Source organism: Microtus oregoni, unplaced genomic scaffold (assembly GCF_018167655.1).
Source record: "Microtus oregoni isolate MIOR12 unplaced genomic scaffold, Mior012 000012F_ref0000307, whole genome shotgun sequence".
In the NCBI taxonomy this organism is placed as follows: domain Eukaryota; kingdom Metazoa; phylum Chordata; class Mammalia; order Rodentia; family Cricetidae; genus Microtus; species Microtus oregoni.
In genome coordinates, this window is record NW_024543071.1 from 24,383,006 (window position 1) to 24,527,184 (window position 144,179).

Consider the following 144,179-nt stretch of genomic DNA (forward strand, 5'->3'; position numbering starts at 1 on the left):
TATAAGAACTGCCTTGGTCAAGCTGTCTCTTCACAGCAATAGAACAGTGACTAAGGCATTGTATGAGTGTTTGCCTACATATATGTACCTGTACCATAAATACGCAGTTTGTGTTTATGGAGGTCAGATCCTATGGAACTGGAGTTACAGATCGTTGTATGCCACCATGTGGGTCTTTTGGAAGAACAAGTGTTTTTAATCACTGGGCAATCTCTCTAGCCCCCAGATCTAAAATTAAAAACAAACAACAAAACCCACCAGTGAATTAGAAAGCTATCAAAACCAGCTGGCTACTGAGTAAACAGGTATTATTAGGATCCTAGCATAGAGTAATGAGAAAGGGTGGGTGCTGCTCACAACAGCAGAACTGAGCAGACAAGTTCTCATTCAGCGGGGCAGAAAGTCCTCTATGTTTGCCGGAATATTGCTTTTCTTTTTTAATTAAAAAGAAAAAGCACTTGGGGCGTTGTAATTACTGAGCATGTTGGTTCCAAAGCAGTTGACAGCACTCTGTCTTTAAAGGAGGAAGCCAGATCTAGACAGGAGAAACTCTCGTCTGGGTCTGCCCTCTGGGGCAGCCTCCCCTTCTATCTCACCTATTTTGGCCCAGCCTCAGCCCTCAGGGAGCAGAGTCTCAGAGGAGGATGTGGTCCAAAGGAGAAGATATTGATGGAACCCTGTGCTCGTGCTGAAATCGCTCTAGAAACATCCGCATTCACACCTTCCCTTTCCGGAAGAGGGAATGAGGCCCAGGAAGGTTAAGTTTGCCTGGGACTATAAAAACAGCTCATGTCTGAGTAGGGCTGAAGGCCAGGTCTCTGCCCTGAGGTTCTGGGGTATGCCGTTGCTCCAGGATGTCCGTTCTTCTCCTTTGCCACCAGAGCAGCTAACAGATCATTTGCTAGGCAGGACCTGGACTTGGTCCACATTGCTAGACTATAGTTTACACCCCTAGAAATCCTAATGGGGCCTGAGGCGTTTCCAGCAGTAGCCCACACAGCAGCCCACACAGCAGCCCAGAACATGTTTGGTTGCTATGGGAAGCAAGCCAGGGAGGTCTGGAGCTGGTTGTGAGGGGAAACTACACAGACCTAAACTCATGTTTGGCAGGTCCATGGATGGACCAGTGCCAGAATGAACAGCCTTGGGAATAAAATGATGTGTGGGATGGGGTGAAGTATGTGTGTGTGTGTATGTGTGTGTGTGTTTACATACATGTGTCTATGTTAGTGTACATAGAGGAAGGTTACATGTATTGTGTGACTTTTCCTAGGGCGATGTTGAGAATCTTCTCTTTACTTCTGACAGGGCACCTACAGTCAAAGGAATGAGTCCATTAAAATTCAGCTTGGCAGACCAATGAGTCTATTGGGTTTATTTACAGGGGCTTGGATAAGGGGTTTCTAATAGGGAGTATCTGTGATTCATGTGGATGGAAGTTCCCAGAACAGTAAACTTCATGTCTCTTGAAGAAACTACAAGCCTGAATGACTGAGTAGGACCTAGTAGTTGCGGGGTGTTAGAATGTTTACAACCCAGCCAAATTTTCTCTATTTTTAGTACTTTTGAATGCCATTCATTGTCCACCTTTGTGTCTGATGTAGCCTTATGACTGACTATCAGAACCTTTGAAGTGTATTCTGAGCAGACTTCTAGTTTGCACAGATCCCAAAGCTGAGAACACTATCAAGAGGCCCCTGAAGTCATGGTAGGGCTTCTTCCTCTGCTGTAACATATCTACTTGTGGTCCCTGCTGTATATTTGACAGATGTGTCAATTTATGACTCTCTTTGTCCCATAACTGATAGACTCTCATGTATCCACTTCCACAGAACATGTCTGTCAGAGCAACCTGAGCCTGTGTCCCCAGACCACGGTCACTCATATTTGACCCTATTTTCTTCTTCTTTTTTTCTGCATAACAACCCTAGCTGTCCTGGAACTAACGTGTAGACCAGGCTGGCCTTGAACTCACAGAGAGAGTTCACAGAGTGTCTCTGCCTCCTGAGTACTGGGATTAAAGGCCTGTGCCACCACCTCCCCAGTTGACCCTGTTTTCTTATTTCCTTAAGACAACTGCATTTTGGTGCTGACAGTTTTGGCACCTAAACGTGGAGCCCCAAGGGCCCGCTTGGAGCACTCTCTAGAATCAGTGTCAGATACACTCACGGTCCCTTGTGGCCTGCTGTCTCTTCCCACCTTGAGTGCATGATGGAGAGTTCTCTGTGGGGCTCATGCCGTGCTTGACTTGGCTGATGGTCCACGGACTGATTTACTTTTTTTGTCTTCAGTCTTTGGTTGTTTTTGCTCATTTTATTTATTTATTTATTTGGTTTTTTGAGACAGGGTTTCTCTGTGGTTTTGGAGCCTGTCCTGGAACTCGCTCTTGTAGACCAGGCTGGTCTCGAACTCACAGAGATCCGCCTGCCTCTGCTTACCAAGTGCTGGGATTAAAGGCTTGCGCCACCACCGCCCGGCCATTTTTGCTCATTTTAGAATGTTCACATATTAGCTACCTTTCCTTTCTCTCCCATCCCTTTTTAAAGGTTTAAATTCTCTGTTTTCCTGTGACTTCTGATAATTGTAAACTTGTTTCTTTTTGTTTACTGAAAACCTGTTCCTCTGCCCTGTAGGGTGGTGGCCTCTGGGAGAACACCACACACAACATTATGAGAAAGTCTCAGAAGATGCCTTACTCCTGGGCTGGAGGGATTTTGTTAGGATGAAAGCTGGTTCTCAACTCTACTTTTTCCTTATTCAGTCCACAACCCCAGCCAAGGATGGTGCCACCCACATCCAGGGTGTGCTATCTCCTTAGTTAAACATTTCTCAAAGACACACCAAGCTCTGTGCTTCCGCGTCAAGTCCACAGTGAAGATAAATCATCATGGGTTGCTGTCTGCTGCCTAAGCTCTCCCTGCTCTCTTCCCCTTCCCTGCCTTTGCCTCTTTTGAAAAGCCAGGTGTTCTGCATCCTTAGCCAAGCCTAGCTAAAATAACACATTTAAGACTTAATTGTAAGATTTGAGACTTTAGAAACTCATTATGCAAGGAATTGATCTCAGACCTGACAAAAATACAGATATTAAAATTAAAATATTAGTTTGTTTATTTTGTAAAAATTTTATTGTTCGTGTGTGTGTGTTGCACAAGTTTTACTTGGTCTTAGTAATAAAAACCCAGACTCAGATATAGGGGTAAACGCTGAAAGATCAGAGAAACAGGGCAGCCAGCCTCTTTGAAATCCTCAGACCAAATGGGCAATCCTGACTCTCTTAATCCTCACACTGAATGCCATCTCCATGAAACTTCAGACTGAATCTTGAGCTCCTGTCTCCTCCCACTTTAAATTCCTCTCTCCACCCAGCCATATCACTCCTGTCTCCACCTCCCCAGTGCTGGGATTAAAGGTGTGAGCCACTATCGCTTGGCTCTGTTTCTCTTTTAGACTGATTCAAGCTTGTGTGGTCCAGGTTGGCCTTGAACTCAAAGAGCTCCGTCTGCCTCTGTCTCCTGAGTGCTGCTACTAAAGGCGTGTGCCACCACTGCCTGGTCTCTATGGCTAACTAGTGTGACTAGCTTTGCATTCTGATCTTCAGGTAAGCTTTATTTGTTAAAGCACAAACAAAACACTGTGTGTGTGTGTGTGTGTGTGTGTGTGTGTGTGTGTGTGTGGTCACTCAATAACCTGGAATTGAAGTTACAGGCAGTTGTGAACTGCCCAATGTGGATGCTGGGAACCTCATGTGGGTCCTCTGGCAGAACAGCAAGAAGGGAAGATTCAGTAGGAGTGCTTGCTGCAAGCTGGGTGTGGTGGCGCACGCCTTTAGTCCCAGCACAGAGGCAGAGGTAGGCGGATCTCTGTGAGTTCGATGCCAGCCTGGTGTACAAGAACTAGTTCCAGTACAGGCTCCAAAGCTATAGAGAAACCCTGTCTTAAAAAAAAAAGGGGGGGGGCTTGCTGCTCTCACACAGGACCTGGCTTTGTTTCTCAGCTGCCACGAGTTGGCTCACACCTGTCTGTAACTCCAGTTCCAGGGAATCTGATGCTCTCTGGTCTCCATGGGCACCAGGCATATGTACAGCACACTTATATACATGCACCAAACACCTTTGCATGTAAGATAATTTAAAAAGAAGAAAAAGACCTCTCTTAACTGCCGAGTTGTGTCTTTAGCTGTTAATTAGTTGTATTGGCGAATCGTCCAGTGCCGTGTGTCCTTAATGAGAGCTGACTCTGTGGAGAACAGACAAGCTTTTTTGTCCCAGACTCAAGCACGATTGTCTCACAGTCTTGTGCTTCCTGAGGCAGGCTTCCCCTTGCCTCTATGACAGGGAGAAAGGAGAACAAAGAGCGAAGGGTTGTACCCAGGTCACATCCCTGAGCGAGGCCTTTCCAGAGGATGTTGTTGAGCATCCCATGGAGTAAACGTGCCTGCAGGGCCAGTGGGAGGGGAGAAGCTCACCCATGAGGAGGACATCCTCAGCCAGGAGCCCAGCGTGACTGTCTTCAGCAGGGCTTCCCCAGCTGGGTGTTGTAATAAGGACACTCCACTTGCTCTCCCAGTTGAGTCACTGCTTGAGTCACGCCAGGTGCTTTTGCTGGACGTCGTACGTGCTTGATTTGACTGTTCTTGCTGTCGGTCTGCCCCTCTATCAGCTGTTTGTATTGCTCATCTGCTTCTTGCTTACATTTGATAATCTTATCGAATGAGTGAGCATGCCTGCTGTGGATCATTTCTCACATATAGCAATGGTTTATATTTGGCATTTCCAGATGTTAATTCTGGAAACTAAGACAAAAAAACAAAACCAAGTCAAATTCTCTACTCTGGGTTTAGAGGACATATAACTAACTTCTTACATTTAAAAGGTGATTAAGTTGTTAAGATATGGTTTTATTAAATTCTCATAAATTGTCTGAACTGATTTTTGTTGGGAAGAATTAAAATGTGATTTTAAAAGATTAAAAGCATTTTAGGAACATAAAGGGAGGACTGGTGAGATGGCTTATCAGATGGTGGTAAAGGTGTTACCACCAAGCCCGATGACCTGAGTTTGATCTGAAGAACTCAGATGGTCGAAGGGCAGGACCCACTCCCACAAGTTGCTCTATGACCTTAGTATGTGTACCATGGCACATGTGCACACCACACACACACAAATTTTTAAATTTTAATTTAAAAAACATAAAGAGTTGGCCTACATGCACAGACACTTCTACGTGGTTTCTGGGCTTTGCCTGCACAAAATACACATGTATTTTATGTCAATTTTAAGCTTGCTATTTATGCAAAATAAAGTTTCAAGATTTCAGCATTAGTTTATTGTTAATAGATAATTCATTGTTATAAATAATGTTATGAGATCATAAATTTCAAGATCTAATTTAGCATAGAAGTACAAACATCCTGAAGTTATTTAGGCAAACCCAGAGTTGTCCACAAAAGTCAAGCTTGGGTGTAGGGTCTCTGTGTTCAGTATCTATGCTTATAACAGAAGGTGATCTAATGGTGTATGTAATGCTATTGGCTATATTAACAAGTGTCTGGCAGACACGGCATGATAAAATGCCATTCAGAGTTTCCTCGTCTTTTTCAGACAGGCTATGTTTTTATGAATGGTGAATATACAAAAGCTATGGGTCAAGCCTGCTGTCATTGTTCTTAGCTAATCAGAGCCACTGGGTTTGCATCCTATTTCTTCAGGTTAATTTCATTTTATTTTTATTACATTTATTCATTTATTCATGTGCATATGTGCATATGTGTGTGATAGCACACATGTGGAGGTCAGAAGACAAGATGGGGGAGACGGTGCTCTCCTTCCACTAAGTGCGTGGCCTTGAACTCACAGAGATCCGCCTTCTTCTGCCTTCTGAGTGCTGGGATTAAAGGATTGAGCCACCACTCTTAGCCATAACCAAATCTTATCATGTTTTATTTTGTAATCAGAAAGAGAACTCATTTTGCAATATTGTCAGTTTACTTTTTTTTTTTTTTTTTAACAGAACTTGCCTCAAGTTTATTTGTAAAAACAGCATAAGGTCCTGAACATCTGCAAATACTGTGTAGGTGTTCACACCAGTCCATCTGTCTTCACACTGGCAGACTGCGACCTTTTTTATGGGGCCTTCACAGGGGCCTGGGCACCTTTGGGAGCCTGAGCTGCAGCTGAGGCCTCTGCCTTGGCTTGAACCTTGGGCTTTGTTTTTTGGAGCCTACGATCCCTGGCCATGTAGCTTCTAATCTTCTTCCCAAGCTTGGGGTGAGCAATTAAAGCCAGACGGGTGAGTTTGCGGGTGGGGCCCTTTGGCACCTTGGGCTTCACCACCTGGGGCTTCACCAGGGCCTTGATGGCCTCCGCAGTGCGCTCATGGCCTTTGCATTATTTGCCTGCATCTTCTTCAGGCCTTTCTTGTTGTGCTTCTTGGCAAAGCGCATGTTCCTCAGGAACTTGGGGTCAACCCCCTTGAGAGATTCGTATCTTTGTGACCGGGGTTTCTTGATGCCGTTTCTGTGCCATTTCCGGGACTGGTTGTGTGTGGTGTGGTTCTTGGACTTGGCCATGGCTGGACGGTAATCGGCGGCTCCCGAAGCGCCTGCGACCGGAAGAGAAAGAGAAAGGTGTCAGTTTACTTTTTTATTGGTAAAATATAAATATTAAAAAATTAAATCCTGGCTAATTGTACCATAGGATATCTTAAGTACTTATTTAATCAGGAAACATGAGATCTTAAGTTATGAAACACCACTCATGTTGTTTTAGCCGGAGAGTAACATCTTTTGTATAATTTGGATAAGGAGAGCTCATCCCAGGAACATTGTTTTGGTTTCTTTCCAGGATCTTGCTGTGGAAAAACTGCAAAGAATTCTGAATTTTTGGTTGTAAATTAAAATTAAGGCTCTTATAATAGTATATGTCTCCTCTTTGTCAAGGTGGCTCATCTAGGTTTGTACGTATTTTTATAGGCTGCCGGCTCCATGTTTTATTTACTTACGCAGGTCCCCAGTATTTATTCGCTAAGAAGTCGAGAGCTTTAGTCAGTTTGGAGAAGAATTAGTGTCACTCGTTCAGCCACCAGTCCAGAGGCTGAAGATCATAGACTGATGTGAAATTCCTCTCTGTATGCTGTGAGGACCATTGGTTAATAACGAAACTGTCTTAGGCCTGCGCAGGGAGTAGAGGTAGGCCGGGAAAACTAAACTGAATGCTGGGAGGAAGAAGGAGGAGTTAGAGAGAAGCCATGGAGCCGCCACCAGAGGCAGACATGTGGGAACCTTGCCGGGAGGCCACGAACCTTGTGGTGAAATATAAAATACTGGAAATGGGTTAATACTAGATGTAAGAGCTAGCTAGCAATACACTTAAGTGACTGGCCAAGCAGTGATTTAAATAATATAGTTTCTGTGTGATTATTTTGGGTCTGAGCTGCTGGGGGGCCGGAAAACAAGTGGTCTCCGTACAACAACAGAACAACTAACGGTTAGTATCATAGGCCAAACTTTACAGGTAGCTTTAAGTATTAGTCCACTGAAACTGTTTGTCCAATTGTTTGTAAATTAGCAGGAAGGTGGCAAGTAGGAATAATTCCTTGCAATAGGTTTTTAGCAGTTTAGTTTTTTTTCTTTCTGCTGCCGATGAAGCAGCCAGCAAGCGAATGTTTCATCCAAATGGGAAAAAACACAGATGCAGAATTTGGATGCAACCTAATCACAGATTTTAAACTGCTCATTAGTAAAAGAATAAAACAAAATCTTTGTTCTCTAAGCCAGTCTTTTGTAAACATTACCAAGGACAGGTCAATATTTAAGAAAACCTTATTTGTTTTAAGCAAAGAGTCTAGCATGTGTTGTATCAAAGGGCATTGGATTTTGGCCTTAGGAATTTTAACAACCCTTAATTTCAATCATTTTAAGTAAACACACCCATGTTATCTTTACCGTTTCACAACCTTTTTACAACATACTTAACTTCAAGTTTTGACCTCCTTGGTCTATTTCCATTTTCTGAATAAGCTGTTACTTTAGTATAAAATCTTTGTACAAAATATTTTTTCATCAAAAAACTATTTCCTTTTCTCTTTAGCCTTCTTTATCAAAAAATACATTTTTATACCTAAACCTTTTTAACTTCTTTTCTTGCCTGATTTTTTTTTTTCTGCTTTAAGGATCCTTATAAAGTTTTTTTTTTTGCTTGTTTGTTTATTTTGTTTTTGTTTTCCCGAGACATAGTTTCTCTGTGTAGCCCTGGCTGTCCTGGAACTCACTCTGTAGACCAGCCTGGCCTCGAACTCGAGTTCCATCTGCCTCTGTCTCCTGAGCTCTGGGATTAAAGGCGTGCACGACCACCACCTGGACAAAAATGATTTTCAGTTGGGTTTTCAAGGGTACTAAAAACAGGATTAAAGTCTATTATTTCCATTTTCTTTTGAGTCATCCGTTTATCTTTGTAGTAAGGACTTCAATCACTTAATAAGTATTCTACTACAATGGTCTTAACTTTCTGTAGACCAGAGGACTGAGATAAGTTACTGTCCTCTGTTGTGGGTTATTTGATGGCACTGAGACTGTTAACAAAGTTAACTCTGCATCAGGAAGCAGAGTCAGCAACTGACTGGAATTAGCCATAGAGATTTTGGAGGACCCAGGATAGGACAGAAAGGCACAGGAAGGAGTAGGGAGAGGCTTAGAAAGATCCGAGGGTCTTTTTCAAGCTGGGAAGTGCAGAGAGAGGGTCAGCTAGTCCTTCCTCCACTGCTTCCTTGACCTATCATGTTTCTAAGCCAGTATCTGACTCTGAAGTGTTTGCTGATCATAGAATAGTGCAGTGATAAATTAGATCCCCGGTTGCTGGGTTCCTCTGCCACTGATGCAATAAGCCAAATCAAACCGAATTAATACATACAGATTTAATAAACAGGGCAATGCAAAGCAGAGCAGCCCAGGTGGCTTTCAGGAAGGCAGGAGGCTGAACGCAAGACCACGCCTGAAGGGTGGGTCTTAAATAACTGGTGGGTGTGGTCCCGGTCATCTCTGGGGGTGGAGCTGCCGGTGGTGGGCTTTGTCAGGGGCTGAGTCTGGAATGAGAAGAGCTGCTGCTTGGTGTGCCGAGGGTGGGGTCTGGAACACACCCCTCCAGCTGGAGATTCCAAACATTTAGATAAATGCTTCAGTCCCCAATATACTGCAAAACAGAAATTATATGTATATTATAGGGTAGCACATTAGAATCATCTGAAATGACTTTGCTGCTTTTAAGCTGGTTAAAAAGTTTTAAAATGACCATCTGCATTAATTTAAAATTTTTAGAATTTTATTTTGGACATAACTAAGATAGTAACTTTGAAAAAAAATCTGTTTTTCTTTTTTTCTTATTGTTTTTATTGCGCTAAGCGTTTTTCTCCTCTCCTCTCCTTTCCTCCCTTCTTCTGTGACCCCCACACTCACAATTTACGCAGGAGAGCTTGTCTTTTTCTAATTTCTATTTAGATCCATGTATGTCTTAGGGTCCTCTTTGTTGTCTAGGTTCTCTGGGGTTATGAATTGTAGGCTGGTTTTTCTTTGCTTTATGTCTAAAAGTCACTTATGAGTGAGTACATATGATATTTGTCTTTCTGGATCTGGGTTATCTCACTCAATAAGTTTTTTTTTCCTAGATCCGTTTATTTGCCTGCAAATTTCAAAATGTCATTATTTTTTACAGCTGAGTAGTACTCTATTGTATACATGTATCATGTTTTCTTTATCTATTCTTTGGTTTAGGGGCATCTATGTTGTTTCCAGGTTCTGGATATGACAAATAATGCTGCTATGAACATAGTTGAACAAGTGTCCTTGCAGTATGATGAGCATCCTTTGGGTTCTTTTGATGTCAAGTTTCTTGAGTTCTTTGTATATTTTGGAGAAGAAACTTCTGGAGGCATTACTATCACTGACTTCAAACTCTACTACAGAGCTACAGTACTGAAAACAGCTTGATATTGGCATAAGAACAGACGGGAGGACCAATGGAAGCGAATAGAAGACCCGGATATCAATCCACACTTCTACAAACACCTGATTTTTGACAAAGAAGCAAAAAATATAAAATGGAAAAAAAGAAGCATATTCAACAAACAGTGCTAGCATAACTCGATATCAACATGTAGAAGAATGAAAATAGATCCATGCACAAAACTCAAGTCCAAATGGACCAAAGATCTTAATATAAAACCAACCACGCTGAACCTCATAGAAGAGAAAGTGGGAAGTACACTTGAGCACATTGGTACAGAAGACCACTTCCTAAATATAACTCCAGTAGCACAGACACTGAGAGAAACAATTAATAAATGGGGCCTCCTGAATCTGAGAAGCTTCTGTGAAGCAAAGGCCATGGTCAACAAGACAATACAACAGCCTACCAAATGGAAGAAGATCCTCACCAACCCCACATCAGAAAAACCTGTTTTTCAAAAGAGGAAATAGCAATTAAAATGATCCTAATTTTTTTTTATTCACACTTCCACACTCATGCCTGCACCCATGACTTAAGAGGTTAAGGATGTGCCGAGGATGGTGCACACTAAGGCTTTATATTTTAAAAAAATATAAATGAAATGGCCACAAATTTTTCACTTAGTTATTTTTAGGAATTTTAGGGGAAGATTGAGCTTTGTCCATGAAAACAATTGCAGTGATCATGAAAATACAAAGAGGAAACACCAAGTGTTCTTCTTAGAAAAACAAAGTAGAAACCTTATATGTTTGTATTTTTAAGCCCCAGGAAAGCTGGGTGGAAGAATTGAAGGTTAAGCTTGCTGCACCGTCCTTGCTGCTGAAGACTTACCCAGCAGAGACTCTGTGTACAGCAGGAATTTTTATCTAGCTCTGGGTCTCTCTTCCCTCTGAGTTTTATCCTTGATACCGTGTTGTTCTGCCTACAGGGTGAGGCGGGACCAGGAAAGAGAAGATGAGAGTAGGGGGCTGAGGACAGTTAGATTTCTCAGAACGTACCTTTATTTCATACATAACTGCAAACATTTTTATTAGTTTTCTATCCAGTATTTCCTTTTAACTTAGATTTACTTTCTAGAACTTTTATTAGTACATTATAATGCATTTATTTTCTTTATGATGGAGGAAGGTCATTGGTTAATTAAATAAAGAAACTGCTTGCCCTGATAGGTTAGAACATAGGTGGGTAGAGTAAACAGAACAGAATGCTGGGAGGAAGAGGAAGTGAGCTCAGACTCGACAGCTCTGCTCTCTGGAGAGAGGCCATGCTCCCAGCTCCAGGGCAGACGCACGCGATGAAGCAAGCCGCCAGGTCAGACATGCTGAATCTTTCCTGGTAAGACCGGTGCTACACAGTTTATTAGAGATGGGTTGATGGGATATCAGAATTAGCCAGTAAGGGCTAGAGCTAATGGGTCAAGCAGTGTTTAAAAGAATACAGTTTCCGTGTAATTTCTGGTATAAAGCTAGCTGGGTGGCGGGAAGCAGGCCGCTGCTCCTATTACTACACTTTACTCATTTCTTCTCATTTTTTTTGTTTAGTTTTTGCTTTTTTGTTTTGTTTTGTTTTGTTTTTTGAAACAGGATTTCTCTATGTATCCCTGGGCGTCCTGGAACTCACTCTGTAGACCAGATGTGCCTTGAGCTCAGAGATCCACCTGCCTCCGTCTTCCAAGTGCTAGGATTAAAGGTATGCACCACCACACCTGGTACATTTTCTAAATTCTTTATCATAGTTAGATGTGGTGGTGCATAATCTTCAAAGTCTTGGGAGGCAGGGTCAGGAAGGTCAGGTGTTCGGCCTCATCTTTACTACATAGTACTCATCCTGTCCCTGGTATTAATTTCCCAGACTCCTTTCTGGTGTAGTCTCTCTTCATTGCATTGGGGAAGAGGAAAAGCACTCTCAGTAAGGTCCCTTCGGACTTAGAGTTCTGTTTTAATTGTGGTAAAATGTATCACCCTTGAAATGAGTCAGAAGCCTATGGGTGCAAAAAACCAAAGTCGGACACATGCCCACAGGCACCTTGTTCTTCTGATGAATGTAGGTGCCAGGCAGATGCTACCATCCTGACCCACAGCCTTTCTAACCCTCTACTCCATTGACTTCTGCCTGTGACTTTGGGGAGGCAATCCTCAGACCTAGGCATCCTGCGTTGTGGGTGGCTTGTCCCCTTGACCTCAGGCTAGGCTTCCCACTGACTGCTGTTCCTCTAGACTGGATAAAGCCAGAGTGGTCAGAAGGATCCAGGCTGGTGTCACTTCATTGCCTCTCAGGCAGATTTGATAACTGAGCTGTTCCCATGCAGTAAGGCAGGGTCAGCAGAGATTGTTGGGACGCCAGCGAGGTCTTGGCAAGCACAGCTCCGCGTCCAGTCTGCTGGAAACGAGATGGGGTTTAGGACGCGGCTCTGCGGAGGGTGAAGCTAGTAAAAACTCGCCATTCATTGATGACTGATTAGTTAAGAAAGGCTTGCACGATGGTTTAGGTAGACCCCTGTGAACATTCCAGCGGCCGCACCGCGTGTACAGCACCCAAGAAGCTAATTGAAAGAACATGGTGCCCTCGGAGCGGCATCTCTTAAATTCCACTTTCAATTGTGTGACCTTAGGAAAGAGTCTTCGCGTCTCTGTGACTCAGGAATCAAATGCAAAGTGCTCACCTTGGGAGCTTGCTGTGAGCACTCTGGGTTGCTTAATTGTAATATTTGTTCTATTCAATGTAAGGATCGGTGGAACCCTTCTGGGAAGCTGTTGGGTGTGTGCTGTGTGTGTTTATGTTTGTGTGTGTGTTTGAGCATTTTAAAGTAAAAATTTCAGACAGCATATTTTTGCACCCATAAATTCTTCAGTTTATACCTGTAGTAGAAAGGAACTTAAATATTAAAATGAGAACTAAAAACCCACCTCTAGGCAATGCTATTATTACGTGTACATAATTAATAATTCCTAAATGTCCCTAATAATTCCTAAGTATCACGGAGCTGTGATTTGCGAAAGGCTGGAAGCCGTTAGTGACTCCACAGCATCCTGACATTCCCCCAGTGAGGTGGGAACCGGGGCTTGGCTGTGGCCCTGTCTTCTGCAGAGAAGGGAAGGTTCCTTTGACCCATATACTCCTGCTGGGCAACCTTCACCCCCAGGAAACTCGATTGCCCCTCACAGCTGGTTTTCAAATCAGAATCCAAAGTTCACAAAGTGTTTGTCTTGTATTTTACGTACTTGGCTCTTAATCTTTGTTTACTTCCTTAATCTTGGATCTGCTCCATGACTCATTTATCCCAGACATCTTCCTGCCTCCTTGATTTTCATGATTGCTACCCACGGGGTTGACTTTTCTTATCCAGAATCTTGGTGCTTTCTACAATATTTCAGAGAAGCTCCGAGTCACATCAGGAGCCGCAGGGCGTCTGCTGGTTTGTTCTTGGTGACGGATCAGTGGGTTCAGACATTACCAACTTGATCGCACCATCTCTAAAGCTTCTCAGAAACATTCAGCCCCGGAAGATTGTTCCTAAATCAGTCACTATTAGTCACGTGGTAATTTTGTGTGTTTCCCTGTGTTTATAATTGTGTACATTTTACATACTATTTACCTTTATTGCTGTAACTTAGTTTAGTGTGCTCAATCTGATGCCAAGTGGGTAAGACATGGGTCACTGAAGAAGACCGCAGCTGCATCTCCAGTTTGTCAGGCTGCCCTTCCGAGGCTCAGTATCCATTGGCCTGTTCCTGCTATAGCAGAAACTCTTTGCACCAGGGCATCCTCCCACCTGTGTGCACTGAGGAAGCGTCTGTGTCTCACAGAGGGCCTGACATCATTATAATAACGCTTGTGGCTTGACGTCACCTCCCCTTTTGTGGGGATCATCGGAACAAATATTTTTAAAGGGAGATCTAACCCATCACGATTTGGGAATTTGAGAGAGAAAAAGGTTACCTTATCCCATGTATGCCATCCACACCACAAATACTCCTAAAAACTTCAAAATCCACAATTCAGAATCTAGTAGGGCACCTTTCTTGGGGCAGCCCACTCTGATTTCTCTTTGGAGTGTTTGCCTTGCTTAGCTTGGTTCAATAAACTTCTGCTTAAACTGTTCACGCCGCTTGACTAAATTCTTTGAGAAGAGAAACAGACTTCCATCTGTTTCTAGAGTATCTTTTAATTTCCTTACATGGGTGGCAGTAAAGCCAATGCCTCTTTTATTTTATAAGCTACCCACTTTCTTCCCCTGGATAATTTAAGCCATTATTATTTGCCCTACTTTTTTTAATTGACATAATTTCTTTATTGAATCTTTGGGAATTCCACACCATGCCCTCCAATTCTGCTCCCCTCCTGGTCTCTCCATATCCTTGCCTCCCCTTACAGTGCCCCCAATGAAAATAAAAACACCAAAGCCAGACTGAAGCAAGCAAGTATGCAAGAAAACAAACAAAAACAAAAAGGAAAAACTCCAAACAAAACAACAAAAACAAATAAACAAGCAAGCAAACAAGCAAACCTCTTCACCCCTCCATCTTTCCCGCCTCTCTAACACCTCTTAACTCCAGGACATTGGGGGCCATGGTGGGTCCTTTTGTCCAATAAGCTTTACCTGCAATGAGCCATTGCTCTGGTTCAAGGCCTCTGGCTTCTGCTACACCATCATCATTGGATCCTCACCAAACTCCTCTCAGATATCCCACAACCTCCCCAAGTCATGGAGATCATGTGGTTACCATTTCACAGGTCCAGGCCCTTCATGAGCTTTAGCAGGTTCTACATGGGGTAGATGCTAGGATGGGCCAACCCCAGGCCCGCATGTGGGCCGGGTGGGAGTCGAGTTGGTACCCGCTGCCCTTCAGAGAACACCTCAGATCTTCACCGTGTTAACTGCTCCCGAGGTGCCCCGCTGCCCTTCAGAGAACACCTCAGATCTTCACTGTGTTAACTGCTCCCGAGGTGCCCCGCTGCCCTTCAGAGAACACCCCAGATCCTCCTGTGTTTTGATGACTGCACAGGTCCAGCCTGGCGGCTCCTCCTCAGCTCATGCTGTCCTCTCTCGCTCTTGGCAGTCACTTTGGTTTTCCTTCAGGTCCTCAGACACCCAGTTCTCCCTCGTGACCAGGTGTGATTACTTCCTCCTCCCATGGCTGCTTAGGGGGAACATTAGGGCCTCTATCCTCCCTCTTGGTTATATCCACCACTCTTGAACACTTTTTGTGTGACTTCTAGCTGGAGTGTATGCTAAGTGAAGGAGGAACGTGATTGTATAGTTCATTGTTCTTTCTCCAGCAGTGTCTGGCACAAATCCTCAATAAATAATTATAAGCTGAACTAAGCAGCCACAAGAACACTACAACTGCTTGCTGGTGGCATGGGGATGGGTACTGAGTAAAACCCCAGCAACTAAAAAACGGAATACTGACTCTTTTAAGGAAATCAATCATGCTGTATCAAATTCATATGCAAGTGTTGGATTCACCCTCTAAAGTGGGGGCGGGGGTTCTATTCAGAGGTGCCTAGCTTTGTTTCCAGAATTATTCGGTTGCATATGAAATCCCTCAGCTCCTGCTGATGAAGTGATTTCTTCGGAAAACTGGCTGCTTTCCGAGAGAGAGGAAGGAAGGCCCCCTGAGATGCTTCCCAAAGAGTTGAAAGGATTTCCGAAATAGCAGTTTAATGTTGTACCACATATGGGATTTTCAAATTCACAGCTGGTTGGAAAACCATTTCTGGCTTCAGCCCATGTGAGTTACTGTCTTTGTGGCTTCAAGCACCCCGAATGTTAACTCCTAGTTGTTGGGGACACTTTTCCCTCCCCATCTGCTCCTTCCTGTTCAATACAGCATTCTAGGCTAAGCATCCATATAGGATGTAGGCTCCATGGGTTGAGGGATGTTGCTCAGGAAGAGAAATGTTCATCTAGCATGCATGAAGTCTCTAGGTTTGGTCTCCAGGTGTGGTAACTCATACTCATAACCCAAGCAGTGATCTAAAGGGCTCAAGGTCAATTTCTGCACACAAAGATTGTTCAAGGACAGCCTAGCTTATATGATATAGGCTCCACGGAGGTGGGTGCCACTCCTGTCCTTCAATTTTTTCTTACATAGTGTTGAATCCATGAGTCACTCGTCAACCATCAATCAATACAAAGGAGCACACTGACAGCAACTTGAACCCTCCGCGTAAATGTGCTCACCCTGCTCACGTATCCCACCCCTGTTGTGGGATAGCTGGTCGGACTTGGACACTCCCGAAACAGCCAGGAAAGTCTGCTTGGAATAAGAGGGCAGAGCTAGCCACCAGCTGACTAAAATTAGCCATAGAGGTTTGGGAGTACCAAGGATATATAGAGAGACACAGGAAGTAGTAGGGTGGGGCTTAGAAAGATTCTTGGTCCTTTTAGATTGAGGATCAGAGGTGGTCTCTGTTTGCTTCTCCACCACTTCTCTGATCATTCAGGTTCTTACCCCGATATCTGACTTTGAGTTTTATTGATAAAGAATAATCAGATCAATGCTTTACACCCCCTCCCTCCCTATTTGGTTACTATCGCTGTGTAACAACCATCGCAGGATATATTGCCTATAAACAACCTATCCTATTATGCTCAATGACAGAATTTTAAACAGGGCACATAGGATATGGCTCATCTATTCATGTGACACCTGGGGCTTCAGTTGTGTGGGTTCCAAGGTCAGGGAGGCTTTGGCAGGTGGGTGTAATCACACTGTAGCCCTTCAACCAAATGTTTCCGGTGGGACTGCTTTGACTTGACCTGGGTGTGGCTGCTCCACGGTTTGAGCTTCTGCACAGCATGGCAGCATCCGGGAAATCAGATGTCCTACATGATCCGAAATTATTGTGCCACATAATGTGGCAGGACACTAAAGTCCATTCTAGGGGCAAGGTGGCAGCTTCGGGACTCAGGAGTCACGTTCTGTTGTCCTTCATTAGTCAAAGAAATGACAAGAATCCTGAGGTTTGGGGGAGAAGTCACCTTCCTGTTCTGATGGGACCATGATAAGATTGCAGTTAGAGGAGAGTATGGGCTGGGAGAGACTTCTGCAGCCATCTTTGGAGACACAATCTGGTGCCCTCTCTCCATCTTCACCTGCTGAAAGGAGCAGTAGACTTCATTACTGGGTGCTGAAGGATGTCTTTTCACGGTGATCCTGCCATCATCATGGGCCCTTTCCGGGTTTTACTGTTTCACTTATCTGTCTGTCTGTCTTGTCTATCCACCTACCTACCTATCCATTCATCCATTTTTTAAAAATTACATCTATTTACCGCGCGTGTGTGTGTGTGTGTGTGTGTGTGTGTGTGCATGAGGAAGCCAGAGGACAACTTTACAGGAACTGGTTAATCTCCCACCTTACGGGAACTTGGAATGAAACAAATTCAGGTCATCAGGCTTGGCAGCCGATGCCATCTGATAAGTCCTCGGCTTTGTTATCTTTTAATCATGATAGATTTTTACTTAGAAAATTATGGTTTTGGTATAAACGTGTAGGCAAGATGAAAGTAACATTTTTTGTCTAATTTTAAAATTAAGACATTAATAAATATGCCTTGGGGGAAATAAGGACTTGGAATAATTTTTGTGGAAATTAGTGTGCACTATTAGCATAAGGCCTGAGAAGTCTTGCAGTGTGGAGCTAGCAGAGCCCATGTGACCTGAAAGTGGAAGAGAAAATACGGGGTGCGGAGTGTCTAGAAGGGTCTAAGCAGGGGCACGGGGCAGGGTAGTAAAGAAGAGGAAGGGTGAGGGCAGCCCCAAACTAAGTTTGTATAAAAAATCCACAAGGAAACCTACTACTTTGTAAGACGATTAAAACTAAAATTTAGATAGTGGGGATTTAGTGAAGTGTCGGCTGCACAAACAGGAGAACCTGGGTTTGAATCCCCAGCACTCACGCAAAAGCGGGGTGTGTCAGTGCACACCTGGAACTCTGTTGTGGGGAGGACAGGGGAACAGAGACAGCAGCCTTCCTAGAACTCATTGGCTGGCCAGTGGGGTCCAGGTAGAGAAGGCCCGTTAGTGCCCGCAGTCTCAGGACGGGCCGAGCTGCCTTCCTGGCAGACTTCTGCTCTCTGGTGAGCACTGAGGAAATGCCTGAATCTTGCTGTCTGAGCTGGGTGGGCCTCAGGTTTCTCGGCTTGTGTGTCTCTCTGTGTGGTGGGGGAGGGGGCACTCCTGGTGATTTGGGGAGATGCTCACACTTGTCTGCACTGATGTTCTCTCTGGGGGTCACCTTTTGTTGAAAGACCAGTCCGGTTGTATAAGGCCGCACTGAAGGCTAGCTAACACATTTCCCAGGAGACTGGTAGCACAGATTGTATGGCTTCGTAGTGGGAGAGTCCGAAGGTCACCAATGTCCCAGGCCAAGAAGAAGAGGGGCATGGGTGTGGCTATTGCTGTCCATCTGACACCTGGTGCTCTCTCAGAAGCCCAAGTCAGGATCTCAGGGATGACAACCATACTTTATCCTTGGCCACGGGTAGTTGAGTCGAAGGCACAATTTTGGGAGTCCCTCTCTGGCTTCAATGGCAACCTCGTTTGCAGTTTGGTGACCCAGTTCTGGGCCGGAGGAAATGAGAGTGGGGGAGGGGCCCATTTGCCTTTCTCTTTTGAAAGGTCTAGGTTCAGCCTTGAGAATAGGAACTGTCCTATTTTTTTTTTTTTTTTTTATGTCCTGAAACTTTCCCAAAGTAAACAAGCGCTGGTTACTGATTACCTGAACTACATCTCGTGACCGCAGTGGCGGTGTCACCTCTGCAGAGGAGGGCCTGGGAAGCAGCGACTGGGGAGAATCCTGACCCCTCAGCAAAAGCCAGAGTTCAGACGTGGCTCCCAGTCTTTAGCACAAACCACAGACAGCCTAAGTGTACAGAGATTGTCTTCTCGCCTCAGTATTATTTCTGCTCTATCTGGGAACAGCAGAACATCTGAAATTAGTTTTCAAGCACTTCAGATCCCATTTCATCCAAAGCTCCCCAGGAATAATGACTGCAGGAAAGCTGAGGGTAAACGGAAAGATTCACTATGGCACCAAGAAAACTCCTTATTACCACGCCCATTGTATCTTCAGCGGGATGACTGTGTGACATAAAAAATACTTTTGGTGGTGGGCATAACAGTGACTCCCACATATACCCAGGTATCATTCTGAGGGTTCTGTGGCTGTCACATGGCAGCTGCGACTTTTTGCATGTGATTGAGCTTACGATTTTGAATGAGAAACTCTCTGGGATTATCCGGGTGCTACCGATGTTAGCCTGTCTTATAAACACGACAGGGAGCAGAAGAGTCCAAGCGACACTGCTGGGCTTGAAGGCAAAGGAAGGGGTCATGAGCCAAGAAACGTGGGCAAGGAAAGGAATCAGATTCTCTGTAGAACTTCCAGAAGGAAGACAGCCCTTTCGAGACCTTGATCTTCACTCGTAGGAAAAATTTTGCTGTTATGATCTCCAGAGCTCAAGGCCAAGAAATGGGTGTTGTTTTAAGGCCCCATGGTAATTTGTTAGAGTGGCAATAGGAAAATGATAAACCTTCATCCATTGGTCTTGCATGCAGAGATGTCCTAATTTGCCCTTCTCCAAACCCACATCTGAATTCAAATGTTCTACTTAGAGCCATGACACACTGTGGTTCTTGATGGCCTGGAACCACATACTGCCTTCTCCATGAACCAATCACCCTGTGGAAATCTTGCTAGGTTCTCAGAATCAAAAAGAAATGTGACACGCACCATCTCCTGACTTCTGGAGTGTGTGCAAGGACCTGGTGCACACCGACTCCAGGCTTTCCGAAGATCCCAGGGAGGTAGAAGAGACCAGGTGATGCTCTGGTCTCCATGGTTGACTCCTGAAGGCTCTGGAAGTTACTTGCCTAAGGCCATGAGTAGGCTAGGACCTGAGCAAGGATGAGACAACCTTTCTTCCTTGTCGCAGCTTGGTGACCGCACCTGGATCTACCTCCTTCTGGTTACTCTATGAGACACAGCCATTTTGACCCAACAGAGGACTCGTCTGAAAGGCGACATTTGCTTTATCAGGACTATGTGAGTTTGATGACTGCCTGATTCTATTATCACCTTCTTTTCACAGGCCTTGATTCGTGACAGCTCTGTTTCCTGAGCATTCGGTCCATGATCCTAAGGGACAGTTGGCTCTAGTGCAGTGCAAATGGAAGCGGTACACTCTGTTTTGGGCTTGGACTCTGAAATCTCCTGGGTAGGTGCATTATACCTTCTCCTCTAGCTCCCTGGATGTGGTCTCTAGTGATCCCCTACCGCAGTGGTTCTCAACCTTTCCAAGGCTGCGACTCTTTAGTACAGTTCCTCATGTTGTGATAACCCCCAACCATAAAATTATTTTCGTTGCCACTTCATAACTATAATTTTGCCAGTTTTATGAATTTAATGCAAATATCCAATATGTAGAATGGTCTTAGGCTATTCCTGTGAAAGGGTTATTTGACCACAAAGGGTCACAACCACAGATTGAGAAATGCTACCCTACAGCATGGTAGCCCACAGGATGGAAGTAGCTGGGGATCAGGAAGAAGCGATGCCTTGCTAACCTGAGCACCCTTGCAGATCTCTTCTGTGAGTTACACATAAGCTTGCATTGATTGTACACAGCATGTCTTTGGTAGGTCAGCTAATCTACCCTGACTTGTCCCCTCATCTCATCTACCTCTTTAGATACAAGTGGAGGAACTAGAGAAAGACATGTCTCTGTACATGAGTGGTCATTGCCAGGCTGAGTGGACATTCCTTAGGCTAGACTTAGGCTTAAGTCAGAGAGCCTCTTGTCAGATGATTACACAGAAGGACAAGTCCTGGGCATCTTATGGTGTTGAGATTGAAACTCAATTATAATGTAGTCCAAAGTGACTAGGTTGTTATCAACTAAAAAAAAAAAGCAGGATCCCCTCTGAGGGCGGGCAACAATCATAGAACAGGAAAAGTAAGTTCTCGTTCTAACAAAGAGGAGACTAAAAATGTCCTTCCCCTTCTTAGTAGGTCAGCTTTGGGATGGAACAGTCAATTCTCTTGACTATTGAATCATCCACTCCTTTCAATAATCCACAGTGATAGATGGGAGACACATGGTATATAGTTGTATACACTGCAGGTAGCTAAAAGGCAGGTGGAGATTAAAGGTAGGTGAGGGATGGTAGATGTGTAGATAGAGAATACATTGCTGTCTAGATGGATATCTAGGTTGTAGATACAGAAGACATGGAGACTACAAGGCATTGGGGTCTGTTCTCATGGTTATGTAACTAGTACCTGGGGTTGCAGGTGGGTATTCAGATGTAGTTATATATGGGACTCAAAATCCATCTCTAGATCTGGCCCAATAGAGGACAGCTATCGGGCAAAGAATATTCCACGTTTCCCAGACAGTTTCCTTTGACTTGCAACAGTTTTGTTTTTCTTTAACTTTATTATGCTTAGAATTAATCAGCCCAAATTTTGTCATCTAGTGGGGGTAGAGGAAGAGGACATTTAGTGGCTTCATTCCCTGAGTTCTGACATGCTCAAACATCGTTCTTTTATACTTTTGTTGAAAGTTGGGTCAGGGTACAGTGTATGATCTCACCCTTTCAATCTGAAGATTTAATAGAGTTTACATGTCATAGTTATATTTCCAGGCAGTGGAAGGTCATAGTTACATTCCCAACACTTTATAAAGGTGGCATCCACTGCCTGGAAATATAAAGGGGAAGATACATCTGGTTTCTTGGAGCTGAAGTTTACAGTGGTAGGTTCTAGACTGTCACAGAGATCAGCCAAATATGTCAGTCAATGATGGAAGGCATTCCGTTGTTCAGTCCAACTTGTCCAACCTTGGCTCCTATAAATCTCCTTAAGATATGCCACAATCCTCCCAAACAATACCAAAACTTATAAAGTCATACTAACAGAGATGAACTGGAGAGAAGACTCAGGGATAAAGAAAGTCTGCTGGCCCTGCAGAGGACCCAAGCTCCATTCCCAGCACCCACATCAGTCAGGAGTTAAGTGGTCAAGGCCTGGACTGGGGCACTGGCAGTGCAAACAGATATACCGTGGATGCAGAATTGCTGGGCTTTGGTAAGTTTACCAAAGGACAGGCCAAAGGAGAAGGAGCTATTAAGTAGAATTCCTGATTAAGATAACCTAGTGGGAGACTTTTGCTGACATACCCAAATGGAGATGGAAGTTTAGGGGCTTAGGCGAGGAGGAGGGGGAGGCAAAGGTGGTGAGAGGATGGACGACTAGCTGTGCTGACTGACCCATGTCCTCCCAGAAAACTCACTTTTGTCTTTCTTCAAAGGTCATATGGTCATTGTCAGATCTAGGCTCAAACTGTAGCAACATAGTAAATTAAGAGAATCCACACTAGGACGGGGGAGAAGGCTCAGTGGGTGAAGTGCTTGCTGTGTAACAAAGGCTGGAGTTTGACTGCAGCCAGTACATCAGAGTGGAGGGAGGTCCACCTGTAAGCCAAGTACCGGGAGACAAAGGGATCAGAGACTCCCAGCCAGTCAGTCAACTGGAGATGGAGAGTTCCAGGTTCAGAGAACAACTCTATCTCAAAAATAAGGTGGAACATGACAAAGACACCTGACATGGATGTCTGCCTCTACACGTGTGCTCATTCTGTGTCTCACTCTCCCCACACCCCAGCAAATAACTCCTAAAGGTTATTTCCAAGGATGCAAACTCCCAGTGTTAGAAGTATCCACAGCATTCTCTCCTCAGTTTCACTAGCTCTTCTCTTTCTGAAGCTGAGGCAATATGGCAGGAGAGAAAAGGAGAAAGGAATGGTTCTAAGGAAGAACACTGAAGACACGAAGTTGCCCATCTGCAACCAGTAAGATGTCCTTGGATGTTCCCTTCTGGGTGTACTTCACTGCTACTACATATTCATTTGGTAAGACATCTATCTATCTATCTATCTATCTATCTATCTATCTATGTGACCATTCAGATAGTGAGTATGCAGTTTCATACTAAGAATATGCTAAGGCAGTTGATTATACTGCTTGTTAACTAAATAGCCTTTGAAAATGTATGTTTTAGCAATTTTCTTAATCACAATATCTTGTAAAGAACAGTATAATTTATATTTTAAATCTATTGTTTTAATTAATTATCCAGTATTTAAAAAATGAACTGAAGTCTGACTGACTGTATATTTTTAATATTTGAAAATGTACACAAATTAACTCAATACAATACAGATTGTACAAAAAAGGACTGCTAAAAACTTAACATACAGAGAAAAATAAATAGGTTTTTTAAAAAAGGACAAGACATTTTATAAATACTAATAAATACTTTGCAATGCTTTAATTTACTATGGCAGATACAAAACTCAAGAAACCATTAACAGGTTGTATATTTAAAAAGCTACATGAATTTTCTAGCTGATTAAATTAAAATGTAACAGTAGTGGTTTTTACTTTTAAAATGAGGTATTATTACATTGTAAACCAAAACAGAGCATAAATATATGACTAAGTAATTCATAGTTATAAATATCAACTTAATAAAAGACAACAGAAATCCCCAATATTTATGGACTTTGTCCCTTAAATTTGGCTTGCTTGTGCACTTACTAAAAGTGACAGAGCTATCGATACACACACATCGTTAGACATGCAGACCAAGCCAACACTATTCCATGAGTCATCTCTAACAAATAAAAACTTTGTTTACATTTTACCTAAAACACTTAAATCTGGTTTTGTATACATGACTCTTTGTGCTTGTTAGTAGTGACCTATGTTAAACATCATACTTTCTAGTTCAAGCAGTGCAAGAGAGAAGCAGTTTTATTTGCATATGAATTGAAAACATGTATGAACCAAACCAAATGTGCCTTTAGCTGTCTCAGGCTTTCTGAGACTTTGAAGAAGAAATATCTGTTTAGTATACTCCAATGGAAGGGAGTCATTTGCAGGCTCAAGCAGTCTAGGGAAGAAGGCTAGGTTATAGCGGGAATGGGCGGGTTTCAGAACTGTGGGCAGACTGATGAGTTCCTGCACCCTTGAATTCTGCTGGTTGGGTGCAGAAAGCGTAGCAACAAAGAAGTGCCTAGCTCAGAGAAGGTTAGGGCCACGTGCTGTTGCATGTGGAGCATACGCTGGTACTAAATGCTGGTTTCATTCTTATTGCAAATGTTACCTTCAGAGTTTTCTGAAGAAGAGCTATCAGAGAACGAGAGAAGTCTTGAGATGGACATGTTTGTAACATGCTAATAAAACTGCTTCATTTGCTATAAATTGAAAAAAAGATCTGGGACTTAAAAATGCAATTTTTACATGCTACTTGTATTAGAAATAGAAAACAAGGGTAGTTTGGAATTTACTATACTTAGAATCCAGTGAAAAACAAACATTTTAGCCAAAATGTCAAACTTCTCTTTTATACCACGCTAGATCATTTTGACACAAATGTTTTATTATATTTCACTTTTGTCAAGTACCTTATCCTACATTTTCTAAAAATTAGAATTTCCATATAACTGGTGATCAAAAATGTAGGTAAGTTGTACATCAAAATGTATAAAATGGCAGTTTTTGTGCTTGTAATTAATTTAGTAGTCAATGATTAGTTCGGTCTAATTTGTTCTATTTTGATTTTTAAGAAGAAATGACCATTATACAAACATTACGGAATACTCAAGTAACTGATTTACTGCCAGTGAGCATGCGGACTAACAATACTTAAAAGAATATAACCTTGAATCCAATTGGTCTGAAAATACTCTTGTACAATCATCTTTATTGATTTGTAAAAGCTGTATACACATCTAAAACCCTAAATTTACTTTGTAAAAATAAATCTTTAGCAATAAATGGCACTATCAAAATCCCATGATTCTTAGGCTGTTATGTAATTATTTACATGCTTTTCAGGAACAGTTGAAAAGATGTTATAGGACCCCAAACCAATATATCAAAAGACCCTGTAAACTGCATTTGCAATTATACTGTTGTTTACCTTTGTATGAAAATATGGCTACATGCTTTATGGTAAAGACAATGTAGCTATCTGCTCTGCTACAGTGTGCTCCAGCACACACCTGCCACTGGGCTCCATCATGTCATAATGCCCTCTTTACTGCACGTGGCTTTCCCAGTGGACACCTGTGACTGACTATGTATGGAAAACAACAAAATGCTATAAAAATGAGCACTGGACCCAGGCCTGTTTCTGCCATATGCTCTTTTCCTTACTCTATTAATAAATTTCTGTTTTTTTTTTAAATCATGCCTTCACTACACATATTTTGTATTCGAGTAAAAAAAAACCCTCATATTTTAAAAGTGGTGAGCTTTGTGAAAGTGTTTGGAAACAGAAACATGAAAATGTTAAAGGCACGATAAGAGGGAAGTGGATGCTACATATAAAATACTGTATTTCAAGTCTTCTAGGTTACTCAAGTCCAAAACCTTCTGAATTTGAGATTCCAATGATCAGTTTCTGTTTCAGATCTTTTTTGCTCTTGTATGGGGGGAGGCAGAGTTGATTGAAGCAAGTGTGTGCCACAGGTAACCTAGGGAAAAATAAGTTTATAAAGGATACTATCTTAAAAACACACACAAAATGACTAAGAAACATTAAAAACCTGCATCTATTCAGATCTTTTCTACTGTTCTGCGATGCCTCATCTCCTCTTTACTGGACAATACTATCGAATACCTAAGTACCAAGTGCCCTCTGGACAGCAGGAACATGTCTACAGACAGGACAATCAGTTGCCTTTATTAAACTCTAATCTGAAAAGCATTTTGTTTGGAGTCAGACAGATCTGAATTTAAATACTGTTTTCCTCACTCACCAGCTGTGGGACTTGGATCAAATTGCTTAAGGTCTTCAAATCTGTTTCCTCATCAATATGATAAACTATACAATACGGTAAACTATACAATATGGTAAACTATACAATACGGTAAACTATACAATACGGTAAACTATACAATACGGTAAACTATATACAATACGGTAAACGTACATTAAAAGACTAAGACTGTGATCTATGTAAAACACCTGGCGAAGTAGTAGACAGTCGATGGTTATGGCTCAGTCTTGACTGTCAGGAAGTCATGAGAAGCCACTTTGGGCCCTCCTCACAGCTGTTATCCTCTGCACATGGAGCAGTCGGCCCCTGAACTCTCCTGATCAGCTCCTGCAGCAGTCTACCTGCCAACACTGCTATCTTGTCTAAGCTTCTAAAGAACTCTCAGATCTTTCTCTTTGGTTTCTATGGATCCTGCAGCATCACAAGAGCTTTCGGCAAAGTCAGTATGTGAAAATGGGAATAAATCAAAGAACACTGAAAACGAATTTCTGTGATCAGAATTGATACTGCAAGACCATACAAACAGACAAACACCAGGTCAGTTGCGGTTTATAGAGCTTCTCAATTACGATAAGCACTGGAGAACATGTCTGATATGCATCGCTTCATGTAAGATCCTACTAAAGCAACCTAAAATGGTTGCTACCCCAGTGTATGAGGAAACTTAGACCTGGGAATAAACAGATCAAAGGTTCAAAGCTGCAGAGCTGGAGAGGTGTAAGCTTGAGTTTCAAACCCAGTCTAGTCTGACTCCAAAACCAGTGTTGTTTGCTAGGATGTAAAGCTTTGCCATTCACATCAACATCAATCCATTAGTCTTCAACAGTGCCTTACGGAGGGGATGAAAGTTCTTAGTTCTGATGGAAAACTGCCCTTGCCTTTGAGGAACAATGTCACTCTACTGGATGGAAATGTCACGTATCTTTGACAGTCAATTATATTTTATCAATGTGAGGTTCCTTCTGAGAATCCAGAGTCAGAACTAAGCCATGTTAGCTCCTAAAATCATCTCTGAAGTAAAAATAATTGAAGATGGCTGGGTGGTGGTGGCACATGCCTTTAATCCCAGCACTCGGGAGGCAGAGGCAGGCAGATCTCTGTGAGTTCGAGGCCAGCCTGGTCTACAAGAGCTAGTTCAGGACAGGCTCCAAAGCTACAGAGAAACCTTGTCTCAAAAAACCAAAACATGGCGAGGCATTTATATTTTGCCTTTGTATTAAAATAAGCTATTCATATTATCTTTTAAATTGATCATATTTTGTTGCTATAAATATCCCCAAGATTTTCTGTTGAACAAATAAATTTTCAAATGCAAAATTTGAAGGTTTCTCATTTTAGATTTTTTAATTATGACTCATATAAAAATTTCTTAATTGTAAATATTCTTCATTTATGTTTTAAAATATAATCCTTTTTCTATTTATTTTTGTGTGGTGGTGCACACACTCATATGCACACAATGAGGCCAGAGGATACTGGGTGTCTCTTCTCTCACTCTTTGCCTTTATTGCATTGAAACAGGGGGTCTGACTGAACCTATAACTTGTCTTTTCTTAATTAGGCTGGCTTTATGCAAACCCCAGTGATCCTCATGTGTCTCCAAGTCTTCCTCCAGCTCAGGGGTATAAGCTAATGTACCCCACACGGCTTGTTATTTGGTTGCTAGGAATCTGAACTCAGATGTTTGTGTTTAACCACAGAGCAGTATTCTGAGCCCTCAGGTATAATTTTTCATTAGACATAGTTTTAAATATTCATTCAATAACCATTTTTACTACACGTGTACCTTTAAGAGCTAAACGGCTGCAGTCTAAGGTGAACCATGGAAAAGGAATGTATCGAATGACGACTTTTTAGTGTCCCAGGAGAAGACAACCTTCGAAAGGATCTCCATGAGTGCTAGCAAGCACGTATCACATGCAAAGGGACCAAACCAAAGGAATGGAGGAAGGCAGGCAAAGTGTGTTTTAAGGATGATGCGAAACACTGTGGGTGTAAACAGAAATGATGGAACTGATGAGAGAAAGCTACACTAAAGTTACTAATGCCCAGGGTGTCAGGGCCAGAGCAGAGAAGGAGTTGTGTGGGAACCTGGGCAGGAAGGAGGCCTTAACTCAGCTAGGAACAAGGTGAAAAGTGACAGATCCAGGGTGGTGGCTACTGGCAAACATAGGACCAACTCAAGTTCTAAACTGAAAGGACTGAGTCAGGATTTGAGAAACATTCAGTGTGTGAGCTGCAGGGCAAGGGTGGTTATAACCTAAGTCAAGTCTAGTCGAAGTAGCTTCTGAAACCACGGAACACTGCACTAGGAATAAGGAAGATCAGCATTAGTCAGCCATGAACACTGTTAGGAAACTGTTTATAGTCATGGTCTTTATCACTTCATATGACTTAGAAGACGGTGAGCACCAGAAGTTAAAGCACTACCCCTTCTAAGAGCCTCAACTTCATATATTTCCTAATTATAAAGATCACTTATACAACAATGAGGACTAGACTATAAAACTACTATAAGACAGGCTAAGTTATAAAGACCACAAAGCAGTACTTGGCCCAGGCATGCAAGAAGCAGACGGAAGGGAATTGCCATCAGTACTGGGCTGTGTCAACACTGCAAGGAACTTTCAGCCACAGCCTCTTCCACTTCAAGGTCACATTGACACTGCAGTATTTTACATGAAAATGACTAAAAGACTCTTTTGATTCCAAAATTAGTAATAAGTTATATATTAAAAATAAAGTTATAATCCAGAGTTTACCAGTTGGTAGAAGTTTCATTCTTTGAAATTTTAAAGTTCAAATCAGCCATCCCTCCCACAGGCACTCTGTCACTTCCTGTAGTAAAATGAAGCAACTTCTTCTGAAGATCAAGAGGAAATCCAAGTACAACATCCCAAAAGTATCTACAGGAGAAAATTTACACAATGATATAATCCTAATTAATTAGAGATTCTAATAAAGTAAGCTCTGGGAAACTTTAACACACACACACACTTTGATAATCGTATAAAGTAACATTTTATAACATTATTTAACTAGTCCAAAAATGGTTAGCACAGAGCTCATTTTTTTCTCTATATAATCAGAAAGCCTTATTTTTCAACACAGTGCCAGGAAAATGCTATTTAGAATTTAGCATATTTGAAAAAACATGTATACTTTGATAGGAAGTTATATAATTTCCTCCTAAGGGGATTGCTAAATGTACTCACATTTTAGTACTCTCTTATTTTTGGAAATGAACTAAGACAGGGTGGACTGCAGAATATTTAACAAGTGATTGAGGAATTCTAAATTTAACAAACAAGCAAGCACACCCTATCCTGTCCTCCATCCAAGCGTCTGGGGACGGCGAGCTCACCGTATGGTCAGGTCTGTCTTTGCATAGCCGTCATACTGAGTGCTCCTCTGCAGAGCATGCATATCCAGCTCAGGACTTCCGCACACCAGAATCTCAACCTCTTCTGGACGAAGCAGCTGTCAATAACCATAAAAGTCATAATTTAAAAATGATGGTCTTAAATGAAAATTGAACTGTTTTAATCAAAGAATCAAATCAGAAATCATGACTTTTTTAGTAAATCAAATGATTTTTGTTGAAGAAGATGCTTTTCATTTATATTTTCCAACTACAGCAAGGTATTATGTTTCAAAAGGTTTGTATCTTATAAAATAGTAATTAGTAATTTCAGAAAACCAAGACAGCTCGGCATGAAGCAAATTCAGCCTTCGCCGCCCTCGGAGGAGCACCGCTGTGTACTGCCCTGCCTGCCCCGCCAGCTCTGTGCACTGACTGCAGAGCTGCACTCACTCTCTCTGCATCACTCACGGCTTTCCACCATCCAGGTGAGTTTGTTCTAACCTGGAGATTAGATCTGAGAAATAGAGAATCCTATGCCATTTAATTTTTATTTTCCCTTCTTCTGTCCTCCCACTACCAGAGAGTCATAAAACTTAGTGTTAACCCAATGGTGCTTCTGTTTCAAAGGTACTTTCAGCAAACGTGTTGCAAAGATTTGTTGTGTGATATTTTTGATTGCGTTCTGAATAATAAAGCTTGCTTGGAGTCAGAGAGTGGAGCTAGCCACTAGCTGACCATAGAGGTTTGGAGGACTGTAGACAGACAGGAGACAGGAAGGTCATCAGGCAGGATTGAGAGAGGATCTTGGCCCTTTTGGATGGAGGAACGGTAGAGGCAGGAAGCAACTGGTAGCTGCTTCCTGCTTTTCTGATCTTTTAGGTTCTTACCCTGATATTTGACTCCCAATTTTTGGTTGTTAAAGATGAATTAGATTAACATTTCAGAGGTTACTCTAAAACAGCGGTCTCAACCTTTCTAATGCTGTGACCCTTTAATACAAGTCTTCATATTGCGGTGACCCTCAGCCATAATACTATTTTGTTACTACTTCGTAACTGCAATTTTGCTACTGTTATGAATTGTAATGTAGATATCTGACATTTGACCCCCTGCGAAAAGGTTCTTGGGCCCCTAAAGGGCTTGCAATCCACAAGCTGAGAACTGCTCTAAGTCAAACTGTAAAGGGCTAAGGTACTTGCCCCGCCCCCAAATTAATCTTGATAGTCCATTCCTTTCTTCTTTAAAACAACCGACATGAAAGGCTACGCCAATCTCTCCTAATAAAGCAGAAGGGACATATGAGAGGCATGATGGCACATACTGGGTATATGAGGTGACGGAATCACTGATATTTACAATATGGCAGTCTAAGTCCAGTTACCATCAACAGTCTACCATGCTTCTGGAGTTGAACTATAGACCCAAGGCTGCTGATAGACCCTGGAGTAGGCAGGGAACGTCCTCCTTACTCAGTGAGAAGTGTCCCTTCTCTGGAGCTAGGCATTTGCTCTCCTTCTGTGCTTTGCTCCTGAGTCTTAACATCTACTCACAGCTTTTAAAGTCCTAATTTAAGACATAACAGAAGGAAGAAAAATCTGGTCACGTTTTTCTCTCTCTAGTGGAGAAAGGCTGAAACAGGAGCACTACTGTTGCTTCTAACTCTATTTTTTAAAAGTAGAAAACATTTTCTAATTTTAAAAGCTCATCTACCAAGTTACTTAAGGAATTAACTGTTGTACCATTACAAAACCTAATTGAAAGCTTAAGACTTTAAACTCACCATTAGGGCATTTGAAGCACACACACTATGGAATCCACAATAAAATGCAGCAAACTGCTTATAGATAGATTTGTTCAAAAGGAAGTCTGTATAAAGTTGTACATATTCTGGAAAGCAATTTCACATTGTTACATAGTCATAGTAAATGAAAAGTACTAATTCTCTGCAATTAAAAATGGCATCTAACTTACCTCTTCTATTCTGATTGGTAACTGGAATCTTATCACCCCCTGGCTTTAAGTTATAGGACTTAATTATTCCAAATTCTTCTTGAAAAACCTGATGGGCGATACCATGATATGTTTATTGGTACTGATGGTGGAACACTGGACTTCAGTGAGTAGATCTGTACAACAGCCCTGTCCCTCCCTTTAGAACGCAACTGCCAAAAGCCTAAACTTTGTGTGTGTGTGTGTATGTGTGTGTGTGTGTGTGTGTGTGTGTGTATATATATATATATGACTCAGAGGTGTCATTCTGAGGTGAAAAAAGCAGGTTCTTAATCCTTCCTGTTAAGGAAGCCCACAAAACTTGTATGGCAAGTGAGAGAGGTGGAAATGAGTGTTTTGGTCTGACTCATTAGCTTCTCCTAAACTTCCTGTGTTGGGGTGATGCAGTAGGCTAACTTTAGTAAAAAGGAATATACAACTGCCTAGCAGAGTGCCAAGCCCTTGTTGGATGCATTTCCGCATGCTTATCTGCAGGTTGTCTGCTCGACTATCTCTATTACATTACTAGCTTTGATCCTTTTAAAATAAACTGAGATAGGGTCTTTCTGTGTAGCCCAGGCTATCCTCAAAATCCCAGTTCTGCCTTAGTTTCCTGAGTGCCAGGACCCCTGCTGCACTGCTACATGAGACTTAAGATCTTTTGTCTTAAGATTCTATGTGTTGTTTCGTCCTTGTTCATCCAACAGCAAGTGTTTAGTAACAGCATTTTCATACTGGATGCACAGCTGACAAACAGCATATGCTCTCATCAGTACCTGGAATGTTGAATAGAAATCTTCTTCAACATTGCCTTCATAGGATAAGAGTTCCTTTAATCCATGGGCCAATTCCTGTAAAAACAAATCTGTGACCTGTCTTTTACAGTCAACCGGCATTCCTTCAGATTGTAAGGAGACAGACTGTGAGCCCCTTACTTTGAGTCTAAGACTATAGTAAACTCATACTTTAAAGGAAGATTTGCAGTCTGATACTTGTTAATGATTTCCACCCTCCGCAGCTGGGGAAAGCTGAAGTCCATGCAGGGAACCGTCTAGCTCACATGGAGAGCTAACCCGATGCCCACTTTTAAGCAGGCAGGAGTTGAGCTCTACCATGACTTTCAGTGTAATTCCTGGCTCTCTGCCACACAACTGTTTGTGGATTTGTAGTAGTTCTCACTTTCAACTTATACATATATATTCTTAAAAATGTGCTGCTATTTTAGAATGCATTGTTTAAACATTAGACATACAGGTCACATATGTTAAGGGCTTAATGTTTCATTTTTTTCAAGATGCATGAAAAATTACTTTTAATTTATATGAAATTCTTTGGAAAATAATGTCATGGGTTGCAATAATCTTACATACTTTATGTAATAAATTTCTATTCCATTAAAAGCGCAGGAGTGAGGGCCTGATATTTGGCAGGGTGGCAGTGATTTTATCATGACTACTGTAATATGAATATTACCCATGACCACACACTGCAGTGCTAGGAAACACAAAGAGAACGTGAAAGTCTACCATCAGAAATGGATGGAAGAACAGGCCCAAAACCTGACTGACAAAATAATGGCTGCATTTCAGTTAGGAATGATGCCTCTCGCTCCACTCTCTGCTCCTCCTCCTGCAGGGGAAATGATCCTAATTCTACCCAGTCTCCTGGGTCCTCCTCATTTGGTATGATGCCCACACCCCGCATAGGAGACCCTTCCATGATGCCAATGATAGATAGGCCCTTCTCCTGGGATGATGTCTATGGGACCTGTTCTTGGAATGAGGCCACTCACGGAAGGCCACATGACCATGATACCCGAGTCTCCAATTAGATTAGACTGTCTGCTTGCCCCACTCATCCTGGCATGACTTGACTGGACAGATAGCAACAGAGGGGCTCTTTATCAGTTTTGTGTTACTTGTTCTGTTTTGCCAGAAGATAATGGTGCTGTGTCTGAGTGTTTTCTAGTGGCATGACAAGGGAGACTTCTCCTATTACTGGCAAAGAGAACAGTCTTGGATGGGAGAAGTGGGACAAAAATTGTATTTTTCACTTGTACTGTGAAATGTGTAATAAAATTGTCAGATTTTCATTTTTGAAAGTACATATTTTTATACAAATCTAGGTCAGTAGAGATTTGATATGTCTATCACCATTAAAAATATTTATTTTAAATTATGTGTATTTGTGTAAGTTTGTATATGAGTATGTACACATGTGTGCTGGTGTCTGCAGAGGCCAGAGGTGTTGGATCCCCCAGAGCTGGTATTACAGGTAGTTGATATGGGCACCAGGAATGAACCTGGGATTTGTTTTTAATTATTAATAAAAAACATCCTATTATTCCCATAAGGACATTAATGCTCAGAGAGGTTAAATAATTCACCCAAGTTCACAAAGCTAGTAGGTGGCATGGTCTGGATTCAAATCTATGTTCCTCAGACTTAAAAATCTGTTCTGTAAGAGCTTAAGTACATTGAAAAATAGGTGACTATCTCTGTAAGGATATGTGTGTGTGCTGGGGAGTGGGCTGAAAGCAAGATGGAAAAGAGGTCTAAAAGGGAAGGCTATTTTAAAGTAAGAATAACATTAAAAACTGTATAAAGAGGCATTTATCATTACATGACTACAAGACATTAATAACATACTTACAGGCATAATCTGACACAAGTCATCAATGGTAACACTGCAGATGCCTACTGGTGTATTTTGATCACTAGGTACAATGGGAGGGCTCAGTAATTTCTTGTAACAGCAGGGAGGAAAACGAATATCCAAGGTGATGCTGTTATAAACAGCTAGTCCCATGAGCTATGCATACTAAATGTTAAGTATTAACATAAAATCCATGACAACAAATGAGCTTTGAATTATGCAGCACTTTTCACACTTCCTTCAGATCTAACACTGACTTTCTTTTAGTCCAACACACCTTTCTTCTTTCTTTAATTTCCCTTTATTTAATACTATAATTCTTGATTAGCAAAAGTCATGGGAAAACATGTTAATTTAAATAGTATTTAATGACTTCAGGCATTCCTATAAATTATATAATATATAAAAATTGCTAAATTTAAGCAAGCATCTTGGTGGTTTTATAAGCAGCACCCAGAGTTTTATTCACTGCAGAATACAGCACTGATTTTAGAAGTTGCCATATTTAGCTATTCAAAGCTTAAATAAGACCGTGTTAAAGGAGCTGGAATGAACAAGCATATGGATGTACAAATACTGTTAATGAAATAGTGTAAGTAGACTCATATATAAAACTTGAAGAGCTAGTTGAGATATCCTATTTATTGTAAAATTTGTATACTTATGCAGCAGAAGGTAACACCCATTTGCTGAAAAGGGGGGTTTAAATCAAATTTCATAGTATTTAAATGGTCAGTTATCATATTAAAGTTACTTAAAAAGTAATTCATTTTATAGATTCAAAAAGAAAACTAAACACATAGGCCTAGCAAATTTCTGTAAACACTCTAGAATTCAATTTGCAAAGGTAAAATAGGGCTGGTGACATAAGAAATAGCTATACTGTTTTTTGAATAACCATGTAGGCTGACTAGTGTGTGGAAGAAGAAGATAACAAAAATATGTTCAGATGTACTTACAGAATCAGGACAGAAGCAATGATGATAATAATACTACCACAGTATCATAATTTATAATTTTCTAAGTTTCTACTGTGGTGATAACTTCTGATCATTTTTTATTTAAAAAATTTAAATGCTAGATTCCTAAAACAGTAGTCCAGCATTCTTGAATATTGTGGAATCTGTTGCTTTGGACCTTAGATATGACAATCTATAAAACATTTCAAATTAACTTGCCTATCTCAATGTGTAGTTTTGTTTCCTGCTGCTTTTTGTTTCATTTACTCTTTCAACTGTGTCCTCAGGGTGTAATCACAATAAACTCAGTGCAGGCTGTTTGTGGGTGGGTGCTCAGTATTTCCCCTTGGTCCAGTGTGGCCGCTGCTTTGTAGCAGGTCCACAACATCTCAGCCTTCATTCCTCCCATCATTCTCCCGCTTCAATTCCTACCTTTTTGGGAAGACTATAATATCACGTTTTCTACCTTAAGACCCCACCACCCTTATTTTTATACTAATCTTGGTTTTAATGAGGTCACAAACCCCTTAGTATTTATTAATGCCATGCTGCATGGCCCTCTAATGGAGAATAAACGAGCGACCTTGCACTGAAATGCTAAGCTTCTCAAAGTTGGAACATTTTCTCTTTTAGCCAACACATCTTCTGCACTTGCTCATCTATTTCCTCTTCTTCATTTTCTAGACAATTATATTTCATGTAATTTAAAAAGCTAATGTACAAGACATCTTGTCTAATATCTAACATATCTTTAACCTTCCCAATGTAGGAATAAATTACACAATACATCCGAGATAGAGGTGAATGGTAAATGGATTTTTAACATTAAAAATTTAATTAATTTAAACAATTATGCATGCTTTAAATATTTCTCATTGCATTTATTTTTTAACTTCTTAGGGTTACCTCCTTCATGTGTCAGGATTTCAGGGTACATTAAAAGACCTATATTTAATTCTTGCAATTTCAATTTAGTAAGCTGAGTAAACTGAGCACAAAACAAGAACAGAAGATACTTTATAACAAATGGAAAATACTCCATTTTATTTTAAAAATGTTTTAAATTTTTAATAATTTTGATACTTAAGTAATCATTTTGAGATAAGGGAGAAAAATTTGAACCTCAGTCATTTCTTTCATGTATTGAAACTATGATTATGGAGATGTGATATTACATATTATACAGATTAGAAAATCTAATTAATAAATTTGATAATGTTTAATTTTCTAAAACAACATTTTTCTAAAATACAGATTAAAAAAAAACTTAAAACAAATCCCTAGTTCAGTAGCACCTCCTAGTGGACAGTTTAAAGGATACAATTCCAACCAATCGGAATTCAGAATAGTTATCACATTTAAAGCTGCTAAACCAATGGCAGTGTGAATCCTTGTGGTATGTAAACATGCCTGCAAAGAGGAAACATAATTTGTCCACAGACAAAAAGTGATGGTAAAATACACATGATAACTACTGAAAGCAAAGCATTGTAGTAACAGTTGTTACAAACCATCCTTCATGTTAAAAATTTAACAGACTACATTTGCACATCTTAGCAAAATATATGTGGAAGGCATTTTATTTTTCTTTGATATCTTGAGTTGAAGATAAATGGTATAAAATAATCAGATAATTTCATAAAAACAATAGCTTTATAGCTCATGAGCGAAATAAATTTTGAGCATTATCTGCACACTTCAATCTGTCTTTGCCAGTCCTGTCTTATATCACCAGATTTTACACATGCACCTATGTTATCTATAATATATATATGTGTGTGTGCCCTATAAAATATAAAAATTCTCCTTTGAAGGAAGCATTTAGAAGATGCTAATAATTATGTAGGCAGTTCCTCTAAATAAAATAAAATTTGAAGATTTATGTCCTAAAAACAACTCATGAATTACTATCTTTTTGTCTATTTGTGCTATATACATGTGTGTATACATATTTGTATGTGTGTAGGTGCCATAGGTTAATGTCAGGCATTTTCCTCAATCACATTCCATCTTATTGTGAAACAGAGTCTCCCACTGAATCTGGTGCTGACCAGTTAAAACAGACTGGTTATCTAGAAAGCTCTAGGGTCCTTCCATCTGTCTCCCAGTGCTGGGATTACAGAAGTGATGTCCTGCTGTACCTGCTTTCACATGGATGCTGGGGATGGAAGCTGAGACCCTCATGCCGGCACAGCCAGTGCTTCACTGACTAAACCACCTCCCCAGAAAACACTATTTTTTAAAATGATTCACTATTTAATGAACGAAGCTTCCTAAACTAGTATAGAAAAAAAATGTAGTCTTGCTTTCAAATTCTGAATGCCCGTTATTTCAATGCCATACTTTCATGCATTTGGTTTATTCAAGAGACGTATGGTTATCTCCATATAAATTCTTCATTTATAGTTGATGAAAATATCAGGGTTGCTACTGAACTCTAACAAGCCTGGAGATACTGTGGGACCCTGTAAAGATCTGTCACTTGTATTGTTTTAATAAAAAACGGATTGGCCAGTAGCCAGGCAGGAAGTATAGGTGGGGCAACCAGAATAGGAGAATTCTGGGGAGAGGAAAGGCTCAGTCTGCAGTTATCACCCAGAACCAGAGGAAGCAAGGTGAGAATGAATGCCTCACTGATAAAAGGTACCAACCCATGTGGCTAACACAGACAAGAATTATGGGTTAATATAAGATATAAGAGTTAATTAGTAAGAATCCTGAGCTAATAGGCCAATCAGTTTATAATTAATGTAGGCCACTGTGTGTTTCCTTGGGACTGAATGGCTACAAGACTGGGTGGGACAGAAACTCCTGTCAACACTGAGAGACACTGGTCACAAATATTACACACTCACCATAATCTGGATGGAAAATCTGGCGAATCAGAAGAAGGAACCATTCTTTAGTCAGGCCACCCATATCCAATCCAGCTTCACCTACAAATGTAACTTTCAACTTCTTCTTCAAGTCTGCTCTTTTCCGAGTTAACTATTTGAAGACGTTATGTAGTAAGGGAGAACAAAGAGCAATGAAAAGGTATTCATTTGTTTTTAATTTTGATTAAAATTAACAATATTAGGCAGACTTTAGCTTATTTTTACTTCCATAAACATCCATCTATCTATCCATCCATCTACCCATCCATCCACGTTGCCAGACACAATAAGCTAGGTATTATTATATTTGTTTTATAGATTAGAAAAATAGCAATCAGATGCCTTAATAAAGGTTACAGTCCCCAAGAATCACAGTGTATCAAAAATTTTAAATTAGTAGATGATAATATAAAATAATTTTTCATGTCCCCTTTGTCTTTCAACACTAAATTAAGAACATGACATGGATATAACAGCCATATTCTCTTAACTACATGATGTCTGACTGCAGCATGCACATGCAGGATACTCTGCAATATACATACACGGGTCAATGTTTGTGTGAATCTAATATCCATCCCTATAGGTCAGACCTGTAAGTTTATAGATGAGCAATCTGAGGTCTGGAGAACTTAAAATGACTTGTTACACACATAATCAGAAAGAGAGACTAGTGGGTCTAGAATCCAGGTAGCATACTAAGAAACATGAATTATGCATTTAAGTATTCTACATCAACTCCTCTAAGGAATTAATCAACCATTAATAAACATTAAGATGAAATAAAGCTTATTTATAGAAAATTTATCTTAACTATCAAAATTTTTGGAAGCACATACACTGGCACATAAAAATAATAAATAAAATTTTAGTAATAAGTCAAATGATTGAATTTATTTTAATCAATACCATTTTGGAATGAATTATACCTCATCAAGTGAGTCGCTAACCAGATGTGTCCGCCTTACTTTCATATTTAGGAATAACATATTCATGTCAGGTCTTTGTCTTCGAGATACTTTATCCACCAGACTTTGCTAATTAAATAAGAAAGCAAACATTTTCATTTACTTAAATTATAATTTCATTTAAAACACAGTCAAAATAGCTTAATTCTTGTTAATGCGATCTCTCATATAAATAATCTCATAAATCAATTACATACATTTTAACTTGTAAAACATTATTACTTTATTTTGGAAAAATGATAGCCAGTGGGTATCAAAATCTTACTCAACTTTTATAGTGAGAAGGCTGCACTGCAATTTCAACAGGCCTCAGACCTTTAAAAGCAAAGTCTGCTGTGTAATAAAAGGGGGATATTTAGCCGGATGGTGGCAGCACAGGCCTTTAATCCCAGCACTCAGGGAGGCAGATCAGGCAGATCTCTGTGAGTTTGAGGCCAGCCTGGTCTACAAAGTGCGTTTCATGACAGCCAGGTCTACACAGAGAAACCCTGTCTTGAACCCCACCCCCCAAAAGTTGGGGGAGCGTTTAACCAATTCAGGTATTTTTAACAGTAAACTCAGGCTTAATCTATTTTAGATAGTGAATTTACTCTAAAAGAATAGTCTCCTTCTAGAAGGTAAAAAATTAACATACCTATGGTATCAGGGACTTAGCAATGATCAAACTTTTTACTGTAATAGTTCTACTTCTGGGAATTTTGAAGATTAGAAAAACATTTTATTCCAGAAGATATTTATAAAAATATTATCCATAAAAACAAAGCTTTAGAACTACCCTAAGCAGATCTAGTTAGTGGAATATAATGCAGCTACTAAAAATGAGTAGGAAAACTATGTAAACAGTTTCAATCAAAATTATGCATAGCACACTGCTTTATCTCTGTTGTTTTTAAAGACTCCCCAAAGAAAATTTACCAAAAATGTTAACAACAGAAATAATGGGTGATACAGATATGACAGATTTGAAAAATTCATTTTTCATGTTTCTTCAAAATATAAGCACTGAGTATATAAAAACCAACATATTAAAATATATAAGAAATATGTAAATATCATTTATTATACAAAATCAACATGCTTGTATATTTACTTATCTAGACAATGATTACTGGACTGTTTAATTGTCTTTGGTGATGATGAAGATGAATTCTTTACAGATAAGGATGAATGTTTCAGATATCTAAAGTATAGTAATTTGCATTCCCCAAATCTATAGAATTTGAGACTTCCTCCAGACCTCCAAAATCCAATGTTAAGATTTAGTAGCTTTTTGCTTTTCTGGGCCCTGTCTTACCAAGGGAGTCTGTGTTCCTGGACAGTGTCTATGTAACAGATGTTTGTCTTACCCTTCTTTTGTTGTCTTCTCTTTCTGTTCTTGCCCCTAAGCAGCTGCCACATGTTGGCACTAACTACACTTACCCCAATGCTCATGGGGACAAGCTTGGCAGTTCTTCCCATTGGAAATGCCTATCTGCCATGACGAGGCTCCAAATCAAAGAAGCCGAGGAAAGTAGGGCTTTTGACAGTCTTATAGAACTTATTTATTTTTGCAGTTTCAGACAGTAGTATCAGCTGTGTCAGAAGAGTCCCCAGGCATTTACTTGAGTGGCACAACAGGAAGAACCTGTGAGCACTAGCAATCCCTCTTGAGTTTTTAGTCTCTACTCCCTCCCATGTTCTGTGAAAACGTATCTGCTGCTCTCCTTTCCAGTAGGAAATGCAGCACAGAAAGACCCTGACTCCTTAAACATGAGTGGCAGGGAATTGTGAAGAGAAATTTAGATGAACCAGCCACCTCTATTTTACTTAAACTATAATAACCATAAAGCCAAAGTTAAAAAAAAAACTTAAGAAAAAGACACATGACACAGAAATGCAACTAAGCCAAAATATCTAGATGATTAGCTATATATTAACCCTTGAGCCAGTATCTGGTGCTGAATACACCAAATTAAACTCATTCTCCAGGGACAGTGTGGCTTTGGAATTCTCTTTGGAGTCACAGGCAATACAATCTCTTCTAATATTCTTGTACTCAATGCAAGCTGATTTTTGAAGCTTATCAGGCACCAAAACCTTTGTCCTTGTCTGTGACAGAAAAAATAATCAGGAAACTAAGTTGCTGAATAAATTATTCTTATTTTTATATTTTAAAAAATAATAATTTATACTTTGTTTTTATACTTTTGAACAAAACATGGAAATCATTTCTTCCTATTCCGTGTTTTTCTTTCTACTTTAAGAAGACTACAACCAAGCTTCTCTTTCGTTTTGAAAAGTGCATGCATACCCTCTTGTCACACAGCAGGAGCTTGAGATGCACAGGTGTGAGGATGAGCAGTATGGCTCTTCCTGCGCTACACTGAATACAGTGGGAGGCAGTAATGTTCTACAATTTTCCAAAAGTCTGTCCTACTTTCTGTGTGTTTCCCATGTACTGAGAAACAATTTTTTTAAAAAAAAAACCTTTCCCTTTCTTTGTGCATATTTCTTAGTCCTTTAGACATATACTTAAAGTTTTAACATCTAATGTCTTGGTTGTTTCTGGTTTTCATGAACTCCAGAGAATGTTATAGTGTGAGTGATTTGTGTTAAGGCCCTCCTGGTCTCACCATGGTTTCCAGTAATATTTCTCTAGCTCCCTGGAATAGGAGCTCTACACAAAATGAATTCAAAAAAGCTCCTCAAATCTGGGTCTATCAGAAACACTTCTGCTGTATTTATAATGTAACCGGAAGCTGGTTAGATGAGGGTGTTCCCTCTCCCATATTGTGACAAGGTTACCTTGTGGGGTAATAACATAAATTATATTTTTAACAATTCCTGATTACACTAAAACAATCACAAGACATTTAACTTATTTATTATTTACGGTATTGATTACAGTCAGCACAAATAGGTTTCATAACTGGCTTACCCTTGCGATGCTTATCATCTGTTGTTCTGAGTCTCTCTGAATAATGATTTTTTTTGCAGTTATAGAAATAACGAATGGGTACTGACAGAAGGAAAACCTGCTCAACAAGCGAAAACAGAAAAAGCAAAATGGTGCATTTTTAGCAAAATTACACTAAGGGAACCTAAGGTACCCTGCAATATAAAACATTACTTTTGTGTGGTGTTTTACCATTTACAAAAAAATTTATGTGCATGATTTTATATCCATAAACCTATGAAAAATGTATCATTCCTGAAAGTGCAGTGCCTTAATTCCCTATAGGAAGCCACAGCTAACTTTCTAAATATGTGCTAGTCACTTACATCATTCACACAAATCGTTTCCATTTGTAAAGCCACCTATATTATCTGTGAAAAACATGGCCAACAGCAGGATAAAGTGCCAAAAGTGTTGATGGTGGAGAAATAGGACAGAATATTTACATGTTCAAATGAATATAAAATTCAATATTCAAGGACTATTTCTGATGTGTGAAAATCAGAAATGAGAAAATACAGCAATAATAGCATGCAAAAAGGAGTCATAATTTAAGAGTAATAGAATAAAGTTAGAAAAATGTTAGTAAGTACTATATTTAATGGTACAAAAACATGAAATGCATGAACTTATAAAGATATAAATTGTTATCAAAGAGTATGGAAATAACTTGGCTCCCAGGTCAGAGTTAAGTCTTATACTATATATGCAAGCCACAAACCATACAGCCATAAATACATGTGGAAAGAATGAATATGGCGGCAGTGATAGTTTGGGAGGTAGACTCCCATCAGAAGGGGCTGCAGTGTGTGCTAAGGTAGAGCTCAGCGGTAGAAGTGCAATGAAACCCTCGATGTTAGCTGTTCTCCATCTAAACACAGTAGGTGGTGTATCTGCAGCCACTGGTTGCAAAGAAGACATGAGAAAGAAGGGACAGCCCTATGTACTGAACATCAGACAGCTTTGACTCTGACTCCAAACTGATAACAAACCCAACTTGTTCAGTACTAGTAATAATAGTAGTAACTGAATGACTAATGCTAACTGAAAGTTTGGAAATAAAAGAAAATGCAATGAACTTAAAAAGGATATATGTTGGTTTCATTATATACTTTAAAACAGTGCTTCTCAACCTTTGTCATTTTGGTACATGAAAAGAAAATACTATGTACATGAAGTACCCAGATAAACAGCCCACGGTCAGTAGTGACTTGCTGAGGTCCAGAGCCCATTCTAGATCCCAGCTGACTGCCAACGGCAGCCGGGACCACCTGGAACACCTGTGGAGCACACTGCTGGCATGCTGCCCTGCGACTGGAAGGAGCTCTGTATTAAAAGTTGTCAAGGAAACAGTGCAACTCTTAGTTGTTTTATGGCCACAATTATGTTAAAATAGGAAGAAAAGTATCTTGGGAAGAGAAACTCTACCAAGAAAATATTCCACAGTTTGATTATAGTCTTTAGAAAAAATCATTTCCAGTTGTGATAGCTCATATGTGCACTGAGATTTGATCAGAGGGCCATTATAAACTTTAGGTCAATTCTCGTAGAATTCCTGGAAAGCTGAATCAATTCAGGTGTATATCTGGAAAGCTGAATCAATTCAGGTGTATATCTGGAAAGCTGAATCAATTCAGGTGTATTATCTGGAAAGCTGAATCAATTCAGGTGTATATCTGGAAAGCTGAATCAATTCAGGTGTATATCTGGAAAGCTGAATCAATTCAGGTGTATATCTGAATCAATTCAGGTGTATATCTGGGTTGTTTATATCTATAACTATATCTCTTCATCTTCTTAAGAAAAGTCTCCTGTATATTTCATGTTTGGAAAATAAATTACATTTGAGATAGGATTGATAATTTAATCCAAATATGGATAAAAAGTATAGGTATTCAAGAATTTTGCCAAGCATTTCAAAAACCTGTTGCATTAAACTGTGAAGCTCCTTTCTCTTCCTATTACTTCTATAAGTAATTCATAATCACTATTTGGGTGCAGACTGAGGGAGAAGGAGCGAATGTGTATCAGGTGACCATATGTATGTGATAATGAATTAGATTAAGCACTGGTACACTATGGCCTCCAAGACCAGGTGGCTTATCACCAGTTTTTGTAAAGTCATCTGGAACATTTATAGCCATTCATTTACATATTGTCTAGGACTGTTTCATGCTAAAAAGAAACATGTATTGTTCGCTGAACTGAAAATATTTATCTTCTGATACTTTAGAGAAAAAATATGTAAGTTGCCCTTGTGCATAGAATACTAAGCTCCAAGAGACCGTGTACCTAGGGAAGACCCCTCCTGTTCTTAAAAAGACGTTATTAACCAAAATAAAACTATATTAACATGTGTATAAACTCAAAATGTACCAAAAGTAAAACCTTTTGATAGACACAATGATATTTTAAAGATATGTATATGTTTATATGTACAGGAATTGTATTATTTATAATATAAACTTAAAATCCAGTTTTTTTAAAAATAACATTTTGTTAGAGAGATGAGCTGTAGACCATACCTGTGAGAATTTCCAAAGCTCTGCCAAGTATGATACTCTTCCATGAGATCAATGTGATCCAAGGTAGAATTATAGAAATCCGTGTAAGGAATAAGGGGAGGATGAACCAAATTGTTGGCAGTATCTGTGAAGATAAATTCTCATGTAGTGCTCTTTTCCAACATGTAGCGATCCATTCTAATAATAAACACATTGTTTAGCATCTATTGGCTAGCTTTAACTTAAATGTCCATTTTGCAGCTTTAACTTAAACTCCTGTTTTGCAGTTCCAACAACAACAACAAAAAAGCCATTTTTAACACTGTGGTCAAAATGCAGCTATTTCTTACTTTAAAAAGAAGTGTGATGAGGATCATAAAATGTTTAGAGTGCAGATGGCCACCTAAGCACCATTTCTCCACCAGTGTTGTCTCTTGTAGGATTCCTCCGTAATTAGTGGGAGTTCATGTTTTCTCAGGAATTAGTACTTAGTGGATCATCTGTACTTAAGACCATAATATAAAACACTGGAGAAACAAACCTTTTCCCAGCTTTATAAATTTTTTAATTTTAAAAATTTAAATTAAAAAATTATATAATGTAAAATTTATAAACAAAACAGGAAATATTTTTTTTCTTCAAAATAATGGTTTACAAGTTAAAGCTGCCTCCCTAGCACTCAGAGATACTCAAGGTATACCCTGCTATTTCTCCCGAGACTAGTGAGGGCGAGACCAGCTGACACCTACTGAGCAAAGCCAGCACTTTGGAGGCTGATGGGATCCACCAGGAACACTTTGTCAGAGGTGGGAACTCTTCTGGCTTCGCGGGAAACAGACGCAGGGAAACAAACTGTAGTAACCTCTCTACCAGCTGTTTGAATTTCTTCTGGGATAATCTGGCAAAGATTTTGAAATAATTCCAATCAAAATTTTCATTTCTTATTTTGTCAAAATATTTTTTCTAGAGATCAAACTACATCCTATGCACACAGATTATAGACTATTCATTCTCTCAAATTATATTTATTAAGTTGACAACATTTCAAAAGATATGAAACCCTATCATGGATACTGCTTCTCAAGTAAGAAATAAACACCCAAATTACTGTAGTGTCATTAATGTAATTTTAAGTTTTCAGTAGTCAGTTTCATGATTCACAGATCCCGCACTTGAAGGCTAACCTGCATGCTAACGTTTATCCCTTACACCACAGGTCAGCACTTGTGCTTGCATGGTTGTTTGTGGACATAAATCAATGGTGAGAATGTGGAGGCATGCACGAATGAGGGCCAGCATCTCATACTGGAACCCAGTGTCCTTTCTACAGTCTAATAACATGTTTTTCATCTTTTTGTGATTTTTTTTTTGCATGGCAGTATATACCTGTAACCCCTATAATTGGGAGGCTGAGACAGGGGGATTGTGAATTAGCAGTCCATTGGGATACATGGTAAGCTCTAGGTCAGCCTGAGGTACAGAGTGAGAGTCTGTCTCAAAAACCAAAAGCAAAAACCCAAATCCCACAGTGTAATAATTAAGTGCTGGCTAGTTCCAATGAACAAGAAGGATGTGGTGTGTTGTATAAAGAAATGGATGCATTATAGTCATACTGGCATGGTTCATAGTGCAACCATCATGACCTCAATTTAACCAATCAACTTACATGGAATAAAGTCAAGTATTAGCACTCAAAAAGTGGATGCTTGGTGAGCAGACAGGACTATACACAGGCCCCTGAGCAGGCTCAGTGGTGGTGTCTGCAGGTTCATCTGATGGTGACCTTGCAAACACTGCTAGTGTGAATAATGACAACTGACTGCACTGAGCTCTCATTTTGGAAATATTTTGCCCTTTTGGTTTCTATCCACCATAGAGAAAAGTCTGTTAATGTAAATACACTTCTGAGGGGAAGAAGTAATGTGCTTTTGCAATCTTGTATTTTTCATAAGGCAAAGAGAAAGCATCACATAAATAATAAGATGTGTTTATAAACAGAGAAGAAATAAAAAGATACACAATGAAACAATGGGTGAACAAATCCAGTTGAGCTGTATAAAAAAACAGAAACGTGCCATAGAAAAATTGCAAATAATAGATATTTACAACAATTTTCACAAAAACATTATCACTTAGATTAAAAATAGATTTTTATATATTACTAAATCATATATTTCATAACTGGCTTTTGAAACATTTCAAAGTATAAACATCATTCCTAAAAATCTTTAAAACAGTCAAATATGGTAAAGGTTTACAGTAGCTTATCACAAAATTAGTAATATCACATTGAAAACTGAGAGACTGAAACGTCTTAGTATTGCAGAAGGTTTACTTTTTCAGCCAGTGAACTAGGAAATGGTGGTCAGCTTCCACTAGGGCAGCTATCTGTCGTAGCAAATGAGCATAGATGACATATGTAGATGTGATATTAAATTGAGGATTCTGAAAAAGATATGAAAGATAACTGTGTTAAATTGTGTTAACAAGGAAAGTCATAAAGTGTAGTAATAAGGGCGGCGGGGCTGCGTCCCCAGCACCCCGGCTGCCTGGCTAGCTTATGCCCGAAATAACAACACACAAATTGTATTCATTTAAACATTGCTTGGCCCTTTAGCTCTCGCCCTTACTGGCTAATTCTGATATCCGGATCAACCCATTTCTAATCATCTGTGTAGTGCCCCTAGGTGCGCTTACCGGGAAGATTCTAGCCTATGTCCATCCTGGGTCAGAGCTTCATCGCGTATGTCTGCCCAGGAGCCGGGAGCATGGTGTCTCTTCTGAGGCGTCTGCTCCCAAGAGGAGAGCTGTGGAGTCTGAGCTCACTTCCTCTTCCTCCCAGCGTTCTGTTCTGTTTACTCCTCCCACCTATCTTCTAACCAATGAGGGCCAAGCAGTTTCTTTTTATTTAACCAATGACCTTCCTCCATCAATAAAGCTTAATGAGTTTTAAGTGGCAAATTCAGGAAGCTACATTTGAGTTTCTGCAGTTCTTTAAAAACAAGTGATTTGTCATTTCTTTAAGCAAGACTGGTTCTGCTGCAGTACAACGCACAGGCAAATCGGGGTCTGAGGGTCGATCCTACCACATTAGCTGTGCGTCATTAGGTGTGGTTTTAAAACTTTAATTCTTAATTTCCTCAGTTGAAAGATGGAAATATTATCTACCTCAAGAGTTGTTTTGAGCTTTAAAAAAAGAAAACATAAGCACTTAGGTTTATCTTTCATAAATACTGGTAATCACTATTATCCAATTAAATAACAACAAAATAATATGGGTTTTCTGGACTTAAAAAGGAACACCATGTAATGCTAGCTGTGAAGCTTCTGCACTGGGAAATGATTGGCTGCACATGTCACAAAGAACAAGCGTGTCCTCTGACAACTTTTCCGTGTTAAAGGACTGCAAGAGTTTTCACAACAAAGCAAGGCCCACGTTCTCTTTCAAAAAGCTGATGCTTTATTACAGTGTACATTTCAGAAATGTCTGTAAAAGTAACTATTATTAAAATCAGGTGCTGGCTGGGGAGATGGCCAGGTGGTTTAGAATGCCTGTTGCCCTTCCAGAGGATCTGAGTTTGGTTTCAGAACCCAGAACTGTACAATGCTAGTTCCAGGGCATGTGACTAGCCTTCACGGGCACTCAACACATGAAGCATGTACACACGCACAAATAAAATGTAAAAATAAATCTTTAAAAATTGATCCAATTGTGATAATGATAAAAGAACACTGTTTTTCAAAACTGATGAACAGGAGTGAAATTGGCGCTGATCGTACTCCAGCCACAGCTCTGGGAAAGGGTGATGTGTGAGCAGAGCTGACCGCTAACACACTCCTCTAAGACAGCTGAGCTTCACAGTGTTGTTTTGTAGCTTTTCTCTCTGCATGTTTTCTTTTCTTCTAGTTTTGATGCTTTTCTCATTTATTTCCTTTATCTTTCTTGGTCATTCTCCCTTCCCATTTTTTTGTTTTTTGTTTTTCTTTTGTTTCCTATGTTTCTTTTATTGAATATGATACTGGTAATATCATAATACTGAATTAAATGCTTAATATTTTTTACTTTTAAGTGAATTAATATACTTGGACAACTTGGTAAATTTATAAAGAATGATGCAAATGTGTTAAATAATATAGATTTTTCAAAAATAATTAAAAATAAAAATTTGCTTTGTATATTTTTGAATCTGTATCTCTCTCATGAGGAAGCAAGTATCATTTTGCCTTAGAACAAATAGTAACAACTTCGATGTTTCTATCAGAATTCTAATGAACATTAGTGAACAATATGGACAACTTAGAAACCGGGCACATGGGGAAGTTCTTTAGCCTGTTCCAGTTAGTACAAAGGAAAGAGTCTAAATGAAATGGGAAGAACATCCATTCTGTTTGTTCCTGGACACCATGGAAAGTGGACAAGACCTCACTAATAACTTAAGTCCTCACCTAATTTAGCTTCTCGGTGTTTGTTACAATGTTAGTCTTTGGGTTGCAAGTAACTATTATTCTGAAGAGTATTAATACGATTGACAAGTAATAGTTATCTGCTATCATTTAATTTGTACATGCAGACTGACATGAATCTAACAATTCTCACTTACCTGTAACAATATAAAATATGCTCTAAGATCATCTTTTGTTCGAGGGCTGAAAAAAGAACATGCATGACTGATTACAAATGACCATTGAATTTCATAGTATCTAACAAAGACATGACCATTACATGTTTTTCCAAGAACTGAGAAGCCAAAATGAATTTAAATTCACAGGCATTATTCTTATTGAGAGAGTAACACATCTCTAGTATCCTGGGAAATAGGTTAGTTCTGAGTACCCCTAAAACCCAAATTCCTCAAAGAGCTATAGCATTTTAAGGTAAAAGACTAACTAGGGAAATGGTTAAAAGTTGAATAAATAATCAGCAATTTAAAATATATTTTGTTTAACACAGATTATTTTTACTTAATATTTATCTATACATTAAAGGAAGAAAATGTGCTTCTGCTTACAGGCCATTCCTGAAGTGACAGAAATGTCAAGAAACTGCAATAAGCAGTCCCTGAATTTTCAAACATAGCTAAAGCATAAGAAAAAGATCCTACAACTGTCAGCATGAAGATGACAGGATTCTTTAAAGAGGAAATTACTAAATCCCTAAAAGAAATCCAGGAAAATACAAACAGTGTGAGGAAATGAATAAATCTCTTAAAGAAATCTATGAAGGGCTGGAGAGATGGCTCAGTGGTTAAGAGCACTGGCTGCTCTTCCAGAGGTCCTGAGTTCAATTCCCAGCAACCACATGGTGGCTCACAACCATCTGTAATGAGATCTGGTACCCCCTTCTGACCTGCAAGCATGCATGAAAGGAATGCTGTATACATAATAAATAAATCTTTAAAAATAGAAGAAAACATTTTAAAAAAATCTATGAAAAAACCAGTGGCAGGAAATGAATAAAATTATTAAATATCTGAAATGGAAGTAGAATCAATAAAGAATACCCAAACTGAGGGAATTCTGGAAGTAAAAATTTTAAGAATTTGAATAGAAACTATAGAGCCAAGCTTTGCCAACAGAATATAAGAGATAGAAGAAAGAATTTCAGGTGTTGAAGATACAATAGAAAAAATGAAAACATCAGTTAAAGAGTTGAATCAAAAAACAAAAACAAGCCGGGCGGTGGTGGTGCACGCCTTTAATCCCAGCACTCGGGAGGCAGAGGCAGGCGGATCTCTGTGAGTTCGAGACCAGCCTGGTCTACAAGAGCTAGTTCCAGGACAGGCTCCAAAACCACAGAGAAACCCTGTCTCGAAAAAAAAAAAACAAAAAACAAAAACAAAAAAACAAAAACAAAAACAAAACAAAACAACAACAACAAAAAACTCCTGACAAAAACATCCAGGAAAGCTGGGACACTATGAAAGACAAAGCATAAGAATAACAGGAATCAACTGGTCCAGAGACAGCAATCTCCACTGGAACAGGTACAGGGGAGTAAGTGCTGAATGAGTGAGCCAGAGCCAGAGACTGCTGAGAGTTTGGATGTGAATCTGGGACCTTCAAGGCAATAGACCTAAGCTAGGACCCCTGTGGGTCTGGGCATGAGTCTAGGACCTCTGAGTGAATAAGCCTGAGCCAGGTCCTCTGTGGTTCTGGGCACACCTGAGTCTGGGAATTCCGAGGTAGTAGATCTGAGCCAGAAACCAACTCAAAGCCTGGGACTTCTGCAGGAGGGGATCCAGACCAGGATTTACAGAAACGGGTCAAAGCCGGTAACCTAGGCCAAAGTAGGCCTAAGACAGCAAACTCCAAGGGAGCAGGGCAAAGCACAGGAGTGCTGAGCTATCTCTAGGAACACAGAGTAACCAATGGGTTAACTAGAACTGTGGCACTGACTGTACCACGAGGAACAACCATCTGAGATTTGGAATCACTGGCACCTAGAAGATTACTCAACAGAATCTCAGACAGTCCCAACCACACCTATTAGAAGAAAACATGAGTAGAAAAGGTAAGAACACATGCAACACCACAAAGAGCAACACAACACCAGTAAAACCTAAAGACCCTACAATAGCAAGACCTAAACAACCAAATATAGATGAAGTAGAAGAAAATTACCTAAAAAATAATTTCAAGAGAATGTTTGATATTCTTAAAGAGGAAATGAGAAATTCCCTTAAAGAAATAGAGGAAAAGACAAACAAAAAATTGGAAGACATCAGCAAATCCCTTAAAGAAAACCAAGAAAAAAAAAATCGAACATATGAAAGAAACTATTCAAGACTTGAAAACTGAAACAGAGACAATAAAGAAAACACAAGTCGAGGGAATTATAGGAATACAGTTCATGAGAAAACGATCAGGAACCACAAACTCAAGCATGAACAGCAGAATACAAGAGATGGAAGAAAGAATCTCAAGCACTGAAGATACAATAGAGGAAATCGACTCATCAGTTAAAGAAAACATTAAATCTAACAAAAGCTTAACCCAAAATATCCAGAAAATATGGGACACCATGAAAAGGCCAAATCTAAGAATAATAGGTATAGAAGTAGGAAAAGAAGTTCAAATCAAAAGCACAGAAAATATATTTAACAAAACCATAGAAGAAAACTTTCCCAACCTAAAGAAAGATATACCTATGAAGATACAAGAAGATTACGGAACACCTAATAGACTGGATCCAAATAAAAAGTTCTCTCACCAAACAATAATCAAAACACTAAACATACAGAGTAAAGGAAGAATATTAAGAGCTGCAAAGGAAAAAGGCCAAGTAACATATAAAGGTATACCTATCAGAATTACACCTGACTTCTCAGTGGAGACAATGAAAGCCAGAAGGTCCTGGTCAAGCGTCATGCTGACATTAAGAGACCACGGATGCCAACCCAGACTACTATACCCAGCAAAACTTTCAATCACCATAGAAGGACAAAACAAGATATTCTACAACAAAACTAGATTTCACCAATACTTAGCCATAAACCCATCCTTACACAAAATACTAGAAGAAAAACCCCAACCCAAGGGAGTTGGCTACACCAACAAAAACACAGACAATTGATAGTCTCATATCAGCAAATCCCAAAGAGGGAAAAACGTACAAATTAACATCACCAACAATGAAAACTAAATTAACAGGAGATAGCAATCACTGGTTATTAATATCCCTTAATGTAAATGGACTCAACTCACCTATAAAAAGGCACAGGCTAACAGATTGGATACAAAAACAGAATCCATCCTTCTTTTACATACAAGAAACACATCTCAACCTCAAAGACAGACATTGTCTCAGAGAAAAGGGTTGGGAAAAACTATACCAATCAAATGAACCTAAGAAACAAGCGGGTGTAGATATCCTAATATCTAACAAAATAGACTTCAAGTTAAAATTAATAAAAAGAGACAAAGAAGGTCATTTCATATTAGTCACAGGAAAAATCCATCAAGAGGAAATTTCAGTACTGAACATCTATGCCCTAAATACAAGGGCACCCTCATATATAAAAGAAACACTTCTAACACTTTTAACATTAAACCCCACACACTAACAGTGGGAAGCTTCAACACTCCACTTTCACCACTGGACAAGTCAGACAAAAAATGAACAGAGAAATAAGAGAACTAACTGGTACTCTGCAGGCTACCAAAAAAAGAAACCTAAGCACCAACTCAACCATAAAGCCTTTGTTACAAACTTTGTGGGACTAACCAACTGACGTCAGATTTGACTTAAGGCCCAATCTACCATACCTGACATTGGATGGGCCTTAACCAAGAACCAGACACCAGATAGTTCAGAAACCTAGGGTAAAACCAAATACTACTTGTCTTTTTTTTTTTCTCAATAAAAAAACTCCTGATGATATTCTCATAGGTTGGTGCCTTATTCAGCCATCATCAGAGAAGCTTCTCTTGCAGCGGACAGGAGTAATACACAGACACACAGTCAGCTACTACACAAAGTGAGAGAGACCTTGAAACACAGCTCTAAACAAGTTGTTTCCATCAAATCCCTCCCCTCAGAATTCAGAGAACACCATGGAAGGGAAGGCAAAAGGAGTGCAGGAGACAAAGGGTACGGAGGACACTAGGGGAACCAGGTCCTCTAAAACAACTGAGCAAAGCTCATAAGAATTCAGAGACTGAAGGCACAATCACAGAGCCCACATATTTCTGCACCAAGTCCTCTGCATACAAACTGTATCCTTCAGTTCAATGCTTTTATGATGAGTCCTGAATGTGTAGAGGAATGGGTCTCTGATTCTTGTGCCTTCTCTTTTGGCTCTTTTTTATTGGTGTGGCTGGTCCAACTTCAATATGATGGTTATTGTTTTATCATAACATAACTTATTTTGCTATGTTTGGTTGTTTTCTCCTAGAAGTCTGTTATTTTTCTAATGAGGGTCAGAAAGGGAGTAGATCTGGAAGGGAGAGAAGAGAAGCAGAGAGAAACTGGGAGGAGTAGAGGGAGGGGAAACTATATATATATATATATATATATATATATATATATATATATACATACATACATATGGAAAATAAATGCCTAAAAACCATTCCCATCTAGCTACTAACTACAAGAATTTTACTTTGGGCATCATGAAAAATAGTATTTTTTTCAGTGTTAATCTTGATTTTAACATCAGTTTTGTAGGAGACTTTTAGTTTCAAATCTAACCAGTGTTTCTCACATGTTCAAGGTCTATAGTGCATTGTCTCATATGCTTAAAAGGAACCTTCTAATTTAAAAATTATTCATGGACATAAAATCATATGTAATCCAAGATCTTGACTGAACCCTAGACTAAAGGCAGAAGTCAGGTATTAGCCCTTCTGAGGGTACTAAAGTCTGATGAGTGAATGCTATATGCTCAGGACTTGGCTTTTTATCCACTACTTTTGCCTCAAGTCTTTTCCATTCCATTTGTACTTCAAAAGTAGCAGTGTTATTTATGTTTACATGAATTATTAGGCACAGCCAACAGAAAGTATCTATGAGCCTCTCTTCTGCTTTCGATAATGCTTTTGTTATGCTCAGGAAGTAGTCAAGACCCAGTTTGGCCTGAGGTGCTTACCTGAGTTTTCTCCTGAGTATTAGGAGTTTTCTTTAAGGCTAGTAACGTATTCTCTGAGAAAATTTTATTGGCTATAAGAAGTGCAAGGTTATTGATTAGTACTCATCCTATGTTTGCATAGCACATATGCCTAAACACAAAAATATTTACATTCAGCTTTGAAAGGTTCATTGATTTCCTTATGCTTATTTACAGATCCCAAGAAATCACAAATCTCAGTAAACTAAACAGCTTTGTTTCAAGTATTCTATGCTCTTTTCTGATCCATGTCATTATTAAAGCACATCTAAGATACTTCCTAAGAGTAAAACATACTCACATATATTAAGGATACATGAGATATGTATCTAAGTTATCTATACAGATTAGATGCAAGTTACAATTACCCTTTCCATTCTCGTAACAGGCTGTTAATGATTCCCTTCAATACAGACTTCTGAATATCTTGAGGCTGGAGGCAAAAGAAAATAATTAGATAAAATAATGGCTAGGATAGTTTGTGATTTTTTACATTCATTTTATTCACAGATCTATCTGGATAATTACAAGCAGACTTGGTGACTGTAGAATGGTACTAGGAACAGCAGTATCCATTTCACATCTGAGAACTCCAGGGAATACTAATGATGTAGATTATTACGAAGTTGTTTTCTGGGATTCGGAGAGTACAATCTGCAGAAATATATACGTGATCCTTTGATGACCAGCAACAGTCTTATATAACTAAAAAACAATTCCATTTTCCTTTCTTTGAGAGGAAAAAATCATGGACACAAGTTCAACAGTATAGTGTTTACTAAACTGAAATGGTTGGCATATACTTTGGATATGTATACACAGATTCAAGTTATACCTTTCTGTGTGCCAAAGGTTTCAGTATGTAATCCAGGATGGCCTTGAACTTTTCATCTTCCTTAGCTTCTTAAGTGCTGGGATTATAAGTATGTACAATTATACCTGGCTATTTGTGATGCATTTAATCCTAACAAGCCATGCTTGGTAATTTAGCAAGTGCAACCAAGTTATGTTCTATAAAAATTATATTTTTCTTTTATTTTAATATTATAATATAATTACATCATTCTATGTAGCGCGATTAATAAAAACCCAGAAACAAATATTGGGGTTCAACCTGAAGATTAGAAAAGAAAAGTAGCCAAGCCACTAGAGAGCTCTTACCTTTATGAAACTTCAGGCTGAAAGAGAGAGAGTTTCTGTCTCATCTTGCTTTATATTCCTCTTTAAAGTGCTGGGATTAAAGGCGTGCACTACCCCACCCAGCCTCTAAGGCTAACAAGTGTGGCTGCTGGGATTAAAGGTGAGTTCCTCCACTACCTAGTCTGTATGATTGACCAGTGTGACTGTTTTGCATTCTGATTTCAGGCAGGCTTTATTTATTAAAATACAAATGAAATATCACTACAATTTCCCCTTCCCTTTCCTTACTCCAAACTCTCCTATATAGCCCTCTTCACTCACTTTCAAATTCATGGTTCCTTTTTCATTGTTACGTGTGTATATGTTTATCACACAACCCCCCAAGTATAACCTGCTTAGTCTGTATAATGAATGTTATGTGTATGTGTGTTTTCAAGAATGACCTTCAGAATTGAATAGCCAAATAAAAGGAAAAATATTTTACCCTCATTCCCCAAACAAAATCGTAAGTACAGACCAGTAGTTATTAACCTGTGGGTCATGGCCCCTTTGGTAAACCTCTATCTCCAAAAATACTTACATTATGATTCATAACAGTAGCAAAATTATAGTTATGAAGTAGAAATGAAAATAATTTTATGGCTGGGGTCACCACAACATGAGGAACAATAGTAAAGGATCGCAGGAAGGTTGAGAACCACTGGTATAGACCAACATCTCACTTAAGCACAGATGTAAAACACTCAATAAAATATTAGCAAATTGAGCCAAAAACATACAAAAAGAATTAGACACCTTGGCCATGTAGAATTTATTCCAACTTTTAAAGGCGGATTTGACTTTTGAAAACAAAAGTATATAATTATGTTAGCAAACTAAAGAAAATTCTTAATTTCTACTCAAGAAATCTGAGACGGTGTTAAGCACTTCCTGTGACGGATTCAGAACTACACAAGCAATGTCCTTTCCCTGAGTAAGTGAAACATGAGTTTAGAAAGTCTTCCTAAACACAGACTGGATAAAGAAGTATTTTCTGTTTCATTCTCAGTTAATTAGAAAAAGAATAACTCGAGTTTTTGAAAATTTCAATTTTATTGATCATAAAATTGTATCAGAAATTCTACTGAAATTATCTTACAAAATGGCTGCAAAATCAAAATAGAGGAGCTGAAGAGATGGCTCAGCAGTCAAGAGCACTTATTCCTCTTCCAGAGGACCTGAGTAGTTCAGTTCCCAGTACCCACACAGGAAGCTGACAACCACCTGTAATTCCAGCTCCAGGGGATCGGGTATGCTCTGGTGGCCTCTGTAGGCACCTTACACATACAGCATACATTCATACAGTCATACACATAAATTAAAAATCAAAATAAATACTTTTTAAAAAATAAAAGAGTTGTGCAATAAATAATAGCATAATGTTACACCACAGGGATATGTCCATAAACAATACTTACAGTGTTAAGTAAGGCATCAAATACAGCGTTCACCAAATTAGCATTAACCCCAGAGTCCTCAATCGTATTAAATGAGGCAGTGGCATCTTTCTGCAAATTCAATTGAAGAATTAAATATGTTGGATATTTCATAGATTGTTCTTAATATTATCTGAACCATACTTTTTTTTATAATCTCAACAAATCTTGTTTGATGATCCAAAAAAGTAAATGAGCTCATAAGAAAGATTTTGATAACTTTTTTAAAAATTGAAAGAAATCAGCATTAATAGTGAAATAAATATTTACTAAATCACATAATATTTTGATACATATAATTGAAAAACATACACTGTTTAAGTCTATACTGACTATAAAATCGAGTCTGATTTTTTATTTGAAATTATAAGTGAATGGATCCTTATACATTATCTTTTATACATTATAATGTATCTTTTATACATTACCTTAAACGCAGCATTTAATTCTGTGAAGGAATCAAATGCTGTTATATAAAAAGCATGTACTGATTTCCAATTTCCTGTTGACTCAGCTTTTTCTAAATGTTCCCTAAAAAACAAAGTAAAACAAATAAAACCATATATTAACCATAAGTGGAGAGAAACATCATCCAGATAAAACGGCATTTCTTTTTTAAAAAAAGAAAGTAATTACATAATTCTAAATAATAAAAGCAACATAAATTGTTATAGTTGATATAAAAATAGCATATAAATCAGGTGGTGGTGGTTCATGCCTTTAATCCCAGTACTTGGGAGGTAGAGGCAGGCAGATCTCTGTGCGTTCAAAGCCATCCTGGTCTACAAAGCAAGTTCCAGGACAGCCAGGGCTACTGAGCGAGTTCCAGGACAGGCTCCAAAGCTACACAGAAAAACCCTGTCTCAAAAAAAAGTTAGCATATAAATATATAGTTCTTAATTGTATTAAAATATCAATTCAGCTTTAATGTTTTTCATTTACCTATTTTTTTAAATGTTCTTTTTTTAAAAGTTTTTTCCCCCCCCAAGAGTCTTGTTCTGTAGTCCCTGCTGGACTCAAGTTTGGAGTGCTCCTGCCTCAGGCTTCTGAGTGCTAAAACTATTGATGTGTACCCTCATGTTTCCCTTTTCCATAACAGTCCAGCTTCTGGAGCTGACTTTCCCATTCTCACTTCAGTGTTTCTAATTCAGAGTGATGTTACAGCTTTTACCGTATGGTTACACAGTAGATGAATTCGTGTGTGTGTTTGTGTGTGTGTTAATGGTAGAATTCATTATTTACTGACATCCTTTTGGTTCAATTTGACTCAAGAATCTCTTAGTTTCTTTTTTTTCCTACAATATATCTACTATCCATTATTCACACATTTATTTATATCTTCAACTTAAGATATATTGTCAAGGTATCTTTTGTGTCTTTTATCTGATATCTTAACAATCTACAAGTTCAGGCAAAGATGTTAAACTACATAAAGCACTGACATGCAGATCACTATCATTCTACACAGAAGAGTGAGCTGGAACTTACTCAAAGTCTTTCACACTTTTGGGCTGGCTAGGAAGGGTAGGTTCTGGAAGGGCTGGGACCTTCACTTCAGATGGTAATGCATCCACAGACATCCGCTGTTTCTGTCTAACATCAAGACAAAGTGGTGGTAGATCTCTCACTGTGAAGTTAAGAGAATGTAATGAATGTAAACTCTTCCAAATTAGCCAATATTAGGGTAATTCAATGTGAACAGCAAACAGAGCATTTTATAATGCATTCACTTTGGGATCATATTAACAAAAACCCTATCCCAGTGACTGGCACACCCCAAGCACTTCACTTTCAACAGTTATTAATTAGGCCATGTCTTCCATGCATTCAGAGCCTTTAATAGCTATTTGGCTATACCTTATATAGAGTTTACTACCTATCTCCACTTCTCCCCAAAGCCATTTATCAATGAAATGTATAGTTCTTTCTCTTGCCTTCCTTTTCAAAGGTGTCTTTCAAGGAGTATTTCAGTGAAACTTAATATTGTTATTGCTTATTAACTTTTCAGAAACATGTAAATTACTTATATAAGTCCTCTATAACTTGTAAGTCTTAGCATTTTCTTATCAGTGTCCATAATAAGTAAGATCTTATTTTTGAGTTTTGTTCTGACCTATTTGTTCTTTTGAGTGTTCTATCATTTTCATTAAGTAGTTACATATGTTTAAGATCTCAGTTGTGGGCATGTATTTCTCATGTGTTTTCATTGTCTTCATGATCATTTATTAGCTCCTTGTTATAATAAAAATTTGTAATTGAAAATTACAAAACTTGACCATGACCCTTTTGTTGCTAATTGTTCCTTGAAAATGTTATTTCTGAGCTTTCAGAAGCACGTGCACTTGGGCCAGTTGCTGTTTCTAAGATCTCTATTACCCACATTCTCCCTCCTCCTTGTACTCAGTAGATTTTTCTTCGGTCACTATGCTCCTCAACTGTGTTATAAGCTCAGTCTGCAAGCCCTGGGTTATCTCAGAGAATCCTCAAGGATTATTTCCTTTAGACCTAATCAAGAGACCTCTCTGTATTCACCTGCTCTTGACAAAATCCTTTCAGCTTTAGAACCTGCCTTCTAAGCTCATCAGTGAATTCCTATTGTTTTGAAACTCTCTTATCTCTCCCCATCTCCCCTTACCCCCAAAAGTTAGAAGGGAAGGAGGTCGGGCCTTGGGAAAACAGGAGGATTGGGATAAAGGAAGGTTGGACAGGGGAGCACGGAACCACAATTCTTAGTTAAGGGAGCCACTTTAGGGTTGGCAAGAGACCTGACCCTAGAGGGGCTCCCAGGTGCCCATGCCGAGGTCCCCAGTTAGTTCCTTGGACAGTTGAGGATAGGGAACCTGAAATGACCCTATCCTAGAGCAATACTGATGAATATCTTGCATATCACCATAGAACCTTCATCTGGTGATGGATGGAGATAGAGACAGAGACCCACACTAGAGCACTGGACTGAGCTCCCAAGGTCCCAATGAGGAGCAGAAGGAGGGAGAACATGAGCAAAGAAGTTGGGACCACGAGGGATGCACCCACCCACTGAGACAGTGGAGCTGATCTATTGGGAGCTCACCAAGGCCAGCTGGACTGTGACTGAAAAAGCATGGGATAAAACTGGACTCTCTGAACATGGCGAACAATGAGGGCTGATGAGACGCAAAGGACAATGGCACGGGGGTTTTGATCCTACATAATGTGATGGCTTTGTGGGAGCCTAGCCAGTTTGGATGTTCACCTTCCTAGATATGGACGGAGGGGGGAGGTCCTAGGTCTTACCACAGGGCAGAAAACCCTGACTGCTCTTTGGACTGGAGAGGGAGGGGGAAAGGAGTGGGGGGAGGGGGAGAAGGGTGGGAGGAGGGGGCGTAGGGTGGGAGGAGGGGGAGGGAAATGGGAGGCTGGGAGGAGGTGGAAACTTGTTTTTTTTTTCTCCTTTTCTCAATAAAAAAAAAAAAAAAGAAACTCTCTTATTCCAAGGTCCACTAAAGAGCTTTCATTGTTCTCCTGATACCTTCTGTCCAGCAGCTAACACCAGGAAGAACTTATATTTTTGGGTTATTTGTTCTGCTTATCTTTAGGGGTTTAACTGGCCATTTTATCAGTTAAATTTATTGTAAACTATGTTCATGATTTTAAGCTGCGATACACAGTTAACCCATTTTTTTTGTAGTGCTGTAGGGAGACTGAAAGCCTGTACTGTTTCTGCTGCTGTAATCACAGAATCTGGCACTTGGCCTTTAATTTTTATTTTAGAAAACAGAAAATTCTCTCATAACTGCACTAGCTGATTTTAACTACTTTTCCTTTTAGTAGTTTATATATTTATGATTAACAAAATTGCAATCTAAATCTCTTCTAGTGTGTTTTCCTTCACTGAAGTATATGTTAAACACTAAGAACAATCCAGTAAGTAGTAAATGATGTCATCAATGGATTCATCTACTGATGACAAGAGTGAATGGACTATTAGGAGGTGGGGCCTAACTACAGCCAGGTTACTCTTCAGTCAGTGTTTTATTGTTGTGAACAGACACCTGAACAGGGCAACTCTTATAAAGGAAACCATTTAGTTAGGGCTTGCAAAAAGTTTCAGAGGTTTAGCTCATTATAATGGCGGAGAGCATGGTGGCATGCAGGTAGACCTGGTGCTGGAGAAGTGGCTAAGAGTTTTACATTTGGATTTGCAGGCATCAGGAAGGAAGATAGCCACTGGGCCTGGCTTTTGAAACCTCAAAGCCCACCTCCACTGACACACTTCCTCCAAACTCCTCCCCCTGGTGACCAAGCATTCAAATCTGTAAGCCTATGGGGGCCATTCTCATTCAAACCACCAGTTACTTATTGGAAGTGTGTGCTTCAAAGAGGTTTATCTTATCCTCAAACACACTCTCTGTCACCTTCCAGCTGCCCCGAGGTAAGCAACTCTACCTCTCCCATGTATAATGGGTTAAGTGACAATGGACTGAAACAATGACTTAAATCTTTCCTCCCTTTAAAGTGATTTTCTCAGGTTATTTCATCCTAGTTATAAAAAGCTAACTAAGGTAATCTATTTAAAAATAAACTTTCATATTAGGAGATAGTACAGTTTTCAATTTTCATATTCCAGAGAGTAAAGCTTTCAAGTTTTACTAACCAAACTTGAAACCTGATGGCTGAGCCCTCCTTAGGGTCTGCAATGAAGCAGGCTGGGACAGGACATAAGAACCTGATTTCTAACATGCTCTCAGGAGGTGCTGATGCTGCTGGTCTAGGAAGTACACTGTGGTTAGTGATGTGATGCTGACAATATACAATAGACTATTACACTTCTTTGCTTCCATAATTATTTTATACCTCTTACTAAATATGTAAATATTAAAGAGCTAGTAATTTGTAATGTAAAAAATTTGATAAAGGCTTGATTTGTTTGCAAGTAAAATGAAATATTTCCCTAAATGACTTTTTAGAAATTTTTATAAGAGGAAGGGGCATTTTAGCAGAAAAGAAATAAACCGCAGTCTGTTACAATTATTTTTTTCTGGCACTTTTAGTTTTTCACATTCTTCACTAGGCTTACCCTTCCTTATCCCTTCCCACACACTTTTCCAACCTGGCTATAAACACCCACTATTAAACAGATTCATTCAAGATGAACTTATTCACAAAGTAAGCCGATAAGCATGGACATTTTTGTACCTACTCACTTTTATTAATACCACGCTGAGGTAGAAGAGCAGTGGAGTCAAATTAGTAAGAGAATTTGATTTTGGCAGAGCCCGAAAATCAGGGGAGTCTTATGTAAGAGAACTAGTAATGCAAAGGCCAGGAGTACAGTCCAATGAGGCAATCAGAGGCCAGTCAGAGGCTCTATTTAAATTACAAAGGTAACCTGACTGAAAAACCCTGCAGAATGCCAGCACACATGTTAATGAAATCCAAGTCTGAAAGGAGCTGAATCCCTTGCTCATATCAGTGAATGAAAGCCAAATTACAGGATGTGCCATTCAGCTATTAAGGGAAGAAAAATAACAGCTCACAGCTGCTCCTATATCCCCAAATATCAAGGCATTGTTTCTAGAGATAGGCTTTCTGCCTTTTCCCACAGATGGTTTATTAAAATTTAATTCAAAAGAGAAAACCAATAACTATGGTGATTAATTAAACCTCATATCGATAACATAAATAGAACAGGAAAATCTTTGTCCTGACATATGCAACTCTGCAATATAGGAGGATATTGTAATACAGTAAAAAAAAAAGCTAAATTACATTTGTGAAAACTTGTCATTTAGGTTTCATTCAGCCAATACTTGGGAACACTTCGTGCTAAATTGATAAGCAGTAATCATTTTCCTTCCTTTTAATAAACTGCTGCCAATTTTAGTTGGTTGCTTAGAAACATTAAGTAAAACACTTGAAGCCAATGTAAGAAGAACATGACTGTGGTGAGGACTGTTAGTATATTAAAATGTGTGTGGACTGTAATACAGTTATGTATAAGGGTGTGAGATTATCAGCAAAATTTTGCCATCTCACTATTTCTATTGGTTGAATGGTTGAAATGGTATATGTAGCTTTCTACAACTGACATTTTGGTTGGCCATATGAAGACTGTTCCCGCACAGCCAGTACAGGTGGTAAAGGAGACAAACAACAATGTCAATGCAGACTGTGTGTTCAAGAGATGGAACCTGGGTCTATGTGCTGCCGACACAAAGTAATGGCATACAAAGAGTTTCTGCTTTTAATACACAACAGCAAAATATTATATTCAAAGTTTCATAAGTAATGGAAAAGCACAAGATTTCAAAATAAGGGGCTTTGGATCTACTGCTTCCTGAGTTACTCTGTTAACCTTAGATAGCCGCTGAAGCTCTTGGAACCTCAGCTCAATATAAAATGAATGAAATGATCAGTCATTCCTAAGGCAGAGAACTTGAAAGGCCAACTTGGGTGTGTAACTGAATGGACTGCTTGCCTGGGAGTAGCGCTCCCTTTCTTTTTTTTTTTTTTTTTTTTTTTTTTGGTTTTTTGAGACAGGGTTTCTCTGTGGTTTTGGAGCCTGTCCTGGAACTAGCTCTTGTAGACCAGGCTGGTCTCGAACTCACAGAGATCCGCCTGCCTCTGCCTCCCGAGTGCTGGGATTAAAGGCGTGCGCCACCACCGCCCGGCAAAATATCAGCACTTCAGGATTCTTTACGTTGTAACCATTTGTTTACTGTTCCAGTTGGCAGCATGAACCTGGGAGAGCAGAGACTAAAAATGAGGTGAACTAAGTCTCATGCAATAGCCAGCTTTATTCAGAGCATTGGACAATTTATACTCTGAAGGTTAAGTAGAGTCATCTGAGTAAAGTTTACAATCACAAGGACAAGTCACATGTGGCAAAAAAAAAAAAAGCTTTTCCAAGAGGCATATGGATTACAACAGCTGATGTAAATTCACTTCTATCTGATACACCTGGGAGAAGCACTAAAATACATCCCAAGAACAATTCTGTGTTTTGAAGAAACTGAGATCACAAAACTCATCTTGTTTTCTTGGAGTTTTCTTACAAGAATCCAGAATTCCCACATGACTTCATTCTTGGACTGTGTTCTGACAACTGTTCAAAAACAAAGCCAGGCAGTGGTGGCGCATGCCTTTAGTCCCAGCACTCAGGAGGCGGAGGCAGGTGGATCTCTGTGAGTTCGAAGCCAGTCTGGTCTACAAAAGCTAGTTCTAGGACAGACTCCAAAGCTACAGAGAAACAGGACCTACAAAACAATCAAATATTTTTAAAAGTCTCTTATCACTGTGATTAGTATCATGATCTGTAATACAGAAGCTGAAGTAGCAAAGGAAAGTAAAATGTACATGCCACCTAAAAGCTTCATTTCAGGTACAGTGTCCTGCTCTAGAGCATGTTTTAAGGACAGTTTTTGAAGAATCAAAAGCCCTATCTTCTTTTCCTAGGTCTACACAGTATATCCACAAATGTGGTCGTTTAAAAATATGCCCCCAGAACCAAAAAGATGAACATGGGATGTACTCACTCATAATTGGTTTCTAGCCATAAATAAGGGTCACGGAGACTACAATTGGTGAACCTAAAGAAACTAAATAAGAAGGTGAACCCAAGGAAAAACATATAGTTATCCTCTTGGCTATGGGAAGTAGACAAAATTGCCGGGGAGAAAATTGGGATCTTGGGGGTGGGGTGGGATGGGGGTAAGGGGTGACGGGGAGAGAAAAGTTAGAAGGGAAGGAGGGGGGAACTTGGGGAAACAGGAGGATTGGAATAAAGGAAGGTTGGACAGGGGAGCACGGAACCACAATTCTTAGAGACTTGACCCTAGAGTGGCTCCCAGGAGCCCATGGTGATGTCCCCCAGTTAGTCCCTTGGGCAGCTGAGGATAGGCAACCTGAAATGACCCTATCCTATAGCAATACTGATGAATATCTTGCATATCACCATAGAACCTTCATCTGGTGATGGATGGAGATAGAGACAGAGACCCACACTGGAGCACTGGTCTGCGTTCCCAAGGTCCCAATGAGGAGCGGAAGGAAGGTGAAGATGAGCAAGGAAGTCGGGACCACGAGGGGTGCACACACCCATTGAGACAAGGGGGCTGATCTAGTGGGAGCTCACCAAGGCCAGCTGGACTGTGACTGAAAAAGCATGGGATAAAACCGGACTCTCTGAACATGGCAAACAATGAGGGCTGATGAGAAGCCAAGGACAATGGCACAGGGTTTTGACCCTACTTCATGTTCTGGCTTTGTGGGAGCCTAGCCAGTTTGGTTGTTCACCTTCCTAGACATGGACGGAGAGGGGCGGACCTTGGACTTTCCACAGGGCAGGGAACCCTGCCTGCTCTATGGACTGGAGAGGGATGGGGAGAGGAGTTTGGGGGAGGGCGAGAAGGGTGGGAGGAGGGGGAGGGAAATGGGAGGCTGGGAGGAGGCGGATACTTTTTTTTTCCTTTTCTCAATAAAAAAAAAATATGCCCATATGTTCTTTGATAGTCCTTCAATCACAAGACAAACTCTATCCAGTGGAGGGGCTGGGACACCAAGTGAGCCATAACCTTTGACCTATAGTCTGTCCTGCCTATGGGATGTGCTGGGATAAGGGTGGTGCAGAGACTGTGGCCAAGCAATGACTGTTCTAGCCTCAAACCCATGCCACAGAGTGAGCCCACCCAACATTGCCTGAAGCCAAGACCCTAAGGCTGGATGACCCAGAGACCTAGATAGAACCAACACTATTGGAGAAAAAAAAGTCAATGTAATGATTCTTAACAATATTCTACTATACTCAAAGATTGGTGCCTAGATCAAATGTCATCAGAGAAGCTTCATCCAGCAACTAATGGAAACAGATACAGAGACCCACAGCCAAACATTAGGTGGAGTTTAGGTAATCCTGCTGAAGAGAGGGAGGAAGGATTGTAAGACCCAGAGTGGTCAAGGACATCACAAGAAAACTCATAGAATCAACTAACCTGGGCTCACAGGAGCTCACAGAGACTGAACCGATAACCAAGGAGCCTGCATAGGGGTGACCTAGGCACTCTGCACAAATGTGACAGTTCTATAGCTTAGTCTTCTTGTGGGACTCCTAATAGTTGGAGCAGGAGCTGTCTTTGACTCTTTCTCTGGCTTTTGAGACCCTATTGGGTCGCCTTGCTCAGCCTTAATACAAGGGGAGTCTTACTACAACTTGATATGCCATATTTTGTTGATATCCATGGGAGGCCCTCCCTTTTCTGAGTAGAAATGGAGGAGAGGATTGAGCGGGGAAGGTGAGAGGGAAGAAGGAACTTGGAAAAAAGAGGGGAAACTGCAGTCAGATGTAAAAATAAATAATATTTAAAAATTAAAAAAAGATGGAGTCTAGTTGCCATCCATTTGAATATGGGCCAGTCTTAACGAATCCCTGTTAATAAAATGTGGTACAAGTCATGACTTCATTACAAAAGACATGGAAGTTTTGTTTGGCTTTCTCATTCTGGGATATTCAGTCTTGTAATTCAGATATTATGCTGTACAGAAGCTAGGAAGCCACATACAAACCCAGTCCAATCTACAGTCTAAGACTCCAGGCACATTAATATATTCAGCAAGCCTTTAGGTGACTCTAGGTCTCTAATTTTTCAAGACAACTCAGATGATGCTCAGGAGAAAAAGAGATCCCCTTCCAAATTATACATTTATGAATTAAATAAATATTGCTATTGTTTCAATTGCTAAGTTTTGAGGTGGCTGTTATAATGCAAACAGATAATGGAAAATGTGACCTTGTACAGATCAAGTTATTTCTCAGAATTTCATGTCTCATCTTTTAAACAAATAAAGGGGGCTGAAGGAATGACTCGGCAGTTAAAGAGAACTTGGGGCTCTTGCAGAAGACCTGGGTTTGGTTCCCAACACATCTAGCAATCCCAACTTCCTGAGATGGTTCAAGGGGACCTGATGCCCTCTTCTGTCCTCTGTGGGGAAAATAAACTCTGCTCTATCAAAATCCCCTCTACACTTCTGTACCACACAGATACATACAGATGTAAACATGTAGTGACATGGAATGAAGCCTTTATGTCTGCTTTAAGTGAAATCTACAATAAAGCCTTTGTGTCCAGCCTTGAAGAAAATGTTTCAGCAAAGCCTTTGCTATGTTTGGTTTAATCAGTAGAGGCCGAGAAATTGCTTTAAGACTATTAAATATTGAAGAAATATTTCTCTGGAGAATCTGCAGTTGGTGCTATGTGAGAGCTCTCAGCTGCAACAACCTTTGTCCTAAGATACTCCTGGCAGACCTGGAGTTCTTACTTTTGATTATGGCTAATCATAATCAAAAGGGACTGAGATGTTTGTGGGTTGTCTGCTCTTGCAGGCAGTAAGAACAAGGTAACTTTGGTAGTTGGAACCTTTTCTAGCCCCAATTAACCTTGTCTACATTTGAATAAAGTAACTGGAATGAGCTCCTTGGGTGTCAGTCTTTTCCAAGAAGGCTGAGCCTCTCTGCTCCTTCAGAAAATAAAGGCTTAGCATCTTGGTAAGCTTCTCTTTTTACTGCAGCACCTACGGCAGACATCAAACAATATAAACATAAAAATTTACTCATCACTTATATTTGCTGAACATTATAGGACATGGAGCTGAATATGTTTTAAAGGCTTTCTTTTCATGTATACTTGTAACTTTACAGGATAGCTTTTTATTACCTCATTTTACAGATGGGAAAATAATAGGATGAGATAAAGTAACTTTCCTATAATGGCACTTTGTGTATTACAATGCCTGATTTCAACCTAGCCTGAAGATATATAAAACCTGCGTTATTTTTATTATTGAACAGTGGTCAATCTTCTATCAAGAATAAAGCCAAGTAGCAGAAGGGAGACCTACTTGGAAACAGGTACTAATAAATTATAAATGTATCAATAGTATCACCCCAACAAAACCAAAAATACCCTTCAAAGATCAATCAAAACCAATATACTGGCAAATTCCACGTTAAATGTTATTTATATTATAAAACTTAAATGCAGAAGACAGCGTACAGCTCACCACCCACAACTGCCCATTTTATGACCACTAATCAAAGGCCTACGAGAGTTAGGTGGTTAAGAGTGGACGGACAGTTGCAGGTACTCAGCTGACAATGTAAGCACCAGGCAAAGCATCACGGAACAATTAGGAGGTTCCGTCTTTCAGCTCAGCTCTTGTGCTACTTTTGACTACTTCAGTTTTGGCACGAAGCAGAAACAGGGAAAGACCAGAGGAGATTAGTCATAACAGGTGGTGTTTATATCACTATCTATAAGAGTACTTTCCTGATCATTTAGCAAAAATAAAGCTAAAGGTGGGAGGAAGAAAGAAGGTGTGTGTGTGTGGGAAGCCTATAAGTCATAGAAGCTGAGCCATCAGAGCAAATAAAGCAATGCATTCACTAGTTTTTGGAGACTGACTTTTTACCAAGTTCAGTGAAGTGTAGTAAAACTGTAAGCATGAATGAAATGCCCGTTTAAGACCCTCATCACAGACCTCCAAGTCATTTCTGTAGAGGCTCATCTTTAATGACATAGATACTTCATAGTAGATTGTCTTACAGAAAAGACTAGAGAAGGATTTGATACTCCACGAGGGGCAAAGAGGCCAGCCTAGAAAAAGTGCTTCCTATTTCTTTCTTCACTCAGTAAATTATCCACTAAGTACAGACTATATGGGTCATGGATGCTGGGCTCTAGAGAAAGCTGGATTTAAAACTCAAAAAAAAAAAATAGAAATACATATATGTCCAGATCTGACAGTCCTACTTCCAGAAATATCTTACAAATATTTTGCAGATGAACAAAATGGCATCTGTATAAAATCACTTCTTGTGGAAACTGTTTCTATTGGGGAAAAAAAGGTGGACACAACTAATTTTTTAATGGGGTCTGAATGACGGTGCACATCTAATATAATGGAATATAGTTGTAAAAAACAAGAAAGATACCTCAAGTAAAGCAACTGAGAATAACAGCCCAAAGTGATGGACAATGTACATGTAGTTGTGAAGTAGGGAAATAATATATATGTTTACATTTACATAAAAGAATAGAGGAGACAGACAGAACAATGTGATGGTGACACACATATGACACCACTTATTTTTACAGCTTTTTAAAAACTTGAACAATTCTATTAACACTTAGAAGAAAAGCTCCAGGTCAGACAAACTATAAATCTCAGCAGCTGCTCAGAGGAGGAGAATGGAGAAGAAAAGGAAAAAGGCTGAGTTATCTGAGGTCGGCTGGACAGTGGTAGGCAGCCACATGGCTGGGAGGGACGACTAGAGGAGGACTGAAGAAAAGCGCTGGGGAAGCCCAATGTGCTAGGAGGGTGGTTAGAAAGGAGAACAGGAAAAGGGAAACCTATTCAGAAAGGCAGGCAGACTTCGAAGCTGCCTGTTTGTGGCTCTGTAAGAGACTGCCTGCTGTGGGGGTAGTAGTATGAGGAAGAAGTACACTATCTTGTTAAAGGGATGTTTTTCCTACCTTCTCTTTAGGATGGAATAAGATAAGTCTACTTTTGAAACACATAAACATGACATTTAAAAGGTTAATTCTGATCTAAAGCAAAAGCCCCTTCTCTCGCCAAATACACACTTAAGGAGCAGAGAGTAGGAAAAAGATAAGGAAGCTAATGTAGCAGAATTATTTTCAGATACATGTTTCTTCAAGAATAGTTAAGAAAAGAAAATAACTAAGACACTTATTCAGGTTTAGGGCAAGATAGTAGAGATTTAGTTCAAGATCGGTTATGTTCAAAGGAAATCTGGAGTTCAGCACCATTTGAGGCCTTGCAGACACTTCCGAGATAGAAATTCTAAAGTGGCTAGTCCTTTGCTCTTCCCAGACAGAAAGCCCTGTGCTGGGTGTCCTTTAACTGCTTATTTTGGTCTGCCCTTCAGAGGCTCCTAAATGGAAGCCCTGTACTGTACCTGAAATACACCACAGGATGCTCACACAGACCTAACCACTGAGTAAAGACCACCTTTTCTTTTAGCTATTTTAGGGTGACAAAGATGCATTTCTCAAGTAAGCCTGAAGAACTCAGGTCACACCAAGGCTCTGCTAAGAATTAACTCATGAAATCAGCTGAGCTTGGAATAAAATACTGGCCTCCAGGTAAACAGAAGTTCATAGTCACTCTTTCCTGAAATACCAAGAAAGAAGAGATATTTCAAAAGGCCTGAGGAAGAACCACTTCACTTCTTTTAAAGGTGTTTTGTGCTTTTTTTTTTTAAAAAAAAAAAAAACATGTTTTAAGTAAGTCTAAAAGGGGGAAAGAAAAATACCAAAAAAGGTTAAAAAAAATGTACCATTCCCACACAACTCCACTCCTACTTCACATATCTTCTAGATCTGTTTTTGTTGTTGTTGAAAATGTATCATCTCTAGCAGCTGTTACAGTAGGTAAAATGCCTACACTGCTCAGCTTTTTCAAAGGACAGCCAGCTTGACAGGCTTACCAGTCTGGTGACCTAGAGGAGGAAAGGATCCCTCAGCTGTTAGGGAGCCCACGCTGGGCTTCCTCAGCTTCTCTAACACCCCTTGGAGACTAGATGGCAGACAAGCTGTTAAGAGAAAACCTGGCTATAGGTCCTGCTAACAAGAAAAGAAGAAAAGGATAACTGCTAAGAATAAAATTTTGGGGGGCTGGAGAGATGGCTCAGTGGTTAAGAGCATTGCCTGCTCTTCCAGAGGTCCTGAGTTCAATTCCCAGCAACCACATGGTGGCTCACAACCATCTGTAATGAGGTCTGGTGTCCTCTTCTGGCCTGCAGACATACACACAGACAGAATATTGTATACATAATAAATAAATATTTTAAAAAAAATTGGAAGAAATAATCTTATGGACAAGTGAGAGAAGCTTCTCAAAAACCAAAGCCTTATAAGAACACCTCCATAAAGAAGACTTAGTTTAACTCTCATTCAATAAAAGAATTCTTTCTGCAGCACCTGTGACATGACCAGAACTAAGGAGATATTCAGACAGAGTGGCCAGACGTCTAGAGAGACATTCTACTCAGAATGTTCTATTACGAAGACTGCTGAAAGACCTATTCATTGAGAGGGACATAAGCAAAAATTCCAAGGTGAGTAAGCCTGGGCTAAGTCCAGATTCCACAAGACTAGCTCCTGTTAGAGAAAAACAGGCAAGAGGTGGGAGTTTGGCTAGGTGGAACATATTTAGAGTCAACGAATCCACTCAAAAACCTGTAGGTACATGAAGTGACAAGCTTAGTTCACAAATCAAGGTGTCTGTACAGATAAGAAAGTGAGAAACAGGCATGTACATGGAACACAGACACACCTATACATAAAATAAATACCCATAAAATAAAAAAGAAATGATTAAGTAGAATCAGAGAATGAAGAATCAAAGGCTAAGCAATTTAAACAAAAGGGCCAAACGAAGGTTACTGCTATCTACCATATTTTAACTTCTTATCTCCTCCACAGCACACATTTCAGTTTTCTTAAGGTTCACCAGGTCTCTGCTGTGCTGAACTGTATCCCTGCATCCTCTTAAATGAAATTTAAAACCTCCAGAAGTGGCCTTAAAGTGCATCTCCATAGGTTGCAAAAGGCAAAGCTGAACAGAATGGAATCACAAAAAGATTCAAGAAAAGAACCCTGCTGCCGACCTTGAAGGAACAAGCTTTGGTGTCACCGGGAAGACAAACGGCAGGAACTATCTGTCCATAGGCTGAGTCAGGAAAGGCGATGGCACTGAAGTCTTACAAACACAAATAAACAATTTCCCAGAAACTGAAGGAACTTGGAAAATAATATCTATGTAGCATCCAGCCCAACCAATGTCTTGATTTCAGTCCTGTAAGGATTCTAAGTATAAACTGAGTGACAACCATCCAGACTTGTGACTCACAGAGCTGTGAGCTATAACTGGGTGCTGTTTTAAAACCATTAGACCACGACAATTCATTATGTAGCAAGAGAAAACAAACATGATATTTTACTTGACTATTGTGAGGTCCAATAAAAATTCTTTCTAAATTATATAAAGGTTATTATCCAATTGATATGTCTAAATAGAAATCATATTCAATAACTCATCTAATTTGTCCAATTTTCTGTATTTCTCTATTTCTATAATGCTACCACAATTATAGCTTTGTCCTACTGTATTGTGGAACTGTAAAACACATACCTCTCCAGCCCATGTGTTAGAGTGTGGGTGTACACGAACCAGAGGAAGGAAGATGCTATCAAAGGCAGACATTAAGAAATGAAGTGTTAGGAATCTAACCTCTAAGACTGTACGGTAGGTCTAACATCAGCATGCACTGCCAAAAATAAAATTTTGTAAGAGTAATTTATCACAGATACAGTTATTTTGTTTGGCTAGAGTATAATGGGCAGGCATTCAGACTTCAAAGATTTGTTTTCACGGGGGAAGGGACACTGAAGAAAATGTAAGTAATTTATATTTTCTATGATAAAGTAAGTTACATAAGGCTGAGTGGCAGCAGCGGCACATGCCTTTAGTCCATTGATCTCCATGAGTTTGAGGCTAGCCTGATCTACAGAGCTAGTTCCAGGACAGCCAGGGCTACACAAACAAACCCCAACTCAAAAAAAAAATGTTATACAAAGAAACACTAACAACACATACCTAATCCTCCTGATGGGAACCATTAAAAGATGAATGAAAAGCCTTCAGAAAAACCAAAATGCATGCTCAAAGCATCAAAGGTTTCATCCACCCAAAACTAGTGGAGTCGCTGGCAGTAGTAGCGCACGCTTTTAACCCCAGCACACGGGAGGCAGAAGTAGGCATGTTGTATTAGGAGAGGCGTGGCTGTGTCCCTGGCACTCTGGCCGCCCACATGGCTAGCTTATGCCCCTAAATAATTACACGGAAACTGTATTCTTTTAAACACTGCCTGACCCATTAGTTTCAGCCTCTTAACCCATTTCTAATAATCTATGTAGCACCATGAGGTGCGCTTACCAGGAAAGATCTTAACCTGCATCTGTCTGGAGTGGGAGAACCATGGCGACTCCCTGATCCAGCTTCTTTCTCCCAGCATTCTGTTCTGTTTTCTCCGCCTACCTAAGGGTTGGCCTATCAAATGGGTCTAGGCAGTTTCTTTATTAATAAGAAATCACTCCCACATCATAGGCAGGTCTCGGTGAGTTTGAGGCTAGCCTGGTCTACAAGAGCTAGTTCTGGGACAGTTAGAGCTGTTACACAGAGAAACCCTGTCTCAAAAAATAAAAAAACCAAAAAACAAAATCTAGAGTCACAACCTATCTTTAATTTTATATTTGCTTCTTCTAACTTTATAAAGTACTATGGGCATTTATCCAAGTTATTTTATATCCTTATCACATTCTTTTTAATAGAAACCCAGCATTCACAATACAAATTGACATGATTTAGTTAGCCAATCTGTTCCAAATCTTACTATAAACAATGTATATCCTTTCTCTTCTATCTTTGCACATAGACAATGTTATTTCTTAGACTGAACTCCTACAGGTAAAATTACTAGGTTGGCAAGTATTTCCGCATATTAAAAAAATCTTTTGCATATTTTTTCAGTACTTTTACAATTAAAAATTCTAACTATTATTTTGAGAGGTCTGCCAGTTGTTCTAATTATGCTTTTTGAGTAATTTAGTACCATTTATGGAAATCTAACGGCATGGGTCCTCCTACATCCTCTTGAATATTTATTCTTATAAATCAAGTATGGAATTATTTTGCCAAGTTTTCCCAAAAAACTGTTGAAATTATTAAATAAGTAGAATAAACTAAATGATGCTTCTACAGTTTCTTCATTAAAACCTCTTGTCTTAAGCCACAGAGAAACCCTGTCTTGAAAACAATCAAACAAAAAACAAAACAAAACAAAACAAAACCTCTTGTCTTTTGATAGTTTCATAAGTTTTGCCTATTTCCTTTTTGGGTTTATTCCTAATATTTCATATACTTTCCATCATGTTTTCTAATAATTTGTTGCTTAAATATTGGCAGTATATTAAATATTGGCAGTATATTAAATATTGGCAGTATATTAAATATTGGCAGCATATTAAATACTTGTAACATATTTACATGCTGTCACGAAGCTCAGAATATGAAATGCCCACACAAAAGGCCCATGTGTTGCATAGTGGTGGCAATAGTGAGATGTGAATGGATTGTGCATGTATGAATTTCATCAATCTATTAGATTCAACCATGAGTTTATACTAAAGGGACTATTAGAAGGTAGGGCAGAAAGTAGGTCCCTGGTGAATGACTTTTAAAGGTCTATCTTATACCCAGTCTGCCCTAAAGTAATCAACTACTGTCTCCCATGCCCTCCCCACTGCATGCTCTATCCCACCACAGGCACTGAAACATAGGGCCAAGTAACCCGAAAGTAAACCTCTAAAACCATGAGCTAAAACATAAATCCTTATTCAGTTAGGCTGTTTTTCTCAGGTATTTTGTTACAATGGTAGAAAGGTTAACTCAAATGCATTATACAAAGATACATAAAATATATTTTACATGTGTATCATATTCTACATATATTATAGCTCTCGGTCTCTAATCAAAATTTACTATTCACTACTTTTTATTTTATTCTTACTCTAGCTAACACCTATTACTTTTAGGTTAAAAGTAATGATTCTGTATCTTTTTATAAATATTTATATAGCTTATTTCTCTTTTGGGTAATAAGTAAACTTACCAAAAAAGTGCTAAATAATTAAAAATACATATTAAATAGTTTAATACTATAACAAACTTCCAGCCAAGAGACATGGACCATTACCATTCCTGATGTTAGGGAGAGCCAGATGGGGAGGGGAGCTTCTGTTCTCAGTGGCTTCTTTCTTCTGGGTAACTGTCGAAACAAAGCTGCTGAAAGTGGGAATTTGGCCCTTGGATCCTCTGTCCAAGCCCTAAAAACAAAACATTTAAAATTGTAACATAATTTCTCCTAACCATAGTTAAGCAATTTTATTGTAGAAATCAAAGTGATCTCATAGATATTTAGATTTTTATGACAGAAAGATGATGAAACTATTATACATGCAAATGACCAGATTCTCTTAGTATAAGTGAGTTAAGTCAATGATCTAACTACTTACAAACTGTAAGGGTTAGAGAGGGGATGGCGGTAGTATACCTATTTCACAGTTATGACAGCTAACCAATTCTACTAACACTACTCCTTGTACACAATATATATTCCATAAATGCTATTTTAATTATTTATTTAGATAATACTATTTTATGAGCTCCAAATCTCTAAGTTTTAATAATTTATGGATTATATTATAGGTTGATATACTAAATTTTTAATAATCATTTGATCTAACTTTTAAAATTCATATAAAGTGATAAATCCTTTAGCACTGATTTTTTCAAAACATTATAAATAAATTGTGTGTATACTAGGATTAAAAAAATATTTTCTAGCAATGTAGAGATCCTTAGGTATAAACCATAGAGCACCTAAAGAAGAAACCATCCATTAACACGTTTTCCACACTAACAACTCCAAAAAATTCTTAAAATATTGAATTAACCTGTACTCTGTAATATATATATATATATATATATATATATATATATATATATATGTATGCAGAGAGAGAGCGCACAATTAAGCAGTTCTGCTGACTTTAGGCCTTTTCTTAGTTCTTAGATCTTTATGAACTTATATTCTAGATCTTAGGTTCTGTTTTGTTTTGAGACAAGACCTCACTATGTATTCCTGCTGGCCTGAAACTTGGTATATAGCTTAGACTGGCCTTGGACTCCTGTCTCAGCCTCCCCAATGCTGAGATCATAGATGTACATCACCACACCCCACTTTTCAGCTCCCAGAATCTTGAGAATAGTAGTTAACGTCTTAATATATTTTTTCACATTGTGTGTGTGTGTGTGTGTGTGTGTGTGTGTGTGTTGAGGTATGTGTGTTTGTGTGTGTGCACGCGCGTGCATGAAAGTGCTTGTGTCCATGTATATGTGTGCTATGCTGCCCAAGTAGAGGTCAGAGGGCAGCCTCAGGGAATCTGCTCTTTCCTTCCACCATGTGGATCTAATCCTGTGATTGAACTTAGGTCAGCAGTTAAGTGGCAAGCACCTTTATCCACTGAGCCATCTTGTCAGTCCAACATCGTCTTTTTAATCTAAAGGTAGTTTTATTTTCACAGCAATAAAATGAAGAGTTTTCAAATGGAAGAGTTTCTTTTTTTAAAAGATGATTAAAATCAAAAGAGCTCAAAGGAAAGAAATTTCAGGTACTACACACAGTGTTTAAGTTTCTGGATTTAAGCAACTTTGGAAACCTTATTCATGGATATGGACACTGGAATTATCTGAAAGTCACCAAAAGTCAGTGGGCTAACAGGTCACAGAAATGTGATAGCTAGGCTCAAGAGATGACCTAGCCAGCAGAATAGACTTAAGTTTGATCCTCAGAGGCCAGGGAACAAGAACTTGGGTGAAAGGCTGTCAACTCTCACAATGTCTATTTAATATAGCACTTGAAGTTCTAGCTAGAGCAATAAGAGAACTAAAGAAGACCAAGAGGATACAAATAAGAAGTCAAAGTATCTTTATTTGCAGACGATGTGATAGTACACATAAGCAACCCAAAAAATTCTACCAGAGACTCCTACAACTGAAAACACCTTTAGTAACATGGTTAAATAGAAAATTAACTAAAAAAAAAAATCAGTAACCCTCCTAAACACAAATTACAAACAGATTGAGAAAGAAATCAGGAAATACCACCCTTCACAATAGTCACAAATACTATAATATAAAACATCTTGGGGTAACTCTAACCAAGCAAGTGAAAGACCTGTATGACAAGAACCTCAAGTTTTTGAAGAAAGAAATTGGAGTTGATATCAGAAAATGGAAAGATTGCCCATGCTCATGGACCAGTAGGATTAACATAAAAAAAATTTAACACTAAAACGGTCTTACAGATTCAGTGCAATCCCAATTAAAAATTCACCATAATTCTTTACAGATCTTAAAAGGACAATACTCAACTTCACATGGAAAAAAACAAAACCAATCTAGGATAGCTAAAACAATCCTGTACAATGAAAGAACACCATCCCTGTTTCCAAACTGTACCAAGTGAGTTACAATAATAAAAACTGCATGGTACTGGCATATAAACATGTGGATTAGAGGAATTGGATCAAAGACACAGACACAAATCTACACACATATGAACACCTGATTTTTGACAAAGAAACCAGAAATACACAATGGTAAAAAGAAATCATTTTCAACAAATGGTGCTTGTATTACTGGATATCTGCATGTAGAAGAATGCAAATAGATCCATACCTATCATTCTGCACAAAACTCAAGTCCAAGTGGATCAAAGACCTCAGCATAAAACCTGATGCACTGAACCTGATAGAAGAGAAAGAGGGGAATAGCCTTGAACACATTGGCACAGGAGACAACTTCCTGAACAGAACCATTAGTAAATGGGACCTCATAAAACTGAAAAGCTTCTTAAGACAAGGGACACTGTCAACAAGACAAAATGACAGCCTACAGAATGGGAAAAATTTTCACCAACTCCACAACCAACAGAAAGCTAATATCCAAAGTATATAAAAAAAAACTCAAAAACTGGACATCAACCAAACCAAATAATTCAACTAAAAAATGGGGTGCAGATCTAAACAAAAAATTCTCAATAAGAATCTCAAAGGGCTAAGAAATACTTAAAGAAATGTCAAATATCCTTAGCCATCAGGAAATGCAAATGAAAACTATTTTTGAGATTCCTTTTTATACCTGTCAGAATGGCTAAGAAACTTAGCCAAAAGTGACAGCTCATACTAGTGAGGATGTGGAGCAAGGAGAGCACCCCTCCACTGCTAGTGGGAGTGCAAACTAGTCCAGCCACTATGGAAATCAATATGGAGGTTCCTCAGAAAACTGGGAATAAACTTACCTCAAGACCCAACTATACCATTCTTGGACACAGACCCAAAAGAAATTCCACCTCACTACAAGGACACTTGCTCAACTATGGCCACTACTGCTTTATTCATAATAGCCAGAAACTGGAAACAGCCTAGATGTCCCTCAACTGAAGAATGGATAAAGAAAATGTGGGACATTTACACAATGGGATATCACTCAGCTGTTAAGAACAACATCATGGAATTTGCAGGCAAATGGATGGAACCAGAAAAGATCATCCTGAGTGAGGTAGCCCAGATTCAGAAAGACAAACATGGTATGTACCCACTCATAAAGATATATTTGCTGTTAAATAAAGGAAACCATGCTATAGTTCACAGATCCAAAGAGGCTAAGTAACAAGACTCTTAGTAATGTTGGAGGATATGGAGCCTGAACTAGCCATCTTTTGTAACCAGGCAAGGCTCCTAGAAGTTGGACTGGGACATCAACCCAGCCATAAAACCTCTGACCTACAATCTGTCCTGCTTACAAGATGCTGTGGGTAATGGGTAATGGTGGGAATGGGCAACCAATGACTGGTTCAACTTAATGTCCATGCTATGAAAGGGAACAAGGGAGTCCATGCCTGATGCTATCTGATGATCAGGAACCAGAGGCTGGACAGCCCAGAGACAAGGATAGAACCAAACAAAACTGGTAAAAAAAAAAAAGTCAATGAAATGATTCCTAATGATATCCTGCTATACTATATATCCTGCTATACTGGAGTCTAGTCTAATTGACATCAAAGGGGCATCATCCCGCAACTGATGGGAACAAGATGCAGATACTCACAACTAAACACTAGGTGGAGCCAGGGGAACCCCACAGCAGAGGAAGAGTTGTTGTGGAACATTATTTTAAGATGTATTACATTAGTTATGCTATGGAACACATGTTTAATGATGCAAAGATTTGCTGCATTCTTTCATGTTGCATTTGTTTAACTCTGTGAAGCTCTGTTACTTTGCCTGTCTAAAACACCTGCCTGGTCTAATAAAAAGCTGAATGGCCAATAGCACAGCAGGAGAAAGGATAGATGGGCTGCAGGCAAAGAAAATAAACAGGAGGAGAAATCTGGGAAGGAAGTAGGAGGGAGAAAAGAAGGAGAGGAGGACTCCAGGGGCAAGCCACCCAGTTACACAGCAAGCCATGGAGTAAGAAGTAAAGAAAGGCATATAGACTAGAGAAAGAGACATAAGCACAGAGGCAAGAGGTAGCCTGGATAATTTAAGAAAAGCTGCTAGAAAGAAGTCAAGCTAAGGCTGGGCTCTCTTAAATAAGAATAAGTCTATGTGTGATTTATTTGGGAGCTGGATGGTGGGCCCCTCAAAGACTAAAAAGTAAGTAAAGTCAAAAGAGTAAGAAGAAAAACAACCAACTACAGGGCAGAAAGGATTGTGGGAGCCAGAGGGGTCAAACACACTACAAGAACGTGGCCCACAGAATTATCTAAGCAGGGCTCATAGGGGTTCACAGAGATGGAAGTGACAGACACGGATCCTGTATGGGTCTGAGCTAGGTCCTCTGTATATACTTTTTGGTTGTGTAGCTTGGTATTCTTGTAGGACTCCCAACAGTGGGAGTGGGAGGTATCTCTGACTCTTCTGTCTGCTTTTGGGACCCCTTTCTTCCTACTGGGTTGCCTTGTCCAGCCTTGATATGAGGGTTTGTGTCTAGCCCTTTTGTAACTTGTTAGGACATGTTTGGTGGATATTCCTGGAGGCCTGTTCCTTTGTTGGGGAAGGGAAGTAGAGGAGGAATGGACATGTGAGAGAAGGGAGTTGGGGGAGAGACTGGGAAGATTAGAGGGAAGGGAAACTGCAGTCAGGTTATAATGTATGAGAGAAAAATAAAAATAAAAACATCAGGCATGGTAGCATATGTTTTTAAGTCTAGCGTTGAGGAGGTGGACACAGGGAGATCCTGAATTTTGCTGGCTAGACTCCAGGTTAGTTGAGAAAGACCTTGCCTTAAAAACACAAAGGTGGAAAGTGCCTGCTGAAGGCTCAAAAGTTGTCCACTGATTTCCACTGCACATGTACACACCTGCATACACTTGAACTTGCACACATATGTGTAACTGAACACATAAAAATATGCACACATATACATATGTTTCCCCCAAAATGTGAAGAGACATGGAGAATCTGAAGGACTCGCCCCAAGTGCATGGATGCACTGTTCTAATGTGTGACCTCTTTGACTGCTTACCGACTTTGTTACTGTTATTTGATTACGCAGCCCCAAGTTAACATCTTTGTGTTAGAATTAGTAGACAATACTATGAAAGTTTGACATATCTGGGCTGGGAAGATGTCCCAGTTGCTAAAGGGAGCATCCTTCACAAGCATGAGGACCTGAGTTTGCATCCAAACACCCAGGCAATTGCCCAGGCTAGCTAAGTGGTGAGGGAAGACCCTGTCTTAGAAAATAACGTGGAGAACAACTGAGGAAGATGACAGCCCTGACTCATACATACACAGAAAAGTTGAACATATAACCTAACTGTAAGTATAGTCTTTTCATAGATATGGGAAAGGAATTACAAATCTCAGAATCACAGGCATATATATCAAGGGTCTTATTATGACTATACAATAATGAACACTCAAGAAATGATTATTGCTGTGATAACAACATACGAGAACAAGTCACTCATTGGATGTATAGTATACCTCTACTACTATGTTTGATGCATTCATACATTAAGAGACAACACAGGCATATTCAGTGGGATGGAATGGCAGAAATCATGTGAACGAACTGACACACAAATGGGAAGCTAGGGAATGAAGGCAATGACAAGGACTGCCAAGAAAACTTTGATGAAGTTGTAGCAAGACTGAAATGTTAAAGAATATTACACCCCTTCTTAAGCTTAGACCTGCCACACATACTATAACTGACTTTCAGGGTTTTCAGTCTTGTCTGGAGTTCTACAGAAGAATACTAGAGATGAAGTCTTGGACTATGGCCAGCCTGCAAACAGTGGGCTGTATGTGTTGAAGAATAGACGGCAGGAGGATACTCAACCAGCTGTTACAGAGGGAAGCACAAAGAACTGGAGGTGGAAGGGGGCAGGGAGTTGAACTTTAAAATTCATTGAGAGAAAAATATACTCAAAACACTTCAACCTAGTACATAAGTAATTGAATTCATTCTCTGGCAAGAGATGGGCCATAAATTTATTAAACAAGTTCATATTTCAAGCAACAGAAAAGTTTTAAGTATTATTTATAATAAATTTTATTTTGTTAGTACCTAACATGGGCCTCCATAGTTTTTTGACTTTATAAACATGCAGGTTATATGTCATATTGCAATATTAATTAATATCAGAGAGTTAAACAGACAACTACTTAGAATACCTGCTCAGGTCATACATAATGATGTATTTTCACTGAATATTTAAGTCCAACTTTCAAAATTTACTGAGAACAGTATCTGAGTCAAATTTCTAATTTCTTAAACTTTATTTTTATTAGATGTCCGAATGGGAGGTATTCAGTTTCACTGACCAGTTTCTGTTGTGTATTAGATTGTAGTACAGTTTACTTTTATCATCCTCCATCCCCCAAAACTGCCTTAGAAGAGAACCATTTTTATTTTAACACAATACTTGGTAAAGGTACAACTGCCTCTGTTCCATCACACAATGCTATAAAGTGGTAAAATCTCCCCCATCTCACAGTCTCTAAAACAAAATATTTTAAATTGAATTGCTATGTCTACAAAATCTAACCTCCAGTCTCAAGAGAATCCAGGCAGGGTAAGCTACCTAAGATGGATATAAAAACCACTTTTACAAAAGAGTAAATGGTTTCTTGAGGTACTCAGTAAAGGTTATTATGTCAAATGACGAGCAGACAAATATATCTCTATGCTTCAAGTTAAAATAAGCAATCCTTAAGATCTCTTGCTTTGTCAATTTCTAAAACAAACTCTCCTAGCTGCCAATCAGGAGCATAGCAGACATAAGGCCTCAAGATTATTAGACTCCATAGAAGAACTGTTTCAGGTCTTGACACCAGGTAAAGATGTGCTCTTTTTTATACTCTTTTCCTTCAGTTGAAAGGCTGGATGACAAAATCCTAAGCACTAACTTTACATTCTTAAATTGTGAACTTCAGCTACTCTTTAAGTTGTAAACTTTTTTCCTTAACTAAAATAGTACCAGCTCCCAAGTAGAATTTTAATATGAACTATACCCTTTAAAGGATATTAAGAAATAAAGATGCAGCTTTGAAATAATTTTATTATTGCTTAATTGGCAAAAGGTTCACTGAAGACACAGTTTACGTTTTTCTTATAAGACTCTAAGCTTGAACTAATATTATTTTCCACTATAAAAGTCACAATGCAATTAAGAGACAACTGATAATTGACCCTTATAGGCATTAGCACTTAAGCACTGAACTTCAGTGTTCTTATCATCAGGAGGCAAGGTGGCCTCTGAGATTTATTCAATTGCTTCACCACACACACACACACACACACACACACACAGAGAGAGAGAGAGAGAGAGAGAGAGAGAGAGAGAGAGAGAATATTAATCTTACACAGTACAATACTTTCAGGCTTTATTTTTACTTGTGTGTATGCCTGAGTGTGTTGTACATGTGTGTGCAGGTATACAGAGCAAGAAGAGGGTATCAGATCCCCTGGCAGTTGTGAGCCATCCAACATGGCTGCTGGGAACTGAATTTTAGTCATCTGGAAGAGTAATAAGTGCTCTTAACTGTGAAACATCTCTCCAGAGCAAAATACTATTTTTGGAGTAAGATCACAATTCTACAATTAATTAATAAGAATCTTGCTGTTCTTTAATAAAAACATCTGAATTAACACCACGTTAATTTTATTGTACCTCTGGTAACTAAACTTCAGAATAACTTTTCAATTCAGCCTAGTTAGTAAAATTTCAATAAATTTTATATTTAAAGCATGCATTCAACTATATGTATTGCAGTCTTTGGTTACCACCCCTGGGGCTGGAACATGACTTCATGCATGCTGGGAAAGTGCTCTACCACTGGGTCACACTCCAGCCCAACTATATTCATTCTAAACAATATTTTAACTACAATCTAAATTGCCATACAGATCTCTCTTAAGGTAGAAATGTCAAGTTAAGAACAACCAGTTATTTGTATAAGGCTCACCGCAGAACTTTTTTTCAATAAATTTAACTGTAATGCTAGAAAAAGGTAAATGAAAAGTCAGAAATCCGAGCTTCTCAAAGCCTTCTCAGCTCTGCCCACTTCCTCATTCATCCACCGTTGATATTTTTCTCTAAAACCAAGGGAGTTAATTTTAAAACACAATGCCAAAAGCAATTGCTAGTTCTGGTAATACTAAGCTAATACCCCTATTGCAGCTACTCAGGGAACCCCTTAATTCTGTGAGGCCTGGGAAGGAATGGATTGGTAAAGACAATAGACATAGGCTTACACTTGATACCAAGGGCTAAGAAGAAAAGTACCAAGATGACAGGAATAGCAAGGGCTGGCTGACTTACAATTTCTCAGTACAGATGTAGCTTCTTATGTGCATTATTTTAGATTTCATATCTATTAGGTGAGGCAGATATTATTATTTTCTTCACTTTATAGACGAAGAATCACAAATGGCAAAGTGGTCTCACATGACATTTTGGGGGCATTTTCTGGTTCACAATTTATAAACACATTTTTCTCCAATTGTTAAATATAGTCAAATTATTTTTGTTCTAAATTCTGGATTGAGCAGGAATGCGAGAATAAGCAGATGTGCACTCTGGTTTTGCAGCCAAAAAAGAAAAAATGTTGAGAGACTTTACAATCCACTCAAAGTTAGATGCCCAGGATATGTGTTTATATAGCTACCATCCCTCTTTTCTTAACCGAAAACCCTGTAAAAAGTATTTTAATCTCTCGGAGAGGTTATTTTTACTTTATAAGATTGCTTTGTTTTATATAGAATTTAATTATATATTCATACCATAACATTAAAACAAAATGATCAGATATTCTAGAATATATTTTCTTTCCTATAATATTCCTATCTTTGAGAACAAGTTTAAATAAGCATGTTGCTGGACCACATCCTTTTTTCAAAGAAAAAAAATTAAAATGTGCCAGATATTGTCAGCAGAGAGGGACACCAAGAGTTTAGAGCAGGGGAAAGACAGCCTCTGCACCTTAGTATCATTTTACCCTTTAGAAGGTGTAAGAAATCTGACCTAAATGTCTGCCTTAAAAATGGGATAATAACTTATACACTGGTTGTTGTGTAATTGTTGTTGGTTGCATTAAATGACTAAATGTCACATGACACATGAAAAAATGTAGAGCACAGAGTAAGCACTCAAGAGTTTTACACACACACACACACACACACACACACACACACACGAGATAGAGAGAGGCAGATTTCGCTATGTAGTCCCAACTCTCCTGGAACTCGAGACTGGTCTACTTCCACCTCCCCAAAGTGCGAGGGTAAAAGCATGTACCACCACACCAGGTCACACATATTTTTTAAAATCTGTAGTTCATTAAATTATGTGAGAAACATTAACCATCATTTATAATATAACAGATGAAAGGTACACGAGTTTCCATATACATACAAATCTCTCTCTCTCTTTTGGAATGTGACTGGCAGGAATGCATATATATATATATATATATATATATATATATATATATATATAATGCTCTCCCCCACCTTTTTCTTTCTGAGAAACTTTCTCTAGAAAACTGTGGTTATTGTTGTCTGTTTTTGTTGCCCCTGTATTAATCTTCTTTCACTCCTGGCACCTAGGTTCCACATTATGCGGACTCATCCACCCTGTCCACTTTATTCTGTGGTCACCACTCCAGTGGATGTGCTCATCATCTCCAGCATGAACCACAAACCTCCTTCCTTCACGTCCTTCCTCCTACCTCCTCCAGAATAACTACCAGGAATTTCATTATGTTGTTCCTCTATTCAAAGAATTCCAAAGGCTTCCCCATTAACCACAGGGGAAACGTCCAAACTTCTCCAGCCCCCAAGCATTCTTGCCTCCCACAAATCCCCAGCATGCTTCCAATGGGCTTGTTTTATTGCTCCTTAATTTTCCTCTTTAAGGCTTGCTCATGCTATTTTCCCCATGTTTACTTTGCATATTTTCTTTTGCTCATCCAGATCCTATCATTCCTTGAATGGTCAGCCAGCTTAAACAATTACCTCTACAACAAGGCCTTTCTTCACAGTTCTGAGCACAATGATCTCCTACATTACAAACTGTTTCTGTAGCTTATTGTAAGGTTTACATACTGACTTGCTCTTTATCCATTAGCCTCGAATCACCTGAGCAGCACCTTGTAGGCTAGCTTTGACTGTGTCTTCTACAGCATTTAGTAAAGCTAAGCATAAAATGTTTAGTGATTGGTAGTTCTAACTTGGTCCAGAGATAGAGAAAACAAACTTTTCCTCATTGTCCTCTATAAACACCTTGTGTTTTCCCTCAAACTCTTCTCCTACCTATCTGACACAGTCCCTAGTCTATGGGCAAACTGAAAATCTAAACTAGGGATGGAGTTATAACTCAGTGGTAGAATGTATGTGCACAAAGTCCCGAGTGTTTGATCCTCAGCAAAACACACACACACACACACACACACACACACACACACGAGGGGGGATATAAAATTTAGTAGCTTTCTTGAAAGAATCCATTTTATTCCTTGGTATATCCCATTCCATGGAGACAAGACTCTCTCTTCCCTGTCCAGTTCATTAATTATTAAAGCAATCAAACTTGTCCCAACTTGCCTGAGTTAATTCTGCCTGAGTATTTTCTCCTGTTTTAACCACGTTTTTCTAATATTTGTATTAATCAGTAATGAATTTATGATATGCGCCCCCACTTGAGTCTGTCAATCAGTGTTTCCATCAGCAGCTCTTCACATACACACACTTCAAATTCTTGACTAGCTCAGCTCTGGCCTTGCACCGTCTACAGCACGAGGCCAACTCTCAATGGCTGCCAGTGCTCTGAGGGCTCAATCTGGGGCTTCCTGGGCGTCTCTCACGAGCTACTTCAACAGTCATTCCTTTCAGCATCCCCACCCCAGCATCTGTCATACAGCCACATTAACAGCTGTTTCTAAGTAGACTGGGATGAGGGTGTAGTTTGAAAACAGATTCTCATAGATCTTTTAATTCAGTGTATGCAGAATCAGTTTCCACTCTTAGTTATACAAAGGAGTTAAAAGAAAAATATAACGTCTCCACTCCATTCTCTGAAATTCTGATTTACAGAGCTTCTAATGTTTCCCAGGTGACTTTACTGTGGTTTTATCAAAGGCTGGAAACCCGTGTGGGATGGGAGTCAGGACCTCAACACGCTACCAAAATAACTCGATGGTTGGTCTAGTTTGAGTCCTGTGCCAGGGATCTTCTGAATGGAACTGCATTTGGCAATGAGGTAATGCCAGGATTTATCAGTTTCTAGCATTCTCTCTCCCATCCTAGAGGGAGAATCTCTAAACCTTCGGAATATAGCTTAAACTTTTCAGCCTTCTTAAGGATCATCATGACCTGGCCTCTTCTTTATTTTGGACAGCTGTCGTCCTTGCTTGTTCCCACACTGTCATACCATGGCACTCCAATCTTCTGAAAAAGCCACGACTACAGGGTCACTTGAATTGAAATACATGCTCAATTTGGAAAGACGGAGCTATTAATTTGGGGTAGAAGGAAGAAGCACTAAAATGTCACCCAAAGTAACTGATGTCAAAATTAGGTTACTAAAGAAACCTTGAGTTCTGCTTAACCTGTGAGGAGTCTGAAAACAACCTAAGAGGCAATAAACTGTCTTTCCCTGTCCACCATATTTCATCAAGCCTTCCCCACTCCACTGGTGAATTCAGTCATCCCAGTTGCTGGCTTTTCCTGATCAACAGAGGTCAGCATATTTTTATTTAGGCCCTTTATTGTGATGCCTCAAAATTTTTAGCTCTGAAAACACCCTTGGCAAATACACAATACACAGATTGTTCCCTTAAAGTACCATTTAAAACCCCGACAGCAGTACCAGTGTTGAAAGATGAAAACCCTTTAGAGCACCAGCAGAAACTGCCTTCCTAGACCAAACTGTTCTCTCCCCCACCGTTTACTTAAGGTTTAAAATATCCTTAAACTATAGACTTTTTGACTAGTCCACAATCCTGAAATAAACGTCTTTGCAATTCATTTGGTGGGAAAAACGTGACTCTGACTTGAAATGGCATGAGGCAAGTAAGTTTTTTAACCTTATTCTATTTAGTATAATCAGACAAATTTCTACAGTTTTACATATGATTGATTTTGGGAAACTGGCTGGGACTTCACTGTAGGCATTCCGTGTACTATATGTACTTAATAACCTTCTTAAAATCTGAAAAACTTGAAATCACAAAGACCTATGGGCTTCAGATATTACACATTAGGCTTACATCCACACTGAATCAACTTCTGTGATTTTTCTATTACAAACCTTCCTTTCAATTATACTGGTATAAATACAGATTTGGGGAAGGGTACGTGACTAAACTAAAGTCATTCATAAAACTGCTTCTAAAAGCAGATAGGTTCCCCAAGTCCTTAATAACCACCTTAGGAAAAAACCCGCTGGGAGGCTGGAGAGGTGGCTCAGCAGGTAAAATCACTTGCCTCTAGGTGTGGGGATCTGAGTTCACATCCTCAGAACCCGTGTAAAGATGGGCTCAGTGATGTGCGTCTGCGATTCCAATGCTTGTATACATCAGTATCCTGCCAACCTGGCTTATGAAGATTCGGAAACAAGACATCTTGTCTTAAATAAGTTCCAAGATGAGGACCGACAACCAGAGGTTCCCCTGACCTCTGCGCTGCACACCCACACTCAGACACTTGCGTACACCAGACACAGGCATGGAGAGAGAGAGAGAGAGAGAGAGAGAGAGAGAGAGAGAGAGAGAGAGAGAGAGACACACTGGTGTTCAGAAATCCTACATAATAAGCTCTGAAAACCCAGGGCACAAGCAGCCGGAACCAGGACTGCAATTTGAATGGCAACTTGCTTCAAAGCATTTCCCAAGGTAATCCCTGAACTACAGCCGCAATTAACCAATCAGCTGGAGCTACGCTTTTAGATATGTCACTGCTGTTCACGGTTTGCTGCATTGACTTAGGGTAAAAGAATTGTCTTTGCCAGTTCTCAGTTATTACAGGCTTTAGACATTTTTCAGAAACCTACCAAATCATAATTCCAATACTAATACTTCATAAAGAGGAGTGAGCTATTTTAGTGAGTTCTTAGTCATTTTAGAGGGCGGCTTCGAGAAACTAATTGCAAGTAGAAATTTAAAAGTGTATAATATCCCCTAAACTTTTTACTATTTTGTCATGTACAGATGCGTGACAAATCATAACCTTTAAATACATGAAAGCAAACTTACCCAAAGTATTTAAAAACAGTATGTCAAATAAAAATGTCAAAATCAGAGGTTAATTATAAGCAACCAGACTCACAACCACCAGTACAAACAGGGGAAAGGGAAGAAGGGATGATGTCCCATGACATCATTTGGCAGTATGTAGTTTGAAGGCTGAGAGCGCCTTCCAAATAACCATTGAAAATCCAGCTGGCAAATTACCCCTATTAAGCTTCGATCACTGAGTTTTAAAAGAGGAAAAAGCCCCTCTCCTTTAAGGCACATGTCTGTACCACATGGAAAAATAAAAGCATCAGGGATGCATCTAACCTCCCACTACCCTGACAGCAACGGAAAGGTCAGAATTAGGTGGAAACTCGCCTCGGAGTCTGTTCAATCCGAAGGGAGAAAGGACAGAAAAAGCGAAGAAGAGGGAAGCGCTGCCTCGGCTCCCCCGGGGCAGGTTTTCCATCCCGGTGGAAAGCCACCACGGCCGCCCTCCTGACATCTCTGCTCATCCATCAGATGATGCTGACCCTTCCGACAAAGTAGGGAACCAGACCCCAGAGAACAAGCAAACGCCCAGCGTCGGGCAGCGGACCGCACTCCCCGAGTGGGGCAGGCAGAGCTCCCAAGTGTTCGCGCTTGCCCTCGAGGCGCGCCTTCTCCGTGTCCCCTCGCCAAGCAGTCCTCACCCGCCGCCCGGGCGCCCCCAGACCCCCGCCGCACCTACCGCGGCTGCGCCGGTCGACACGATGGGCGGCAGCTTCTCGCGCTCCGGCTCTTTCCCCTTTTTCTCCTCAGAGGCGGCCGCAGCCCCGGCCGGCGGAGCTCCGGGCGAGGGATCCCGAGCCGCCTCACTCATGTCGGCCCGGGCGGCTGGGGCGCGAGGCGGCGGCGGCGACGGCCGGACTGCAGCCGGGGCGGGCGCTGCTGCTGCCGCGGCCGCGAGAGGGCTCTGGGCCGCAGCTTCCAACCGCCGCCGCCACTCCGCCCCCGCCCGCCCGTCCGCCCGCCCGCGGCCCCGCGCGCGCGGTCCCGGCCCCCGCGCGCGCCTCCGGGGGCGTCCGGATGTCGGCGCGCGCGCCCGCAACTCCGCGGCTCCGCGCGCGCGCGCGTCCTGGACCGACCGCCGGGCTCCGCCGCCCCCGCGCGCGCCCCGCTCGCACGCTCGGCCGCGCGCCGCGCCGCGGGCCGTCTAGGGCTCGGGCCGGGCCCTGGCGTCAAGAGCGGGGGACCCGCAGAGGAGGCGGTTTCGGGGGGAGGTGGGGGAGGACGCCGGGCCGCCATGTTGTTGGCGATCTGTCGCTTGAAACGAGGACCCCGGGACCGCGCGGTGGGGTCTCGTGGGAGGGTCTGGACTCAGGTGGGCGGCGGGCCGGCGGAGGATCGAACAGGGACATCGACCCCGGCTTCCTTCCGCCGAGAGCGGTGGGCGAGCCGGGGACCTGGGACTTGGCTGGTGGCCTTTGGTCTTTGAACGCCCCCATGGAGCGCGCACGAAGCTGGCTCGGGGTCGCGAATGCCTCTTGACCGTCCCTGCTCTGCGGGTCCTCCATACCCAGGGAGACTGCTTGTTTGGGCGCCTTTACGACTCAGCCTTTCCCAGTTCGTCCTGCTGTGACCTCATCCTACAGGAGAAGAGCCTAGGGTCGGGAGAGGACAATGCGGCACCGTGCTCCCCTCCCACACACACATCAGGGCAGGACGGCCAGGCCACACTTTCCATTTCTGAGCCGCGGTCCCTCATGACTGCCAATCCGCCTCTCCCTTCCCGTGCCCACGCGCCTACATTTCGTTCTCTTCCCCATCCTTCGTTCCCGCTTATGCCTTGTCCCCTTCCGTTTATAAGTTACAAATGGACATATCCAAATTGCTGAGTAATCCTTAATAAACCGCGTAATAAATTATGGGTAAGAACGTTGAAATTGAATTTAAATCATGAATTGCTTTAAATCACGCTGTTAAAATATCCCCACCTCCACCACTGAAAGACGTAGACAATTTCCTTTCTCCTCGCCCCCTCCTTTTCCTTTTCTCAGTCTGCTGGAATGGCAGAGACACCTGCTGATGGAGGGGCAGGCAGGAAGGAAGTATTCACTGTACCACTTACTAAAAATAGAGAATTTCTCGACATTGAGGTCTTGCGATTTTTAGTTGAGACTTCGTTATTTTATTCATGGTGAAGTTAATTTTCTAATCCAAGAATACTCAGCTCCAAATACAAGGAGCAAGAATATCTCTGAAGCAAACTCAAAGGGGGATTTGGAGGATGTCATTTTATATAATTCAGAGTCGACAGAACTAAATACTAAGTTCTTCATGGCATGGGGCCGGTGTTGAAGCCCAAAATTCGCAGCAAGCAATAACACGACTACGATAGTGTCTAGTATATTTCTTTTGAAATGATAAGTTTTGCATTCATTCATGGGAGGCTTTATAGTTTTAATATAGTTGCGATCACCAAACATTCCCTTATTAACAAGAGGTGTGGAATAAGCATGAGAAAGCAGTCAACACAAAGTATTTCAGTACTAATTGTCTTTAGAGCCAAGTGATGACGTAGGTATTACTTCGTGGCATCCTTTTCTATTTCCTTTTTCTTGAGTCTTTTGTTTCCAGATCTCTTAAGTCTCAGAAATGACCTAGGGAGAGAAACGACCATTCTTTTCTCTTAGTGGGTCAGCATGTTGAAGACTGGCAAACACTGTACCGTACATGATGTGCTGCGCTACCGCGTCTAGACCGACAGACTAAATACTGAAGCGGTGCTGGCTTATCTTTCCTATTGTCTACAACTAAATTTAGCAGTTTACTATTAAAGTACTTGGCTGAGAAACGAGTTGGATGCCATGCCTATGCTGCCACTTTTCATGTGTGAGACAAAATAGAAGTGTGTCTGTACATCTAGTCACACCCAACAGAACGAAAATATTTAGATGTTGGCCAAACCTGGCAAGTCAGAAATGTTCATTTCTGCTGCATCGGAGGAGAGAAGTCCGTGGGGTTTGTTATTCACCGTTTACATAGAAAAGATAAGCAATATGTTCACTTTGTTTCCGCTCCCTACTAAATAGATACCTCTCAGTTTACCTGACCTAATGTCTCTTTCTTACAAGGCCTGGGTAGGAAATGGGAGGTAGACATGTGTGTGTTCTTGGTAAGCTAGAGGCTTGAAAGACAACTGCCACGAAAGACGCTGTGTGCCAAGTTTGGGGTTGGGAGTCACACAGAGTTCTGGCTGTTCTGTATAAATGCATACGGAAGATGCTTTTCAGCCACACCAAGTGTGATGGTCAAGAACAAACTCATTGGCCTCAGAAGAAGTGGGGACCTTCCTAAGTCCAGATGCAACTGGACTGCATTAATCGGGTTTCCCATCGGAATTTAGAAAGGTGACCTACCTGAAAGGGGATGGGGGAGGGGAGGGTGAAATGGGATTTTAAGGTGTAATTTCCAAAGAAGAATGTCAAAGATGGAGTTAGAAGGCAATGGAAAGTCGAACTTACAGAAAACTTCTACTTTAACCACACACAATAATAATAATGTGCTAAACAATAACAAGATTGGCTCTGGAAGAACATTTAAGAATGGTTCATAACCAACCATTATGAAATCATCTGGTCTATTTTAAATTTTCCTTCAGTCTTATTTTTAAGTTTTGTCACACTGATTTGTTCTGTGTGCCACATTGCATATGTGGAGGTCAGAGATAACTTGTGGGAGTCAGTTCTATAGTGTGGGTTCCTGAGGATCCAGCTCAGGTGGCCAGGCTGAGCAGCAGGTGTCTTAATCCAGCAAGCCATCCCATCAGCCTTGCAATGTATTTTTTCCATCACTTTTTATTTTACATACTAACTACAGTTTCCCCTCCTTCTACCTACCTCCTACTTCCCCACCTACTCCTCCTCATCTCCCCTTAGAACGTAAGGCCTCCCATGGGAATCAACAAAGCACAACGCATCAAGATGAGTCAGGACCAAGCTCCTCGCCCCCTGCATCAAGGCTAAAACAAGGCATCCCACCATAGGGAATAGGTTCCAAAGAGCCAGCTCAGGAATCAGGAACAGGTCTTGGTCCCACTTCTACGGGCCTCATAAAAGACCAAGTTACAATTGTCACCCAGATCTTGTAACATCGTTTTAAAGACAGTATCTTCTTCATATTCCTGTTGAGTATTGTCCTGAAGTCATAAAGTTGGTAAATATACTTCTTTCAACCATGCTGACATACTTCCTTAGCTATAATGATTGTGACTTTTTGGAGGGGGGAAAAAACTAATCTATTCCATTACAGAAAAAAAGTAGAACATACTGGCTATGAACATGAAGCAAATAAGGAGAAAAGGTCCTGTTCCACTATAGATATTCACTAAGACTTTAGGATATCTCCCATAACTATTTCTGCTTCCACACATAAAGATACTATCCTTCTTACTTGATTTTTAAAAAAAAGGAAACAAAAATTCAAAACTGTACCCAGACACTGTACTAAACCTATGCAGCTTGTTCCCCTGACAGCTTTAAATGGTGGGATAATAATGAGAGAAGAAAAGAATATGGAGTTGGGTGGGTAAGGAGATGGGGAGGATCTGGAGGAAGCTGGAGGATGGGGAAGAATATGGTCAAAATATGTCGTATGAAAAAATTATAATAAAAATGTACGAAACAGCCACCGATGGCAGTAGGGAGAGCGTTAGCAATGACTCATGGATGGAGGTCAGAAGGTGGGGGCCGGAGACGACAAAACTGGGGAGTGGCAAAGCTGCTTTTCTAGAAGTAGAAGATGGCTTGGCCCTGGCAATGGCTCTGTTTGCCTGTGAAATAAACTTGGAATGGGTGAGTTGCATGATATAGGAATATGTTTCACATGTATGGAACTGTTTAGAAAGAATACAGTACAGCAATTCAGAGCAAAGAGAGGATGGACTTTTTTTAACATGCGTACGGTACTGCATAGACCCAAGACTGAGGAATGGAGTGGTGATACCACACTTGGCCCCTTACCACTGACTTTGCAGTGCCCTCAGCATCTTAAATCTCACTCTTCGCCTACTGCGGGTCTTGCCTTCAGTGTCTTCCCTACTCAAATTGCCACCAGAATGACCTCTTAAAGTATATAGAACTCTTTGCTTAAAAACACGTTACTAGCCTCTCAAAGCCCTTACAATAGCAACCCAAACCCCCTGCTCTGGCATTCACCTGAATTCTTTGCAAACAAGGATTTCCAGATTGCCCTAATTAGAGTCCTTTTTCTTTCTGCTCCCAGAACACATTGTACATATTTACTTTGCATTCACAGACTGCATTGCGTCTTTGTTATTTGTTCCATAATAAATTCAAGGAGAAGTGGGAAGCACCATGACTAATGACTCCTCGAGCCCTGCAGGGAGCATACTATCTGGAGTGTGCTCTTGTGGTAACTCAATACGCTCAAATTAATAAAACAAGATGTTTCTTTAATGTAAAAGGGTACTGATATTGTTCCCAAAGAGGAATTAGAAAAGTACCCTGCAAGATAGGCTATGCTCACATAGAGGATTTGGTCCTGGTATTGTTACTTTTTCATTTTAAATTTTACTTACTCATTTTGGAAACAGGGTCTTGCTGTACAGCCCAAGCTGGTCCAGAACTCCCTTTGGAGACCAACATGGCCTCAAACCAAAGTCAGTTTCCCCGTATTTGCCTCTCAAACCTTGGGGTAACAGATATGTGCCACCCTGGTATTAAACACCTCCATTTTAAGAACAAGACCATCAAAAGAACTTTCCACGATCCTGGGAATGGTGCATATTTTACTGTTCCATGGAGCAGCCTCTAATTGTGTTTCATATCTGAATGGTCATGTGTGACTGATGGGCATCATCAGAATAGCTCTTGGGTGTTATCTCAGCTACAAAAGAGCCCCTCTAAATTTGTGGATCCTGTCTAAATAACCTCCACTCTAAGCCTTATTTTTCAGAGTGCATGCAAGCCAATCTTCACCAAAGTAATGAATGCAGATCTACAGGCTCTGAGGTCAAGCCTAAGAAGCTAAATTATACTCCCTAACTTTTGGGATGTCTTTTAAGAAGTATACTGTTTCCACAGGAGTTCGAATTTATGGGTAATGCAAATTACATTTGACTGCATCTTATATTTGCCTAGGGCTATAGAGAAATGATCTAAACTGAAAAGATTAACAGCAAAAAAGTGTCAAGATGGCTATATATGTTCTCAAGTTGATTTTAAATGGCTTCTTTAGGCACTTCTAAAGGAATGTTTGTCTACCTACACACATATATTACACATTACTATTAAAGGATTCTCCTCGAAAATCACATGTATAATTCTCCTAATTGTCTTAACTTGTCTATATTGATACTTCTAAATCTCAGAACTAATCTTACACTTGCCTTTTTACTTGCAAGAGATAAAAACAATAATAAAATAATAAATTACACATCAGAATTATCCTGTGCAGGATATCCTATTTACAATTTTTCTGAGTTAAAACAATAACTATTCTAAGGTAGCAGAAGACATCAAAACAAATCAAGATGGCAGTCATTTTATTCACTCATCCTCTTGTCTTGTTAGAGATGTCCAATTAAAAGTGGTTTCGTCTCTGGTATTTCTTTTAGCTAGTGGTGACCATGTGATATGATTCTGCTGAATGAAATGTATTTTAGGGGAAGTATTTGCCACTGTTTTCTGTCTGAAATAAGAATATAGTGTTTGGACATGGCACTATGCTATTAAGCAGAAGTCTGGAACATTCCTGAAACTGTAACTGCTATAGCAGCTATGACTGCTTGTATTTGGATTTCTTGCTATTCAACTAATTCCTTACCTTGTTTAAATCCATGTTGAATGCCCCTTTCATCATTTGCGTTAAATATATTTCTGTTATTTTCAACATGTGCATGCATGTGTATGAAGACACACTTCACAAACACACATACACCCATAGATAGACACATGCTCCACAAATACATATATACCACACACACACACACACACACACACACACACACACGTGTAGTGATATGTAAAGTAAAGGCTTTGTGTCTCACTTTAAGTGAAATGTATAGGAAAGCCTTTGTGTCTGGCTTTGAGTGAAGTGCTTCAGCAAAGTCTTTTTCTATGTTTGCTTTAATCAGTAGAGGCTGAGAAACTGTTTTGAGACCGTTTGAACCTTGAAGATTTGTTGTCTCACTGGAGAATCTGCACTTGGTGCTATGTGAGAGCTTGCAGCTGCCCTGATCTTGGTCCTCATAATCAAAAGGGACTGAGATGTGTGTGGGTTGTCTGCTCTCCAGGCAGTAAGAGCAAGGTAACTTTGGTAGCTGGAACTTTTCTTAGCTCCAATTAACGTTTTCTACATTTGGATAAAGTAACTGGAGTGAGGTAGCTGGGTGTCAGTCTTTCCCAAGAAGGCCGAACCCGTCTGCTTCTTTATAAAAGGGAGGCTTAGCATCTTGGTGAGCTTCTCTCTCTACTGTGGCATCTACAACAGACGTCAAGCAAAACACACGCACACGTGTATACATGCACACACATACATACACATACACTCTCCACATACACACATATATACACTCCACCAACACATAGGTTTCTAAATTTTGTCTTAATTCACCCAACCATTCAGTTAGTTGAATTTTAACTGATAGAACTTGCATCATGTGATGTCTCTAATTGAAGAAAATATCTTAATCTTACTGTTAGAGCTCAGGAAATCTAACAACCTTGATAAATCAGCAAACTTTCTTCTTCAGAGTAAGAAAAGATGCCCATGGATTTAACTCCCTGCATTGGAAACAATAAGCTGTGAAAATTGCCTTTAGCTCTGTCTCTTCTAATTTTTTAACTAGATTGCTCTTTGAGTTAATTTCCTTACACTTGAATGAGTGTTGCAGAAAAAAAAACAAACGAGGAAGCATGCAAAAGGGCTTTGTGAGCTATAATGAATTTTAGTAACTGTAACTTGATGCTCACCGCTGGGTACCAGAGACTGTGCTCAGCAGTTTTGTGGATTGGCATCTGTTTTCTTCTCAGAAATCCACTTTAATGGGTGTTGTAGAATAGGACTTCTTCCATTTTATGGACGAGAGAACTAAGGAATCATATTTGGTATACTGTTTGCTCAGAGCTATCTTTTTCCTCTCCTGGTCTACTGAAGGATAATGTTTTGAGGTAAGGTCGACAAACAATCATGAAGATTTAAGATGTATAATATGATGTTTTCACACACACACACACACACACACACACACACACACACACACACTTGCTGTGAAGAGACACCATCACCATGGCAGCTCTTACATAGGAAAACATTTAATTGGGGCTGGTTTACAGTTTCAGAGGTTTGGGCCACTATCATCATGCTGAGAAGCATGGCGACATGCAGGCAGACATGGTGCTGGAGAAGGAGCTGAAAGTTCTACATCTGGATCTGCAGGCAGCAGGAAGAGACTGCCACATTGGTCAGAGTTTGAGCATATGAGACCTCAAAGCCTGCCACCACAGTGATATACTTCCTCCGACAAGGCCACACCTACTCCCAAAAGGCCACACCTCCTAATAATGCCAGTCTCTAGGGACCAAGCATCCAAACACATGAGTCTATGTGGGTCATTCCTTTTCCCAAAACCACCACAGGGTCTTTACAATTTTAAACATATACACACCAAATACAGACATCACAGATTTAATCAAACACAAAAATAGTGAGTGACTTCATTAACCCACTCTTACGAATAGCCAGGTCATTCTAACAAATATTAATAGAGAAATGGGAATTCAATGATGTTGTTGCTCATACTGACCCAGTAAACATCTACAGAACAGTCTACCCAAACACTACAGAATATACATTCTTTTTGATAATGCAAAGAACTGATCTTAAACTACATCATATAATAAGACATAAATCATGTATTAACAAATATACAAAATTGGAATACTATCTTATATTCTTTCTGATCAGAATGGAATAAAACTAGAAAACAACAGCAAGAGAAACTACAGAACACACAGAGACTCATGGAGATTAAAGAACACACTACTGAATGATGAATGGGTCATCAAATAAAGCATGAAGGAAATTTAAAAAAATTTCCTGGAACCAAATGATAATGAAATCATGACACCCATATCTATGGATTCAATTATAGCAGTCTTAAGAGGGAAGCTAACATTTTTTTTTAAAAAAAATCAGATCTTAAATAAACAATAAAGCCTTTAAAGGCCTTGGAAGAACAAAAACAAATCATAACCCCAAACCAGTAAACAGAAAGAAGGAATTAAAATCATAGGCAATTTCAATGAAATGAAAATTTATAATACAAAGAATCAATGAAACAAAGAATTGGTTTATTAAATAGATAAAAAGATAGGCAAACTCTTACCCAAAATAATCAAAAGGAGAGAGGGGAAAAAACACAAATTAGTTATGTTAGAGATGAAAAGAAATGTAACAGAAAACCATGGGACATATTTTTAAAATTTATATTTCTTTAAATCTAGAAATTGATTAATTTTCTACCAAAATTCAACAAACGTAAGATAAATTAATTAAGCAAATATATAACAAGCAATGTGAAGTAATATTTAAAACATCTCCCAACCAAAAGAAGTCCGGGCTCAGATGGAGTCAAGCTGAATTTATCTGCCATTTAAAGAACTTCAGGCTGGAGAGCTGGCTCAGTGCTCAAGAGCACATCCTACTCCTACAGAGGCCTTCGGTTTGGATTCCAACGTCCAAGGCAGGTGTCTTACAGTTGCCGATAACTCCATCTCCAGGTAATCTGACACCTCCAGGACCTACACACACACACTTAAAAACTGAAGACCTAACAGCGGTCCTCTCAAATGATTCCATGGAACAGGAAAATATATAACTTTTTTTTTATAAAGCCAGCATTACCTTGATATCAAATTAGATAAAGACACAGCTACAAAATACATCAATCTCCCTGATAATCATAGATGTAAAATTTCTCAATAAAATCTTTGCAAACTAAATACATGAACACATCAAAAAGATCATTCACCATGAACGGTGTGTCATCATTTTAGAGATCCAGGAATGGTTTAACATATGCAAAACAGCTGGGTGATGGTGGCACATGCCTTTAATCCCAGCACTCAGGAGGGAGAGGCAGGTGGATCTCTGTGAGTTCAAGGCCAGCCTGTTCTACAAGAGCTAGTTGAGGACAGGCTCCAAAGCTACAGAGAAACCCTGTCTCAAACAGATAGATAGATAGATAGATAGATAGATAGATAGATAGATGATAGATAGAGATAGAAGATTAGATAGATAGATAGATAGATAGACAGAAGATAGATAGAAGATAGATAGATAGAAGATAGATAGATAGATGATGGATAGATAGATAGATATATAGATAGATAGATAGATGATAGATGGATGGATGGATAGATAGATAGATGATAGATAGATAGATAGATAGATAGATAGATGATAGATAGATAGATAGATGATAGATGGATGGATGGATAGATACATAGATAGATGATAGATAGATAGATAGATAGATAGATAGATAGATGGATGGATAGATAGATGTCTTACCAAATGAGTTAACCTAACCAAAGAAGTAAAAGACCTCTAAAATGAAAATATGAAAATATTAAAGAAATAAACTGGAGAAAACACTAAAAGATAGAAAACCTCAGTTGCTCATGGATTATTTCACGTAACATGATAATTTTCCACCCATTTTTCCTGTGACAAACTTTCATTCTTCTTCATAGCTAAACAAAAACCCACCCTGTATGCATACCATAATGTTTTATTTATTCATCTTTTGATGGAGTCTGCTGACTCCAACCCTTGATATTGCGAGCGGTGCCAGAATAAACACTGATGCTTCACCTCGTGTTCTCTGAGAGTGTGAGTTACACCTGTGTGGCCAAGGAGTGTGGGAAGAATAGTGGGCACTGTGGAGTCTTCCTCAGATTGGTTTCTCCTCATCTCACATGCCCTCCTGCCAGGTTCTCCCTGCATTTTAGGGAAAGATGTCTCCATGTCTCATGTTAAATGTGGGCATGCTACTACTCATGGTCCATCAGTGACAGTTCATCTTTTATCCACAATGATTAGTTCTGGAATGGGGGCTTGACCCACCTCAGGTTAGCAAGAGGTAAGGAAGTCTTTTCAGAGAACACTGCTTTGCACGGAGAACTTGCAGGAACAGTCTCTCTCTGTCTCTCTCTCTCCCTTTCTCTTCCACCCCCACTGTCTCTCTGCCTCTGTTCCTCCCCCATTCCCTCCTGCTCTCATATGGTGGATGTTCTGAAGGAATAAGCTCAAGGGTGACAAGCAAGGGAGAAAATAAACTGGGTTTTCTCATGCTCTTGATGACCCGTGGAACTTGATTAATGACATCTTCCTCATAAGAAGCGGTGTATGCTTCTGTCATTATTATGTATAGTGAACTAAGTCTTAGTTGGTATGATAACTTTGGGGGCAGTAAACATATTGTTTTAATAAGCGTTATAGGTGACTCTGGATTGGGTGTCAGTGGCCTTAGAGCCACATTTTCAGAGAGCAAGGGTATTTGCTTCATTAACTTAGTTCTCCAAACTTTTAAGTAAAGTATGTAGGTTAACAAGAGTTTAACTGAATCACATTTAATGAATTGTATTGTGACAGCCTAAGTCATTTGTCTACAATACATCTGCCAAAGATAAATGCTCTTGAAACTTAAAAATCATACATTTTCTGCCTTGCCGTCATAAACGATTTCATTGCAGCAACAATGACACCAATTTTATGCCTTTTATATAGCGAAGTAGAGAAAATGGGTCTTAAGTAGTCATTACCCAGTAAAAGTGGAGCTGTCACCCCAAATAGTCAACAGTCAGAGCAGAGAACCTTAAACAAAGCCAGCAGCTCTTATATTATTCCTCCACACAAGTAAAAAGGGCTGCAGCAAATTGGGAGGCATTGTTGTGATTTTCATATATCAATCAATCCTATCTATCTATATTCTGCTGATGAGTTCGTGAAATGCCAGCTGAACACGGACAGAAGGCTGTGAGATGGCCTCGTGGGTAAAGATGCTTGCTGTCCAGCCTAAAGAGTTGAGTTCAAACTCCAGCATGCACAGGGTTGTCTGTATGTGTCTGTGTGTGCACATATGGTATATCCACACTTGTTTTTGTGGGTGTGTGTACCTCTGAATGCATGTTGAAGCCAGAAAAGGACATCAGTGTTCTCCATCACTCTCTGACTAGTCTTTTGAGGCAGGGTCTCTCCCTGAACTTGGTGCTCATGTTTTCTTGGCTAGACTGATCCTCCTGTCTGTGGGGACAGCAGAGCTTGGGTTACAGGCATGCATCAGATGCCTAGCATGTTGTGTGGATACTGGAGTTAAACCCCAGCTGGCCTCATGGATAGCCAGTGTGTGCTACTGAATGCTGGCCCACCTTTACAGCCCCAGCTGGCCTCATGGTTAGCCAGTGTGTGCTACTGACTGCTGACCCACCTTTACAGCCCCAGCAACAACTTCTCCTCGGGACTAATGGTCCTCCATATACCTGGAATACTGCTGGAAGGTACTTCTTGATTTAGGGGGTAGGGGTTGGGGCAGCATGCAAGCTTCCCACCTTCAGTTAATCCTTTCAGGAAATACCCTTACAGTCCCACCCAGAGGGATGTCTCTTAGTTTATCCTAGATTCAATCAGGTTGACAACCAAGATTAACATCACAAAGATGTCCAGTGTTATTAATATTTTGCTTACTTAAGAAGATGGTATTTGGGGTAGGAGAGATGCCACAGTGGTTAAAAGCACTGACTGCTCTTTCATAGAACCTAGGTTCGATTTCCAGCAAACAGAGCAGCTCACAGGAGATCCCACACCCTCTTCTGGCTTCCACAGGCACCAGGTCTGCATATAGTATTCAGACATACATGCAGGCAAAACACTATGCACATAGAATAAAAATAAATAAATCTTTTAAAAAGACGATATTTTTTAAGGCTAAGACATGAAAGAGAAGGATAAAAATAATCTTCGAATGGTTTCTGGATCATTCCAACTCGAACTTTTAAAAGGACCTTAATTCCATTAAATAAATTAATCAAATATTAATGATTTTAAATAATTCTAAAACCTTTATCCATGGCAGGGGCCTGGAATCCTCCTGTGTGGGCACAAAGGTCTCTAAATGACTTATTCTTCACAGCATACACCAAGGTAGGATGAGTTTCAACTGGTCCCCAAACATGTCACACCTTCTTACTAGACCCTGTAAAGTGATGAGCCCCCACCCTGTGACTGCGTTACAGTTTGGAGTATAATTGACTCAGGGTAGAGAGAGTGCCTGGGCAATCCTATCCAAACACAGGGGGCATGGACACTGGAAACTGGCTGGCAGAAATCAGAGACTCACAGTATGAGAAGGGGTCCATATGCCATTGGTGCCTAGACGATGGAAGCGGGGGCACAAAAGGCCAAATGGAAGCAGCTTTTAAAGAGCTGAGGAAGGTCTCTGGACAAAGCAAGGATCTCAGCCTTGGATTCTGTCAACAGAGCTCAGTCAGTAGCCTCCTTGACCTGAGCCTTGTAGACTCTCAGAGAATTCAGTCAGGTCTGTCTCGACATCTGGCCAATAGAATCATGAACTCATACACGACTGCTGTCTTAAGTGGTTAAATTTGTCCCATTTTTATATGTGTCTGTGTATGAGAAGTGTGTGTGTGTGTGTGTGTGTGTGTGTGTGTGTGTGAGAGAGAGAGAGAGAGAGAGAGAGAGAGAGAGAGAATTATGCACACACACTCCTGCCCATGCAGAATCAGAAGACAATGTCAGCTGTCCTACCCTATCACTCTTTATCTTGGTTTCTTGACACAGAGTCTGACATCGAAGCTGAAGCTGGCCTAGATAGCAGGAAGCCTCAATAATCCTTGAGCCTCTGCTACCCACAGCACTGGAGTTACAGGCATGTGTGGTCATGCCCAGATTTGTATGTGAGCTTTGGGGATTTGAGTTTATGTTGTACAGCAAGTACTCTTACCCACAGAGCCATCTCCTCAGCATTGTGCTAATTTTGATACCACAATAGAAAACTAATGTAGTCAAGAAAATTGTGAACAGAATATTCAAAGTAAGGGGACCTGAGAACTGCCATTTACAGGATCATTACACAAAGTGGTGGGGAGTAGATACTGGAGATTGTGTTAAACACAAGCTATTTCTAAACCTCTGTGTGTGTGTGTGTGTGTGTGTGTGTGTGTGTGTGTGTGTGTGGTTTTGCCTATATGTGTCTGTGCACCACTTTGCATGCCTGGTACCCATGGAAACCAAAAGAGGATGTCAAATCTTCTAGAACTGAGGTTAGAGATGGTTATGAGCTGCCATGTGAGTGCTAGGATTCAAACTTGGGTCCTTTGGAAGAGAGGGCAGTGCTCTTAACCACTGAGCCATTTCTCCAGACCTCATTTCAAAACTTTCAAAGTTCTGCATTAAGTTGCACAAGTGTTGGAGACCAGCTTCAACAAAAATACCACTTACCAGGGTAGGGAAATGGGGATTAGAAAAGTTAGTAAATGGCTCAGCAGTTAAGAGCATTGCCTGTTCTTCCAAAGGTCCTGAGTTCAATTCCCAGTAACCACATGGTGGCTCACAACCATCTGTAATGAGGTCTGGTGCCCTCTTCTGGCCTGCAGGCATACATGCCAAACAGAATATTGTACACATAATAAATAAATAAAAGATTTAAAAAAAAAAAGAAAAGTTAGTAAAGAGAATGAAGACATGAGTGAAAATAATAAAACAGAAATATAGAATAGTACCAGGAGGGAGTTCCAGTGAATACTGAAATCCCTGCGTTTAATTTTCCATACACTTTTATACCCCAATATAACAGGGGGAAGAAGACAAAAAACCACTTTAACATGGTACAAAGGACAACTTGAATAGTTATTTGCTTCAGTACTTTGAGCCATCAAGCCATTAATCCATGAGAAAAGCATTCTGTTGTGTAGGCAGTAAACCCACCCTGCAACAAGTATCCTGAAGGTAGCCACTCCAAAGGTCAAGCCTCCTATTTCAAAAGAAGGAGCAGAAGTATGCTTAAATATCCTGACCATTGGTCAGGGTGGAGTGGATCTACCTGTGTGGGCCATCTTAATGTCACAAAGACCAAGTGACCACACCCTAGATCAGGGTGTGTAACCATACTGTTGTCAACAGCTTTGAACAAGCTAAAACTCTCTGACCATCAGACAAGGTGGAAATGGGCTCACAGTTTTGGGCCTCCATACACAAGTATTGCCAAGTGGAGCCAGAAGCTTTCTCTGACTTGCCCAGTCCTGTTGGACCAGTTTCTCTCCCACTCACCAGTCCCTGTAGCTGCTTATAAAATAATCATTCAGAAACTTAATATTAATTATAATCGTTTGGCCGATGATTCAGGCTACTGATGGCTAGCTCTTACATTCGAATCAACCCGTTTCTAAGTGTGTATCGTCATGTGGCTTCATGGTCTTACCTGTTCTCTAGTACATCTTACTGCTCCATGACTCACTGGCTTCTCCCTCACCCCTGCCCTTCTCCCTATATTCAGTTTGGCTTTCTCATCTAGCTATATTCTGCCCTGCCATAGGCTAAAGCTGCTTTTATTCATCAATCAATGAAAGCAACACATATTCACAGCATAGAGAAGGACATCCCACATCAGCCAAGTGCTGCTGCACAGGCTCACTGCATCCTGACATAGTGTGTGTGTGTTTGTTTTCATCTCTTCTGCAACGCCAACACCACTCGGGCAGCAACCATCGCTCCTTTGTTCACCCTATGTCAGTGCCAAGAGCAGAGCTTGATTCCCAGTAGGCACTTAATGAACCTTTATAGAATAAACAAAAAATTATTAGGGCTAGAATTATATCAGCCAGCATTAAAGCAACACTCAGCTGCTGGCAATTATTTGTGCTTGAATACTTTAGAAAGATTATAATAAGCTTCTTCGAATGTGCAAATAGAGTTAAATTGGTGAAAATATTCAGAATATAGATCCTGGGTGTGGTGATGCAAGTCTTTAGTCCTAGCACTGGGGAGGCAGAGGCAGGTGGATCTCTGTGAGTTCCAGGCCATCCTGGTCTGACATAGTGAGTTCCAGAACAGTCAGGGCTACCTAGGGAGACCATGTTTTGAAAATAAAAACAATCAAAAACAAAACAAAAGTAAAAGGCTTTATATAAAATTATAAAAGGGACATTATCAATTTTAAATATATGTTTTTGTTTATCCTCTCTAAAACTAAAGATGAGGGAACTGGAGGTTAGTAACGTTGAATAATAGGTATGTAACTGTGAATTTAATAATGATGTTAGTTCTAAATGTTTATCAAGTTTTTCAATCATGTAAGAACCCATCCACGTTTAGAAGTGGTGAGTACAGCTCCTAAATCAAATGATGTAGACACAAACTAGAACAAACAGAAACCAAACAGGCTTCAAATTCATAGTAGCTATAAAATAAATTCACTTCCAACCTATTCAGTGAGAAAAGAGACTATAGTTTTTACCAGGAATTTACTCTTTGGGTTATAAATATGAACAAACATGACTGGCCATGCAGGGCTTTCAGCCCTGAGGGGCGCTAAGTCATGTAAGTCCAATACAAAGACTAGAGCGGAAGGTCTTGTCTGAAAGGTCAAAGCAAGGAACCATGGGAGCGAAACTGACGGAGATCAAAGTTTGTGCGGGTTTTTGTCTTGCTTTTTGTTTTTTTGGAAGGTTGAGCAGAGGTCTCTAGGCCAAGTATAGAAGTCTCATCAGGCATCATGGCAATGGGGGTAGAGATGACTCCACCAGAAAACTCTCTCTCTCTCTCTGACTCTCTCTCTGACTCTCTCTCTGACTCTCTCTCTCTCTCTCTCTCTCTCTCTCTCTCTCTCTCTCCCCCCCCCCCCCTGTCTCTTTCTCTCTCTCTCTGTGGTCTTAGGGACTGAACTCACATCCTATGTGTGCTGAGCATATGGCAAGCATTTGTCTATATGCCTCAAGTCCTGCCTCAGAGATAAATACATAGAACCTTTCTAGGCTCAAAGTCCTGCTTCGTTAATACATTCTCAGGACTCACGGATGCTTGGGCCCGTGTATGTCAGTTTTTCATAAACATAGTGAAGAATATCGTGGAGGACCGAACATTTTGAAAGGGTTAAATATACAACGGACATTATCAGTTCGTTGCTTCCTTTGTGAGGGGTATACAGAGGAGTACCCAGTTGAGAGGTAGCTTCTCTCCAGGGCAGGGAATTAATCCCTAGGCTTTTTGATGCTCTGACAAGCCTCCGTTTGAAATGTTCTTTTTACATCCTGAAAAGTCTTGTTAAATATAGAACTGATGAAAATGTACAGTGAAATACACAAAGAATGGGAAATAAGAGTTTTTAAAAAGCTGGGTTTGTGATTCTCCTAGAACCCATTAGTGCTGTAGAGTACCTTGGATTACATTGCCCTCTAGTGGCAGTTTGAGGTTATTAGGCGTAAAACTCGTTCCCCTTTCTATGCGACGTTTGAGCATTTATTGAATGTTTCACACCGAGGCGTCACTGAAGAAGCTCAGATGACGAAGACTCTTGTCCATTTCTTGGTCTAACAAAATCTTCTTTTTGTCATAGCACAGTGTGAGAAAGAAACCAAAGCAGTAGGTACAAAGACAGAGGAGTACTTTGATGGAGGACTTTCAAAACATGTTACATTTTTAAAAATTATTTTAAAAGACTTATTTTGCTGCTCATTGTGTGTGCATACGTGCATGTGTGCATGTGTATGTGTGTGTCCACAGAAACCAGAAAAGGATGCCAGATCTTTCGGATCCAGAGTTACAGGCAAGTGTTGGCCACCCAGCCTGGGTACAGGGAACTGAACCCAGGTCCTCCTCAAAAACAGGAAGTGTGCTGTCTACTGAGACATCTCTCTGCCCTTTGAACATGTTATATTTGAAAAGCACTTTGTAAAAACACATGGGTGTTTCCTAAGGGTGTTTGTGAGTACGTGCACACACATATGTGTGTGTTGTTCTAGGATGAAGGAGGAAGCATCCTGAGTCGGGGATACCAGTCAGCACCATGTATGGCGCGCCTTACAGTCAGGGGTCTTTCGTGTGACTTTCACAATATGCCTAAGCCCAGTGTTGTCATCCTGATTCCCCAGTACACCCACAAAATACAAACTACATGCACGTTATATATTAGAAAGGCCGGGACAGACAGATGAAACAGCATCTTCTTCAGTCACTTGCTGTGTGATACTGGCAAGGGTCCTGGTCTCTCTGACCTCCAGTTTTCTCATCTGTGAAAAGAGATATTAACGCTCATCTCCAGGACTTCTGGAGGGATTAATAGAATGTATGGGGGGAAAAAATTTGAGACCAATCAAGTAATCCTAAAAGATGACCCCCTGCCCACTCCGCTCACTCTGAAGCCTAGCTGCAGCACACTACCACTCAAAGGGAAGAACAACAAAACAACCATTATGCGCATCCCATTTTGCCCAAACAACCTTACATCTGGAAAGGGCTCTAGCATCTGAGACGTCACAGCTTCTGCCTCATTTCCTTGACTTCTCAGGCAAGCCAGATGTCAGGGCATCCTAACATCTCCTCCCACCATTTACTGAGGCTCTGCTCCATGTCAAGCAGAGCCCGGGGCTGCGCGCCCTCTGCTTAGGTGGGAAGAGGCAAGCGATGCTGCCGGCTACCCCTCAACTAGCTAGTACCCTGGTCCAGACGAGAGGAGCGCGGTGCATGAGCCTGAGAGGTGGGGAGGATGAGGGAATGCATCTTTCCTAGGAGAGGGAAGGGATTACCAATATTCCCGACGTCAGAAGACTAAGTACACATCTGTGATCAAATGGGTCTTCAAGGTCATCGCATCTCACCCGGGTTCGTTCCTTCCTACTTAGTCTGAGGTAAATAAATGTGTTCCATAGCCCACGCAACTGGAGTGTCTTTAAGACATTGCCTCTCTCTAAAGTAACTTCGCTATGTTCCAGCTGAGGACGAAGCACGAACATTAGTTGAATCAGCAGTGTGAGTTAGAGAAGGAATAATTGTTGCTGGAGGTGCTGCAGCCACATGCTTCATATGGATGAGTGTTTCCTATCATAGGAAGTGCAAAGAAATGAGTGCATTTCCTAGATCACAAACCTTTCTGTTATTATTATATCATCATCATCATCATCATTCCTGTTTGTGTATTCACATTGCCATAGCACCAAGTAAGAAGACAACTTTATGAACCTGTTCTCTCCTTCCACCTTTACATGGGTTCTGGGGATCCATCTTGGGTTGTTGGGTTTGCATAACAAATGCCTTTGTCTGCTGGGCCATCTCATTGGCTCTCAACCTGCTATTTGTTTACTTATTTTGAGAAAATCATACTATGTAGCCCGAACTGGCCTGTAACTAACTCTGTAAATCAGGTTGGCCTCAAAGTTAGAGATCTGCCTGCCTCTGCCGCACTGGGTTTAAATGTGTGAACCCACAACTGGCCCAAAACCAGCTTTTTAGAGTGGGAAACAGCATTTTATTTGTTGCTATACAACTTTAGGTACACCATGATGCTTCATCCATCCTCCATCTATCCAGTGCAAGCCAGCTCTGCAGGAGATGTGGAGGTCTCCCTTGTTCTTAGCAGAAAACAAAGCTCCAAGTATCAGTATGCAATTGTGAGGGGAAGACACGCCCAGCAAGCAACATGGTGGCTTCCAGACAGGGCAGCAGTGCGGATGTGCTGAGGGCTGCTTAGATTCCTCCTTCCTAATTGGACAGGGTTGAATATCCAGTTGATCACTGGCACAGACAAAGAAACAACTGATTTTTAGAGTCTTCTCTGGGGTACGGAGGAATATTTGGTGTGTAGGACTTTTCCTCCAAGGATAATTTTAGCCCTGAAAACTCATCAAATTATTTCAGATCCTGGCAAGTTTCAAAACATGAGTGGGTGACTTAGGAAAGGTCTATTCTCGAGAAGTAACAATGGTGTCAGTACAATCCCAGAGATTTGGAAAAGAATGTGCGCGCACACACACACATACACACACTGAATCACTCTTTTCTCTCTCCTCCCTCCACTCTCCAAGTCCTTCCCTCCCATTCTTTTGCTTCCCAGAAATTAAAATAGATTTAACACATTGAGAGTTTTGGGGGTTACTTCTTTCCAAAGCCAAGGAAGAAGTTTACATTGGCATTAGAGCCAGACAGTTCTAACCCACAGAAAAGAGGGCAGAGTTTAGGATTCAAGAATAACATAGCGAAGCCGATTGCTGTTGACAAGGAAACTGCTGTTTCTGCTTGCCACTCATTTCTTTCCTTTGCCCCGAGTCCTTCCTCTAACAACACAATCAATCACTGGGGCTAGTACTGAATACTTACCAGTCATCCTGTGTGGGTTGAGACTGTGTGTGTTTGCAAGGATAAAAAACAAACAAACAAACAACACACACACACACCCTAAAGGAGTAAGTAACTACACACTTGCATACATAACTCCTCATACCTCATATTCTCTCTCCTGTCTTCTAGGTTTGGAAAAGAAATGGAAGACACATTTTTCAGCAAATAACCTCTTTCTAGGCTGACTGCCATTGGCCTGAGAGCAGGTAAATAGGCTTGAAGTGATAGCTCTAGCTCTGTATTTTACAGTCTGAGGTTAAGATGCGGCCATTAGGTTAATCCTTCACACACGCTCTTGATTTACAAGCCTGTCAGAGTCCTTTCTGTGAGACACACTAATAATTCCCTAGCATTGGTCACTTGGGTCCTTCATCAGGGCCTCATCAGGAGGTCCGCTTTTCCTTGTTGGGCAGCTTCCAGGGAACAGTGAAGGTTGTCAGAGCCAGTGGGGATCGTTTTCCTCCTGACTCATCCCTTCCAGCATTGCCCATTGTGGCTCGTCTAGTTTTCCTATTTCTGCAGGTTATTAGGCTCCTCTCAGTGGACCAGTATCTCAGGTAACTTGAGTTGAACTCCTTAGGCCTCTTCTTCCTCAGCCTCGATGCTCTGTGTCTTTGTGTCTTTGAGGAAGAGATCCTCATCACGGCGCTAAGGGCACAGTAGGCAGGATCTTGCACTCTCATCATAATTGAGTACACCTGACTCAAAGCCAGAGCCTTGGCCAGACCAGACAACCTGCTTCTCCATTTGAAACAGTAAGCAAGTGAGTTAGAATCTGGACTGGTAGTTAAAAAAAAAAAACAAACAAACATATGTTCACTTTCTTTCTTAATCAAAAGTCTGACTTTGGCCTTTCTGTTTCTCTGCTTCCCTGGGATCTAGTAGGAGATACAAGGCCAAGGATGAAGAAAAGATGGGCAGGGCTGGAGGAAGTGGGGGCAAGGAAGTAAAAATCCAGGTGCCTTGGATACTCAACTCGTCAGCCTGGAGAGCTTGGGAGAGTCAAAATCACACATGGACAGCAGGGAATGGAGTCTGTAAAATGAAAGCAGAACACGTGAACGCTCCTGCTTTCCACAGCGACTGACCAGACAAACATCATCATGGGCCCCCCACCTCTCTCTGCCACAGCTTGAGCATCGCTGTCCCTGCCTGTGCACCTGTGCTCTCGGGGTGGGCTGAACATGGGATGGCAAAGAGCAAATGCTTTGCCATCTCTGCCCAGAGAACTGATAGCCTTCCTGGAAGAGAAAAATGTGTTCATAAGACAACAGGGAAACAGCACACGAAAGCTTAACAAACTCTAAAGTGAATATAATCGAGGCTCCAATGGGAGGAGAGGGCGAGAACAAGGTAAACAATTGTTTACTTCAGCGAATGTGACAGGCCCACCTTTGCTCCTGCGCAGAATATCGGCACGCGCAGAGTTGTCATCTTAATTAAAAACCCGAATCATATACATAGGAAAGAGAGACCAAATAGGTTAGTGTACAGTGGACCAGTTTGCAGGTTATAGGTAACGAATACACAAGATGAGGGAGTCCCAGCATCAAATCCCTTAAATGCAGTCAGCTTGTGTATACGGAGCATCTGCTCCTGTGGATTCAACCAACCTTGGGCCTCAAATTACGAAAACACTGCGCTAGCAATGCTTATTTGTTTCCCTTCTTGTCACTCTTCCTGAAGCCTGACACACAGGGCAGGTGAGAAAGCGCGGGAGGCGGTAGGATAGAGATCTGCAGACAGGCTTGGGATCTTGGGAGACTGGACCAAGAAGGACCTGAGCACAGATGGAGTCTGAGACGAAGTTTGTTAAGCTACAGAAATCTGAGAACTGTGGCATACATAAAACACACACACACACACACACACACACACGGTGTATAGGAATCTCTGACTGTGGTAGTGAGATTCTAAGCCGGCAAGTGAGACCATGGAAGTGTTTCCCAGAGACTGATTGCTCTTGTCAGGGTGAGGGAGAGCCCAGAACAGAAATCAGACCCTTCCAGTAGCTGGAGTGTGAGAGAGAATGAGCGAGAACAAAGATGGTGGCGGCAGGACATAAAGACGGTGGGAATAAGGGTGAAGTTTAAGTGGTGGGTTACTATGGAAAAGGGCTGTGTGGGGCTGCCGCTGGTCTAATGATGTAAAGAGCTCAAAGGGCACCTGCCAGTCAGGACTGCTGTTAAGAGCTCAAGATTGCTCCAGGATGATTGCTCTAATCTACTTCAGCTTTTCTCCGGTTCTTTCCCTTGAACGCTGTGAATAAACTTCAGGCATTTCACGGGACTATCGCCCTGGAAAACCAGCCGACTGCCAAGACAGGCACAGGGTGACATTCTCTGCCGTGACTAGAACCAAGAAGGATCTGGCGTTGGTCCTGTTGGCAGGATGAGGTCCCCCCCCCCTTCCCTTTCCCTGGGGCATGGCACACACCCAAGTTCCCTTTGGGATCAGGCATGCAGTAAGCAAGGATAAGAGAAAGGGGTCTTTTGTCAAGCCAGACCTTTGTCCACCAGCAGGGACTAGAAACTCTTGGAAATTCTTCTGTTCCAGGCAAGGAAAGAAAGAAAGGAAAGCAGATGGAAGGGAGTGATTGGCAACGTGGACCGGAAACTAAGGAGGGGAAAGGCTGAGATCAGAGATCTAGGAGCCGAGCGATTAAAAACACTAAGAGGTGGAAAGGAACAAAAAAGCCTTCCATACAGGGGAGGGGCTCCCAGGACCCTGGGAAAGAGGTGACAGCGTGGGTGGCCTGGGGAGCTGAGAACAAAGGGCGGGCGGGGGTGGAGCCCTGGGAAGGAGAGCTGCTGCTGGGCTGCCGGCAGATGGTTTGAGCAGGAAGTTACTGTTCTGAACATTCTTCTGGACGTGTAGTTGCAGGAGATTGATCAGCTCGACTTTGTCTGCATCCAGAGAGAAGCCCTGCCTTTCAGGAGAGGCGCTTTGCGGTAGCCAAAGCCACACAAATGAGGCGTTGAGAGCAAGGCCGAGGCGTGGGTCTCATAATGAAACCTATGGCCATGTTCATGTCCTGAGTTACCTCCTTGCAGGCCAGCCAGGAGGGAAGTCTAACGATGGCCCAAGGGTGCAAATGAGCCCACGACGGGATCAGAGGCAGCTAGCTACATAATCCACATCGCAAAGGCAGCCTACACAAACACACCTCCCCCATGGACAGTGTTTAACTGACTCCAGCAGCTTTTACAGCTCCCAACTTCCTCCTAGGCCACTGAAAGTACCTGCACCCCGAGTCACTGGAGATCTGGTGTCCAGATAGCTAGGTGTTTTCCAGGCTTTTCCGAATCAATGTCTCAAGAGATGTCCTGGGATCGGGAATTTTAGTGAATCCTGCGGAGAATTTATGGAGCCTAAATACAGTTGCATGCTAACCATTCTGTTTCTTTTCGGTCTTTGAGTGCAGCACATTTATTTGATTGGGTTTGCTCAACTGCATCTATGATCTGAGGTCTAAAAAGCCCATCATTTGTCCGTTTCCTCCTCTGGGAACTTGTGCCTAGAAAACTGTTAATTTAAGAGGGGAAACGGGAGTCTCTGTATTGGGTGTTGGTTTTATTTAACACTCTCTTGTCAGTCTGACTGATGATAGGACCTCCAAGCTCTCTGTTAGAACTCTGACCTAGAGCTTCTGCAGGCCTGAAGATGAAGTGAGAGAGGCCCTGCATATGGTCATGGAGGCTTCTGGGGTGGAAGTGGGGTGGGGGAGGAGGTAGGGTCGGGTGCTAATGAGCGGGTCTAGAGGAAATGAGAGATAAGAACTTGGGCAGTTCTTGAACACGGTCAGGTAGTTTTCTGTTACTGTGATAAAACAACAGGACCGAACCAACTCAAAGAAAAAATAGTTTATTTTGGTTTCTGGTACCACAGGGCTAAGAGTCCATGGTGGCAGGGGGAGGTGTGGGAGCAAGAAGCAGGCCTGGAAGCAGGATCTGGAAGCTGTGAGGTCTTAACATCACTATCCACATTCCAGAAGCAGAAGGAGTGGACTGCGAGGGAGCTGAGACTTTAAATTCTCAAATCCCACCTTTAGCTGTGTACATCCTCCATCAAGGCTATACCACTTTCTGGAACAGCGCCACCAACTGGAGACCTATATGGGAGCCTATACAGGACATTTCTCTTTCAAACCTCCACCCATAATAGGCAGATAGGGTGGCCTCCTGGGTTGCTCTCTTTTTCCTTTTGTCTCCAAGAGGGTGGAATTTGCTGAGTGCCCCCTCTGGGATCACACTGAAGCTCTGTTTCTGCCCTAAACAGGTTTACATCTGGCATCTCCAGGAAATTTTGACCCCTTTGAGGGTCGCATATATATCCAGCAGATCAGATTACATTGCAATTCATAACAGCAGGCAAATTGCAGCTGTGAAGTAACAGTAAAATAATTTTATGGTCAGGGGTCACCAGAGCAGGAGGAACTGTGTTAAAGAGTCACTGCGTTGGGAAGGTTGAGAACCACTGCTTTAGAAGAAGACATGGTTGGTGTCAGTCTGAGAAAATCAGGGTGGTCTCACAGAGAAGTCCCTTTCGGGTGGCATAGGTGCAGATAATTGTGCAGGGCACGTGGCAGTCTGTGGCACACGAGATGAAAGAGAAGGGCATGAAGAACAGCGGAGCCAAGAGACAAGGGACCTGAGAGGAGGCTGGAGTGTGGGCAGGGGCACATTCTCGTGTATCCTTCACTATGCCACACTCAGAACTGAGACAATTGTTATAAAGTGGTTTCTGTGTATCTCCCATGGGGGCATGCAAGGTAAGCTCTTCAGCGTTTTCAAAGGTTTTTAAGCACACTCATTAACAAAGACAACTATTGATATGTTCGTAGTGGTTTTTCAAAGAGGGTTTCTCTGTAGCTTTGGTGCCTGTCCGGGAACTAGCTCTTAAAGACCAAGCTGGCCTCGAACTTGCAGAGATCTGCCTGCCTCTGCCTTCAGAGTGCTGGAATCAAAGGCATGCGCCACCACCACCCGGTTTGTGGTGTCTTTTTAATGTAAAAAAAAAAAAGGAAATAAATGAACCAAATTAGCTGTAGTTGGGGATTAGAAATATCCTCACTGGGCTGATAAGTGTCTGGACAGTTGGTCTCCAGACGGTGGCACTGAGGGCCTGTGCTTTGCTAGGTCAGCAGGATGGAAACCTCTATGACACTTCCCTCACTAGTCCAAGAAGTCCCCCTGAGCTTTTACAGACCTCAGTGTAGGCTCGACTAGGATTTGTGGCTTCGACGATGAAGATAATAACTTCAGGACTTCCTGGTATAGTGAAGCAGAGTTGGAACTTTTATTAAAATTATTATAATACAAACTTAAGCATGAGGGTTGAGAGAAAGAGGCAGTCAGAAGAAGATAAGACTCACCCCAGTGGTGGGAGGTGCTTCCCAAGGGAGAAGAGGTATATCCCAGTGGTGGGTGGTTGTGGGCTCCTCAAGGGAGGGCAAGCAATGAATTGTCTTAGCCTTCGCCACAGATGCCACTTTGACTGCTCTCCGGCTGCATTTCCAAAGGTTGCTAAGGAAACTCCCTGCCTCCCTTTTCTTTTCTCTCTCTCTTGATAAGTGAGGTGGCTCTGAAGATGCCTTGGATGAAATTTTAGCCTGATCAGGAAAAATCCATGGTTGATAGTCTTGCACAGGGGATTTAATACATGTCTCTACCCTGTAGATGGGTTCTCTGGTGAGATTCCTCGGAAACTGCTGGTTTGTGGCTGAGGAGAGAGAGAGAGAGAGAGAGAGAGAGAGAGAGAGAGAGAGAGCGCTCAGGCTGTGGTAAAGCTGCTGCCACCACCATGCTTCCTTTGCCACCGTGATGTGTCTGGACTGTGTCTTAGTTAGGGTTACTACTGTTATGACAAAACACCATGACCTGTAGACAGATTTTTCTTTGGGTTTCCAGCTCACAGGAAATGACGCAGAGACTTATTATTAATTATGAAAGCTTGGCTGATACATTAGGCTTGTTTCTAACCAACTCTTATAACTTAAATTAACCTATTTCTGTTTATCTACACATGATTTTAACCTCTCATCCTGTATGTCTTGCTTCCTCTGCATCCAGCTGGGAACTCCCTTCTTCTTCCCAGCATCCTCTCTGCCCTGAAAATCCTACCTTTCTATTGGCTGGTCAGCTTTTTATTAGACCAACAGAATGACACATATTCACAGTATACAAAAAGATTATTTCACAAGAATGACCAAAGCAACTTGGGAAGGAAAGGGTTTATCTGGCTTATACTTCCACACTGTAGTCCATCACTAAAGGAAGTCAGGACAGGAACTCAGACAGGGTAGGAACCAGGAAGCAGGAGCTGATGCAGAGGCCATGGGAGCGTGCTTCTTATTGACTTGTTCCTCATGGCTTGCTCAGCCTGCTTTCTTATAGAACTAAGGGCCATCAGCCCAAGGATGGCACCACCCATAAGGGATGGGCCCTCCCACATCAATCACTAATTACGGTAGTGCCTTACAAGTGGATCTTCAGGAGGCATTTCCTCAATTGAGGTTCCCTCCTCTCAGATGGCCAGCTTGAGTCAAGTCGACATGAGATCAGCCAGCATAGCCCGTGTCTCTGGAGGTCGTGAGCCCAAACAAACCTCTCCTCCCTTAGGTTGCATCTGTGGAGTATTTTGTCCAGTGATGACAAAAGTAACTAATATAGGTTTTAAAACTACAGTTTATAGGTTGACCTTGACTTTCCCACTTAGCCGATAGATCTGTCACATACAGAGTGCGTAGTGTCCTGAGAGTTAGGTTGAGTGGGAGCTCCGAAACTCACAGAGGCCATGGCTAGTGTCTTAGCCTTCCTTTGCTTTTACTATGTAACACATTGCCTGGATAACTTTATATTGGATAAGTGGACGTAAAATTACTTTGTGTCTTAATTAACTTTGCAAAGTGGGCATATGGCTTAAGACAGTCTTCCAAAGAAACTACAGTTTGCTTAAAAACATTTTTGCAAAATGGTCTGGGGTACAGAGCGCTTCACAGAAAATGACTCTTAACCATATGTAGAAATAGTCTAACAGTGATAAATTCAAATTAACACTGCAGTGATATGGTTCCTCACCTATCAGAGCTGCAAAAAACCCTGAAATTTGACTCACTATTCTGCCCTAGTTATTGTTTATTGCTGTGATAAAGAAACCATGGCCAGAAGCAGTTTGGAGAATAAAGGCTTTATTTGGCTTCTATGTCCCAATCATAGTTCATTGTTGAGAGAAGTCAAGGCAGGAGCCCAAGCAGGGTGGGAACCTAGAGGCAAGAACTGGAGCAGAGCCGATGATGGAACGCTGTTTACAGGCTTGCGGGACCTGGCCTGCTCAGCTCACTTTCTCATACTGCTCAGGCCCACCTGCCCAGAGATGGCACTGCCCAAGTGGACTGGGCCCTCCCACCTCAATTATTAACCAAGAACACACCCTATAGACTTGCTCATACGTAATCTGATAGAAGCATTGAGAGTCTTCTTCCTAGATGACTCCAGCTTGTGTCGAGTTATCAAAAAAGCTAACTAACCAGGACTATGGAGTTCTAAATAAACCAGCATTTTTCTATTCCAGAGGGAATGCTAAATGGTACTATCGCGCAGAGAAGATTTAGGATATCTAGAATAGTTATATATGTCTTATTTTGTCAAAGCAGATAGGAAGATAGATACTAAAAACAACAGTGGTCATGGCATAAGAATGCAGGAACCAATATGAGTAGGTTTATGCTGTCCAGGTAGGGGGACAGATTGAGTTTCAGTGAGAGTCACAAATTCAGAGACTGAAGCATATCAAATAAGTCCATTAATTTATAATGACATAAAAAATTATTGGTTGATAAAATCGGGCAATTAACAAAGAAAGGAAAGTGGCAAACTGAGGTGTGGACTCTATTAGAACATTTCCCAGTCCTTTACCAAGATGGAAAAAATGATAATAATTACAGATGACACAGGTAAAGGAAATACAAAGACTATATCTGAGAGATATATTTAAGGATATCTACATCTGTATAGAGATATATAAGAGAGTAAGACATCAACTAAACATAGTATGAAATATTAATGATTAAAAAATACTTACAATTATAAAACTAGCTATCCAGAAATTTCTGGTCATAATAAAGTAACATTGATTGGACTCTAACTCTTGGATTCAAGTGATTAAAAGGTACACAGAATATATGGGTTAGTTGTTCCCAGACATTTGACAGGAAGTAGTACAGAACAGTGAGCCTTTAATAGAAACAAACAGAGTGGGCCCTGTAGTTAACCAAGCTTCTTGTTCAAGGTTTCTGGACTGCAGGATATGGAGGAAGTCCCAAAGAGGAGCTGGCCCGCATCTGCAACCTGAGTAACAGAGTTGAGAATTCACAGGGATCACATAGCTCTAGTCACAGAGAAAATTAGCACAAATTTCTCTTTCAGCTCTTTCTTTAAATGTTTCTGGTTTTATGTTCATTTGGTTGATATCAGTTTCTTAGTGTAATTGTGAATGCATATTATTTTTAAGAAGAAAAATATAGTCATATCACTATTTTTTGGCAAGGAAGAATAATTAAAATCTTGGAGATGGCCATTTTGGCTGGTAAAGACTAATTAGAATGTTTTGAACAGAGACAGATATTTTAGGGTTGACTTGCCTCCTAGTTACTCGTGAAGCAGTGAGGAACCTGGGATGAGACTGAGCTGTTGCAGTTGACACAATTCAAGAACCTGATCACCCATCTACACACTGTGTGGCCCTGGGGACTAGATTCACCTGAAGAGCACATCCTAGCTAGGTAATAATGTCTTTAAAGCTTGGAACCAGCCGTGGTTTCCCAGAGCTTAGAAATGAGCAAATGCATGTTTTATGAATTTAAAAACTGAGGTGCAGTGAAAAGAATTTGTTATTTGTCTAAAACCATTCAGTTAATTGGACTGTAGTTGTCACGCGATTGTGTTCCTTTGCTAGTCTGTGAAGACAACATGGATTTCCTGCAGCTAGGTCACTCTTAGTTGTGACATCCTCAAGGTTCCCTGTCCACTGTGCACAATCTTTGTCATTATAGACAGCATAGACCATAACACCAACCGATCCCATGGCTTCTCCAGTTGTGAATATGCTTAAAACAAGCTAATGTTATTCTTTGTTTTCATAAATAAGGATATTTACTTCGTCTTAAAGAATTAAACAAACATGATATTTGAATAGGAAAGATAAAATTCTGACAAACCCTTCTAGAAAGCACTGTTGATTTGTCTATGATATTGGCGTTTCTCCCCAGATAAACGTTTGAAATCCACGTGGAATCAGCAGAAGAGACATGGAACCTCCCAATTTCTCCGTGAGTACAGCTGAACTGATCTGATACCACAAGAAGAGCCTTTCCGGTCTTCTGCTTCATGACCTCAGCCTGTTTCTTCCCCAAAGTCCCCATGGATGCTTCCCGACCCCAGTCTTGCCACATGTTCCTCATCCACTTTGGACTTATTTCGACAGAGTAACATTATTCTCCTGCTTCAAATTGGAATTTCTGAGTCAGTCATTATCAGAAAAACACGCACAAAATATGATTCCAAAATATTAATTTGCTCTTAGAATTTGTAATGAAACTTAGAGGCAGAAGCACAGGCCATTCTTTCTTTATCACACTCAATCCTAAAACAGACAGCAAGGGGTTATGGAGATGTGCATGGTAATAGGGTAGGAATGAGGGTGTGGATGGGAGGTGAAGAAAGGAAGGAAGGAGAGAGGAGGCAGACACACACACACACACACACACAGAGAGAGAGAGAGAGAGAGAGAGAGAGAGAGAGAGAGAGAGAGACCCAGAGAATCCTATACCATAGTGTATGCTTTCAATGCTCTAGCCAGCTCAGGCAGCCCTCTCCTCTCCCCACCATGGAACCCCAGTTTCTGAACAACATGAGGAACTGGCTGGGATCACCTGTATTTGAGGTGTGAACTTGGTTGTTTCAAGTAACTAAATCTGAAAGGATGATTTCTGAAAGAGAAAGTTATATAGAGAGTTTCAAAGAATTCTGGCCTAAACTCTAGTCATCATGGGAACAAAATCAGGCAAACGAGACCAGAAGATGCTCACAAATTACACCAAATAAGCAGTTTAGAAATCATCAGTGTGGGAGAGTGGACTCAAAAATAGAAGGAGGAGGAGGAGGAGAAGGAGGAGGAGGAGGAGGAAGGAAGGAAGAGGAGGAGGGAGGAGGAGGAGGAGGAAGAAGGAGGAGGAGAAAAGACAGGAAAGATGAGAAGATAAAACACCGAGCAGCCCTCATTAGGAAAACTTCTCTTTGCAGTGGTCCATGGTTAATACCAAGTCTCAACTACTCAAAGTGCACATGAATAAGTGACTACAGAATTCTCAGCCACAAATGGAGATCCGCATCCCTCCAACCCCGCCCCCCACTGTCCCTACACCCCAGGCTCAGAGAACATCAAGGAAGAGGTGGTGGCCAGTTGAGGCTGAGGTAGGGAAAGACCACTAAGAGTGTGTGCCTTCTGGACAGGGTAGAGCTGATGCTCCCAGAACCTCACAGCAGCGGGGTTCCTGTTCAAGACCAAATGCACCTTTATTTTATTTAATAGCAACCTCCTCCCACAGGGATGGTAACGTTAGCAATCCAGATACACCAAAGAAGAATCACGATGTGCTGCCTTTGTGTACCGGTTTACATCCTCACAAGAAGCAGTGTGAACAATGAAGATACTGCAGGGGACATACCGTATCTCCACAGTGATTTTGGTACAGTAAGTTAGATTTCTTACATCTCTATGAGTTGCTGGTGTTACTCTTTCTGTGCTGTTACTGTTTGAATCTGGCATGCACCCCAACAGGCTCACGTTTTGAGCACTAAGCCTCCAGCTCATGGCTCCATGTGGAGGGCTGTGTTGCCCTGAGGATGTGCAGCACGTCAGGAAATAGGCAACAAACCTTGATGTTCTCCGTGATGCTGGCTGGGAGGCCTGAAGATTGGAAGTCCTGTAGTCAAGAGGGCTCCTATCTGGTTACAGAGACCATCCTGGGAGGCCAGGCAATGTATAGTAAGGTGGGAATCTCTGCAGGGAACCTTTATGTAGGCTATGGATGAAATTGTGATGGTGATGCTGAAGTTACAAAGGAGATCCCAGGGTGTTGGAGATGCCAGGAACATGGGTACCTGCCTAGAAATGTCTCAGGCACTGAACAGAGCCAGCTCCAGAGATAAGTCATGTTTGCAGCAAATGGCAGGGCCACAGGGATGAGACTACCAAAGGCACTCTAGCTTATATAATGCCACCATGTGCTTTATAGAGTGGACATAAAGGAACAGGGTTTTGATACTGCTTTGGCTAAATACTTCCTTGCTATCTTTATGATGCTCCCTTTAGTAAATGTGTGTGTGTGTGTGTGTGTGTGTGTGTGTGTGCGTGTCTTCCTCTGTGTTTGTGATACTGCCAAAACTCTAGCATTGTATATTAGATGTGCATATATTTCTTTTTTACCTTACAGGAGCTTATAGTTAAGAGTTTGCCTGAGCTGGATATGGTGGCACATTCCTTTAATCTCAGCATTCAGGAAGCAGAGGCAGGTGGATCTCTCTGAGTTCAGTCAGCCTGGTCTACAGAGGAAGTTCTAGGACAGCCAGGGCTACACAGAGAAACCCTTTCTAGAAAAAAAAAAACAGCAATAAAGAGTTTGTCTGAGTCTAATAAAGCGAAGAAAACCAGCCTACAATTCACAATTCCAGAGAACCTAGACAACAATGAGGACCCTAAGAGAGACATACATGGATCTAATCTACATGGGAAGTAGAAAAAGTCAAGATATCCTGAGTATAAATTGGGAGCATGGGGACCATGGGAGAGGGCTGAAGGGGAGGGGAGAGAAAGGGAGAGGAGCAGAGAAAAATGTATAGCTCAATAAAATCAACTTAAAAAAAGTTTGTCTGAGTCTTAAATGAGACTTTGGATTTCTGAACAATGTTAGGGCAGTTAAGACTATGGGGAGTGTTGAAGTGTTTTAAATGTGTTTTGCATTGCTAGGTGACCAAGAGCCTTTGGGGAACATGTTGTGATTGAAATGTTCTGGTTTGTGTTTCTGGTCTCCATAGGCTCGTGTTTTATGTGTACATAATGACCAACTCGTGGCACTCTTTGAAGTGTCAAGGAACCTTTTAGAAGGCGGGCCCTGACTGACAGATGTAGATTATAAGGGATGCGCCAGGGGGCTCACACCTGGTTTGCACAAGCATTCTCTGCTTCCTGTCACATGATTTGTGAGAAGACTCCACACCATGCTTCCATTGCAACGAATTAAGCTGTCATGACTTTCCAACTACGAGGGACTGGAAAGTCCAAAATCACGAAACAAAACCAACCGTATCCTTTACATGGTTTCTGTCAGGTAACAAGGGAAAAATAACTAATACATAGATGTATAACTATGATAATGATATAAATGAGTTCAGTTCCCTCCATGGTTTCAGACATACACTGGAGGTTATGGAAGGCATCCTTCGCAGTAAAGGGAGACCAGTCTTCTTAGGAAGCTTGCCAGATTTTTTTTTTTTCCCCACATGAAAGGAGACTCATATCTTGCTCTCCAGAAAGAAACCCTGCAGTGGTTGCTGGTTTACCGTAGGACAAAGGGGATGAACAGAGGAGAGAAGAACCTCCTCCTGGAGGCTTCCGCCTTCAATATCCAGAATTCAAATAACATTCCCATTTTGGTCTCATCAGGCTTGCGCAGAGTCGGAGTTGAAAACTGTCCAAATAGTGTGCCATGGCTTGGGTGCGAGAGGAAAGTGCAGCAGAGGAAAGCCACGGAGCTGGGTGCCGTCGGGTGGCCGGGTGGAAGCGTTTGCCCCTTACTAAGGCTCATCTGTGACTAGGTACGGTTCTTAGGGTTGAAATCCTCGGCAGCGGGTGTCTGCTCACATCCCACAAGCCCATAGATAATGAGCTAACTCAGCCGGGGTGACAGTGGCCTGCTACCTCGCCACCATGGACCAATGGAGACTCATAAAAGAATCATGTTTATGACCAGCAAATCAGAGGCCACCACTTCCCCTGGACAGTCTTGTAAGAGGATCTTTACCCGCCTCCCAGCTGAGAGACAGTCACCAGGACAAGGCAGAGGGCAAGAGAGAGAGTAACGAGTACTGAGGGCCCACACTCCTGGCTCTTTATTACCAACCCCCGTCAGTGAAGCTCCAGCCTGGACCGGGAGGAGCGGGGGAGAGATTGGTTTTTCTCCACCACCTAGTAGATGACGCGAGATCACAGAGAGACACTGTGAAGACTATTCCACTCAGCCGAGAGCAGTTATTTGTGTATTAAGGCAGTTCCATGTTTATACCGCAATGAGTCAACACACCTCAATCAAAACGCTCTAGAAAAGGAAGGAACAATGCACCGCCTAGTCAGCCTAGCATTCAAGAGAAAACGCACTCCCAGGCAAAACGCGAATGCGCTTTATTTTGATCAAATGTAATTTCCTCCATGAAGAGATACTCATGAGCTTTTAAGCACCAAGTGACGTTCAGTGACGATTTGCAATTTGAAGGACTCCGAGAAGAAAATTCCTAGCGCTGTCATTGTAAGAGCGCTGACATGCTCAGGCAGTTGAGGCTTGTGAGGAATTTGCTTGCTCACAGCTGTGCGGCAGAGCCTTGCCTAGGATAATCTGTGGGGCACGGTGTGCTGGTTTTTCTATTACCCACCTGAGTCCTTGAGACAGAACAGGCGAACTCCAACTATGAGGAACTGAAATGTCCAGAACCATGAGGGTCAACAAACCCCTCGTCCACTACACTGTTTCTGTTAGGTAACTGTGATGAAGACTAACACATGGATACAGAGCTGCAAAAAAACGGTACAAGTGAGTTCGGGTCCATTCACCAACAGATAGGATGAGAGGGAAGAAATAGGCCAAAGATCTCCTGTGACCAAGGCCAAAGGCACAAGAAAGTAGCCTGGGACAAGTGAGGGCCTCAGCGGCGTGCGCCCCTCACTCCACCTCTTGTGAGGATGTGAGGTGTTACTTAATTACTTCCAGAAAGATAGCTCAGCCCAGATTAAGTACATACCTCTTGCTGTGTGCCTAGTGGGTAAAGCTTTGAAAGGCGTTCTTAGTGGACAGGAAAGCAAGGCAATCCCTCCCTAACTCGGGTGGCTAGAACGCCTGAGAGGAACAGGGTTTTAGGCCCTTTGTCTCTTACTAGCACTGTCTAGTCATTCTTGAGAACTGCAAGGTCCCCTGGAGAAGAACCCTCTAATTGTCTGCATTCTTTGTATTCTAAAGAACCAATCCGCTTGTGTGCGCCCAGGTGAATGCGGGACATCTATGCCGACCTCCTTTCCCAGACTCCGTGGACAATCTCGGAAGAGAGGATAGAAAGGATGGCAGAGCTGGAAGTTGGGGAGGAGACACAGGAAATGCTGTCCTCTACTCGAGTCACGGCTTTTGAACGCTTGAGCTCAGCACAGCAGCGCTACCTGCAGGAGACCGGCAGAAGATCAAGTCGGTAAAGTATTCTAGCATGAAGGGGTAGGGCTACTGAGGCCCGCCTCTCGCTGAGGAGTTAGTGATGGCTGATGGATGTTGCAGGAGGATGTTTCTTTAGGGGTGTGGCTGCTGGTAGGTTGCTCATGCCCCAGTGCATATGGGAAACACTAATTAGACTCAGTGGCAGAGAGAGAGAGAGACAGAGACAGAGAGAGAGAGAGAGAGAGAGAGAGAGGGAGGGAACACAAGCTGGGGGAGAAGTGTGGGAGATGCAGGGGAATTGGGGGGTGATCAGAGTGGTTATGACCAAGATACCACATTTTAGTCAAGTATGGAATTTTCAAAGAATTTAAAGAAGCCCCAAAGAGCCAATTTTCCCTTTTGGCTTGTGCACACTTGTATACATAGCTGAAAAACAAAACACATCGACATAACTAAAGTCAGATGCTTTGGGGATTTTTGTTGTTGTTGTTGTTGTTGTTGATTACATGACAAAGAAGGTTCTTGCGATTATGCATGGAGGATATTGTTACCTAAAAAAGCAAAATGTCTTTGAAAGACTGAAGCAGGTTAATTCTTGGATTTCAGAAATAATTCTTCCCTTTTAAAAGAAAAGCAAAGAAATAGCCAAGCAGCATGCAAGCAGTCATCATCACCCCACCAAGTGTGAGAGTGACCTCAATGCATCAGCTGCACCCCATCGTAAAATCAAAAGGGGAGACTGCTTTCCCGTGGTCTCTGGTAGCCTGGCAATCGGTCCCAGCCCAGACGCTGAAAAACAGCGTCTCCTTGGCTGTTTTTAGAAAGCACCAAAAGAACAAACTGCGCTATGCGTGACAACCAAAGTACCAGGCTGAGAGAGGCGTTCTTTGTGAAGTCTTTCCATACATGAAGTCAGCTCTTGGAAACCATGTCAATGCCAGTATAGGAAGCAAGGGAGGAGGAAAGGGATAAACAATTCTCATCATTTAGTACATAAAGCACTGGAAAAATATCAGAAGTCATCATTGAAAACTTCTAAATGGCATTAAATGTTGAAGAATCAGGCAATCCAATTGTTCTTGTACTAACTCTGTAAACTGCGTTTGAACTTGTGGATCTTTGGCATTTTGGGGAAGGACAAAAGGAGAAGACTTACAACACTCACGTTTTAACAGAGAGTTCTGGATGTAAGCTCTACTTTATCTGTTATTCACCCACTTAACTGTGAGCCCCACCTTCCCATTAATCGCTAGGATGACCTTGAGTGGGGCCTCGGTTTGCCTAGAGCAGTGGGGTCTTAGTGTCCTGTCTATAACGAGACAACTCTTAGTCTAGTGTTTGTGACTAAGGCTTCCCGGTGAGGTTACTAATCTCACAGACCAGTAGGCTATCTTTCGTGTTCTCGTTCTTAAAAGTTTGCATCTGCAGACATGTTTTAACCCAATATTTTGACTGCTTCCCCTGACCAGCCCAATTTTGCTGAGACAATACTACCATGTTTTAGCCTGCTTTCCTCTTGTTGTAAGGCTGTTATTAGAGACAGGGCATTTTCTAACGATGCAACTTACTTCTCACGGTTTTAGCAGCTGGAAAGTCCATGATCAAGGTACTTCTTGCTGCATTGCCATATGGCTGAAGGTAGAAGTGCAGGAGAGGGCAGACACACATTGTACAATTCAACACGGTGGTATCTAAACATCTAAACACTACCCTAAATGTTCCAGTCCCAACCTAGTTGCATTTAGGATTAAGATTTAACCTGTGGATCTTGAACAAAAACAATCAAGTCATAGCATACTTCATAGATTGCTGTATAACAAGTATCAAGTAATTCGATTGCTTAATTTCTATCACATAGACACATGGCTGGGTGATGGGCTATTTTTTGGGGTAGCCTATAGAATAATACTGAACAAGTGAAAATACATAACATTCACTCTCTTTTGAACACAGGTAAAAACTAAATCAAATACTTAAATAATTGAATAAAAATATCTAAACACAGAAACTAAATCTCTCCCCTTTCTCTGCCTGCCTGCCTGCCTCTTTCTGTGTTTCTCTATCAACGACCTCAGTAGATTTATTATTTATATAGAAAGGTTCAACAAAAGGCCTCTTGTTAAATTTCAACATCCACATATCAAGGTGCGGGAACTGCAGACTGCTTTCTCATTAAGCGAGAAGTTTTGTCCTGAAATGGGACTTGGTTGTTTGCTTTCCATCCAGGGAGCTAGTTTCCAGTGGCAGCTTGTTCTGAAGATACCCTGTGCTTTAGTTCTGTAAATCTGGCTCTGTTATCTTTTAGGGAGCAGAGGGGGCAGGGCGGGATGACTTAGGCATGCAGGAATAGAAAAGGACAGCAATTTCTTAGAGATGAAAAGTTGAAATCAAATTCTTTGAGCCGACAGGAAAGTTGCTACAATTGTGGGCATGTGCTCACATGCAGGTCTATGTTTAGAGCTGTGATTCAGAGCCCGGGAGAATCAAGATTTTATAATCATACCTGTAAGAGGCCTCCTCTCCCAGCTCCCTCGTGGATAGAACAGGGACTTTCATTTCCCATGTAACGCTCACATTATATTACGCTCACATTCTTCCTCACGGTCTTCAGTAACTAGAAGAATCCTAAGACTTTATTCAAAGCATGCTCCAAAAGCAACTCTGGACTTGTTCGTTTGGCACCTCTTGAAGGTGACGATGACATTTTATAGTTGCATTCCTGTCTACACCAAGTCTTACTGATCCCCTTGTTTTCTAAGATAACTTATCTCGGTGGTGATAACTTGACAAGAGTCTTTTGGGCTTGCTTTAGTTCCAGGCTGGTCAGCATCTCTAAGGGGCAAATTCAACTTGAGGAAGGCTAAAGCTGTCAGACTCAAGATGTTGGACAGGCTACAACCAGAAAGTAGAGTCTACTTGGGGTTGGTGAAAGAGTTCTGATCTCACTGTAGGACTAAGACAAAATGCTGGATTCAATCCAGGCTCCAGGCTAGAAACGCTCTAGATCTGATATTTTAGCCCTTATTTTACTCAGTATTCTAGGCTCTTTTAGCCAAGAATCTGTCCACCGTTAACTTACTAGAGCATCTATGGACTCTCTCAGGGAAGGGGCCCCCTTAAGCCGATTCATATGTGCCCTGTCACTGAGAAAATGTGTGCAGAGTAGTAGGGTATTCACATCCACATCCAGCAGCCCGGGACCCCAAAGACCTCACACTTATTTAAAGGTGTAGATTAGGGTTAGTTGATCTAGAAAATGAGACCCTCCCAGCCTGCTTATTGCAGATGGAGTCCCCAGGAGGCAGACTCTGAGATAAAAGTAGGCAAGCGAGAAATTTTTAAGGGATTACTTGGAGAAAATCTGTGGGAGGAATGGAAAGAGGGGAGGATTGGATGGAGGAAGAAAGTAACTGATGCTGAGCCAGCCATGAGGGATTTTGCAGGCACAATGAGAGAGCAAAGGCGTTTCTAGACAGTGCTCTTGCTACGGTGTTAACCAGCCATTAGAAACAAGGACTTCGGGAAGTAAATGTATTCACTAATAAGTGGCTTTTAAACAGAAAGTAAAGAAAACCAGCCAACAAATCATAATCCCAGAGAACCTAGACAACAATGAGGACCCTAAGAGAGACATACATGGATCTAATCTACATGGGAAGTAGAAAAAGACATGATCTCCTGAGTAAATTGGGCATGGGGACCATGGGAGAGGGTAGAGAAAGGGAGGGAAGCAGAGAAAAATGCATAGCTCAATAAAATAAAATAAAAAAGGCCTTTATCATTTGTGCCCCGACTAGAAATTATCATAAAAGCCATAAGATATTTATAGGAAAGTAGAGAAAAAAATGAGTACTAATGGATTATTGGATCAGTAGAAATATTTTCGATATGACAAAACTTTACCTTTTTTCAAAAGTTGCTCATATGAATATAATTGTGTATATTGTAGACAATAATGATATTTATAGAAAAGCTGATTCAATGTCTGGCATTTGCTGCTGTATTACATGGGTAAGGAGAGGTACATAACTTGGGAAACTTTGATTTGATTTTTACAGGATGACAGCGTATGGAATTCATTACTATGGGTGACTGGCAAGGTTGATGATAGTCCTCTGGGGAGCAGTCCAAAGTATGCTAAGAAAGCCCACAGAAGAGGAAAGGAGGCCCCACAGAGCCTTGCTCTGCTTGGGGAATCCCTTTATGCTGCTTCCTTTGTCTCTGTCCATGATTTTACAGTGTCTGTCTTCTTGGCTTGAGTCTTGGCTCTTTCTCTGGGGCTGACTCCGGGTGGTTGGGGTGTGTGTGTGGTGGGGTGCTCCACTTTCTTAACCTGCTGTCTCCAGTAGAGTTCCCTGTCTATGTGTGCAAGAACCACAGCCACACAGCACCATGGTCTCAGCCTCCTGGGTGTGATAGTTCTATAAGACTTTCTAAAGATCTTGTCTATTTGATGATGTACAAGAAAACCCATAACCAGGACTTATAGCTGGCACTTAGAATGAAGAGTTAAGGGGTGAAACTGGGGGTTCAGTCCACCAAAGATTTTTTTCTTCAAGACAGGGTTTGTCTGTGGACAGTCATGACTATCCTGGGACTCATTCTGTAGACGAGGCTGGACTCAAACTCACAGAGACCCAACTGCCTCTGCCACCCGATTGCTGGGATTAAAGGTGTGTGCCACGACTTCTGAGCACCACCAAAGATCTTAGCAAGCAATATTACAAATCCAAAGCAAAAAAGTTCCACAGACTGCTATTTGCCTTCACTTTGGATTTCATCAGAACGCTTTAAATTAGCGTTGTTTTGTGTCACAACATAAGATCAATTTTTTATTATGGCCAATGCCCCAAGGGGAGATTGAAAACCTTAGGAGAATAATTTCAGTATGCAATAATCAAAAGAACAAAATGATTCAGGAAAGAAACAAAATAACCAGATGAAAATTTCTTTCTAGTCAAACTGGCAATAACTGGTCACCTAAGTCAGAGAATGAAACTGAGCCAACTGCTCAGACATCAGAAGAAACCCCAGAAAGGATGTGTCCCTCGGTGGCACTTGAGGGGCTGTTCTTTTTTTGCAGCATTACTTACTGTGGTTTTTATGTTTTATTTTGTTTCTGTCTATTGAGTCTTAAATCTACACATTTGTTGTTGTTGCTACTTGATAATTGCTATTTTTAGACCGGAATCTGTCTATTTCTAGGTGCAGCTAATATGATACCAGCGAGCCGCAGGACTGAGTGAGCCTGTGAGATTTTGAGCCATGGCCCCTAGTGAAGAACCACCTCTCACTCAACCCAAGGTGATGAGAAGGCATTAGTCAAGTTGAAGGTGAGGCACCCAGAGTCCCGAGAGCCTGGCTCTATGTCAAAGCCACATTTGGCCAAAGAATATGTGCCCTTTGAAATGCCAGCAGGTAGGCACCTACACATGCTCAGCTAATGAAAGGTATGCTTAGTCTTGCGGCCCCAGGGTGGAGAAAATTCCCCTCCTGCCAAATAAGAACTTTCAAAGTGCCCACGATTCTGGACGTTTTTGATATAAATCCTCTGAAACGTGTGGCATTCACAGCTTCTTTGTTTGAGTGCTACTTTGGAATGAATTTACATGTTCCCATCCCTTTAAGTCAAGAAGTTTGCCCAGATCTGGGGGTGTAATTCAGTGTTGGGGGGAATCTACATACGTGAGGCCCTGGGTTTCAACCCCAAGATCATATTAAGATGAGTGATGAAGTCAGTTTCCAGTAGAAACGATGGTTTAAAAAACATAATTAAGATGGAGAATCTACTTCAGAATGATAGGATCATTTGGAAAATGTTCAAAATTTGATTGAAAGGATAGATGGCAAGAAAATACAAAATGGTTGTAGAAAGGGGAGGGCATGGCAAGGTAGATCTTATTAGGAATATAAATTACCCTTATCAGATGGCTTCTCAAGGGGATCCTATTGGTAGTGAGTCCCAGGGCATGAAGGATGCCAGGCCTGCCATACTGAAGGCAGAGTGGAGAGGAGCTTGGCATGGCTCCTCTGAGCAGTCAGCCGTGATTCACTGGGAACACAGCTGGGCCTCAGGCATATGGGAGAGGACTCAGCAGTGTAGGCACCGTGGCTTCCTGGGAGCACAGAGATTCACAGCCCCATCATCTCGATGCAGAACAGGGCCTTGCCAAGCTGTCTTTGCCAAGAGAGCAGAGCCTGCTCAAGCTCTCGATTTCTCCTCTTTGCAGATTGCAAATGAGGTGGCCAGGATGGCATTTGGGACACTCCTGGCCGAGAGGGCACCCCCAATCCCTGTTCCTTCTGTTAGACTTTGCTCTCTTTCAACTCCCTCTGCTCCTGCTTTCTCCTGGAAGAGCCTATAGAGGCTTTGGACTGACCTGTGTTCAAGTCTGTCTTCTCTCCTTACTTTCTGTGTGGCTTGGAGGAAATCGCTGGGCTCCTGTAAGTTTCAGTTTCCTCAGGAATAAGACGTAGAGCTAACAGCTCTCTTGCAGAGTGGGATAGCACGTATAAAGGATGCTGCCAGTATTCAACCCCTACTTCAGTCAATCTCAGGACTTTTGATATTTTGTCCAAAAGCAACTGCAAGGAGTGGTCCTGTGTGGTGTACAGTGTTTAGAGAATGCCTACAAATTTGATGTCAGGAATGCTTCGCCTCCAGCTGGAACAATAAAAAATGACTCTAAACGCAGCCAAATGTCTCCTAGGGGACAAAAAGGGTTTCTGGCTGTTATGACTTCTGGCTCATTTGCCTCTTAGTTTTGGTGAAACAAACTGCTATGTTAGGGACAGACTAAGTAGCTTTTAACTGGTTACATAGGTTAAAAAGTGAACCAGTAGACTGACCTTTTAGGGGTTGGAGAGCTGGCTCAGCAGTCCAGAGTCTGCACTGCTCTAGCTGAGGGCCCACTGCCATGTCAGTGGTATAACTGCCTACAACTCTGGCTAGAGGAGATTCAAACCCCTTCTGGGCTCACAGACACTGTGACCACACACACACACACACACACACACACTATATATATATATATATGTATGTATAAATGTATGTATATATACATATGTATATGTATATATACACATATACCCAATCTACTTGGTATCTTTATAACAAGAGAAATTTGAGCAAATGAAGATCGGGGTGTGCCCATACAGAGAGGGCCCTGGAAAGCCAAGAAGGCAGGCCTCAGAGCAAACTAGCCCTTGATTTAGAAATTGCAGCCTCGAGAGCTGTCAGCAAATTAATTTCTGCTTGTCGAAGATCGTCAGTCTTTGGAATTCTGTTACAGAAGCTTTGGCAAACGGATAGGATAAGTTCTTGGAGTCCTAATGGTGCTCATGGACTTCAGATGTGTCCATAGCAATAAGTGTGGCTTCTCCAGAGCCCCACGGGACGGTCTTCCCAGGACAAAGCTTTTCAGTTTGGTAAAGACAGCAGCAGCAGCAGCAACAACAAGCATACAGGAATTAACCTTTTCTAACCCACCGAGGCTCCCACTTACAGCTTCTCACTTGTAAGGTCTCTCTCCTTCTAGGTACGGTCCCTAGCAAAGTATCGTGTGCCAGATACATCCTGAGGACCATTTCTCTTCAGGAAGGCCACATACGTTTGTCACATCCGAGAGAGCCTGGACAGACTATCCCGGGTTGTAGTCTCTATCCAGCTCTTTCTCCTCTGACAGGGGGCAGGACAGTTCCACTAAATGAGCCTGGGTCTGAGCAGACAAAATACCAGGTGACCTCTTCTTGTCTGCATTGTGGTCACTGCCTGCCTCCATTGCTTATCTCTCCTGGGGATGTTCCTCTCACAGGGACAGAAGGGGAGCTGTGCCATTCTAATTAAGAGTCTGACATCCCCAGGCTCAGAACTGTTCCCATTGTGGCAGGCATAATCCTCTGAGTTAGGAGAAAATTATATGCCACGCTGAGTAACTGAATGAACCAGCTGTTCTTATTTCCCCAAGGAGGTGCCTGGCTCCAGTTGCTTTTGAGTAGGCTCCCTCTACGACACAGGCTACTCACCACTTTGGTCACTAGCCAGTTCTGCAACAACAGGAAGAGCCTCACTCAGCATCTTACTACAGTTCAGTTTACTTAAAATAAATTTGATTTTATCTATATATGGCAGTTTTGCCTGCGTGTTTGTGTGTGCATCAGAAGGTGTCAATTCCCTTGGAACAGATGGTTGTGAGCCACCCTGTGGGTGTTGGGAACCAAACTCTGGTCCTCTGGAAGATCAGCAAGTGCTCTTAATCACGGAGCCATTTCTCTAGACAGTTAAAATGTGTTTTATTGAGGCCAGTGCAGTGAGGTGGTTTCTGTCTCTGGCTTGCACTTTGACCTCTCTGGCTTGTACTTTGACCTATCCTGGGCTTCAAGTTTAATCGGGTTTCGAGAGAACTGATCTTTGGTTTCTGTCTCTCTCTCTCTGTTTCTCTCTCTGTGTCTCTGTCTCTCTCTCTGTCTCTCTCTCTGTCTCTCTCTGTGTCTCTGTCTCTGTCTCTCTCTCTGTCTCTCTCTCTCTCTCTCTCTTTTATTCCTAAGGATTGATTTTCTTTACCTCTATTGCGGGATGGTGGATGGGGGTACTTTTGTACATGTGTTTGTGGAGACTAGAGGACAATGTCTTCCTCATTTTCTCTTCATAACGTCTTTTGAGATAGACTCTTGCACTCAGTACAGAACTTACAGACACAGAGGGACTGGCTGGTCACCGAGTTCCAGGGATTCACCTGCCTTCATCTTCCCAATACTAAGACTACAGGGGCCCACTGCTGTGCCTAGCTTGTGTTTGCACGGCAAGTACTTCCCTACTGAACCAAACTCCCAGCACCAGAACTGATTTTCTCTGGTTGTGAGCCTGAGTCTTTAAAGCCTGGGCCACCTCTCTGGCCTCAGAACTCATTTTTCTGAAGGGTCATCTAAGTGACAGCTGGGTTTTCATCTCCTGGAGAGGATACATTTAAAACAAGAATCTGTAACTTAGTCTGGGACTCTAGGATTGCTTGGTCAGGGACAGAAGGGCAAGGAGCGGAGGGGTCACGATAAAAATTATTCTGGTGCAGACTCTCAATGATAGGAAAGGTGTTTTGCCTTGAGTTCATTGGAGAGGGACAGCCACAGGGCAGTGTCAGGGCACGAAACACCAAGGAACAGAAGAGAACAGCCATAGGTCACTACCTGGTGCACATTGTCAGGAAAGAGCAGAATGGCTGGCTTAGACTTTCATCACATGACACACCCATGTGAGAACAACTGAAAGGGCAGAATTGCAGCTTCTTTTCCTGTTGCTGACAGGATACTCTGAGGAAAGCGCCTAAAGGGAGGTTTATTGGGCCCACAAGTCCAGGTTATAGTATTGATGGGAAGTCAAGGCAGCAGGAAATTGAAGCAGCTGGCCCCATGATAACCATGGTCAAGAGCAGAGAGCAGGGGCTGAAGAGATGACTCTGAGGTTAGGAACACTGCCTGTTCTTTCAGAGGTCCTGAGTTCAGTTCCCAGCAACCATACGGTGTCTCACAACTATCTATCTGATGCCTTCTGGTGTGCAGGCAGAACCCTGTATACATAATAAATAAATATATCTTAAAAAATAGCAGAGAACAATAAATTAATGTTGCATGCTGGTGTTCAATCCACTTTCTCCACTCTTACATAATCCAGGATTCCCTGCTCGGGGAATGGTGTCACCCACAGTGGTACCTCCTCTTACCTCAAGTAAGGTAACCAACTTAATCTCTACCAAAGATAATTCCTCATTGAGATTCCCTTCCCAGGTGATTCCAGTTTGTGTCAAGTTAACACAACTAATCACCCCAGGCAACAGAGGTTCACTCTTGCTAATGCTTTTAGAAGGTTCAGTCCATGGTCAAGTGGCTGTATTGTTTCTTGGCAATGGTGAAGCAGAAATATCACGGCAGAGAACATGGCAGAGCAGAGCTGATCACTCCATGGTATCCAGGAAGGGCCAGGGCTGAGACAGGTGTGCAATGCACACCTCCAGTGACTCATCTCTTCCAACACTATTTTTTCATAGCATCCTCACCTCCCAATAGTCTGTTCAAATTTGAACCCACCAATGGATCAATGGACCCATCAATGGATCAATCATTAGATCCGAGATCTCATAAGCTAGCTGTGTTTTAAACCTCACTCACAGACCCTGAAGTATGTTTCACCGATCTTCCAGATGCCTCTCAACGAATTTAACCATAAAGATTAGACATTACAGTGGTTATAGACACGGGTCCTAACTGACTTGGGTTTGAGTCTTGGCACTGTCAAATATTTCTTGAATGACTCTGACCAAGTTACTTAAGCCCTTTGGCATTTAGACCCATCTCCATAAATCAATGAAGGTTTTCATGACACATAGATATTGTGAAGATCCCCCCCCCCACTCCATGATTTGTTTTTGTTTATTTTGAGACAGGGTCTTCCTGTTTCGGTTCAGGCTTCCCTCAAGATCACAGCAAGCATCTTCCTTCTGCTCTACAAGTGCAGGTGTACATCATAAGGACCAGCTATGATTTCTTAACTTATGAGCCTGATAAATGTTAGTTGATACAATATCTACCCAATTGAGAGTTTAACTGGCCAGTACTTCGTATTGTGAGCATTGAGAGGAGGGCTCAAAAGTGATCCAGATCTTTTTCATGACAAGGTATTTATTTTTTTAAAAAAAGGACCACTTGTGGAATCAACCATTGAGTAGAGGAGAAGTGTGTGGACTCCCTGCTGGTGATCATGGTGGGACCGAAGGCAATCTGTCACCCAATGGCACAGTGGGCCTACTGAGAGGTTATATATTTTGTGGAGAGATCCCAGAACACAGTGACAATACCTATAATGGCAGAGCTGCACATATATAAATTACAGGACTTTTTTGGGGGGAAGGATCTGGTAATGTCATCAAATGACACGGAGGCATGTGTATGAAATAACATCAGAAGAAGAAAGTGGGATGTTTGATCGCCTTCATTAACCACAATGAGCAATGGAAGTCACATATCCCTGTCACCCCCACCCCCAGCACGCACTCACACTGCGGTCCACAGGCACCAGCTTGTTCTAATGAGCCAGCTCTGGGGACCACTCTTGCTTTCAGTCCTGGGGATCAGGTTGACTCCCAGCTTCATCCTTGATCTTAGTCTTTGTGGTAATTTCTCACACTCTGATTCTGCCCAGGGTACCTTCTGCCACCTCTGACCTGTGATATCTAGCATTTGTGTTGATCCAGGAGACATCAAGAGGACGAGGTCTGGTGAGAGAATCTTCAGATCAACAGGACCTCCTCAGGGCCTGGCTAAGGGTGAGCATAGACCACCACGTGGAGGACTGGCACCTGGCTAGGACTTGCCACGGTATGTAGGACACAGTCTGTGTCCAAGGGTTCCTGGGTATCTGGATTTCCACTTGTGTGCCGGATCTCTCGGCTCCACAAAGCAGAGTCAGCTGTAGCTCACATCTGAGTAACCGACATTTTCATCCAGGCCTGGCAACAGTGGGAGTGTGAAATATGAGTCAGTTATTTCATTCCACTTCCCAGCAGAGAGAGACGGTGCCTCATCCCGTGTGAATGCAGTCATTCAGGAAGACTCTCCTCCCGAGTGTTATTCAGGCAGAGGTCAGGACTTCTAATGAGGCGCCCGGGCTGTGAGTCAGGATGCGTAGCCAGCTGTAGCAAAGGGGCCTGACCCTTGCTCAGCCTCCCAACACCCGTATCTTTCCCTCACCCAACAATCACAATGATATACAATGACCTATTTAATTGTAGCAAATCAGCTTTTGCTCCTCCCACCCCCAAGTACCCATGCTGGGCTCTGGTTGCTGAAGTTAGAGAGAGACTCAGAGTAAAGCTGCGCTTGTCACGGTGATGGGTGTGAGGTCAGAGGCAGGAAAGGCCTGGATGTGTGAGGGCGGGAATAGGAAGGAGACACAAGTCAGCAAGGTCGGGGCTGGAGAGATGGCTCAGAGGTTAAGAGCATTGCTGCTCTTCCAAAGGTCCTGAGTTCAATTCCCAGCAACCACTTGGTGGCTCACAGCCATCTATAGTGGAGTCTGGTGCCTGCAAGCATACACACAGACAGAATATTATATACATAATAAATAAATATTTAAAAAAAACAAGTCAGCAAGGTCAGGACAGGGCATGGGACATGGAAAAATCTAACTTGGAGATCAGACATTTCATAAAAGACTTTGGATAATTTTGCCGAGGTGTGATCTTCCTCTGGGGTTTTGTACAGGGCTTCACTGTAAGATTTATACAGGAGATTCTATGAGGGACACAAAATTTCCTGCACAAAGTCCTGGTCCACATCTGTGCTAGCCCCCAGTGTGTTTGGCACATAGCTGACACTGCATTTACTGGAAAGAAGAAAGCTGTGTTGTGCTGCAGCAAAGTAAGCCAGAGGCCCCTTGTGTAATTCAGAGTATTTGCTTCACATTGATTGACTTCCCTGCCACACGAGGGTCAGGACTATGTCTCTATACCCAAAGCCTAGCACAAGGTGGCCATGTAACAAACAGATGCTGGAGTGTGTGTTGAATGAATACATTTAAAGAATGCCCCCCACAAATGGCTTCATACCACTTCTGCTTACCTGTGTTGTTCAGTCCTAATAAGGTGGGTGCTGTTGGCTGCCTACGTAGCTGAAAACCATACCCAGGAAGCAATCTGGGCTATGAGAAGCCGGCCTCGTTTACTATGGAGGAGGCCAAGCTCATTGCTGTAATTGCAGAAGTCAGGTCACTAGGTATTTCACATGCTGCTCTATAACAAAGACAACTAAGCTGCACTCAAAGAAATACATACATTTGTTCCCTATTGACCCTCTGAGAACATCTATTGTAAGGAGGAATTGAGTTCCAATCACGTAGGAACACACAGGGACAAGTACCAAGTATTTGCAGTTACAACAACCTTTAATTTTTTCCCACTTAAGCTAAAATGAAACACACCACACTGAAAAGGGAACTCGACAGCTTTTGTGCTGGAACCGGAAGAAAATGGTTGTTTGAGTCAGAAAGGTGGGTTGAAGAGCAGCTTAACTACTGCCTGGTGAGGGGAACTCAGAGATGTAATTGAATGTTTGGGGCTTCAGTTTCCTCATCTGCAATATAGCAGTATAAATATCATTGTATGTTGTGATGGGGTTACTTTGATGCAGCTGCAGTAGTTTGCCCATTTTCATATGTTCTAAAACATGGCAGGCTTTTTCTTTTGAAGTTTTCCACTGCCGTGTGCATAAGCACCCTTAACCCATTCCCCATGTGCCATGCCAAGACTGGTTCAGCGTTCAGCTCATTCTGAGCTGCGGTCAGAGATTACTCAAGACTGGGTGATTTAGAAGGAACATACATTCATTTCTCACAAAACTAGAGTCTCGGCCTGTATCAAGGGTTTTCCAGTTGGGAAGGTCTTTCTTGGGGACGGTATGAAGGGAAGGGAGAGAAAGGTGGAGGGATAATAGGAAAAGGGGAGGACAAAGAGGGGTCAAACTCCTCTTTTCATAGAGAATCCTCTTTTAGGATGATGAATCTACCATAGTAACAATTTCATTCATTCACTGATATTCAGTGACGATTATTTCATTTACCACCAGGGTCTAACCACCTATCATTAGATTCCACTTCCTACCAACCATTGAACTGGGGTCTAAGTTTAGTGCTTGATGGTGGGGGGAGTAATCCAAATATAGTCCCCAGCACAGGACATTGAGAGTCAAGATGATAAAAAGCTGATGATCCCTATTACACAAAGAACTTGATCGTTAAGGGGGGAAATCATAGCAGAAATTTCAAATTTCATCCTTGAGAGCAGAGACAGATTTTGTAGCAGATGAGATGTCTTGTTTCTGAAAGAGCTCTGTGGAAGTCATCTTGGTCTTACAGGAAAGTGGAAACCAAAACGAAACCAAAAAACTAAAAAACTAAAAATCATTCCCTCTGCAAACCAAGTTAGGGAAATTGTAGCATTCTCAATGGGCTGTATAGAAGAGAGATGGCAGAGGACTCAGATCTGAGGAAGGGCAGAGAGACCCAAGATGGCAGCAAGTTGAGTCCCAGGGAATAAACAAGGATACAGAATTACCTGTGTACAGAGACCCACGGCCAAACATTAGGCCCAGCCTGGGAAATCCTACTGAAGAGAAGGGGGAAGCATTGTATGAGCCAGAGGGGCCAAGGACATCACAAAAAAAATCCACAGAATCAACTAACCTGGGCTCACAGGGGCTATAGAGACTGACCTGACAGCTAGGGAGCCCGCATGGGACTGACCCAGACACTGCATATATGTGACAGTTGTGTAGCCTGATCCCCTTATGGGGCTCCTAACAATGAGAGCAGGGGCTGTGCCACCCAATGCTTTGGCTGACTTTTGGGAGCCTATTGCTCATACTGGATTGCCTTGCCCAGTCTTACTACGGGGGTGGGGAGGTGGGGTACTTAGTCTTACTGCAACTTGATGTGCCATGCTTTGTTGATGCCCATGGGAGACCTGTCCCTTTCTGAACAGAAACAGAGGAGTGGATGGGGGACACAGAGAGAAGATGGGGGGTGGGAATGGGAGGAGAAGAAGGGAGGGAAAACTGCGGATAGAATGTAAAATACATAAGTTAAATAAATAAAAAAGAATTGTCTGTGATGGAGAAAAGGACGTCACAAATGTTCCAAATCTTACTTTAGTAACTAATTTTGGTTCTGTGTAAGTTTTCCACTTCAGAAGGAAATGAATAAAGAGTGCAATTTTAATGTGGAACCAGAAATAGCTGAAATGTGAGAAGAGGAAAAAACAAAAAGCAAACAAAGTGTTCCTAACCAGTAATATTTCTCATGTTTAGTTTTCAGCCTGGTGTCCAGGCACAGCCTTGGTTTTAGACCTTATTATAGGTCCAGCACAGTATAGCATACTTCCCCGTATGAAGACTTCTGCTTCTCCTTGATTTTGAAAACGTCTCAGGCTGTCTCTTTCCCAGATTCTCCTTATTCTTTCTAGTTTGTCCTTATGAGTGCCCAGTGGACAATATGGAATGTTCTGTGAGGTTTGTTTCTGGGACACAGGCATGATTCCCCAATCTCCCCATTCTCCTGTGTTTTACAAGGAGTTAACTTCATGTAGTTCCACAGAAGACCAATGTCAGCCTTCCTTGAGATGTCCATAAAACTTAGAGATTCTCTTCTTATTTAAGGCGACAAATCCCCATTTCTCTTCCTTTTAATTATGCCACCCTCCTCACTGGCCGTCCATCCACTGTAGCAGCCTGCTCAAAACTCTTCATTTCCTGGTGCACTTTGTGGTTAACAGGTAGATATGGCAGATACATGTTGGATTAGCCTTCTCCTTCTCCCTAATTTATTCCTATTTTTATGGTGCTAGGACCCTAAAGATGATGGAAAATTCCATGCAGGAGTGAAGATGGACCACCTGAGGGATCCCCAGGGTTAGAAGAAACACCATTCCTTATGGATATTCCCCCGTTTATTTTTTATCTGCTGTAAATTGTGACATTGCCGTGAGCAGACTGAAGTACACTGACCCTGCCTCGCCTGTCACTGACACATCGACACATGTCACTTTTCTCATTGCTGTGACAAAATGCTTGACAGGGGACCTTAAGGAAGGAAAGGTTTATCTTGACTCATAGGTTCAGAGAATTTCGTCCCTCATGGCAGGAAAGGCAGTGCCGAGTTCACGGCGATGAGGGCAGGCAGGTGAAGTCTTTATATGCTAGCAGATTCAAGCTGAGAAAGCTAGATTGCGCCAGGGGAGGGTATACCTTCCAAGGGTCAGCCCCTTGAGACCTACTTCCTCTACCAAATGCCACTTCCTAGACTCCACAGCTGTCCAAATAGCGCTGGAAACTGAAGACTAAGCATTTAAAAGAGCCTGTTAGGGACATTTTAGAGACAAGCCAAAATAAAGTCAAAACTGTATTTTGGTCAAAACTATAAGTAATTTCCCCCCATTTCTTCTTGCTTCATGTCATTTCCCTCTATCTTAGACTGGCATTTAGACCCAGAGGCAGTATTACATCTGGAGTTCCGGCAGCCCTATCTTTATTTCATAATGCCCATCTCTTTGCCTCTGACTTCTCTGCCAGTCATTTGCTGATAATCTATCCTCCAGTTCACCAATTCATGGAATTTAAGCAGAATTTTACTCCAAAAGCCCTATTTGTTTTCCGCCTATTTTCTTACATGCTGCTACAGTCTTTAATTATATTAAGCATACTTCTATTTTGGTTTCATAGATTGTTATATTTTCTCCACGTCATGAAAATACTGTTTCTTTTGCATCTCACGCCTGTCATCTCCTTCAAGGTCGATGCTTCCTCAGACGATGTGGAATGCTTTTAGAAGCGCAGTTGTTTTCATTGTCAGCTTGGCACTGACTAGAGTCACCTAGGAGGGAGGCTCATTGAGGAACTGTTTAGAGGAGGTTGGCTTGTGGGCATGTCTATAGAGGATTGTATTGATGGGTAGGTGGCACCACTGTCTGGCAGGATAGCCTGGAATATATAACAGTAAAGAAAGGAAGCTGAACACGGGCATATACGCTACTGTGGACAGGATGTGACCAGGGGCTTCAAGCTTCTGCCACATAGATTTCTTTGCAATGACAGATGAAATTCTGAGTCAAATAAATCTTTTCTTCCCCTTAAGTAGTTTTTGTCTGCATGTTTTATCACAACAGGAAAACAAACCAAGACAATAAAATTAGTCGTTGAGACTGGGCAGTGTGGTGGCGGAGATCATGAATCCTATGCCCTCTGGATTAGAGAAATATTCCTCAAGAACTACATTGACTTTGCCCTGGGAATTTCACAAATCTTAAACTAATTTTAATATAAACACCTCCTTTTGGCCTTTTTGCACCCTCGAAGGTAGTGAAGAATTGAGCCCTATCTTCTCATGTGGTGTAGACTTTGATTTATTTTTAATTATATACATTTACTTTTTTTTCTCCCAGATCCTTGGCTACCTTCAGGATCTATCAGCACTTGTTGGGTGGGCAGATGGACTTTTTCTTAGCCATGTTGTCATGGACTGGACAGCTTTTTAAAATCCTCAGGTTTTCCTTCCCCTTAGTATAGTGATATTTTCTTTGTAATCTAACAAAAAAAGCTTGCCTGAAGATCAGAGTGCAGAACTAAGCCAGTGGTTAGCAATAGAGGCAAGGCAGTAGTGGCACACACCTTTAGTCCTAGCACTCAGGAGACTAAGACAAAGGGTCTTTGTGAGTTCAAGGCCACCCTGGGCTATACAAGATTGAATCTGTCTAAAAAAGAAACAGAGCTCACACAATAGTGATCTTGAGATCCCATGCCTTTAATCCCAGCACTAAGGAGGTGGAGACAGGAGTGATATGGCTGGGCAGAGAGCGGAATATAAGGTGGGAGGAGACAGGAGCTCAGATATGGTCTGAGGATTCAGTCTGAGCATGCAGTTGGAGGTTTTACAGAGACAGGATCTCGCCCTTTTGGCTTGAACCTTGGTAGAGGTAAGAACCTCTAGTGGCTGGCTGCTCTGTTTCTCTGATCCTTCAGCTTTCACCTTCTCATAGCTATCTCTGGGTTTTCATTGCAAAGAACAGTTAGAATTCATGCTACACCTCAGAGCCATGGTCCCAGTTTGCTTTCAAGACAGTTCTGAAAGTCCACGAGTTTTTAATATTTACATTTGTCTTATTTCATATTACTTTTATTCCTCCAGAGAAACAAAGAAGAACTATTATCTACCTGGAAGTCTTACTTGGTTCACCATTCATCCTCACTGATCTGTGCAATTTCCACATCCCTAGTGATTGTACAAGGCGCTGGACCTGCAGGGTGTGTCTCCTTCCCCGACAACAGTTTCCATCACAAACCTCCTCTACTGCCATTGAATGTTCAGAAATGCTGAACCAGTTAACAGTGACCAAAGCAGTCCAGCCTTCTAACACCAAGCAGTGGGGAGGATGCCTCATATGGAGCAGGTCTTCAAAACCTCACCATCAGAGTGCCAGCATCTTTCCCTTCTTTTTTCTGTTACTGTTGTGACCATGGTACCCACATGTAGACATGCACAGACCCACACCCTTTGCTTAAGAAAGGGTAGGAGACCTGATTGCTCTTTGTGCTGACGAGGGAGGGGGACTTGATTGGGGGAAGGGGAGGGAATTGGGTGGTGGGGAAGAGACAGAAATCTTTAATAAATAAATAAATTTATTAAAAAAAAGAAAAGTAAAAAAAAAAAAGAAAGGGTAGGAGAAAAGGTCAGGGGTACAGCATATGCTGCTCTAAGAAATCCTCTGCATTTGCTATTCATGGGGTGTATGTTTGTCTCTAAGGTTGCCAAAGCCATTTAAAAGACGGGAAAATAAATAAGTGATATTTCTCAGTGACTAAGGGATTATTGGAGGCAAAATGTTCAAAGTTTTATGTGGCAATAGATAAGGCAAGTTAGCCGGGTGGTGGTGGCACACACCTTTAATCCCAGCACTCGGGATGCAGAGGCAAGTGGATCTCTGTGAGTTCAAGGTCAGCCTGGTCTACAGGAGCTAGTTCCAGGACAGGCACCAAAGATGCAAACCTCGTCTCAAAAAAACAAAAAACAAACGAAAAGGCAAGTTAATATGAGAATGACATTGTGAAGAACACTTGGCTGTATTATTTGAAACGAGGCATATGAGAACCTAGAATTCCTGCTTAGTAAAGTAACCGCATAAGAAATTTCCCTGTAAGAAGAGCAGGTCTTAACAGAAACATAGTTGCTGGGTGGAATATGTATTTTTAGGACAAAATCTGAAGAGGAGCTGTGTGTTATACTGGTGGCCTTTCCTGTGTTTTCTCAGTATTCTCCACAGATGAGAATTGACTGCAGCCCAGTCTCCAGACCGTCTGGAGACCTCAAACATTCTCATCCACAGCTGCTCTGATGGTAAATTTCTCCTGGTGCAGGCTGTTCCTTGTCTCCCAGCTTCTACATTTCCTAAGTTGAAGGTTACATCCATCTTCTAGTGCTTGTTGCTCTTGGTAACAACCTGGGGGGGGGGGGGAGCTTCCAGCCTTATCAGGTTCCCATGACTCCTTCCTGTCACCTCCCACAGGTGGCTGAATAAACTGCACGATGTCCCACAGGGTGCCCATAAGTTAATGCAGCAGAACTGCCAAAGGTGGATAATTTAGGGCTCCAGAAGTTATAGCCAAAGTCTGATTATTTTTCCAGTCATCATATGTGGACTAGGAACTCCTCTCCCTGCTTCTTCCCTCTCCACTCTCCTCCCATTTTCCTCCCCTTTCTTCACTTCCCCTTCCTTCCTCTCTCCCTTTCTCCCCTTCCTTCCCCTCTCCCTTTCTCCCCTTCCTTCCTCTTTCCCCTTCTCCTCTTCCTTCCCCTCTCCCTTTTTCCCCTTCCTTCCTCTCTCCCCTTCTCCCCTTCCTTACCCTCTCTCCTTCTCCCCTTCCTTCCCCTCTCCCCTTTGTTCCCCTTTCTCCTTCTCCCCTTCCTTCCCCTCTCCCTTTCTCCCCTTCCTTCCCCTCTCCCTTTCTGCCCTTCCTTCCTCTCTCCCCTTCTCCCCTTCCTTCCCCTCTCCCTTTCTCCCCTTCCTTCCTCTCTCCCCTTCTCCCCTTCCTTCCCCTCTCCCTTTCTCCCCTTCCTTCCTCTCTCCCCTTCTCCCCTTCCTTCCCCTCTCTCCTTCTCCCCTTCCTTCCCCTCTCCCCTTCTCCCCTTCTCCCCTTCCTTCCCCTCTCCCCTTCTCCCCTTCTCCCCTTCCTTCCCCTCTCCCCTTCTCCCCATCTCTCCCTCTTGTTGACATTGTTTTCTGTTTCTTTGTACAGTTTGGTTATGATATACTAAGTAGAGACCACTTTAAATTTATCCTATTTGTAGCTTGTTCTGATTCTTTATACGTAATTTTTATTAAATTTAGAAATGTGGGTCATTTAAAAATATTCTTTGTACCTGTTTCTTTCTCTCCTATCCTTCTGAGACATCTGTCACTAGGCTGATGGCTTTCCACAGGTCTCTGAGGCTATCTCTTTTTCCACTGTTATTCTCAGATTGGACCATCTCCATTGCATTAATTTAAACTTGACCAATTTATCCTCGGCAAGTCGAATCTGTCTTTAATCCCCTCTCCTGGCCTTTTTGTTTCATTTTATGCCTTTAAACTCTGTAATTTCTATATTTATTTGTTATAATTCTTTCCCCTGATATTTTCTATTTAGCAAGACGTCTTTCTCACCCTTCCTTTTAGTTCTTTACATAATTGCTGCTCTAAATGCTTTGCCTGTGAGTTCCAACATCAGCCTGTTAACCAAGAGTCCATATTGAACACCCTGCCCTGTCCCTGTTCCCCAAAGGCCAAACTTCCTTGTCTCTGTGCATGCCTTTGAGTTTTTATCGAAAACCAGGCTCTTAAAAATATGTTGCAGTATCTGCAATCACACGTCTCTCTTCCTCTGGGTTTGTTATTGCCATTTCTTTCCCTGAGGTACCTTTCCTCAGCTAACTCCTTTATTCCTTGTCATCTTTAACTATGAAGCCTTTTACTGTTTGGATAATGATTTAGCAGAAATTTTCTTAAATATATTGACACACAATGTTTCTCTATTACTGATGCCGTCCGTGTGTTTTGGAGAGTATCTGTCACGTTCAGGCAGGCAGCTTTAAACTTAGTCTTCTGATAGTGGAGAATCCAGGTAGTGGTGATGGTTTAAGAAGGGCACATTTTAGCGAGGGGCAGAAGTGGCACACAACTGAATCCCAGCACTGGGGATGCAGAGGCAAGCAGATCTCTGTGAGTCTAAGGCCAGGCTGGTTTACAAATCGAGTTCCAGGACTGCCAGAGTTGTTACACAGAAAAATGCATTTGGGGAAGTTCTTATTTCTCCATTCCTGCTGATCCTGTCCTTTTAAAGGTATTTATTTTTATTTTATGTGTATAGGTATTTTGTGTATACTGTGTGCCTGCCTGGTGATGGTGGAGACCAGAAGAGGGTGCTGGATCCCCTGGAACTGGAGTACAGATGTTGTAACAGCCATGTGTGTTCTGGGAATGGACTTGTGTCCTCCGGAAGAGTAGCCAGGGCTCTTAATTGGCTATCACTCTCAGGTACATACAGGATGCCTATTTAAATCTCAACTGGAGGAACAAATATATTTCTTTGTTTGCCCCATATATTTAATGAGGCATGCTTACACTAAAAATTCATTATTCATCTGCATATTTACTTAAATTTACAAAGGCATTCTGTTCCTTTTTTTTTTTTCTAAAATCTTGCAACTCCATCCATACAGATTCTTTAGACTTTGCGTTCCCATCATCCACTCACATCCTAAACAGAACTCCAGGCTGAGTCTCTCTTCTGGGAGACCTTTTTGATAGAAAAGTGACCTTCTTCAAAATTCCAGGTGTTCATGTCTTCTTTGCCTGTGTTTCTCAAACTTGCTCTTGCCAGGTCTGCCCTGAGCTCTGTATCTTTGAAAGATGTCATGAATGTGGATTGATTGTGAGACCAGGGGAAGCGCCGCTTCCGTTCCTCACTG

The 144,179-nt window shown here is 41.3% G+C and overlaps 1 protein-coding gene across 2 annotated transcripts; it reads right to left on the reverse strand.

The window, feature by feature from the left end:
• Positions 1–23,190: 23,190 nt before the first annotated feature.
• On the reverse strand, positions 23,191–88,780 carry Hectd2 (HECT domain E3 ubiquitin protein ligase 2). Of its 2 annotated transcripts, XM_041662060.1 has the most exons (21): positions 88,484–88,780; positions 74,142–74,271; positions 57,818–57,956; positions 56,758–56,860; positions 56,312–56,401; positions 54,083–54,147; positions 48,708–48,753; positions 46,442–46,551; positions 44,856–45,004; positions 44,128–44,251; positions 41,585–41,681; positions 38,629–38,736; positions 37,679–37,811; positions 36,145–36,233; positions 33,862–34,020; positions 31,986–32,060; positions 31,192–31,279; positions 31,001–31,107; positions 29,221–29,336; positions 28,619–28,762; positions 23,191–25,550 (listed from the first exon to the last, which is right to left on the reverse strand). In XM_041662060.1, exons 1-21 carry the CDS (start codon positions 88,613–88,615, stop codon positions 25,430–25,432), a joined length of 2,325 nt encoding a protein of 774 aa, XP_041517994.1. In that variant the 5' UTR covers positions 88,616–88,780; the 3' UTR covers positions 23,191–25,429. The 2 variants fall into 2 exon arrangements, 1 of the variants encoding a protein (XP_041517994.1); XR_005975293.1 differs by lacking the exons at positions 23,191–25,550; positions 28,619–28,762; positions 31,192–31,279.
• Positions 88,781–144,179: the final 55,399 nt, after the last annotated feature.

What these genes read in the sequence shown, in the direction of transcription:
- Hectd2 (XM_041662060.1), bottom strand. Translation starts at nt 88,615, where the DNA reads ATGAGTGAGGCGGCTCGGGATCCCTCGCCCGGAGCTCCGCCGGCCGGG. An exon ending in TTGATGCCTTACTTAACACT is followed by an intron (nt 54,148 to 56,311) that starts GTAAGTATTGTT and finishes TTTTGCCTCCAG; the next exon opens with CCTCAAGATATTCAGAAGTC. An exon ending in CTGTTACGAGAATGGAAAGG is followed by an intron (nt 48,754 to 54,082) that starts GTAATTGTAACT and finishes TTCTTTTTTCAG; the next exon opens with CCCTCGAACAAAAGATGATC.